This window comes from Erythrolamprus reginae, unplaced genomic scaffold, assembly GCF_031021105.1.
Source record: "Erythrolamprus reginae isolate rEryReg1 unplaced genomic scaffold, rEryReg1.hap1 H_17, whole genome shotgun sequence".
NCBI lineage: Eukaryota > Metazoa > Chordata > Lepidosauria > Squamata > Dipsadidae > Erythrolamprus > Erythrolamprus reginae.
Genome location: NW_027248470.1, coordinates 4367 through 148545, shown reverse-complemented (window position 1 = coordinate 148545; position 144179 = coordinate 4367). Strand labels below are relative to the sequence as shown.

Sequence of the window (144179 nt, the reverse complement as noted above, 5' to 3'; positions counted from 1 at the left end):
TAAACTAGACATACCCAATTCCTGCAACTGTTTTTCATATCTTTTACTTTCCAGTCTTCTAATCATCTTTGTTGTTCTTCTCTACACTGCCTTCTCTTTCTGCTCAAGATCCCCATGGACAATTGGTGGGCCATTGTGTGACACAGAATGCTGGACTCAATAGGTTTTGGCCTGATTGAGCATGGCTCTTCTTATGTTCTTATTGGTAGACCAAAGGATGATATGACATCCCGTTTAGAAACATAGAAAACATAGAAGATTGACGGCAGAAAAAGACCTCATGGTCCATCTAGTCTGCCCTTATACTATTTCCTGTATTTTATCTTAGGGTGGATATATGCTTATCCCAGGCATGTTTAAATTCAGTTCCTGTGGATTTACCAACCACGTCTGCTGGAAGTTTGTTCCAAGCATCTATCACTCTTTCAGTAAAATAATATTTTCCCACGTTGCTTCTGATCTTTCCCCCAACTAACCTCAGACTGTGCCCCCTTGTTCTTGTGTTCACTTTCCTATTAAAAACACTTCCCTCCTCTATCCTCTCATTATGTGAATGGAAAATACCATTTTAAATTGCACAACTGCACAACCACACAAATCTAGCCCAGAAAACAATCGTACCCATCACTGATGAATTCACTCTTTTGATCGACCACTTCTGGAAAAAAAGAGGCTATAAGGGTTCTGACAAATGCCCTAATTAAACCATGAGCCTCGAGCCAAGTTTTAAAAGAAATCTAAAGAAAAGAGAGCAGGCCAGGGATGCTTTGCAGGATGACACAAGCAGTGGCCGGCTAAGAGTCCTCTAATATTTAGAATTTAAATTGTGTTGTCCTCCTAAATTAATTCTAAATTAATACCTTTAGATCAGTGTTTCCCAACCTTGTCAACTTGAAGATATTTGGACTTCAACTCCCAGAATTCCCCAACCAGCAAATGCTGGCTGGGGAATTCTGGGAGTTGAAGTCCAAATATCTTCAAGTTGACAAGGTTGGGAAACAATGCTTTAGATAACTCAAGGCAGGCAGAAAATTGGATGCCCTTTTGCAGAACAGATACTCTACTAGTACCTTGTATATAAATATTGTTATATCTTTGTACAGTATACCACCAACACGTGCTTGACAAAACAAATAAATAAATAAAAATTGAGAAACTATTTTCTTTGCCTTTCCTGTATTCTTTTTTTTAGTTTATTTATTGGTTTTTCAAAAAAAAGAGATAAAAATAAATATTTCTCATATTTTTTTTACAAATCATAATCCGTGTCTATTACATTTCAGGTTTACGCTGTATGTTCTATTAAATTGTATATATTCAGATACATTTATAATAAGTGAAACAGAAAAGAAAAAGAAATAGCAATAGGCATAAATATCTTTAATTCTATCTAATAAAAAGGAAAGGAAAAAGTGATTGTTATTCATAGATATTTGTTTCGTCTATCACTATTGCTATATATTTATTTTATTTCTATGTACATTATGCCTTTCTTGTATTCTTATTGTTAATTTTGAGGACATTTGAAAAGTTTTGGGAAAAGACTAAATGTTGGATACGGCAAATGAAAAATTGGCTTCCATTGCCCTGCTCAATAAGGTATCATCCCAGTCTTAATCTAAACCAGGGATGTTGAACTCAAGGCCCAAGGCCGTGGTGGATTGCTGCATATTCGGACCAGTTCTGATGTACCAATGGCGGAATTTTCTACCCATTCACCAATCCGGCAGCAATGGAAGGTCATCCACACCCACGAACTAGTTCTCCGGTCACCACAGAGGCTTCTACGCATGCACAGAGGGTCATTTGTGGTATGTGATGGGGCACACACACTTCAGTCGTGATGCAAACTGTTAGGGAGGGTAAGTGGAACCCACCCCTGACCCGGGATCAGGATCCGGCTCACAGATTGGTTAGATCTGGCCTGCAGGGCCGCCCTGGGAAGAGAGAAGGATGGGCCTGCGGTGCCTCTGCCAGAGAAAACAGAGCTCGGGAGGGCCCCATACGAATCCTCCCAAGGTCCGTTTTCACTGGCAGAGAATTGCATGAGGCCATTGTAGCTGAAAACGGAGCTTGGGAGCCTGTTTTCGCTGGCAGAGTGCTCGGGCTGCCACAGATGCCCGCAACACGAGTGACACCGAGCTGGCCACGCCCACTCTGGTCCCCCAAGGTCAAATGCAGTCCTCAATGAAATCTAGTTGGACACCCCTGATCTAAAGAATTAAATAAGGTCCAGGAGGGAAGTGTTTTTAATAGGAAAGTGAACACAAGAACAAGGGGACACAATCTGAAGTTAGTTGGGGGAAAGATCAAAAGCAACGTGAGGAAATATTATTTTACTGAAAGAGTAGTAGATCCTTGGAACAAACTTCCAGCAGACGTGGTAGATAAATCCACAGTAACTGAATTTAAACATGTCTGGGATAAACACATATCCATCCTAAGATAAAATACAGAAAATAGTATAAGGGCAAACTAGATGGACCATGAGGTCTTTTTCTGCTGTCAATCTTCTATGTTTCTATGTTTCTAAACTGTTCCCAAATGTTTACTTTGCGTGGCCATCTTGATTTGCCTCTTAGCCTATTCAGACTGCATGTACAGTATATGATGCCAAGACTAAACGGATCTCAGCTAATGAACATTCAAAGTGTTACCTGATTATATGGTTAGCTTGCAAGTTCTTTAAATAAGTAACTTTATCTGTACAAGACAAACTTTTGTGAATCAGCTATTTGGTAAGGGAGATAATGCTGCAAATTATTTGGGGGAATTATCAATGACGAACCTACGGCATGGCTTCCACAGGTGGCATGTAGAGCCGTATCTGCTGGAACATGAGCCGTTGCCCTAGCACAGCTCAAACATGCATGTGTGTGCCGGCCAGCTGATTTTTGGCTCTCACAGAGGCTCTGGGAGGGCTTCCAGAGTAGGGAAGGATGAGGGTGCTTTTATCCTCCCCCAGCTCCAGGAAAGTCTTTGGAGCCTGGGGAGGGTGAAACACGAGCCTACTGGGCCCACTAGAAGTTGGGAAACAGGCCATTTCCAGCCTCCAGAGGACCTCCGGGGGGGGGGAAGCTGTTTTCGCCCTCCCCAGGCATTAAATTATGGGTGTGGATAGGATAGCACGTGCCCATGCTCCTTCGACACCCGAGGGAAAAAAGATTCACCATCACTGACCTTTGGAACGGGTCCAAAGACAGGCTACAAGAATGGTGGAAGGTCTTAAGCATAAAACGTATCAGGAAAGACTTAATGAATTCAATCTGTATAGTCTGGAGGACAGAAGGAAAAGGGGGGACATGATCGAAACATTTAAACATGTTAAAGGGTTAAATAAGGTCCAGGAGGGAAGTGTTTTTAATAGGAAAGTGAACACAAGAACAAGGGGACACAATCTGAAGTTAGTTGGGGGAAAGATCAAAAGCAACATGAGAAAATATTATTTTACTGAAAGAGTAGTAGATCCTTGGAACAAACTTCCAGCAGACGTGGTAGATAAATCCACAGTAACTGAATTTAAACATGCCTGGGATAAACATATATCCATCCTAAGATAAAATACAGAAAATAGTATAATGGCAGACTAGATGGATCATGAGGTCTTTTTCTGTCGTCAGTCTTCTATGTTTCTAGACTCATGGGTTCAATATGATATGTTTCTTCTTTAAAAAAAAAAAACACCAAATTATTATTTAGCCAAGAGAAAATTCTGCCTTCAATAAATATTTTGAAAATGTCATCTCTTTGGCAACTATTTTATTAACTCTCTTTAGTTCAATCATTATTCATTAACTATACAGTTGATAGGCTAAAAAGGCCTTTATACCTTTTGGTATACCATCACTATGCTTTTAATAGTGCCACGTTCTAATGTTTTGCTCTCTGGAAGCTAAAATCAATAGTTTTCATTGTGGTGATTTATTCTGGACTCCCAGTTACAGTGAGTGGACCGAATACTGCTGGATTCTGGGGAGAAAATGGAAAAAAATTGGCCAAAAGAAATCATAAAGACATCATATGCAATCAAACATGTTAGATGCAATTCTGAGTAGAATTCCTATTCTGGAAAGCTTCCATACTCAAATTCTAGCCACATTTCCTTCCAGTATAGTGTACTGGGATAATGAGAACAGCAGTACGATGTTAAAAAAAAATAAAGCACTAATACACACTACCCTTACAGGACTACAAAGTCCCAGCCCTTCATGGCATTGGACCAGAGTATCTCCGAGACCGCCTTCTGCCGCACGAGTCCCGGCAACTGATTAGGTCCCACAGAGTGGGCCTTCTCCGGGTCCCGTCAACTAAACAGTGTCGGTTGGTGGGACCCAGGGGAAGAGCCTTCTCTGTGGCGGCCCTGACTCTCTGGAACCAGCTCCCCCCAGAGATGAGGACTGCCCCTTCTCTCCTTGCCTTTCATAAGCTCCTTAAAACCCACCTTTGTCGTCAGGCATGGGGGAACTGAGACATCTCCCCCGGGCTTATACAATTTATACATGGTATGTTTGTAGGTATGTTTGTTTAGTAAAGGGTTTTAAAAAAATATTTTAAATTATAATTTAGATTTGTCATGAATTGTTTTGTTTTGCTGTGAACCACCCCGAGTCTGCGGAGAGGGGCGGCATACAAATCTAAATAATAAATAAATAAATAAATAATTTTTTTAAAAAAATTGAACAAAAATTTGCAGCATGAAATTTCTGCAACATGTAACTATTCAGTTGAAAATTCTATAGGGCCATTGTATTATTTTATGGCATTTCTGTAATCTGAAAGAGTCCTCCACCTATAAAAACTTCAGCTTTTGGGATTCTCAGCAAGAGCCGTGCTAGCTGTAGAATTCTGGAAAAGGAAGTTCTCACTTCTGGAAAGCATCAAGTTTAGGGAAGGCTGTGCTCCATTAAAACCCACCTCTGCCATCAGGCATGGAGAAATTGATTCCCCTGGGCCGTTTCCGTTTTATGTATGGTTTGTCTGAGATGTATGACTGTTTTTTATAGTAAGGGTTTTAAATTGTTTTTAATCATTGGATTTGTACTGTTTTGTTGTTGTGAGCCGCTCCGAGTCTTCAAAGAGGGGCAGCATACAAATCTAATAAATAATAATAATAATAATAATAATAATAATAATAATAATAATAATTCCTTCTTTTCTGTCTAAGCAATTCAATTATTTGAACTTCTACTAAATTATATTTGTCATGGAAGGAAAGCATTGTTTGTCCACATCTGCGAGTTCAGTCATAGCTATGCAAATTCCTCAAAAATTCAAGCACGAGCATCTAAATGGTTTTGCTAGGAGCGAGGAATCTGTTCCCTTCAAAGTTTTGCTGAATTATGACCAACCATGATAGCCAGTGGTTAAGAAATTCTGAAATTACAAGTCAGTAACATTTAGGAGGACTATAACTTCTATTTGTCAGGCCCTAAGAGCCCTCCAAGAGCCCGACAAATTGAGTTATTTCCATTTTCCTTTATTGTTCCTTACCTATAGACAAAAATATTGCCAAATTAAAGCAGTACTGTTATGTTGTTTTACCGTATTTGCATCAATGGAAAGATACTGAGAATTACTACGGAGGAATCATCTTAACTTTCTTTCTCCTAATTAAACTATCTTAACTTCATTGTCTCTTGGTCCTTTTGAGTGCAGCCTCTCCCTCCCAGGAATCCAGACTACATTCCACCACACTATCCCTGTAATGCACCTATGGCCCCATTTAATTCTCTGGCTTTACATCATATCTGCCATTAGGTTTTTTCCTAGCATACAGCAGTCTTTCTCAACTTGATGCTCTTCAAATGTGGTAGACTTCAACTCCTACAACAGAGGTCTTCAAACTTGGCAAATTTAAGATTTGTGGAGAATTCCAGAATTCTCCAGCCAGCATAGCTGAGGACACCTGTCCTGGAATCTTAGCTAGCATCTGGAAGACATCAAATCAGAGAAAATCAGCTTGGAAGAACTGCAAACTAGCATTGGTACCTGCATTTTTCGATCACTCACGAAATAGCCACTATGAAGAGAAGTCCTATCATCATGGTCCCAGACTTAATGAAGCTTAACTCAGACCCCAGAAAGCCTTTTTATTGATCCATTAGTTCTTTTTAGAGAGTCTGCTTTCTGCTGATCAGACATTAATTCACCACTTTATGCCTCTATGCTGAGCTTGGCAGCTTAGCTCATTTGGGATTCGTGTCTTTCTTCCTTAAGCAAATCTAGCAGTTGGATTTGAGCCCACTGCATAGACTTGAAAATGCCTTTATAATGTGGAGGTAAACTTTCCATCTTCATTTTATTGGAGATATATCTTGTTAGTCCTTTGTTTTCATCATATATCTGCTAAAATCTCCCATAGTTTCAGACAACAGTTTTATTCCAACACTATATGCACCTTTATACCATAACTTTTGTCTGCCTTACTTTTTTTTAAGTTGAAAAATTGAATCCTTGTCCTTTATTATTTTTCTACCTTTTATAGTTTTCCTAAACATTCATATTATTCAGTAGAGTTCACACAATATAGTTAATTTGGCAATGTAATTATTCCATTGCCTGGGTTCGCACAATAAGTTGAACTACTGTATAAAGAAATGTACTGGACTTGCATAACACCTATGGCATAGACAACTGTCCAAGATTAAAGTTAACCAAGTTTAGTATCATGTATAAATGAAGGTTGTGGGTCTTTTAAGTGTTCTGGTTAAGTATATGACAGTCTCTTTGGCTTTCAGTACCATGGACAGAAGCTTGGAAGCTTGACTAATATATCAGTTCCTGTACCTGACTCGCTGCAAAAAAGAGTTTGGCCCTTCTAACTTTTTTTAAAAACAGGTTTTTAATCTGGTTCAAACTAATGGTGATGGGGTTTTACTTTTTATTTATGCTGAACTTTTAATTGAACAAGTAAATACAATTTATTTACTATTCAAAGCTAAAAACTGTTTTGGGCAACCTATTTGCAAAAAGATTTGGATATATCAGTGTTTCATTTGCCACTAAACTAATCCCAGATGAAATTATACCAACATTAAAAAAACCAATTTGATGGAGTCACATACAAACCATTCACATGCTGCGTAAAACCCCACACACATACCCCTAAAACACACATCTCTGTAACTCCTAGAACTGTCACAAACATTGCACAAACTAAAGTAAACAAGTGTGTTCCAGTAGACCCAAAGACATCTGGAGATGTCACTCATTTGATTGAACGTGGGAAGAATTTTATAGGCTCAGAAGAGTTTGAATACCTTCTAGATGTTTTGCACCTCAGTCCCCCAAATCCCCTTGCCAATGATCACGTCGAATAGTTTGATGGTAAATAAAGTGCAACTTATCTAAGGCAGAATGGAATTGTTTACCAGCGGCCTACAGAATCTCATTCATAGTTTGTGCTTGTTTTAAGGGGCCTTTTCAAACCTTCCACATATGGTAAAGTTTATAATTTCTATACTATTACCAAGCTTCCTACTTTGAAAATACAATGTACAGGCCTTCCCTCCTGCCCCCAATACAGCCAAAGAGTTATTCATTGAAGGTCTACAGAATCTCATTCATATGTTTGTTTTAAGGGGCCTTTCCAAACCTTCCACATATGATGAAGAGACACTGATAAAGAGTTTATTGTATCTATCCTATTACCAAGCTTCCTACTTTGAAAATACTGTATAAAGTACAGGCCTTCCTTTCTGCCCCCAATAGGGAAGAGACACTGTACTACATGAGTTTATGGTATCTATGCTATTACCAAACTCCCTACTTTGAAAATACAATGTGCAGGCCTTCCCTTCCTGCCCCCAATATAGCCAAAGAGTTATTCATTGAAGGTCTACAGAATCTCATTAATCATTTATGTTTGCTTTAAGGGTCCTTCTCAAACCTTCCACATATGGTGAACAGACACTGTAGTACAAGAGTTTATTGTATGTATGGTATCACCAAGTTTCCTGCTTTGAAAATATAATGTACAGGCCTTCCCTTCTGCCCCCAGTTACACCCAAATAGTTATTCATTGAAGGTCTTCCACCTTAAAAAAAAAGTCATTTCATCCCCTTACGTTGGCTATTCAGATCACTTCTCTTGCTCCCCCCCTTTAGTTCTCCCTTCTAAGCAGGGAAGTCCTCCCACTCATTCTCTTTTAGCCTCCACTTTCTCCTTTCCTATTTCAGTTTCCTGTCGTTAATTGGGTGGAGAGGGGATGGAAAGGGGGAAGGGATACAAGGTTTGGTGGAGAGATTTTTTTTTGCCAAGGTGGGGGGAGGTGGGTGAGGGGAAGGAAATGATTCTCTACCCCCCACCCCTTTATTACCTTACCTGCCAGTAGCTGCATCCAAGCACAGATCTTGTAGACCGTGGCCGTGTTGCAGAAGAAGAAGAGGGCGAAGCAGGTGATGCAGCCCAAGATCAGCACCATGGAGAGCAGCACGAAGAAGGAGGCGGCCTTGAAGGCGCCCGAGGGGATGCTGCGGAAGTCGGCGAAGGAGCCCTGGCAGGTGAGTTCCCGGTTGTTGCCTTCGTTGCCCACGCAGTAGTGGAAGAGGCCGAAGTAGCCCGGCTTGGGCGTGCTGACGCTGTCGCCGATCCAGTAAGGCTGGATGAAGACCACCACGTTGATGATGGCGAAGCAGATGGTGAAGATGGCCCAGAGGACGCCGATGGCCCGCGAGTTCCGCATGTAGTTGTCATGGTACAGTTTGGAGGCCTCCTGCGACGGCAGCATCGTGGCCACCCCCGGGGGAGGCGGACGAGGGTTGCCCCCGGCCGGCGCCGACACGGAGAAGGCGGGCGCTTCTTCCCCACTTGGGGCCGCTCAAGAGAGAAGCCAAGGGGGCCCTGCGAGGGGCCAGGCCATGGGGCCCCGGCCTGTCAAGGCAGGCGGGCCGGGAAGCCCCCTTTTAGAGGCGCCGGCTCGCTCTCTGCGGGTTCAGCCGCGACTCCATCTTGCTGCCGCTGCCTTTTAAAGGCTCCTGCTTGGCTGGCCGGCCGGCGGTGGGTCGCTGGGTCTCCCGGTCCGCTCGCTCGCTCGCTTCTCTCTCTCTCTCTCTCTCTCTCTGGCTCTCACGGCGGCGGAGAGATGCGCGACGGCGCGCACGCGCGCCCAGGCCCAGGAGGCAGGGAGGGAGGGAGGGAGGGAGGGAAAGTTCCCCAAAAGGAAGGGGGGAGGAGGAGAGAGAGCAGCGCCACGCGCATGCGCCCCCCAGCGACGCAGGTCGAGGGAGCCTGAGACCCCCCGGGCGGCATCTTGTTTCTCTCTCTCTTCCCCCGCCTCACCCCCTTCACCTGAGGCGGCGGAGGGGGGAGCGCGCGAGGAGGTGAGGCAGCGCCACGCGCATGCGCCCCCCAGCGTCGCAGGTTGAGTGGAGCCTGAGACCCCCGGGCGGCATTTTGTTTCTCTCTCTTCCCCCTCAGGGAGACTGAGGAGGGGGAAAACGCGCAGGCTTCCCGCTTTTGCCGCCTTGCGAAAATACGGACCAGCAAACTTAGCCCTTTCTTTCTCTTGAGTCGTCTGTGAACGTTTTTCCGGCCGATTGAACGTTGAATCTTTGCAGTATAGAGAAGAGACTTTCTCACACCGCCCCCCGCAAGCCAAAAACAAAAAAAGGCGCGGTGGAGAGAGGCGCGGAAGACAAGGAGAGAGGGGCGGAGGGGAGATACTCCCCCCTCGCCCCTATTTCCTCAGCTGTTCCGAGCCAGCCTTTCATCCCAGTAATAGCCTCTGGGAGAGGAATTTCCTCAGGGCGGCTTCTAGGGGGTATCCTGCGGGTGGTTCCTTTCGTCTCCTCCCTCTTTTTCCACCTGTTGTTTTTTTAAATAGAGTTTTTATTGTTTTTCTCCACAATACGTCCATATGTATACATCTTAATTAACAAAATACACGTAGTTATATACAGTAGTTCTGTTGAATACCCTATGCCAGTGTTTCCCAACCTTGGCAACGTGAAGATATTTGGACTTCAACTCCCAGAATTCCCCAGCCAGCATTTGCTGGCTGGGGAATTCTGGGAGTTGAAGTCCAGATATCTTCAAGTTGCCAAGGTTGGGAAACATTGCCCTATGCAACAGAGTACCATGTGGACTTCAACTCCCAGAATTCCTGAGCTAAGCATGATTGGCTCAGGAATTCTGGGAGTTGAAGTGCACAAGTCACAGAAGAGCCAACTTTGCCTACCCCTACTCTACGCTACTAGACTTACAATCCTAGGTTTAGAAAGCTCAGAACTACGTTGCCTTAAACATGACCTGAGCATCTGCTACAGCATCCTTCCTATCAACAACTACTTCAGCTTCAACCACTGCAGGAAATACGACCTTAGTAACCAAGCAGTTAATGCATGGAACTCACTTCCTGACTGTAGTACTGTATCATCACCTAACCCCCAAAACGTTACCCTTAAATTATCCACTGTTGACCTCTCCCGATTCCTAAGAGGTCAGTAAGGGCCGTGCATAAGTGCACCGGCGTGCCTTCCGTCCCCTGTCCTTAAGTTTCTCTCTTACTAGTATCGTGTATATAAATATTGTTACATCTTTGTATACCACCAATATGTACTTGACAAAACAAACAAACAAATAAATAAATAGTACAGGGACCAATATCTTAATTTGCACCTTTTATACATTGATTGCCCTCCTGTTTCTCCCTTTAAATATACTGTCACTGCCCTCCCTTTGTTTCCCACTCTTCCCTCTACCTTCTTTCCCCTTCTCTCCCACTTATTTTATTTATTTAGTTAATCAAATTTGTGTATGCCACCCGACTCCCGAGGGACTCTGGGTGGCTCACAACCCAAAAAGAATTTTAAAAATAATAAAACACAACGTAACATTAAAACCCCTTAAAAACAATCTAAAACAATTTGAAACCAACAATTGACTCTATTGTTGTTTACAATGTTACATTGTCTTCATTGTTTTTATTGTTGTAAGCCGCCCTGAGTCCTTCGGGAATGGGCGGCATACAAATTGAATGAATGAATGAATGAATGATAAATAAAATAAATAAATAAGTACATACATACATACATACATACATTGTTGTGAACCGCCCCGAGTCTTTGGAGAGATACAAATCTAATAAACAATAATAACAATAATGATAATGATGATGATGATGATGATGATGATAATAATAATAATAATAATAATAATAATAATAATAATAATGTAAATAGTGTTGGCCTTCTCCGGGTCCCGTCGACCAAACAATGTCGTTTGGTGGGCCCCAGGGGAAGAGCCTTCTTTGTGGCAGCCCCGGCCTTCTGGAATCAACTCCCCCCGGAGATTAGAACTGCCCCCACACTCCTTGTCTTTCATAAATTTATTTATTTATTTGTTTTTGTTTGTTTGTTTGTTTATTCATTTATTTATTCATTTATTTATTCATTCATTCATTCAATTTTTATGCCACCCTTCTTCTTAGACTCAGGATGGCTTACAATATGTTAGCAATAGCACTTTTTTTAACAGAGCTAGGCTATTGCCCCCACAATCTGGGTCCTCATTTTACCCACCTTGGAAGGATGGAAGGCTGAGTCAACCTTGAGCCGGTGATGAGATTTGAACTGCTGACCTTCAGATCTACAGTCAGCGTCAGGAGCCTGCAGTACAGCACTCTACCTGCTGTGCCAGGCATGGGGGAGTTGAGACACCTTTCCCCCAGGCTTTTTTATATTTATGTTTGGGTATGTATATGTTTGCTTTTTTAAATATGATAGGGTTTTATGTGCTTTTTAATATTAGATTTGTTTTAGCTGGAATATTGTTTTCATTATTGTTGTGAGCCGCCGCGAGTCTTCGGAGAGGGGCGGCATACAAATATAATAAATTGAATTGAATAATAATAATAATAATAATAATAATAATAAGTAAATAAATAAATAAATAAATTTAAAACAGTTAAAACGATGCATATCATTACTGACTGGATCCCAATGCTATGCCATCAGATCAACAGCCCCAGGCCTACCAGAAAAGCCAGGTCTTTACAACTTTCCAGAAGGCCAGTAGAATGTGGGGGCAGTATGGATCTCAGGAGGCAGCTGGTTCCAAAAGGTCAGAGGAGCCTCAGAACATCAAACCAGCAACAAATCCACTAAACAGCAAACCAGCAATGAATCTACTGTTTAAAAGCAGTGTCAAGATATTGACTGTACAGTGTATACTGAATGTGGTTATCACTGACAGTGTGATTAACCGTTTATGAAAAATAGATCACTTCAAACATTCACCATATAAATGACCAGAAATGTAATTTGTGGATTTCTGAATGCCACCCCTCTCAAATATACATACATACTTTTTATATATGCTAAGGTTGAATTGGAAATACTGACCTTCTTCAAACCGAACACTGGTTAGAATTGTAGAGTCGAAAGAGACCAAAGAGGTCATGAAGCTCAACTCCCAGCTCACTGCAGGATTTTCTACATCTTCCTGAGTTCGAAAACCTCCAGTGAGTTATCTTCACATGATAACTACTCATTGATTGACAGCTGTTATTGTCAAGACATTCTTCCTGATCCAGTGTTTCTTCTGCCTCTCCTGCTGTGCAGGACAGGACAGAAAACACCACTGCTATTCCTTATTCACTTATATGTGAGAAGACACAAAAATACCGCTTCATAATGCCTTGGTACACTGCACTTGGAATACTGCATTCAATTTTGGTTGCCACAAAATAAAAAAGATGCTGAATCTTTAGAAAGAGTGCAGAGAAAAGCAACAAAGATGATTGAGGGTGTAGAGAATAAAACAGAATAGAATAGAATGGAACGGAACAGAAAATAGAATAGAAAATAGGATAGGGTAGGGCAGGGCAGGGCAGAATAGTATAGAATTAAAATAGTACAGAACAGAAAATAAAATAGAACAGAAAATTAGAATAGAATAGAAAATTAAAATAGAATAGAATTGAATCTCCGGGTCCCGTCGACTAAGCAATGTCATTTGGCAGGACCCAGGAGAAGAGCCTTCTCTGTGGTGGCCCCGGCCCTCTGGAACCAGCTCCCCCCAGATATCAGAGTTCCCCCCACCCTCCTTGCCTTTTGCATGCTCCTTAAAACCCACCTCTGTCGTCAGGCATGGGGGAATTGAAATTTCCCTTCCCCCTAGGCTTATGGAATTTATACATGGTATGCTTGTATGTATGAGTGGTTCTTTAAATTGGGGTTTTTTAGATTGTTTTAATATTAGATTTGTTTACATTGTCTTTTTATATTGTTGTTAGCCGCCCCGAGTCTTCGGAGACGGGTGGCATACAAATCTAATAAATACAAATACAAATATGATAGGACAGGACAGAACAGAACAGAACAGAATAGAATAACAGAGTTGGAAGGGAACTTGAAAGTCTTCTAGTCCAACCTTAGTAGTAGTATTGTAGCAAGGTCCCTGAACCTCTTTATTCTGCATTGAGCCAGACTACTTAGAAGCATTGCACCAGATTTGTGTATGGAGATTCTCATCCAGGTCCTGGTTGTCCTACAGGGGCTTTTTCAAGTGGCAACTGGACTTTCTGTTTTTTTTCTTCGAAGACGTTTTTGCTTCTAATGCAAGAAGTTCCTTCAGCTGCCTCTTGGAAATGCACCTTTGGGATTGTACTGAATTCTGCGTATTTTATTTTGGGAAAGAACAAACTGAAACATGTTCAAAAGAAGCCACTGAAGATGATAAAAGAGGCTGAAATGAAAACTGAAGGATGTTTGGAATCAGCGGGTACATATAGCGCAGGGAGGACTTCGTGGAGACCTAATAAGTATCTAAAGGACTACCTTGAAATCTTCAAAACTAACACAATTGTTTTCGTGCTCTACGGAGTGGAGAGTTGGTCTCTGACAGAAAGCCACTTGAAGAGGCTAGAAGCATTTGAAATGTGGATTTACAGCAGGAGTGAAATTCAATTTTTTTTCCCTACTGGTTCTATGGGTATGGCTTGGTGGGCATGGCAGGGGAAGGATACTGCAAAATCCCCATTCCCTCCCCACTCTGGGTCCAGCCAGAGGTGGTATTTGCTGCTTCTCCGAACTACTCAAAATTTCTGCTACCGATTCTGCAGAACCTGCTGGATTTCAGACTGCTACATATAGAAACATAGAAGTCTGACGGCAGAAAAAGACCTCATGGTCCATCTAGTCTGCCCTTATACAGTACTATTTTCTGTATTTCATCTTACAATGGATCTATGTTTATCCCAGGCATGTTTAAATTCAGTTACTGTGGATTTACCAACCACGTCCGCTGGACGTTTGTTCCAAGCATCTACTACTCTTTCAGTAAAATAATATTTTCTCATGTTGCTTTTGATCTTTCCCCCAACTAACTTCAGATTGTGCCCCCTTGTTCTTGTGTTCACTTTCCTTTTAAAAACACTTCCCTCCTGGACCTTATTTAACCCTTTAACATATTTAAATGTTTCGATCATGTCCCCCCTTTTCCTTCTGTCCTCCAGACTATACAGATTGAGTTCATGAATTCTTTCCTGATACGTTTTATGCTTAGGACCTTCCACCATTCTTGTAGCCCGTCTTTGGACCCATTCAATTTTGTCAATATCTTTTTGTAGGTGAGGTCTCCAGAACCGAACACAATATTCCAAATGTGGTCTCACCAGAACTCTATATATAGGTTATGTTGACAAAGTCAGAAATGAGGAGGTGATAAGCCGCCTGGGAAAGCTAAGGGAAGAAATGAGAACCAGGCAAGGGTTCCTTGTCACCACCTACTATTTCAGTAAAATAATATTTTCTCATGTTGCTTCTGATCTTTCCCCCAACCAGTGATGGGCCCCTAAGGGAACGGTCAGGAATGCAGTTCCGGTAGCAAAATTTGGAGCTCCACCCCAGAGTACCCAATTTGCACTGAAAGATGTTGAAACAAAATGCATAAGCCACGCCCACAGTGTGGTAGTAAAACTTTTGGTAGCCCATCACTGCCCCCAACTAACCTCAGATTGTGCCCCTTTGTTCTTGTGTTCACTTTCCTATTAAAAACACTTCCCTCCTGAGCCTTATTTAATCCTTTAACATATTTAAATGTTTCGATCATGTCCCCCCTTTCCCTTCTGTCCCACAGACTATACAGATTGAGTTCATGAAGTCTTTCCTGATACGTTTTATGCTTAAGACCTTCCACCATTTTTTCCCAAATGTGATCTCACTAGTGCTCTATACAGCGGGATCACAATTTATTTATTTATTTTGTCCAATACACAATGAGGGTTTTAGTGGGTATATATCTATATACACACATAGTAAAATACATGATGAAGTTTATAGAGGAGATACTCATAGTAAAATATATCTAAGAAATAATAAAAAAGAAGGTATAGTAATAGAATATATCAATGAAAGAATAGAAGAAGAGATATAGGAATAGAAGAAAGGTATAGGAGATATAGGAGAGCAATAGGACAGGAGACGGAAGGCACTCTAGTGCACTTGTACTCGCCCCTTACTGACCTCTTAGGAATCCCTCTTCCTGCTTGTTATATCTCTAGCTATGCAGCCAAGCATTCTACTTGCTTTCCCTACCGCCTGACCGCACTGTTCACCCATTTTGAGACTGTCAATGGGGAAGCTAGTTTCACTTAACAACCATGTCACTGATTTAACAACTGCAGTGATTCAGTTTACAAATGTGGCAAGAAAAAGTTTTCCAATGTGCGGGGGCGGGTAGAACTCACTTAACAAATTTCTCACCTTGCAACATAAATTTGGGGTAAAATTGTAGCCGTAAGTTGAGGACTACCTATTCTTTTATTGAGGCTGGTTATATTAGAATCTTGCAGGTCCAATTGGACTGTATGCCTCTTCCTCCATACATTTCAGTGAATTAAGCGGCTGCCCTGCGTGAACTGCTTCTGAATATTCTGGTCTTCTGTATTTATTAAAAAAAATATTTCAGGGTTTTTATCCCTAGGTAATAGCTCCTGCATACTCCCACCAAGGTGGAATCTACCCTATTCTATAACAGTGATGGCGAAGCTTTTTTTCCTCCGGTGCCTAAAGAGAGTGTGCACGAGTGCCCACACACATAATTCAATGCCTGGGGAGGGCAAAACTTGACTGTAAAAAATATGACTTCAGTAACCGAGTTGTCGAAGCGTGGAACTCATTACCAGACTCCATAGTGTCATCCCCAAACCCCCAACACTTTGCCCTTAGACTATCTACGGTTGACCTATCCAGATTCCTAAGAGGTCAGTAAGGGGCGAGTACAAGTGCACTAGAGTGCCTTCCGTCTCCTGTCCTATTGCTCTCCTATATCTCCTATACCTTTCTTCTATCCCTATATCTCTTCTTCTATTCTTTCATTGATATGTTCTATTCCTATACCTTCTTTTCTATTATTTCTTAGATATATTTTACAATGAGTATCTCCTCTATAACCTTCATCATGTATTTTACTATGTGTATATAGATATATACCCACTAAAACCCTCATTGTGTATTGGACAAATAAATAAATAAATAAAAATAAATAAATAAATAAATAAACATCTTCCCCCGCCTCCCTGGGGGCTCTCTGGAGACCGGAAATGGCCTGTTTCCCAATTTCTGGTGGGGCCATTAGGCTCGTGTTTTGCCCTCCCAAGGTTCCAAAGGCTTCCTTGGAGCCGAGGGAGGGTAAAAACGCACTCCCCATCCGCCCAGAGCCTCTCTGAAAGCCAAAAAAGCCCTCCCAGGGGCTCTGTGTGATCCAAAAATCAGCTGGCCGGCACACACATGGACATTGGAGCTGAGCTAGGGCAACGGCTCGCGTGCCAGCAGATATGGCTCCGTGTGCCACCTGTGGCACCCATGCCATAGGTTCGCCATCACTGCTCTCTAAGGAACTATAAGTAGTCCTTAACGTATCACCATAAATAGGCCTGAAATAATGATAATAATAATTTATTAGACTTGTATGACGCCCCTCTCTGAAGACTGATGGTCGTAAGTCATGGCAGTCATCAAGTGGGTCTTCACATGACCATATATATCATATATCTTTTCTTCCTCTCATATATCTTTTCCTCTACTTTTATATCTTTTCTTTATATATAATACCTCATGTCTATCTTCTTTAATATGTATTGTGTATTGGACAAAATAAACAAACAAACAAATAAATAAATAAATAAATAAATGTCAGATTTCATTACCTTCTTTGTGGCAGCTCTTAAGTTAACACTACAGTCATTAAACAAACATAGCCATCAGTAAGCCAACTCATTTTCTTCAATGGGTGGTGGTGGTTGTCCAAAATTGGCCACAAATGCCAACATTTGCCTCATGCACCCCAGTGACCAGTTAGGTCCCATAGAGTCGAGCTTCTCCAGGTCCCGTCGGCCAGACAATGTCATCTGGCAAAGCCTAGGGGAAGAGCCTTCTCTGTGGCAGCCCCAGCCCTCTGGAACGAGCTCCCTCTGGAGATATGTAACCCCCCCCTCCTGGTCTTTTGTAAAGTTCTGAAGACCTACCTCTGCCGGCAGGCATAGGGGCCGTGAGAGATGAGATTGTCTTCGGACGATGTTGTGAATGATTGAATTGAATGAATGGGAATGACTGCATTTGGGATTTTTTTACCATTTTAATAATTCTTTTTAAAACAATAATTAGATTTCTTCATATATATTGTTTTCATTATGTTGTATGCTGCTCTGTGTCACTTCGAGAAGATAGATAGACAGACAGATAGACAGATAGACAGACAGACAGACAGACAGACAGACAGATAGATAGATAGATAGATAGATAGATAGCATTCACATGACTGAGATGTTGCAAAAAATTGTTGGAAGAAAAATCCAGTCTAATTTCAATCTGGAGGTGGGTGGGGTGGGAAGGGTTTGAAATCCTGGAAATACAGGCTACAAGGAAAGAAGGTCTCTGTCTATTTGGCTTTCCAGAAACTTCAGTGGTAGCATCAAGTTTCTGGGATGGTTGACAAAACGGCTGAGTGAATGGATGGATTTTTATAGGGTTAGAACTTTGGCGATTGAGATGCTCCAGGGGGTTGTGCAATGTAGTGAGTCTTGCGTCTTTTACTATTCCAATGGTGGTGGGTTAATCCTATTGTGTTCTAAAGGTCATATCCTGTCCTTAGAATTTGGGTGGGTGGGTGGGGTGTAAATTCTTAATTCCATCAGTTCCAGCCTTCTGTTGGAGCTTGTGGCTGAAAGTGTTTTGTTTATGAATAGATTGGCCTAGTCTTACTGAATGGATACAAAACCTCCCTCTGCCCTTGAAAATCTCTGCTCCCAGAACATGAAGTTTCTAGAATGGAATGGAATGGAATGGAATAGAATAGAATAACAGTTGAAAAGGGACCTTGGAGGTCTTCTAGTCGAACCCCCCTGCTTAGGCAGGAAACCGGTTTTCAGACAAATAGTTATCCAACATCATCTTAAAAACTTCCAGTGTTGGAGCATTCACAACTTCTGGAGGCAAGTTGTTCCATTGATTAATTGTTGTAACTGTCAGGAAATTTCTCCTTAGTTCTAAGCTGCTTCTCTCCTTGTTTAGTTTCCTAAAGTCTTAAGCATAAAACACAGAACTCGCCATCTCCTGGTTTCTAGCCCAGGTACCTTAACCACCAGATCAAACTGGCTCTCAATATGATAGCAAATGAAAGATGATCCTCAGAATTGAAACAACAGAAGATGCTGTGCTAAGTGAAATTTAGCACCACATCTATATTTCTCCAGGGCCCACAAAAGTACTCAGAGGCTGTGCTTTCCTGACCTGAACCAATTCACTATGATTGCCATTAGGAATGATGGTACTTCTCTGGCTATTTGGAAATGGACCTTTAAAACACTGAGATCACAGGTTGCACTGAGCGAATAGGATTTGCAGGAGTCTTAAAAGCTGGATTCACTCCCTACTCCAAAAAAACCCCCCAAAGTATCTTTTTCATGGTGCAGATCCTGATTACCAAAACTCACAAGATTTTAGTGAGTGAAGTTTGGCCATTTAATTAGTATTATTCTTTTTAAAAATTGTTCCATTCATTTTATTTCATTTTAAGATCATGTAGACGCTATTGATAATGAGATCTTACATGCCATGTACCTGCAAGAACCACACCGATAGGTTATGGATAGGTTATGGAAATGTCGAGGTAGTGCTAAATTTCACTTAGCACAGCATCTTCTGTTGTTTCAATTCTGAGGATGATCTTTCATTTGCTATCATATTGAGAGCCAGTTTGATCTGGTGGTTAAGGTACCTGGGCTAGAAACCAGGAGATGGCGAGTTCTAGTCCATTTCATTTCATTTCATTTATATGTGGACTCAGGGCAGCATACAAGCATGATACAATCTACAAAACCCCATAAATTAAATATACTGTACATTCAAGCTAAGTAAAAAAGATATACTGTACTTACATATTTATATCCCCCTGTATTATATGTAGATATAACTGAAGGCAACAAACATACCTAATACAGATCCAATTTTGCTTTTTCCAGCCCAGCCCAGGCCAGCAGTCTCTCTTGACTCCGTGAAAGAGAACATAGAAACATAGAAGATGAACCGCAGAAAAATACTTCATGGTCCATCTAGTCTGCCCTTATACTATTTCCTGTACTTTATCTTAGGATGGATATATGTTTATCCCAGGCATGTTTAAATTCAGTGACTGTGGATTTACCAACACTGTTCCAGGCATCTGGGCGAGATCATCCAAGGACATGGGGTGAGGTATCATCAATATGCGGATGATACCCAGCTTTACATCTCCACCCCATGCCCAGTCAACGAAGCGGTGGAAGTGATGTGCCGGTGCCTGGACGCTGTTGGGGCCTGGATGGGTGTCAACAGACTCAAGCTCAACCCGGATAAGACGGAGTGGCTGTGGGTTTTGCCTCCCAAGGACAATCCCATCTGTCCGTCCATTACCCTGGGGGGGGAGTTATTGACCCCCTCAGAGAGGGTCCGCAACTTGGGCGTCCTCCTCGATCCACAGCTCACATTAGAACAACATCTCTCAGCTGTGGCGAGGGGGGCGTTTGCCCAGGTTCGCCTGGTGCACCAGTTGCGGCCCTATTTGGACCGGGACTCACTGCTCACAGTCACTCATGCCCTCATCACCTCGAGGTTCGACTACTGTAATGCTCTCTACATGGGGCTACCTTTGAAAAGTGTTCGGAAACTTCAGATCATGCAAAATGCAGCTGCGAGAGCAGTCATGGGCTTACCTAGGTATGCCCATGTTTCACCATCACTCCGCAGTCTGCATTGGCTGCCGATCAGTTTCCGGTCACAATTCAAAGTGTTGGTTATGACCTTTAAAGCCCTTCATGGCATTGGACCAGAATATCTCCGAGACCGCCTCCTGCCGCACGAATCCCAGCGACCGATTAGGTCCCACAGAGTGGGCCTTCTCCGGGTCCCGTCAACTAAACAATGTCGGTTGGCGGGCCCCAGGGGAAGAGCCTTCTCTGTGGCGGCACCGGCCCTCTGGAACCAACTCCCCCCGGAGATTAGAACTGCCCCTACTCTTCCTGCCTTCCGTAAACTCCTTAAAACCCACCTCTGCCGTCAGGCATGGGGGAACTGAAACATCTCCCCCTGGGCATGTTTAATTTATGCATGGTGTGTCTGTGTGTGTGTCTGTTAGTATCTGGGTTTTTTAAATATTTAAATATCTTAAATCTGTCTGATTACTATGATTTGTTTTACATGCTGTGAGCCGCCCCGAGTCTTCGGAGAGGGGCGGCATACAAATCCAAGTAATAAACAATAAATAATAAATAAAATAAATCTACTACTCTTTCAGAAAAATAATATTTTCTCATGGTGCTTCTGATCTTTCCCCCAACTAACTTCAGATTGTGCCCCCTTGTTCTCGTGTTCACTTTCCTATTAAAAACACTTAACTCCTGAACCTTATTTAACCCTTTAACATATTTAAATGTTTCGATCATGTCCCCCCTTTTCCTTCTATCCTCCAGACTGTACAGATTGAGTTCATGAAGTCTTTCCTGATACGTTTTATGCTTAAGACCTTCCACCATTCTTGTGGCCCATCTTTGGACCCCTTCAATTTTGTCAATATCTTTTTGTAGGTGAGGTCTCCAGAAATGTGCCCCTTGGTTCTTTAGCAACTGGGGATGCCTTTGTTATGAAGACACTGCAACAGAGACAGTGGAGGCTTTATTATTTTTATTTATTATTTTATTATTTTTACTACATGCAACTATTTATAAGTGGGAACCTCTCTGCAAAAAGATCTCGCTTTCTCCCAGCCTCTTTTTCAGGGCTGTTCACAAATAGCCGTCCCTTTGTTGCACACCTCTCCACACATTTCCTTTCAGTTTTTCACCGACAAAAGATAGAAAGGGAATTGGCTGCATTAGTGCAGAGTATTTGTGTGTGTGCTTAGAGCGTCTTGTCTTCCTGGATCTCGTCAGTCAACCCTCTGCATCGTGACTGCGTGACGCACCTCCCTCTGGGTTTTCTGCTCAGCCATCCCCGGTCTGGGGCTTCCCCAAAGACGACAAGCGTCAGCCTGCCACCAGCTGTCTCCCTCCTGCTTGAGGTGTAGTTCATCCTTCTGCCTGTGGTTTCGTTTCCTCTCCTGCCAAGGAGAAGCCTCCCGTCCATTTCTTCCTCCTCTTTACCATTCCAGGCAGGGGTGAGATTCAATATTTTCCCCTACTGGTTCTGTGCGCATGGCTTGGTAGACACGGCAGGGGTGGGCAAGAGGTGGAACAGCGTAGAACGCCGTTCCACCAGTAGAAATGGAGCTGCAGGTGCATCACCATCACTGCCGCCTGTGAATGCGCCATGCACGCACCGTGAACGTGAAATTCAGCTTCTGTGCATATATATATATATATATACACACATACATACATACATACATACATACACATACATACATACATACACACATACATATATTTTTTTTTTCTGTTGGAGTACCCTGGTTTATTGAAGGAACATCACAGCTCCTTATTTGCCTCTCAGCCCAACCCAGAGCCATTTCCAAGGCAGTTAATTTTATTGATAGCCGACAATTCTATCGGTATGTGTCACATTTTTTTTTTGCTGAATTTGAAAATTAAGGGAGACTAGGATAGATCTATTTCGGCCTTATTTTGGCCTCATCAGCTAGCCATACCCACTGGGACTTGAACCTACAACCTTTGCCTTGTAAGGGAGAGAATTATCCTCTAGGCTACAGTATCCAATCCCTTCAGCTCTGCACCAGGGAAGGGTTACATATTTTTGTGTCGAATCACCCTGGTGTATTGTATGTATATATATATATACATATATATATGTAGATTATTCTGAGTTCGGGTTTTGCCCCATGTAATATTTTGAGTGTCTGTGCGACGTTTCGGTGAAATCACATTCACCATCATCAGGCTGAAGTTGTAAGCTTCGTGCTGCTGTAGATATATATATAGATATATATAGATATATATATTCTGTTGAATCACCCTGGTATATTGAAAAATATGTGATATACAGTATATATATATATACTGTATATATATAAAAATTGTACAGAGATGATAATGATAATAATAATAATAATAATAATAATAATAATAATAAAGCACCTGCTGGATTTCACCCCTGCTTCCAGGCCAGGAAATTGCAAACACAGAGAGAGCGATGTTTCTCTGTAGCCAAAACATCTAATGAAGCCAGTCTCTCCAACAGTTATGTTTACAACATTGGCTAAATTGTGGCAACAGCTCTTTCTCTTATATGAGCATCACCCACAGCCTCCTCCCAACACCTCCAAGGCCTGACCAATAGAAATGCTGCCCACCTCTGCCCCACAATTGACCTGGTTAGCACTCCAAGGCTACAGCTGAGCCTTTTCTTCCCTTTTCTTTCCTATTGACTCATGTTGGCGCCGCAGCGGGCAAGGCAGGCCACTGAAAGTCATCCAACTCATGCTATCTTTTTCCCAGTAATTGTATTTTACACCACTCATTTTCAGCTGAAGAGCATCGCTGCATTATTCTGGTCGCTGAGTATGATCTATGATATGGGCATGCTGAGAGTGTTACTTTCATATCTCACAGCATGTAGATAACGAGGAGGACAGAGCATTTTTTTCAATGTGCAATGCAGTTTTATATCATTATTACTGTTGTGGTTGGCTCTGGCCCAGCTCCTGCCCCAAGGAATGTGAAGGTGGATGCAGGGGAAACATTAACATGTCATAGGCCTGTTTTATTGCCGACAGAATCAGGGAGTGAAGTTTCCTCGGACGAAGAAGAAGGCAGGAGTGACTTGGAAGAGGGGGGCTTGGCACAGAGCCCAGGAAGCCAATCTCCATTATCTTCGGTTGATTCGGATGCGGAAGTCTTGGACCCACGCAGGCGCAGAGTTATGCGTAGAAGAGACCAATTGAGGACATATTACAGGAGATAAGAGAGGCCACCTGTGTTTGGGTGGGGCTCTAGTAATTAGAGCTTCTGATACAAATAGCAGCGTGTTGGTTTGGCCGTTGTGGAAGATTATCTGATCGCAGTTCTTCGGGACCGTGCTTTGCTGTTTTCCGGACTTTGTTGATTTTTCACGCCTTTGAAACCAAAGCAGAGCAAATGTGTGTGTCTCACTTCGTTGGAAGAAGGAGGGCTGTGACGTTTCTTCACAGCTAAGTACTTAATGACTGCTTAAGGGAAATTGTACAGGCTACCTGGTTGTTTTGGGACGAGTGCTCTTTGCAATAAAAAAAGGGTGCTTTGTTTCTTTTGAATTTTGTGATAAAGAACATTGTTTTGAATTTTCAAACGTGTGTGTGTCTGAAATTTGTACCCTTGAATTTTCGGGAGGCTCATACCAGAGAGCCCGGCAGAACAATTACTTAGGGCTCAGGTCACTTGAAGTAGATCAGGAGTGTCAAACTTAAGGCCCAGTGGCGAGATCTGGCCCACCGGGTCCTTAGATCTGCCCTCCCAGGGCTTTCCCTAGAAACAGCAAAAGCGTGGCTCATGGTATCTCTGTCGGTGAAAATAGAGCTCTGTTTCCACTGGCAGAAAGTTGGAGGAAGCTGTTGCAGCCGAAAATGGAGCTCGGGAGCCCGTTTTCTCTGGTAGAGCACTTGGGCCACCATAGTTCCCCCCCCCCACATGAGTGACATCAAGCTGGCCATGCCCCTAGCCACGCCCCCCCCAGTCAAACACAACCCTGGTGTGGCCCTCAGTGATATCAACTTTGACATCCCTTAGGTTAGTAATGGCACACAGAGTTATTGATTGATTGATTGATTGATTTTGTCCAATACACAATGTGGATTTTCATATGTGTGTGTGTGTGTGTGTGTGTGTGTATATATGTCACATGTTTAAGCTGAATTTGAAAATTAAGGGAGACTAGGATAGATCTATTTCAGCCTTATTTTGGCCTCATCAGCTAGCCATACCCACTGGGACTTGAACCTGCAACCTTTGCCTTGTAAGGCAGAGAATTATCCTCTAGGCTACAGTATCCAATCCCTTCAGCTCTGTACCAGGGAAGGGTTACATTTTATATATATATATTTTTTCATGGGTGTATATATGTATGTATGTATATACTGTATATATGTCTGTGTGTGTGTGTGTGTGTGTGTGTCAAATGTTTTTTTAGCTGGAATTTTAAAATTAAGGGAGACTAGGATGGTCCCATTTCGGCCTTGTTCTGGCCTCATCAGCTAGCCACACCCTTCCTTACTGGGATTTGATCCGGTGGACTCTGCTTTGTAAGGCAGAGAATTAGCAGTTGAGCTATCAGATCAGATCCCTTCCAGCTGTGTACCAGGGAGGGGCTATATGTTTTTTTTTTAATGTCGGATCACCCTGGTATATTTGAAGGAACGTCACAGCTTCTTTTTTGCCTCTAGGCCCAACCCAGGGCCATTTCAAGGCAGTTAATTTATTTATAGCCGACAACTATATTATGATGTGTCAAATGTTTTTTTAGCTGGAATTTTAAAATTAAGGGAGACTAGGATGGTCCCATTTCAGCTTTGTTTTGGCCTCATCATATATACACACACACATAGTAAAATACATGATGAAGGTTATAGAGAAGATACTCATAGTAAAATATATTTAAGAAAGAATATAAGATAAGATATAGGAATAAAACATATCAATGAAAGAATAGAAGAAGAGATATAGGAATAGAAGAAAAGTATAGGAGATATAGGAGAGCAATAGGACAGGGGACGGAAAGCACTCTAGTGCACTTGGACTCACCCCTTATTGACCTCTTAGGAATCTGGATAGGTCAACCATGGATAACCTAAAGGTAAAGTGTTGGGGGTTTGGGGATGACACTATGGAGTCCGGTAATGAGTTCCACGCTTCGACAACCCGGTTACTGAAGTCATATTTTTAAAGTCAAGTTTGGAGCTGTTAATATTAAGTTTAAATCTGTTGTGTGCTCTTGTGTTGTTGTGGTTGAAGCTGAAGTAGTCGCCGACAAGCAGGACGTTGCAGCATATGGTCTTGAGGACAATATTTAGATCTTGTTTAAGGCGTCTTAGTTCTAGGCCGTTGCCCTAGCTCAGCTCAAACATGCATGTGTGTGCCAGCCGGCTGATTTTTGGCTAGCACAGAGGCTTTGGGAGGGCATTTTTGGCTTGTGGAGAGCATCTAGGGGGATGGGTAGAGCATTTTTACCCTCCCCTTGGTTCCTGGGAAGCCTTTGGAGCCTGGGGAGGTTGAAAAATGAGCCTACTGGGCCCACTAGATGTTGGGAAACAGGCCATTTCCGGCCTCCAGAAGGCCTCTGGTGTGGGGGGGCCCCCAGGAGAAGCTGTTTTTGCCCTCCCCAGGCATTGAATTATGGGTGTGGGCACTCATGCAGGCGCGATAGCTCTTTCGGCAGCCGAGGGGAAAAATGTTCGCCAACACTGCCTTAGATAAATCATTGCAACCATTTCTGGATGGTGCAGAGAATGACAAAGCAAGAAGCTACCCTGGCATTATAGGTGGTATATGATCCAGGGACTTTCCAGCTTCCAAGGTAAGCTGCATCAACTCTCCCATGGAAGGTAGCAGAGATTCTATATAGAAATCTATTAGTAGAGGGCTGTTCACCAAGATTCAAGGCATGGAAAGACAACCAAGTGGTGCTTGGGCGCCATCTAGTGGTTGCAAAGAAATCAGGCAAAATGAGATGTTCATCCAGGTTTTGTTTTCTACCGATGGTAGTACAGTAGTTGAAACACCATGCTAGAAACTGGGGAGATAGAGAGTTCTACTCCCACCATAAGCACAATGCCAGCCGGGCGACATGGGCCACTCCTTCTCTCTCAGCCCAAGGAAGGAGACAATGGCAACCCCTAACCTCCAACCTTTTCCCCTTAGACTATCCACGGTTGACCTCTCCAGGTTCCTAAGAGGTCAGTAAGGAGTGTGCATAAGTGCACTAGTGTGCCTTCTGTCCCCTGTACAATTGTCTCTCCTGTATCTCATATATCTTTTCTTCCATTCCTATATCTTTTCCGCTATTCTTCATTGACATATTTTATTCTTAGATCTTTTCTTCTATCCTTTCGCTGATATATATATTACTACAGTACACGTTTATTCTCTTCAGCCTTCATTGTGCATTGGACAAAATAAAATAAAATATAATATAATATAAAATAAAAAATAAATAAAATTTAAAAAAATAATAAAAAATAAAAATAAATAAAATGAAATGAAATGAAATGAAATAAATAAAATAAAATAAAATAAAATATAAAATGTTGCCAGAAAAACTGCAAGGAATGGGTCCGGTCAGTTGATAAAGTGACTTGAAAGCACACCCACCACGTTAGTGAATCTTCCAATAATTTATCTGTCCATTAATACAACCCCATTTTCTGCTATAATCTAATACATGCTCATTAAGTGTTTTTTACTTCATGATTCTTGACAAATGTATCTTTTCTTTTATGTACACTTGAACTGAACTGAACTGAACTGAATTCCATTCCATTCCATTATTAGAGGATAATCAGAACTGCAGGAAAAACAATTGCTGCCAACCTGCCTTCCATTGAGGACCTGTATACTACACGAGTCAAAAAGAGGGTCGCATCCTGGACACAAACTGCTTCAATTCCTACCCTCAAAATGCCGCTACGGAGCACTGCACACCAAGACAACTAGACACAAGAACAGTTTTTCCCCCGAACGCCATCACTCTACTAAACAAATACCCTCAACACTGTCAGACTTTTTACTAAATCTGCACTTCTATTTATACTAGTTTTTCTCATCAATCCTATCATCATTTTCCTCCCACATAGGACTGTATGACTGTAACTTGTTGCTTGTATCCTTAGATTTATATTAATATTGTTTCTTCATTGCTTATTTGACCCCTATGACAATCCTTAAGTGTTGTACTTCATGATTCTTGACAAATGTATCTTTTTCATTTATGTACACTGAGAGCATATGCACCAAAGACAAATTCCTTGTGTGTCCAATCACACTTGGCCAATAAAGAATTCTATTCTGTTCTGTTCTTTTCTATTCTATTCTCAAACAGCCTTGGAATTGGGTGCCTCTGCTATCGTAGTGAGCAACTCAAGTAACAGTAACCGATGAAGAAATGGTTACTGAAGGATGCAGAGCTATTTATGGCCTTCCACACATCGTTGAATTTCACCTCCCTGTATTTTGCACCATTGGTTACACTGACTGTGAGCCTATTAAGAGAGATGTTAGTACGGTGACATCTCAAGCGTGATAGCTTTCCCCTCCCTGCATTAAAGTAGCCTGCATCCGATTCCTTTGCCTCTCTCTTTTTAAAAAGTCCTCTATTGGATTTCTCTCTGGCTGCGGGCAGGATAAACCATGTTAGATTAAACTACAACGGGCAACCAAGATTAAGCATCAAATCATTATAGAAACTCTTCCAGAAATTTTTGATGGCAGCAAGACTATTGTGTGCACAAAAATGGAAGGACCCTTCGGTTCCCACTTTTGGACGAATGGCTACAGAAGCTGATGGAGTTGGCAGAGATGGCCAAATTGACTGTTTCTTTTGATCAAAGAATAAGAGAATAACAGAGTTGGTAGTTCATCTAGTCCAACCCACCCACCCCAAATGGGAGACCCTACACCAGTGATGGCGAAACTATGGCACGGGTGCCACAGGTGGCACACAGAGCTATATCTGCTGGCACATGAACCATTGCCCTAGCTCAGCTCCAACGTGCATCTGTGTGCCATCCACCTGATTTTTGGCTCGCAGAGAGGTTCTGGGAAGGTGTTTTTGGCTTCCAAAGAGCCTCCAGGGGGATGGGGCAGGTTGTTTTTGCTCTCCCCCAGCTCCAGGGAAGACTTTGGAGCCTGGGGAGGGCGAAACACGAGCCTACTGGGCCCATCAGAAGTTGGAAAACAATCCGTTTCCGGTCTCCAGATGGTGGGGGAAGCTGTTTTTGCCCTCCCCAGACGTTGAATTATGGATATGAGCACTCATGCATGTGCGATAGCACATGCACACACTTTCGGCACCCGAGAAAAAAAAAGGTTTGCCATCACTGCCCTACACCATTTCTGACAGCCTCTTCTTGAAAATTTCCAGGAATGATGAAGCTCCCAAAACCTCTGTTTTGTTGGTTATTAAGTTACATTTGTTTCTACCTGGAGATAGCTTCTGGACTATGTGCTTGAGGCGGGGAAAAGAAATGAAATTTTGATTTTGGGTTTTACTGATTAAATTGATTTGTTCTTATAGAAATGGCCAGTTTATACTACTGTGTTTTCCCCAAAATAAGACCCTGTCTTATACTTTTTTGAACCCTGAAATAAATGCTTGGCCTTATTGCCATGCACACAAAAGCCCGATTGGGCTTATTATCAAGGGATGTGTTATTTTGAGGGAAACAGGGTATTATGGCAAAGTAAAAAAATGAGGGTTAGTGTTAATGCATATTTCTACTGCAACAGAGCGTCAGAAGTCAACACTTTTTTCCTTCTTTTCTTCCTCCCCTACCCACTTTTCTTTCCTCTTCCCCTCCCCATGTTGATATTATATTTTTTACTTATTTATTTATTATTTTATTTCATTTTGTGAAAACATATACAAGATAGAAGCAATTAGAATAAACATAAACAAAGTAAATACAGATAAATGAGGACAATAATAATAATAATAATAATAATAATAATAATAATAATAATATTTTAGATTTGTATGCCACCCCTCTCTGAAAATTCGAGGTGGCATACAAATCTAATATATTATTATTATTATTATTATTATTATTATTATTATTATCCTCATTTATCTGTAGGACGGGGATGATAGGCATGCTGGTGCACTTATGCATGCCCCTTCCAGACCTCTTAGAAACGGGGTGAGGTTGACAGCAGACAGTTTGGGGAAGAAACCACATATTCTGGTAGTGCAATCCAGGCATTGATCACTCTGTTGCTGAAGTCGTATTTTCTTCAGCCGAGTTTGGAGCCGTTTACATTGAGTTTGAATCTATTGTGTGCTCATGTATTGTTGCGGTTGAAGCTAAAGTAGTCATTGACAGGTAGGAAGACATTCTGGTAGATGATTCTATGAACTACATTAGATCAGATTGAAGGCGACGGTAGCACTAAGCTATCTAAGCCCAAAATTTCGAGTCAGGTGAAATAAGGTTTTTTTGCTTTTGTATTTTATTCTGTAATCTAATAACATAATCCACGAGTCCACGGGGAGGAGTCCAATTAATAAATAAACGTTATAATTTTTTTTTTAAAAGCTCAGCTTTCAGGTTAATGTGGTGTATAAACTTAGCTAGACCAGGGGTCTCCAACCTTGGCAACTTTAAGACTTCAATTCCCATAATTCCTCAGCCAGCTTTGCTGAGGTGAGGAATTCCTCAGCTTTGCTGGCTGGGGAATTCTGGGAGTTGAAGTCCACAAGTCTTAAAGTTGCCAAGGCTGGAGAGCCCTGAGCTAGACTATGGCACCAATGTTTCACAACGTTGGCGGCTTTAAAATGGGTGGATATCCCACAATTCCACAGCCCGGCAAGAGGGTCTTAACGGCCTGCTATACACAGACCCAGTCTCTCTCTCACTCCCCCCCTACGCATTTCTGGAGGATTCAAAACTTCCAGCCACACCCACCAGAGACAAAGCCACGCCCTCCCCCTTCTAGAACAGGAGGGGCGGCGGCGGGGAGGCTCTTTCGAGTCCGCCCTCCAGGCGGGCTCGCGGGGAGGGGGGATTCCGTCGCCTTCCAATGGCGTCATCGTCGTCTTTCCGGAAGCGGAAGGAGATTTGGGATGGCGAAGGCGCTGGGCAAGCGACTCTGGGGCTTGTTGGGCCCGTGACTGCGGGGGTGCGGATGGCAAGTGCCCGGAGCGGCTCCGCCTGTTTGCAGGCCGCTGGCTCCGGAGAGCGCGCCTTGGGCGAGCTGCTGCTGGAGTTTTCGAGGGCGCAGTACCGGGCCCGGGAAAGCGGGGGAGCGGCTGGAGGCAGCGGTGGGAATAGCGGCAATAATAAGGTGAGCAGCCGGTGAGCCTTGCACGGGACTGGCTGCATGCATAGCACCAGCGTGGCTGTGCAAGTGGCCTCTTTTAAGATGGATGAGTGCATGCACTATGCCTGTATGCAGTACCCCTGCATGCAGTGCAGACCCATCTGGGAAGCCTCTTGCGCGGGACTTTCAACTGCCCTGCAGGAGAAGGGAAACCTGGAGCTGTGATACAGCCTTCAAGACAAAGAAATATATCCACCGTTTTTAAGTTTGTGCATCTAAGCATGGTTTGCACAGCGTAAAACCCACCCTGGGGGTCTGCATGTTGCATACCTATCTATTAAAGAAGTGGCGCCTTACTTAATGTTGCCTTTTAAAAAAAAAATCCGATACAGTATTCTCAATACAGATAGTCGTGGAGTTGCAACCACAGTGGAACCCAATATTTATAAAAACATAGAAACATAGAAGATTGATGGCAGAAAAAGACCTCATGGTCCATCTAGTCTGCCCTTATACTATTTCCTGTATTTTATCTTAGGATGGATAGATGTTTACCTCAGGCAGGTTTAAATTCAGTTACTGTGGATTTATCAACCACGTCTGCTGGAAGTTTGTTCTAAGCATCTACTACTCTTCAGAAGATCTATATCTGCACAATAGAATAGAATTCTTTATTGGCCAATCGTGATTGGACACACAAGGAATTAGTCTTTGGTGCATATGCTGCCAGTCTACATAAACGAAAATATACATTTGTCATGAATCATGAGGTACAAAATGATTGTCATAGGGTACAGATAAGCCATTGTAATTTTGAACAGTCACTTAATGAGCTGTGGTAAGTCAAGGGCTACTTGTATTTTAAAAATTACTTAAGTTATAACACCCAACATCTGTAGGATGCTGTCTGTTGTAGTGCTCAAAACACCCAGATGATGTAAGGTAGAGTAGGGTAGAATAGAGTAGAAATAGAATAGAATTCTTTATTGGCCAGGTGTGATTGGATTCAGGGGAATTTGCCTTTGGTGCATATGCTCTCAGTGTACTAAAAGAAAAGATACCTTTGTCAAGAATTCTGAGGTTCAACATTAAATGATAGTCATAGGGCACAAATAAGCAATCAGGAAACAATGTTAATATAAATTATAAAGATACAAGCAACAAGTTACAGTCATCAGTAGGAGGAGATGGGTGATAATGATGAGAAAGACTAGTAGAAATAGTAATGCAACCTTAGTGAATAGTTTATTGAGGGAATTATTTGTTTAGCAGAGTGATGGCGTCTGGGAAAAACCTGTTCTTGTGTCTATTTGTCTTGGTGTGCAGTGTTCTATAGTGATGCTTTGAGGGTAGGAGTTGAAACAATTTATGTCCAGGATGTGAATTACTTATGTTGCTAATTGAAACATTTATGAAGTGAAGTTGAAGACCTTTCTTGTAACAGTTGTTAAAGTGAATCCTTGCAGTTGTCAGGTTAGCAACACAGGTTGTTAATATGGCTTCCCCCTTGTCTTTGCTTGCAAAAGGTGATTACATGACCCTGGGACACTGCAACAGTGATAAATACATGCCAGTTGACAAGCATCTGAATTTTGATCACTGTGACTGTGGGGATGCTTATAGTGGTCTTAAATGTGAAGAATGGTCATAAGCCAACTTTTTCAGTGCCATCATAACTTTGAAAAGGCATTAAACACGCTGTTGTAAGTTCACAATTACCTGCAGAAAGCTGCTCTCCTGTTCTGCTGTTCTTTTTTTTAAATGTTTTTTTTGCATGAAATGTATGCTGCTTTTTTGATGCTTCTTGAAAAAAAATAGAGAACTGAAAAACAGTTGGAAAATTTTGTGTTCTACGAAGTAATGGGCATTGTTCCTTAATTTGTTAGAAATTGCTCAGTGCATACTTCCTAACTCTGTACAGATTCCAGTTTCAACTCATCATGAACCCTGATATTTCTAGGAAAATTATTCTAGTTTTTGCGTAATGACCATTTCTATTTTAAAAATTTCTTGCCAAACGTACCAGTAAAGTTAGCTTTTTTGAATGATAAGCATTTCAAATGAATATTACTCCAAATAGTGCTACTACCTTGCAAATTCATGGGATAAATGCTGCTTAGAATATCTCTTACTTGAATTTTTTGTACTGTATTTTAATTGATATTAAACATGTGTTACTTTCTGTTTTTGGGTGGCGGGGTTATTAAGCTTCTAAAATTAAGGCTATTGTCCTTGAATGTAAATACTTTTCTGAGGTGTGCATCATTACATTTGTAATACAGTAACTGTGTCTCACCCATACAGGTAGAGCACATTGAAAAATGCTGCCTTGAATTGTTCAGTAAGGATTATTGCTACAGCCTGATCCACAATGTGAATGGCGAAATCTGCAGTCATTACCCACGTCTGATGGTCATTTTGGAATATGAAAGCAGTGACCGAGAAAGACATACGTAAGTTGTGAATGTCCTGGGAAGGTTGTGTATTTAATATCTAGATTAAATATTTTTGTGGAAAATGTGCTTGCCAGTCACCAAGGAGAAATAAATATGTGGATATAAATCCGAACAGTGTTAAGAATTGTATTGATTGACTGCGGTCAAGATTATTTTGTGCTGTTAATAGGCTTATTAGGGGGGTGCTTCCCTTTATTCAACTTTTCAAGCTTTTGAAGAAACTTTCTGTACAGCAATTGTACTTCTTCCTGTGATTAGAATCCTTTTGATTTGCTGACTAAATTGTTATGTTGGATAGCAGAGTAAAAGGAGAAGGGTTCAGACAGCAGTGATGAAGAGGCTGGTGTACTAGAGCCAGTTCTGTTTTTAATAGGACTAATTTTTATTAATCAGCAATACAGAGTTAACATTGTGGTTCTTTTGAGTCACTTTGCAGATATCCAACATCCTACATAGTAATGCTGTTTTCCTGTTGGAAACTGCACATCTTGAATCATATGCAATAAAATGCTTTGCATTGTATCTTGTCGAAAATATCAATGAATGTGTGTAAATGCTGGACTATCTCAGAAAGAATTGGATAATCCCATACAATAAATATTACTAGCAAACTGTTTACATTGAATAATCCTGTACGATAAATCTTACTAGCAAACTGTTCATGCAAACTTCTACACACTAAAAAAATAATGTATTTTTAATTTAATCAATAGGTGTTTGTGTGGCTGATTACATTCATGTTATGTATGATGTTATTTTGAAAATCTCTTGAAACTCAGTAGCAGGCACGGAAGTGTCATAGTGAGTATGGGACTTCTGTTTTATTGCTATATGTCAGTGTTTCCCAACCTTGGCAACTTGAAGATATTTGAACTTCAACTCCCAGAATTCCCCAGCCAGTGAATGCTGGCTGGGGAATTCTGGGAGTTGAAGTCCAGATATCTTCAAGTTGCCAAGGTTGGGAAATACTGCTATACGTGACCAAGCAAGTTGTTGTTTACAACTCTAGTTCAGGCTGTTCCATGCATAGGTCACAAGTTATAAAGTGCATGGCGTTTCATATGATAGCGTCAGCTATGTAGAAAATCTGCTAGGTGATTTATGTCCAGAGTTGAGGGCTAGAAAGAGTAGGCCTGATTCTATTCCACCCAGCTGTTCTTTCTGATAACTTCACTCTACTTTGAAACTCATCAGCTTTATGCATACTTAATTTTCTTTGTGTGATGAATTTCTGTACAGAAATGCTCATATATGAGGTGACATGAGGATTATCTCTGGAAGCTTCATTTAAATGTATATACCCAGGAGTGGGCAGTAGGTAAGACGGGGTGGAATGCAGTTCCACTGGCAGAAATGAAGCTGTGTGCCCAGCTCAGCTGACTATCCCCCCCTCCCATCTTCCTCCTCTTCCTCGGAAAGCGGCAGGAAGACCAGCACCGGCAGGAGTTGCGGGGGGCCCATTTCCTCCCCCCTCTTTTCTCAACAGCTGATCGGCACCTGTTCGCCTAGCTACCCAGCCAGAGGTGGGGGGACAACCCAGGAAGGAGACTGCGGGAAACACAAAGCAAATTGTCACCCCAGAGGGCGACACTGGTGAGGTTGTAAGTTGAGGACTTAACACTTCACTTGAACAATGATGATCGTTCAAGCCACTCCCACCTGGCCACATGGCTGGCAAGCCACTCCTACCCAGTCACATGACCATTAAACCACACCCACAAAATACGCCACACCCACAGTGGCAGTAAAAATTTTGGCTGGCCATTACTGTATATACTTGAGTACTGTAATCCCACAAAATTCCATTTACATCTTGAACCTGTACACTGATGAAATATTAGTATAGAGCAGTGTTTCTCAAATAGCAGGATGGGACCCCTCGGGGGGGGGTACGGAGTGATGCTAGAGGGGGCGCGCAAGCCTGGGGAACAAGCTTTTTTTTTTTTGCCGCAGGCACTAGGGTTTTTTGCATTGAACAATAGCACACAACACAGAGCAGGAGATATGAAGTGCAGATAACAAACCCTTAAGAGACACCATGGACAAATATACTGCTCAAGCAAGGGAACACTCAAAGAACACATCCTAGATCTGAATGAATGCAATATTCTCATTGAATACTTTGTTCTGTACAAAGTTGAATGTGCACAACAGCAAGTGAAATTGATGGTCAATCAGTGTTGCTTCCTAAGTGGACAGTGTGATTTCACAGACGTTTGATTTACTTGGCGCTATATTGTGTTGTTTAACTGTTCTCTTTATTGTTTTGAGCAGTGTATTTAACAGGGATGAAAAGAAAGGAGGTGATAGACAGAGATAATGAGAGAAATATAAGTCCCCTGAAAGCTAAGACGAGAAAAAACAACGGAGCCTATGTAGCACTTGGCTTCACTGTGACTACGGTGGGAGACGAGGAAAGACCAGTATGTTTACTGCGTCTAAAAATGTTGGCAGTGGAAAGCATGAAGCCAAATAAATTAAGACGTCAGTTAAACACATTACACCCCAATCATGCTGATAAGCTGCTTGAAGTTTTTTAATGAAAATGTTTGCCGAATATTGCAAACAATTGTCTCGGTGGAGAGTTGGGAGGAGGCGCAAAATGTTTAATTCTTCCTGGGGAGGCGTAACAGAAAATAACTGAGAAGCACTGCTATAGAGTAAGCTGCTATAACAATGATAAATTGGGTTGGTCACATGACCCACCTGATTTTATGATGTTTTTTGTGGTAGTCATTAATGCAGCAGTTGTGAAGCAAAGGGTTGCTAAAAGTGAATCCACTCTTTTGCTAGGGCAGTTTTACCAAAAACGAAGTCACTTCCTGTTTTTGGCAAAAATGCTGTAAAATGCAGTCACATGACCACATAACACTGAAAATGGCTATAAACACCCAGCATCCAAAGGGCAGTCGTGTGACTGCAGGATTGGGGCCAACTGTCAGAGCTTTGGAACAGAATTGTAACTCCCTTTTTGCAGGTAAGTCACAACTTTGAACAATCACTAACCATCTGGTCATAAGTCGAGTATTATTATTATTATTATTAATATTAATAATAATAATAATAATAATAATTTATTAGATTTGTATGCCGCCCCTCTCCGAAGACTCGGGGTGGCTCACAACAATGATAAAAACAATATTATAGTGAAACAAATCTAATATTAAAAAGAAATATATAAAACCCTATCATATTAAAACCAGACAACACATACATACCAAACATAAAATATAAAGAGCCTGGGGGAAAGATGTCTCAAATCCCCCATGCCTGGCAGTATTGGTGGGTCTTGAGTAGTTTAGGAAAGACAAGGAGGGTGGGGACAGGTCTAATCTCTGGGGGGAGTTGATTCCAGAGGGCCGGGGCCACCACAGAGAAGGCTCTTCCCCTGGGGCCCGCCAGACGACATTGTTTTGTCGACGGGACCCGGAGAAGGCCAACTCTGTTGGACCTTATCAGTCGCTGGGATTCGTGCGGTAGCAGGCGGTTCCAGAGGTTTACCTGAGTTCTTCCTTTTATGGTTGAATATAAAGATGAGGGCAGAGTCACTGACAGAGGTTTTGTTTATAGCCTCATATGTAGCCTCATATGTAGTCTCTGTACTAAACATTCAGTAATACTCTTTGCAGTGACATTCTTTTCTATATTTCGTCATTCTTCTGTTTGGAACTGCAAATTTCTCTTTTTTAATCTTCTGGGAAAGTACACAAAGTACCTACAGATTTTTATCAAATGCAGCAGTGCTTTATTGTGGCTTTTTAAAAATATGTCCATCAGTGGCACGGCATTCTCGTGAATGCTTTCTGTGCCTGAGTGATTTTTGGTACTATTTTTGCTTGTCTTTAGTTTTTTAGAGCCAAGAGAAGTAGTGACTTAGATAAGATGCCCGATTAGATTTATTTGATAAAGCAAACGTTCAGCAGTTGGTAATCCTTTGGCTAAAGAATTGGCTTTTCCAGATATTGATCTTTTGTTCTGCTTTTTTTTTTTTGGAAGCAATAAGAGGAAATTGAAATTAGAATTAAGCAATACAGTAAAATCAATATTTTTATTTTATGCTTATAGAAAGAATGATGCATCCTTCAAAGACAAGTTTGCAACTCAAAAGAATACATTTCTCCTTCACTCCTCTTTCTTTTGGATTACATGTTTGCTGCCCTGCCTCAGTCCCAACTGCTAATCCTGAAGGAGGAGAATGTATTCACCTTCCTAGAACAAAACATAGGGAACATTTGCATAAATCTGCTTCAAAGCAATCTATGTGTTTTTACACATCAACCTATTGCCCCCAACAATCTGGGTCCTCATTTGACCCACCTCGGAAAGATGGAAGGCTGAGTCATCCTTGAGTTGGTGGTGAGATTTGAACTGCTGAACCACAGCTAGCAGTTAGCACTGCACCACCCCGGCTCTTAGTCTCAAGGCTTGTATTAAAGTACAGTGGTACCTCTACTTAAGAACTTAATTTGTTCCATGACCAGGTAGAAAAGTTTGTAAGTAGAAGCAATTTTCCCCATAGGAATCACTGTAAAAGCAAATAATGCGTTTAATTTATGCATGGTGTGTCTGTGTGTGTGTCTGTTAGTATCTGGGTTTTTTAAATATTTAAATATCTTAAATTTGTCTGATTACTATGATTTGTTTTACATGCTGTGAGCCGCCCCGAGTCTTCGGAGAGGGGCGGCATACAAATCCAAGTAATAAAATAAATAAATAAATAAATAAATAAATAAATAAATAAATTAGGAAAGAAATGAAAGCTTGGAATTTGGGTGGGAGGAGGAGGGGCAAGAAGAGGAGGACAGTCGCTGCCGGAGGAAGGGGAGGGGAGGGAAATAAAAAAAATGCAAAACTTCAAAGCTTAAAAAAAAAAGAGGGACTCTGAGGCGGGAGGAGGAGCACGTGCCTCCCATACACCTGGCACGAGGCTGCCTCCCATACACTGTGCCAGAGAGAAACCCAGGGGGAATGGCAGGAAAGTGGCCTGGCCCTTGTGCCGCTCTCAAATTTCCTGGGAAATTTTTCCAGGCTCAGATTCTTAAGTAGAAAACGGTTCTCAAGATGAAGCAAAAAAGTTTCAAGTTTTATTGGATTTATATGCCGCCCCTCTCCGAAAACACGGGGCGGCTAACAACAATCATAAACAATGTACAATAAAATCCAATACTAAAAGCAAATTTAAAACCCCTTAATATATAAAAACCAAACATACATACAAGCATACCGTATATACAGTTGTGATGGCCTAGGGGGAGAAAAAGTCTTAATTCCCCCATGCCTGGTGGCAGAGGTGGGTTTTAAGTAGCTTACGAAAGGCAAGGAGGGTGGGGGCAATTCTGATCTCTGGGGGGAGTTGGTTCCAGAGGGTCGGGGCCGCCACAGAGAAGGCTCTTCCCCTGGGTCCCGCCAAGTGGCATTGTTTAGTTGACAGGTCCCGGAGAAGACCCACTCTGTGGGACCTAACTAAAATCTTGAACACTCGGTCCTTATCTAGAAAAGTTCTTAAGTAGAGGCGTTCTTAGGTAGAGGTACCACTGTAACTTGCTTCAATCATGATTGGGTACTGCCCAAACCCAGTGAGTAAACACAGCAATTACTTCGTAACATCTGGACACTGAGCTGAGTGATAACACTAGCCACAAACCAGAACTGATTCTCCAGCAATTCTGTTGTTTCAGGTTTGATTGTATCTCCCCGACCTGCAGATAACTTAAGGTGCCTTTCCCCTATTGCCATCTACAGTGCCAGTATATATGTTTTTAAAGAGGCTCGCCAGCAAGCTGATCACTCAATAGTAGCCAAGATTTTAGTTGCAGTAGAAAGAAACGAGCAGATTGCTGTCAACAGTTATTTATATGCTTACCTCTTATACCCCTAATTAGCATAAGCCAAAACTGGGTTTGTTGTGAGTACTGACTCCTAGTGGCTTGGAACGATGCCCTTGAGTCAAGTTCCACTGATGGCTTCATCCAGTGACAGGCGGTTTGTCATTGCCTTCTTAAAAGTCCCAGTCTAGGATATCCAGTCTGTCTTTCATCCAAGTATCGAACAGGTTTGACGCTGTTTAGCTTTCCAGACCGACTTTTGGTGACTTTGATCGAAGTGTATAAAATCATGCATGGGGATAGGAAAGGTGGATAGAGAAAAATTATTATATTTTCTCTATCACACAATATTAGGATGAGGGGGCATAAAACGCTCATAAGTAAGAAAGCGAGGACAAATCAAGGGAAATATTTCTTCACCCAGAGGGTCATTGGTTTATGGAATTCACTTCCAGAAGAGGTTGTGACAGCTGTCAGCCTGGATAGCTTCGAGGCAGGATTAGACAGATTCACGGATAGAAACATAGAAACATGGAAGACTGACGGCAGAAAAAGACCTCATGGTCCATCTAGTCTGCCCTTATACTATTTTCTGTATTTTATCTTAGGATGGATATATGTTTATCCCAGGCATGTTTAAATTCAGTTACTGTGGATTTACCAACCATGTCTGCTGGAAGTTTGTTCCAAGGATCTACTACTCTTTCAGTAAAATAATATTTTCTCATGTTGCTTTTGATCTTTCCCCCAACTAACTTCAGATTGTGTCCCCTTGTTCTTGTGTTCACTTTCCTATTAAAAACACTTCCCTCCTGAACCTTATTTAACCCTTTAACATATTTAAATGTTTCGATCATGTCCCCCCTTTTCCTTCTGTCCTCCAGACTATACAGATTGAGTTCATGAAGTCTTTCCTGATACGTTTTATGCTTAAGACCTTCCACCATTTTTGTAGCCCATCTTTGGACCCATTCAATTTTGTCAATATCTTTTTGTAGGTGAGGTCTCCAGAACTGAACACAGTATTCCAAATGTGGTCTCACCAGTGCTCTATATCAGTGTTTTTCAACCAGTGTGCCGTGGCACACTAGTGTGCCGCGAGACATGGTCAGGTGTGCCGCGAAGCTCAGAGAGAGAAAGAAAACAAGAGAAAGAGTGAGAAAAAGAAAGAGAAAGAGAGAGAAAGAAAGCGAGAGAGAGAAAGAAAGAAAGCAAGGGAGAAAGAGAACAATAGAGAAAGCAAGCAAGAGAGAGAGCAAGAGAGAGAAAACAAGCAAGCAAGAGAGAGAGAGGGAGGGAAGGTGGGAGAGAGAAAGACATAGAGGAAAGTAGGGGGGGAGAGAGAAAGAGAGCAAAAAAGAGGAAAGAAGGAAGAGAGAAAGAGGGATGGAGAGAGAGAGGAGAAAGAGGGAGAGAAAGAGGGAGAGAGAAATACTGTAGAGTGAAAGGAAGGAAGAGAGAATTTCTTTGTCCAAACTTTTTTTAGCGCCCCCCCCCCCCTCAATGTGCCCCATGGTTTTGTAAATGTAAAAAATGTGCTGCGGCTCAAAAAAGGTTGAAAATCACTGCTCTATATAGCGGGATCACAATCTCCCTCTTCCTGCTTGTTATACCTCTAGCTAAGCAGCCAAGCATCCTACTTGCTTTCCCTACCGCCTGACTGCACTGTTCACCCATTTTGAGACTGTCAGAAATCATTACCCCTAAATCTTTCTCTTCTGAAGTTTGTGCTAACACAGAACTGCCAATGCAATACTCAGATTGAGGATGCCAAGTATATTGGTGGTTATTGAAACGGATGTCCATGTGCCATGTTGGTTGAGGCAGGCAAGATTCCCTTGGGTACCATTTGTTGAGGGTCAAGGGAAAGGGAGGCTTTCGCCTTCTCTTTCTGCTCAAAATCCCCCTGGACAATTGGTGGGCCACTGTGTGACACAGAATCCTGGATTCGATGGGCTTTGGACTGATTCAGCATGGCTCTTCTTATGTTCTTATGACCCCCTTTTTTTCCAAAGTAGAAAGTGATGAGTATGAAGTAGGTATGTTCCCACTGGCAACATCTCCAGGTGTTCTTTCTTACCCCATGGCCGTTTGATGTGAATCAGTTGAGATCGTGCATGCGATCGAAGAAAGTGCAGAGGTAGTCCTCTATCTATCCCATGCCACCCTAATGTCACTTGAGCCAGGAGTATCACTCACATCTTCACATCTTCGTCACGTGATGTATCGTGACTCCCACCCACCCCCCCTTTGCTAAACTGGGTGAATGGGCCAGGGGTGACTTGGCTGAAAAATGGGGGACTTCTTTGTGTCTTTATAAAATGCAAGTGCAAAATAATTGATATTTCTGCCTCTTTTACCGCAGCAGGGTGAAAAATTGTAGCTGTGCTGTGTGAAACGCTCCACAACTGATATTTTTTTTCAAATGTTTGTGTTAGTTTTTGCAGGAAAACACTAGCACTGTACACTTATTTCAGATTTGAAGGTTGAACGTCACCTAACAGGTGTTGATGCATACATCCATATACAGTATTGCCTTTCTTTGAAGGCATTTAAAAAGATATGAAATAAAAAAAAATAAAGAACCATGTTGCCCAATTAAGGGATGGGGGGAAAAAACATATGGTAGTAGTTAATCCTTTTTCTTAATAGTCTATCCAACATTTCACAAAAGAGGAGGCAAGTTTTTGAAATTTTAAAATCATGTGGAAATAGCTGCAACAGGATAGGGGGGGGAAAAAACCCACCAAATTTTCTCAGTTCCACAATTGCTGTTTGTTTCTTGCTTTAAAACCAAACTAGTATCTAGCTTCAAGGGAAGTGAAAGAGGAGCTGGCCAAATATTTCTCTGAAGCCACTTTAATGGCCTTCCAGGAAGGGCTGGTGCATTTCCAAGTGTAATTTAGAGTGCTAAGTTGCAAGATTTTGTAAAGCTAATGGCTTGGCACTAGAATGCATTGTGAACCTAGGGACTACAATAGGGGTCCCCCAAACTTGGCAACTTTAAGACTTGTGGACTTCAACTCCCAGAATTCTCCAGCCAGCTATGCTAGCAGTGCAGAGATTTAGTGGGGGTTTTTTATTGGAATTTTTCTTCCTCTGCCCTTATATTGGTTGCCGATCAGTTTCCGGTCATAATTCAAAGTGATGGTTATGACCTTTAAAGCCCTTCATGGCACCGGGACAGATTATCTCTGGGACCGCCTTCTGCCGCACGAATCCCAGCGACCAGTTAGGTCCCACAGAGTTGGCCTTCTCCGGGTCCCGTCAACTAAACAATGTCGGTTAGCAGGGCCCAGGGGAAGAGCCTTCTCTGTGGCGGCCCCGGCCCTCTGGAACCAACTCCCCCCAGAGATTAGAATAGCCCCCACCCTCCTTGCCTTTCGTAAGCTCTTCAAAACCCACCTCTGCCGTCAGACATGGGGGAATTAAGATAATCTTTCCCCCTAGCCTTCTACAATTTATGCATGGTATGTTTGTATGTATGATTGGTTTTATAACAAGGGTTTTTAGCTGTTGTAGTATTGGATTTTTACATTTTGTTTTTGTCACTGTTGTTAGCCGCCCCGAGTCCACGGAGAGGGGCGGCATACAAGTCCAATAGATAGATAGATAGATAGACAGACAGACAGACAGACAGACAGACAGACAGACAAACAGTATTCAACTGTTATACATGTATTTTATAGCAGCGGAAGAAGAATTGTGGCTAACCATTCCAATAAAACTAGCAACAAATTTGCATTGATGTAATCACTGGGAATCAAGCTAGACTCAAGGGCAGCTTGATTTTTACATTCTGGGGGGAAATATCTAACTATTTCAAATTTTAAGGATGTCAACTGCACTGAACAGAATCAGAATTTTTCCAGACAGTATCTCAAACGATTATTTGCACCCAGCAGTTTGGGTAGCAAACCATGGAGTGAGAAGACTGGAAAGAATGAAAGACAAGAGAGAACATGAGACATGGGTGCCCAGTTGACCATGACCTCATGTGCACCACCAGAGCTGTTGAGGACAGTGTATACCAGAGGTCTTCAAACTTGGCAACTTTAAGACTTGTGGACTTCAGCTCCCATATCTGGCTGGAGAATTCTGGGAGTTGAAGTCCACAAGTCTTAAAGTTGCCGAGTTTAAAGACCTCTACTGTACACGTTGAAGATTCTTTTCAAACTTTCTGGGAAGATAGTACAGGGCAGGACCTGGCTAGGACCTGGAATTTTTGTCGCCAGGCGTGGGGATAATTACCATCTTTTCCCTTTTTATTATATTTTTGGCCCTACTGCATGATAGATTAGGCTGAATGTGTATGACTGCATAACTAGGGGTTTTATTGTGTTATTAATGTCTTTTAAATGGATCTAATTTTTTCTTGTTATATTTGTATTGTATTGTATTATTGCTATGCTGTGAGTCACCTCGAGTCTTCGGAGAGGGGCGGCATACAAATCTTATACACTACAGTGATCCCTCGATCATCGCGAGGGTTCCGTTCCAGGACCCCTCGCGATGATCGATTTTTCGCGAAGTAGCGGTGCGGAAGTAAAAACACCATCTGCGCATGCGCAGATGGTGTTTTTACTTCCACCGCCGCCCGCCCTTCGCCCGCCATTGCCAGCTCCGCTTCCCAGCTGAGAAGCGGAGCCGGGGGTGTCCCGAAGCGCGCGCGCGCTTGGGGACACCCTAGCTCCGCTTCTCAGCTGGGAAGCAGAGCTGGGGTATCCCCGCGCTCGCGCGCGGCGTCCGCCATTGCCAGCTCTGCTTCCCAGCTGAGAAGCGGAGCCGGGGGTGTCCCGAAGCGCGCGCGCGCTTGGGGACACCCTAGCTCCGCTTCTCAGCTGGGAAGCGGAGCAGGGGTTTCCCGCGCGCGTGCCGCCCGCCCACCCCGTTGCTCGCACCGCCGCTGTCTTACCGGGGCAAGTGGGGGAAGACCCAGGGAAGCCTCTGCCCGGCGGGGAAACTCCACCATCTACGCATGCGTGGAAGGGCACGCATGCGCAGATGGTGGAGTTTACTTCCGGGTTGAAAACTCGCGATATAGCGTTTAGCGAACATCGAGATCGCGAAACTCGAGGGATCACTGTATAACTATAATTATAACTACTAAATGTGATGTGTGGTTGTGACTGACTGTTTTTATTATAGTGGCATTTTAGCTTGTAGTTTTAATTAATTAGATTTGTGTACATTGTTTTATATTGTATCTTGTGAGCCGCCATGAGTCTTTGGAGAAGGGCAACATACAAATCTAGTAAATAATAATAATAATAATAGTAATAATAATAATAATAATCAACATCGACATCGCAATCCCAGGAGACAGCAGAATTGAGGAGAAGCAGCTAGAGAAATTAGTGAAATACGAAGATCTAAAAATCGAGCTGCAACGACTCTGGCATAAGCCAGTGAAAGTGGTCCCAGTGATACTTGGCACTCTGGGCGCAGGGCCAAAGGATCTCAGCGGACATTTGAAAACCATTGGAATTGACAAAATCTCCATCTGTCAATTGCAAAAGGCCGCTTTACTGGGATCGGCAGACATAATTCGCCGCTACATCACACAGTCCTAGGTGCTTGGGAAGCGCCCGACTGGTGATGAAATACGAAATCCAGCATAGTGATCTCGTTTGCTGTGTTGTATTGACATAATAATAATAATAATAATAATAATAATAATAATAATAATAATAATAATAATAATAGGCCAATGCATTCGATACTACGCCGGTCACCCAGAAAGTAATGCACCACATTTTCTTTTCTCAGCCTACAGTAATGGTACGGATGTGAAACTTTACATATACATTATTTGAATTGTCAGGAGTGCCTGTGTAAATTTTGCATTTCTTCAGACAGATAGCGTAGCTGCAGCAGTGTTTCGAAATGGCGTCTGTAAGTGATGTACGTTACAAGCAGCGTGTCATTGAATTTCTCACTGTGGAGAAAAAAACCGTTAGGAACATTCACAAACATTTGTGTACGGTTTATGGAGAATCTGCAGTCGACAGAAGTACGGTTAGTCGCTGGGCACAGAGGGTGAGGCGAAGAGGTGATTCGCACAGTGCAGAAATGGCTTTGTGACCAGAATAAGGTGTGGTACCAATGGGGCATACACGCCTTTGTGTTTTGCTGGAGGAAGGCCTTAGAACGGGATGGAGATTACGTGAAAAAATAGGGAGTGTAGAAGAAACATTCTTTCTTGTGTGCAAGTTTCACAGTGTTCAATAAATAATTGTTGAAGAAAAAAAATGTAGTGCATTACTTTCTGGGCAACCCTCATACAAAGGGCACAGAAAAATCAAATAGTAACAACAATAGAATTTTAGACTTCTATACTGCCCCATAGTGCTTTATAGAACTCTCTGGGTGGTTTGCAATTTCAGTATTATTTGCATATTGCCCCCAACAATCTAGGTAGTAAAAAAATTGGATTTCATCACTGTGTAGAGCCCTTTTTGCTGGCACATGCGCTGTTGCCCCAGGTCAGATCTCTGTCGTGTTTCTTCCATGAGCTGCTGTTGCCCTGCAAATATTACAATCATGAAATGTCGTGATTCTTGACAAATGGGTTTTTCTTTGTCAAGTGGACCAGGTGAAATTGGAGCCTTATTTGAAAAGAAACCATCACAAAAACAACATATAAGATAGAAAAACATGTGCTCTTTCTAATGAAATAAAAATGAAGATGATTAAAGGTGAGAAAACAGAGAGCAATAGAAAACAACGTGCTCTTTCTAATGAAGATGATTGAAGGCGATGAAACAGAGCTTTCTGTTTTCTCACCTTCAATCATCTTCATTTATATTTCATTAGAAAGAGCACATTTTTTTTCTATTATACAGTGGTACCTCAAGATACGAACCCCTCGTCTTACAAACAACTCGAGATACGAACCCAGGGTTCAGAAAAAATTTGCCTCTTCTTACGAACTTTTTTCGTGTTACGAATGCCAAACCCGAACTTCCGGGTTCAGCGTTCGGGAGGCTGCTGGGAAGCCCCCGGCTGTTTTAAAAGGTGACAGCTGGGCGGTGGGGCTTCCCAGCAGCCTCCGAACGCCGAACCCGGAAGTTCGGGTTTGGCGTTCGTAACACGAAAAAAGTTCGTAAGAAGAGGCAAATTTTTTCTAAACCGTTCGGAGGCTGCTGGGAAGCCGCGCGGCTGTTTTAAAAGGTGACAGCCGGGCTGGGGGGCTTCCCAGCAGCCTCCAAACACTGAACCCGGAAGTTCGGGTTTGACGCTCGGCTTCAGGAGACGGCTGGGAAGCCGCCCGGCTGTTTTAAAAGGTCACAGCCGGGCTGGGGGGCTTCCCAGCAACCTCCCAAACCCCGAACTTTTGCCGAACTTCTGGGTTCAGGGTTCGAGAGGTTGCTGGGAAGCCTCCCAGCCCGGCTGTCACCTTTTAAAACAGCCACGCGGCTTTCCAGCAGCCTCCGAACGCGGAAGTTCGGGTTTGGCGTTTGGCTTCGGGAAGCTGCTGGGAAGCCGCCCGGCTGTTTTAAAAGGTCACAGCCAGGCTGGGAGACTTCCCAGCAACCTCCCGAACCCCGAACTTTTGCTGAACTTCCTGGTTCGGGGTTTGAGAGGTTGCTGGGAAGCCTCCCAGCCCAGCTGTCACCTTTTAAAATAGCTCCGCGGCTTTCCAGCAGCCTCCGAACACCGAACGCGGAAATTCGGGTTTGGTGTTTGGCTTCGGGAAGCTGCTGGGAAGCCGCCTGGCTGTTTTAAAAGGTCACAGCCGGGCTGGGGGGCTTCCCAGCAACCTCCCGAACCCCGAACTTTTGCCGAACGTCCGGGTTTGGGGTTCGGGAGGTTGCTGGGAAGCCTCCCAGCCCGGCTGTCACCTTTTAAAACAGCCGGGCGGCTTCCCAGCCGTCTCCCGAAGCCGAACGCCAAACCCAAACTTCCGCGTTCGGCTTTCGGAGGCTGCTGGGAAGCCCCGCCGCCCGGCTGTCACCTTTTAAAACAGTCTGGGGGCTTCTCGGCGGCCTCCCGAACGCCGAACCTGGAAGTTTAAGTTTGGCGTTTGGCGTTCGGAAGGTCGCTGAGAAACCCCCAGGCTGTTTTAAAAGGTGACAGCCGGGCGGCAGCGTTTTTTTTGCGGGGGGGTTTTTTTGGTTGCACGGATTAATTGACTTTACATTGTTTCCTATGGGAAACAATGTTTCGTCTTACGAACCTTTCGTCTTACGAACCTCCCCCTGGAACCAATTAGGTTCGTAAGACGAGGTATGACTATATATGTTTTTTTTTGTGATGGTTTCTTTTCAAATAAGGCTGCAAAAATCAGTCCACTTGACTAAGAAACCCAATTATATATTTTATTTTATGTACACTGAGAGTATATTATTATTATTATTATTATTATTATTATTATTATTATTATTATTATTAATTGGATTTGTATGCCGCACCTCTCTGTAGACTCGGGGCGGCTAACAACAATAATAAAAAACAGCATGTAAATCCAATATTAAACAACTAAAAAACCCTTATTGTAAAACCAAACATACATACAAACAAACATATCATGCATAAATTGTAAAGGCCTAGGGTGAAAGAATATCTCAGTTCCCCCATGCTTGACGGCAGAGGTGGGTTTTAAGGAGCTTACGAAAGGCAAGGAGGGTGGGGGCAATTCTAATCTCCAGGGGGAGTTGCACCAAAGACAAATTCCTTGTGTGTCCAATCATACTTGTCCAATAAAAAAATTATATTCTATTCTATTTGGGAGCCCTCGTGCCTTGACCTGCTCAGCCGTGAGCATTCACACCCCGGAATATTCGGCCTCTTCCGTTGAACCTGATGAGCAGAATTATTTATGCCATTTTCCATTTTTATCCTGCCCTCTGACAAGGCCCCGAGAAGTGTAAAAGCACCATCCGTGTATCGCCAAATCTACTTTTCTCTTATTTTTTTGTAATGTGATTTGCAGTTCCAAAAATAGGCAGGAGAAAGCCTCCATTCCTCTTTTCGGGGGAATGTATACACACATTTTAATTTTTTAAAAAGCTAATTCTGAATGGATTTTCGCTATGGTGGTGGGGAAATAAAACGATGTGAAGCCAAAGTTTAAAATGTCGTCTTTCCCTTTTGAGATGACAATGAGCTTCTACGTTTCTGTAATGCGACCTGCACTTCGCATGGGGTGCCTCTCTCATGGTCACAGTTTGTAAAAGCAGGAGGTTGTTTCGCAAAGCGAGTCCTCCTCTCCCTTCTCTCAAACTATGAGAAGGGACAAACCGAAGCAGCCAAGCTGTGGAAGGCTGATGCCAGATCTGTGGGTAGGAATTTGCATGCCTTTGCATGACTCTCCCTCCTCAATCAAAAGGGTGCCCGTCAGTGAAGGGCTGCCTACCACCGGTGCTGTGAGCCGCCCCAAGTCCACAGAGAGGGGTGGCATACAAATCCAATAAATGAATGAATGAATGAATGAATGAATGAATGAATGAATGAATGAATGAATGACCGACCCCCAGTTTGAGAACCACTGATCTAGCAAGAAGGCTTCAGAGCACTGGTGAGACCACATTTGGAGTACTGTACTGTGTTCAGTTCTGGAGACCTCACCGACAAAAAGATATTGACAAAATTGAACGGGTCCAAAGACGGGCTACAAGAATGGTGGAAGGTCTTAAGCATAAAATGTATCAGGAAAGACTTCATGAACTCAATCTGTATAGTCTGGAGGACAGAAGGAAAAGGGGGGACATGATCGAAACATTTAAATATGTCAAAGGGTTAAATAAGGTTCAGGAGGGAAGTGTTTTTAATAGGAAAGTGAACACAAGAACAAGGGGACACAATCTGAAGTTAGTTGGGGGAAAGATCAAAAGCAACGTGAGAAAATATTATTTCACTGAAAGTGTAGTAGATCCTTGGAACAAACTTCCAGCAGACGTGGTTGATAAATCCACAGAATTTAAACATGCCTGGGATAAACATATATCCATCCTAAGATAAAATACAGAAAATAGTATAAGGGCAGACTAGATGGATCATGAGGTCTTTTTCTGCCGTCAGACTTCTATGGTTTTGGAGGCTGGGGGAAGGCAAAAATGGGGGTGTTTTTCCCTTCCCCAGCCCCCAGTAGCACTATGCAGGCCTCCCAAACCCTCTACGCCCGTTTTATTTTTCAAAAACAGGTAAAAAACAGGCCTGTATTAGTGAAGAATGAGGCGCCCAGAGGGTTCGGGAGGCCCACAGAGTGCTTCTGGGAGCTGGGGAAGACAAAATCCACAGTCACTAAATTTAAACATGCCTGGGATAAACATATATCCATCCTAAGATAAAATACAGGAAATAGTATAAGGGCAGACTAGATGGACCATGAGGTCTTTTTCTGCCGTCAGTCTTCTATGTTTCTATGTTTCTAATGAATGAATGAATGAATAAATAAATAAATAAATAAATAAGATTCTGTGCATGTGTAGGAAGTGAAATCTCATGCAATTTGTTTAGATCCACGCATGCGTGGGAGCAAAAAAACACTGAAAATTGGGGAATTCTCTCATGCGCACGCATCCTCGTGTGAGAATTCGCTTGCAGTGCATGTGCAAAAGTCGAATATCACATGGGGGGGCATGTGCGCACGTCGGGGGTACACAGCTGCATGCACATTGTGATTTCCGCTACCACACTATAGTGTGGCCCGTACTGGGTATGGCCCACTACTGGTGCCGGTACAACTGAATGAAATGCTTTGCTCCCCACAGGTTTGAAAGCACCGTCCAGATTGGCAAGCTGCAAGACCTCATCCACCGCAGTAAAATGGCCCGATGCAGAGGCCGCTTTGTCTGCCCCGTTATCCTCTACAAGGGAAAGGTAAATCCATGCGTATCCTATACACATTTCATAGATTGCTTCCAGGGTGGGTAAGGGTAAGCTGCTTCTTACAAAATTAAGAACTTTAGTGCTACTTTTTCCTCCAACATTCCCGCTGTTTCTTAAATGAGATCATCTTCATTAAAAACAATGAGTTGATAAGCATTAAAAGAGCACTGTTCAGGCTGATTGCGTGGGAGAATGGGAAGGAAGTGCAGGAACTTGGCACTGGGATTAATGTGGTAAGGAATGAAATCTGTCTTGTACACTTTTCAATCATCTAGCACAGTGGTCCCCAACGTTTTTTCCACCAGGGACCAGTTTCAGCAAGACAATTTTTCTATGGCCCGGTGGGGGCGGAAAGGGGTGTGGTTGGGGGCGGGATTAAGCATGGGGGTGCTGGACCTCCCTGCCCCTCTTTCCCACCATCGCCCTGTTGCCGGCAGAACCTGCCTCCCAAGCCCTCTTGCCCAGCGGGAGCTAAGCGCTGGAGGGGGGGTCAGGCTGGCCCTCCTGCCTCCCCCCAGCCAAAAACGCAAAAGCGCCCCGCGGCAGAAGCCAAAAGAGGCTTGAGCCTCTCGGTCCTTCCCGCCCCTCTGTCCCGTCCATCGTCCTGTGGCCGGCAGAACCTGCCTCCCGAGGCCTCTTGCCTGGCGGGAGGCGAAGCGCTGGAGAGAGGGGGCGGCGGCAGGAGGGCCGGCAGCTGCTGACTCCACGGACCGGTGCAACATGCCCCGCGGCCCGGTACTGGTCCGCGGCCCGGTGGTTGGGGACCCCTGATCTAGCACATGCCATGACTTGACCCCTTAATGCCTTCATGGCATTGGACCAGAATATCTCCGGGACCGCCTTCTGCCGCGCAAATCCCAGCGACCGGTTAGGTCCCACAGAGTCGGTCTTCTCCGGGTCCCGTCAACTAAATAATGTCGTCTCGCGGGACCCAGGGGAAGAGCCTTCTCTGTGGCGGCCCCGACCCTCTGGAAACAGCTCCCCCCAGAGATCAGAATTGCCTCCACCCTCCTTGCCTTTCGTAAGCTCCTTAAAACCCACCTCTGCCGTCAGGCTTGGGGGAACTGAACTACCCTTTTCCCCCTAGGCCTATACCAGCGGTCCCCAAACTACGGCCCGCGGGCCGGATGCGGCCCAACGAGGTCTTTTAACCGGCCCGCGGCAGCTCACGAGATTTTACTGGTTGATAAAATAAGCTCCCGAATCTCCTGTCAACTCACCGCGGTCAGCTGCTCAGCGAGGAGAAGGTGGAGAGGCAAGGGGGTGGGGAGGAAAGCGGGCCTGCAATTGGCCCCTTCCTTTGTCGCCTTTAGGGAGAGAAACTGTTGCTGCCCTATGGAAGAGCAGCAACAGTTTCTCTCCCTAAAGACGAGAAAGAAATTGGCCAATTGCAGGCCCGCTTTCCTCCCCGCCCCCTTGCCTCTCCACCTCCTCCTCCCCTCCTCCTCCGTGGTGAGTGGACACGAAATTCATGAAAAGGCGATTGGCAATTGAAAAACTGTCCACTGAAAGTCACAGCTAAGTGCACCATGGCTAGGTTTGTGTGTGGGGGGGGAGGTGGCTGCTTGAAAACCCCTGACCTCCATCGCCTCCCCCCCATGGCAAAAGGCGAGCACACCTCGCCGCTGACACAGGCGGCGGGGACTGCCCTGTCCCCCTGTCCCCCCTGCGCAAAACTACGCAGCCCCAGATCGCTCGCTTCTCCAGCCAGCAAAGCCGACTGCCAGGCTTTGCTGGCTGATGCAGGAAAGGAAAGCGTCACATTTAAAAAGCACGCCACTTTCTGGGACTCCGGCGCCGTGGTGGCCTTCAAGCGCGGCCCTTCGTGGCGCCCCACCACCCATTCCTGCAGCAGGAAGAGATCGGGCACTTTACCGGGAGGTGGAGGCGGCGTGGGGCCGGACGCTGGGTGCCGGGGAGGGCGAAGAAGTGGACGCGCCTCTCAGCTGCAGAGCGGAACGGGGGTGGAGATCAGCAGCGGAGTCCGGCACTGGGGCCATGCGGGACCGCTCATCCAGGCGCGCGTGGACCGGCAGGCCTGGATGAGCGGTCCCGCATGGCCCCAGGCCCCCAGCGCCGGACTCCGCCGCTGATCTCTGCCCCCGTTCGGCTCTGCAGCTGAGAGGCGCGTCCACTCCTTCACCCTCCCCGGCACCCAGCGTCCGGCCCCACGCCGCCTCCACCTCCCGGTAAAGTGCCCGATCTCTTCCTGCAGGAACGGGTGGTGGGGCGCCGCGAAGGGCCGCGCTTGAAGGCCACCACGGCGCCGGAGTCCCAGAAAGTGACGTGCTTTTTAAATGTGACGCTTTCCTTTCCTGCATCAGCCAGCAAAGCCGGGCAGTCGGCTTTGCTGGCTGGAGAAGCGAGCGATCTGGGGCTGCGTAGTTTTGCGCAGGGGGGACAGGGGGACAGGGCAGTCCCCGCCGCCTGTGTCAGCGGCGAGGTGTGCTCGCCTTGTGCCGTGGGGGGGAGGCGATGGAGGTCAGGGGTTTTCAAGCAGCCGCCTCCCCCCCACACAGAGATAAGAGAGAGAAAGAAAGAGAGGGACAGAGAGAAAGAAAGAGGGACAGAGAGAAAGAAAGAGAGGGACAGAGAGAAAGAAAGAGAGGGACAGAGAGAAAGAAAGAGACAGAGAGAAAGAAAGAGGGACAGAGAGTAAGAAAGAGAGGGACAGAGAGAAAGAAAGAGGGACAGAGAGAAAGATAGAGAGGGACAGAGAGAAAGAAAGAGGGACAGAGAGAAAGAAAGAGAGGGACAGAGAAAAAGAAAGAGAGGGACAGAGAGAAAGAAAGAGAGGGACAGAGAGAAAGAAAGAGGGACAGAGAAAGGGAGAGAGAGAAAGAGAAAGAAAGGTAGAGAGAAAGAGGGAGAGAGAAAGAGAGTGAGTGAGAGAAAGAGAAGAGAGAGGAAGAAAGAGAGAGGGGGGAGAGAAAGAGGGAAAGATAGAGAGGGAGAGAGAAAGGAAGAGGAGAGATAGAAAGGGAGAGAGAGAGAAACGAGGAGACAGAGAGAGGGAGAGAGAAAGAGGGAGAGATACAAAGAGAGTGAGTGAGAGAAAGAGAGAAGAGAGAGAAAGAAAGTGAGAGGACAGAGAGAAAGAGAGAGAACTAGAAAGACAGAAGGACAGAGAGAAAGGGAGAGAGAGAGAGAGGAAGAATAAATATTAAATATTGTATTTGTTCCCATTTTGTTTTTTACTTTAAATAATGTATGTGCAGTGTGCATAGGGATTTGTTCACACGTTTTTTTAATAGTCCGGCCCTCCAACAGTCCAAGAGACAGTGAACTGGCCCCCTGTGTAAAAAGTTTGGGGACCCCTGGCCTATACAATTTATGCATGGTATGTTTGTGTGTATGTTTGGTTTTAAATAAGGGTTTTTAATTATTTTAAACATTAGATTTGTTACATGCTGTTTAGTACTGTTGTTAGCCGCCCCGAGTCTACGGAAAGGGGCGATATACAAATCTAATGAATAAATAAATAAATAAAATAATACAGTTCCTCATGTTGTGATGGCCCCCGACCATAGGTTTAGCACTAATTCTCCCAACAGAGCTTTACGCTGATTGGCAGGAAGGTCAGAGGGACACCCCCACTGTAAACGCCTGATTGGTAAGATTGTAAAAATACGTTCCAAGGCGCCAGAATAGAAGCTTTAGTTCCTAACACCATGGGAAATTTATCTTTTCCCGTGGACTTAGGCGACCCCTCTGAAACAGTCATTCGACCGACCCCCAGTTTGAGAACCACTGACCTAGCAAGAAGGCTCCAGAGCAAAACCATGTTGATTTAGTTTAGTTTGTCAAGCATGTATGAGAAAGCAAGTGTAAGTAGGAAGTTTTAGAGACTTGAGGATGTAACAACAGTGTCAGGTAATGCATTCCAGGCATTGACCATTCTGTTGCTGAGGTCACATTTTCTGCAATTGAGTTTGGAGCGGTTTACTTTAAGTTTGTATCTGTGGTTTGCTTGTGTATTATTGTGCTTGAAGCTGAAGTTGTCATCGACAGGTAGGACATTGTAGCAGATGATTTTGTGTACTAAAGTTAGGTCAGACTATAGGCGGCCTAGTTTTAGGTTGTCCAGGTCCAAAATTTTAAGTCTCATGGCATAAGGTATTTTATTGTGAGCTGAGGAATGGCATACCCTTCTACTGAAATACCTCTGGACTCGCTCAATTTTATTAACGTCCGTTATATGGTGTGAACTCCAACCAGATGAGTTATATTTTAGAATTGGTCTGGCAAAGGTTTTGTATGCCCTGGTTATTAGTACAATGTTATTAAAGAAGAAGCTTTGCAAAATTAGGTTAACAACTCTTAATGTCTTTTTGGCAATGCTGTTATAGTGGCCTCTGGGACTTAGATCTTTTGAGATGAGTACTCCTAGGTCCTTGACAGAGTGAGGATCATCTACGAGGTTGTATCTGCTCAGTTCGTATTTGGTGTTCTGATTTTTGTTGCCAGTTTGAGATAGTACATTAAGCCTGAAAGAGAATAGAATCCATTGCTGTATCTTTTTACTGTTATTGGTCTTTGTCTCCCCAGCATATATGCCGATCAGCCACACTGGCAGGATGGGGAGAACTTTATGGGCGAACAGGATACAACTACATTTTCTCAGGTAAGGGAAAGGAGGTTTGCGGGAGACGTAATTTTACAGGTGATAATGCTATTTCAAGAGAAATGGAGCATCTGTGGAAATTAGAGGTTGCTCTTTTAAGCTTGGAAGGAACAAGTAATAGTAATATGGGTTGATAGGTTTGAGTTAGCGTTATGTATAAATCCAGGTCCTGGGGTTTCTTAAATGTGGTTTAATGTTTACTGTTGTCCATGCATTAAGTTAAAACAAATCATAGGTTTGTTTATAGGCACTCAGTGCTTATATGTAAATATAAAGGAGAGGGTCGGCATACAAATCTAATTAATAATAATAATAATAATAATAATAATAATAATAATAATAATAATAAAAATGACTGCTGGTTAGTTCAAGATGAAAACCAAGTTCCTGTGAAGCAACTCCAAGATTTAGCCACCACAAGGGAAACTTTGTGATCTTTTGCATCCAAAACAAAACACATTTCATTGGCTTCGTGGGATGGCTCTATAAGAATCTTCTATGGCAGGGGGTCTCTAAACGTGGCATCTTTGTGGATGACTGGGGAATTCTGGGAGTTGAAGTCCACAAGCCTTAACATTGCCAGGTTTAGAGACCCCTGCTGTATGGCAGCGTTTTTCAGCCTTAACAACTTTAAGAGGTCTGGGCTTCCAACTCCTAGAATTTCCTTGCTGGTGATGTTGGCTGTGGGATTCTGGGAGTTGAAGTCCAGACTTTTTAAAGTCACTAAGGTTCAAAAACACTGCCCTTATGATCTCACTTGACTCATTCACAATAGCAAGTCCTGGTATTAGACTGTTTAACATGCTTAACTGATGGGAAGTCTGAAACTATCTAGGAAAAGGTACTAAATCATAAAAGTAACTTTCTCAGTCCCAAACCACGGTTGCTATAATTCAGCGCAAGCATTGATGCGACTGCTAACTTGCTTTTCTCTGCCTTTTTTATGACTATAGGTGGTTCAGATGATGCCTGGGCAGATACAGAAGACTTGTCAGAAGAGGACTCTGCTTTAAGGTCTGTTTGTGTTATGTATGTATCCATCCATCCATCCATCCATCCATCCATCCATCCATCCAATCTATCTATCCACCTTATCTATCTATCTATCTATCTATCTATCTACCTATCTCATCCATCCATCCATCTATCTATTGGACTTGTATACCAGCTCTCTGGAATCAGTTCCCCCCAGAGATTCGCATGTATATTGTATATCAGATTCTGACTTATTTCCTCATATCTCTCTCCCACTCTCTATCTCTGCCTCTCCCTGTCTCTCTCCCTCCTTCTCTCCCTCCCCCTTTCCCTCCGTCCCTTTCTCTCTTCAACTCACTCATCAAAAAGTTTGTTTCACTGGCCTGCAATTGCAGGGGCAGTAATTAATGGTTATATCTCCTCAATCTCAGCTGTGCCACTGCAAAACAATTAAAAAGATCCTTAGAACTTCAGAAGTTGGTAGTTGAAGCAATAGCCATTGTCCCATTATATAAGTTATATAATTAGTTACGTAAGTATTTTATTGGGCCTCCCTCTGTGAGGGCGATTTGCAGTTCAAAGAATGTGACAAATAAATAAGATTAGAGACTATCAGGAGAGATAAGTAGAGCCAAGACTCTGTAGACCATAGGATGAAAGCCTTACAGCATTGTTTTGAATTTTATTTAATGTCTATTTTATTTTTGACTTCAAAAATAAATTCTTGAACACACTCGAAGTAGTTTATCGCAGATACCTTTTTAAAAAAAATGATAAATTTGAAATTGCACTAAAGTCTCAAAAGAACTAATATTTCTGAGTCAAGAATAAACTGTTTTGCGCAATCCATAAAGTATTGTTATGTTAGATTATAAATGTAGATTAAGCACTTAAAATTCTTTTCTGTAGATCAGGGATGTCCAGCCTTGGCAACTTCAAGACTTGTAAACTTCAAATCCCAAAATTAACATCACTTAAATATACTGCTCAAACAAATAAAGGGAACACTTAAATTAACACATCCTAGATCTGAATGAATGAAATACAGTGGTCCCTCGATTTTCGCGGGTTCGAAATTCGCGAAACGGCTATACCACGGTTTTTCAAAAATATTAATTAAAAAATACTTTGCTGTTTTTTTCCCTATACCACGGTTTTTCCCGCCCAATGACGTCATCCGTCATCGCCAAACTTTCGTCCGCCTTTAATAATTTTTTTTTTTTAATAAACTTTAATAAATAAACATGGTGAGTAATAATCTAAATGGTTGCTAAGGGAATGAGAAATTGCAGTTTAGGGGTTTAAAGTGTTAAGGGAAGGCTTGTGATACTGTTCATAGCCAAAAATAGTGTATTTACTTCCGCATCTCTACTTCGCGGAAATTCGACTTTTGCGGGCGGTCTCGGAACACAACCCCCGCGAAAATCGAGGGAACACTGCAGTGTTCCCTCGATTTTTGCAGGTTCGAACTTTGCGAAAAGTCTATACCACGGTTTTTCAAAAATATTAATTAAAAAATACTTTGCGTTTTTCCCCCTATACCATGGTTTTTCCTGCCCGATGATGTCATATGTCATCACCAAACTTTCGTCCACCTCTAATAAATATATTTTTAATAAACTTTAATAAAGAAACATGGTGAGTAATAAACTAAATGGTTGCTAAGGGAATGGGAAATGGTAATTTAGGGGCTTAAAGTGTTAAGGGAAGGCTTGTGATACTGTTCATAGCCAAAAATAGTGTATTTACTTCCGCATCTCTACTTCGCGGAAATTCAACTTTTGCGGGTGGTCTCGGAACGCATCTCCCGTGGAAATCGAGGGAACACTGCACTGAAACTTCTGGCATTGTAAGGCTTCCTAGAATCTTTTGGATCTCTCATAACGGAATGCTAAGCTTAATTTTTGTCTTCATTTCAGAAATGCAGATTCACAACTCTTTGACAAAGTCCGAGGCCACGACATCAAGCTCTTGCGGTATCTGTCAGTTGCGTACATCTGTGACCTGATGGTGGAGAACAAAAAAGTGAAGTTTGGATTGAAGTAAGCACCTGTGCATGATGTACTCCAGGCGCATTGGGGAAATGTTGAGCCACCTTTTCCTCCAGCGGAAGAATACTAACAGAATAACAAAGTTCGAAGGGATTTTGGAGGTCTTCTAGTCCAAGGGATTGCAGGAACTGGGCATGGATAGCCTAGAGAAAAGGAGGGCCAGAGGGGACAGGATAGCAGTCTACAGGTACTTGAGGGGTTGCCACAGAGAGGAGGGGGTCACTCTATTCTCCAGGGCACCAGAGGGCCGGACGAGAAACAATGATTGGAAGCTGACCAAGGTGAGATTCAACCTGGAAATAAGGAAGAACTTCCTGACGGTCAGAGCGATCAACCAGTGGAACAGCCGGCCTGGAGAGGTTGTGAATTGCCCAACTCTGGACACTTTCAAGAGGAGATTGGACTGCCACTTGGCTGGGGTGCTATAGGATTTCCTGCTCAGGCAGGGGGTTGGACTTGATGACCTGCATGGTCCCTTTCAACTCTAACAATAAATAAATAAAAATAAATAAATAAACCCCCTCCTCAAGCAGGGAAACCCTGTACCCTTTCAGATAAATGTCCGATCTCTTGTCTGATCCCTTCACCCACAACTTAGAGCTAGGCTTCGGCCTCAGAGATAACTAGATTCAAAGAGGTGGGACAATCATTTGTCTGAAATGGTATCGGGCTTCCCTGCTTGAGCAAAAGGGTGGACCAGAAGACCTCGGCTAATGTATGAGCAGAGTAATCCTTGTTGTGCTCACACAGAAACATTTAGTATATCACAGATATACTTAACTTGAATTAAACTTTACTTTGAGAAATAGCAGTCTAAAGTCATAAACATAATAAGTCAGAATAACAATCCAAACATTACTAAGTACTGTACATAGTCCTTTTTACCAGTTGTCTTCACCATAAATAATAATAATAATAATAATAATAATAATAATAATAATAATAATAAATGTTTATTTATACAGTGTTCCCTCGATTTTCGCGGGTTCAAACTTCGCGGATAGCCTATACCACGTTTTTTCAAAAAATATTAATTAAAAAATACTTTGCTGTTTTTTCCCTATACCACGGTTTTTCCCACCCAATGACGTCATATGTCATCGCCAAACTAATAATTTTTGCAAATAAATAACAAAAATAATAATTATTGTTAGTAAATAATTATGTTTATAAATATCAGGATCACTAAGTGTCTTATTCAATGGTGAGTACCAGTAATAATGGTGAGTAAATGGTTGCTAAGGGAATGGGGAATTGCAATTTAGGGGTTTAAAGTGTTAAGGGAAGGCTTGTGATACTGTCCATAGCCCAAAATAGTGTATTTACTTCCGCATCTCTACTTCGCGGAAATTCGACTTTCGCGGGCGGTCTCGGAATGCATCCCCCGTGGAAATCGAGGGAAAACTGTAATGCCCTTTTAACAAAGACAGGCAGTAGGCAATGCACACACTTAACTAGAACACGTCTAATAAACTCACAAACCTTGTTAAAACCATTCCCAACCTCTCCAATGTCCTCCCCTCTTGCTGATCCCCAGAACAAGGACCCTCCATAAATCAACGACCCTCCGGGTAAAGAAATATTTCCCTTTATTTGTCCTCACTTTCCTACCTATGAGCTTTAGGGAGTGCCCTCTTGTCCTAGTATTGTGTGATAGAGAAAAGGATTTTTCCCTATCCACCTTTTCTATCCCATGCATGATTTTATACACTTCGATCAAGTCACCCCTTAAACGCCGTCTTTCAAGGCTGAAGAGACCAAGGCGATGAATACCTGGTAGGCAGTTCCCACCCCCACCACCCCATTTTCCTCTTGAAAAACTAAAGTGCGTCTTATACGCCAGTGCATCTTATACTCAGGAAAAATACAGTAGTTAAGCTTTACAAACGTCTAAAAGAAAATAGACCTAGAATTTGTAGATGTAGGGAAGTGGCTCCATAATATTAATGCTCTTTTGCTAAATATTGCCAAAGAGTTCCAACCCCACTTAGTGCATTTCCTTGACTCTTTCAGTGTGACATCTTCTGAGAAAGTGGATAAAGCACAGCGCTATGCCGACTTCACTCTCCTTTCCATCCCCTACCCAGGTAGGTTGGAGCAATATATTACAACTTGGGCAGCAGCCAAATAATTGACTCTGGTACTTGTTAGATAAATTGGGAATAGAGGATATTTCAGCGACTCAAGGCGGAAGACCAGGAGATGCCTAAGTACTGTACAGGTAGTCCTTGACTTACGACCATAATTGAGCCCCAAAATCTCTCTTGTTAAATGAGACATCTGTTAAGTGACAAGGCTGTTCAACAAACCTGAAAAACAGGGAAATCAGGGAATTATCAGGGAAATAGGCTGTTTGGGAAAATATCAGGGAATAATCAAGGAATTCGTGAAAAAAAACCCAGAATAAATCAGGGGGGAAATCCAAACTGTATTAAAATGTTTAAAAGTCAGGGTAAAAATCATGCCAAAAAAAAAAAAGAAACCCTGGATCACGCTGCCTGGCAGAGTCAAGCAAAAATGAGCATAACTGTGGCAACAACTTGCTTCCTCAGCTACCAATATTTCTCCACGGCATAGCCGTTTGGTATTTATTTTATTTGTTTATTTAATTGGATGTGTATGCCGCCCCTCTCCGGGGACTCGGGGCAGCTCACAGAACAAAAAACAGAACAATAATAGGCAATCCACTTAATAATACATTTAAAACAATTCTTAAAAAATTATAATTTAAAATACTACCATTACCATTCATTCGACAATCACACTTAAAAACATTCATTGGTCAGGGGGAAGGTCTAAAAACCCCAGGTTGGGCGGCAAAGATGAGTTTTTAAACTCTTTCAGAAGGCGAGGTGGGTGGGGGCAGTGTGACATTGTTTGGTCGAAGGAGACCAGCTCTGTGGGACCTTACCAGTCGCTGGGATTCGTGTGGCAGAAGGCGGTCTCGGAGGTAGTCTGGTCCTATGCCATGTAGGACTTTATAGGTCATAACCAACACTTTGAATTGTGTCCGGAAACAGCTCAGTAGCCAATGCAGTCCGCAGAATGATGACGAGATACGGGCATGTCTTGGCAGGCCCAAAACCACTTGCGCAGCTGCATTTTGGACAATCGGAAGTTTCCAAACACTCTTCAAAGTTAGCCTATTGTAGAGAGCATTGCAGTACAGTGATCCCTCGAGTTTCGCGATCTCACCTATTGCGAAACGCTATATCGCGAGTTTTCAACCCGGAAGTAAACTCCACCATCTGCGCATGCGTGCCCTTCCACGCATGCGTAGATGGTGAAGTTTCCCCGCCGGGCAGAGGCTTCCCTGGGTCTTCCCCCTCTTGCCCCGGTAAGGCGCGAGCAACGGCGTGGGCGGGCGGGCGGCACGCGCGCGGGAAACCCCAGGGCCGCTTCCCAGCTGGGAAGCGGCCCCAGCAACAGCGTGGGCGGGCGAAGGGCAGGCGGCGCTTGCGCGGACAAGCGGCAGCAGCGAGGCGGCGGGGAAACCCAATCTTCGGCTCCTCGCTGCTGCGGTGGAAGTAAAAACACCATCTGCGCATGCGCAGATGGTGTTTTTACTTCCGCACCGCTACTTCGCGAAAAATCGATCATCGCGAGGGGTCCTGGAACGGAACCCTCGCGATGATCGAGGGATCACTGTAGTCGAACCTCGAGGTGATAAGGGCATGAGTGACTGTGAGCAAAGATGGTCACTCATCTACGACCACGCCTTAACTAAATTGATCGCAAGTTACAGGGAAATGTCAGGGAAATATCATGGAATTTCAACTGCTTTCCCCCTGGACATCCTGAGTGAGTTTCGCTCTAATTTTACAACCGTTCTTGCCCCATCAAGAACGGTTGGTTGATGAGTTAGTAAGCCAGTGGTTAGGTGAATCTGGCATCTCCATTAGTTTTGCTTGTCAGAAGGCCCCAAAAGGGGATTGTGACTTTGGGGGTACGCAGCCACGTTCATAAGTATAAACCGGTAGCCAAGCATCTTAATTTTGATCACATGATCATGAGGATACTACAAAAATCATAACTCTGAAAAACGATCATAAGCTGCTGTAACTTTGAACAGTCACTAAGCAAACTGCTGTTAGTTGAGGACTACCTATATAGTTTTTAATGTTCAGGTTAAATTATATTTCAGGTTCCTTTTTTAAAATGTTCTTTTAGTCTCACCTTTATTGTTTAACCCCGCTGTTCAGTTATGGGTCTATTTGACCCATATTGAACTTTGAGACCCTGTAAAATAAATTTCTCTGCATATCTGAAACTTGAAATTGTATGACTTTGCCTCATTTGAGGGATTCTTTCTATGAGTGTTTTTGGGTTGTTGTTTAGTTTTTGCTTGGCTCAATGACTATACCCTTGCCCTGTTCCCGGGTCTATTTGACCCGGACTAAGAAAAAGGTTGAGTTTAGCTACTGTAAGAGGTTTTTTAAATATTTATTGCATTAGTAAACTATATGTGAACATGAGTGATCATAAGCAAATGAAAAATGAAATTAAAAACACATTTCCGGTTTGCCCATTGTGCTGTTTTTCACACTTGGGAGCCTTCAGGGAAGCTGCTCCCAGTCACTCATGCCCTCATCACCTCGAGGTTCGACTACTCATGGTCCATCTAGTTGCCCCGAGTCTTTGTAGAGGGGCGGCATACAAATCTAATAAATTATTATTATTATTATTATTATTATTATTATTATTATTATTATTAATAATTATTGCAATGTTCTCTACAGGGGGCTACCTTTGAAAAGTGTTCGGAAACTCCAGATCGTGCAGAATGCGGCTGCGAGAGCAATCATGGGCTTCCCTTGATCTGCCCATGTTTCGGCAACATTCCGCAGCCTGCACTGGCTGCCAATCAGTTTCTGGTCACAATTCAAAGTGTTGGTTATGACTTATAAAGCCCTACATGGCATCGGACCAGAATACCTCCGGGACACCTTCTGTTGCACGAATCCCAGCAACTGATTAGGTCCCACAGAGTTGGCCTTCTCTGGGTCCCATTGACTAAGCAATGCCGTCTGGTGGGACCCAGGGGAAGAGCCTTCTCTGTGGCAGCCCCGGCCTTTTGGAATCAACTCCCCCCAGAGATTAGGTCTGCCCCCACACTCCTTGCCTTTCGTAAACTCCTGAAAACCCACCTTTGTCACCAGGCATGGGGAAAATGATATACCCCTTGGGTGTTCTGCTTTATGTATGGTTTGTTTGGATTGCATGATTGTTCTTAATAAGGGTTTTAGATATTGTTTTTAATATTGGATTTGAATATTGTATTGTTTGTTGTGAGCCGCTCTGAGTCCTCGGAGAGGAGTGGCATACAAATCTAATAAATTATTATTATTACTACAGTGATCCCTCGATTTTTTCAGCAAATAATGCCATCTCGATCTTCGCGAAACGCTATATCGCGATTTTTAAAAAAATATTAATTAAAAAAAAACCACTTCCAAGTTTGGCTTCGGGAGTCAGCTGGGAAGCGGCGCGGCTGTTTTAAAAGGTCGCAGCTGGCCTGGGGGGCTTCCCAGCGCCCCCCCGAACCCCCAACCCAGGTTCGGGGGGGTGCTGGGAAGCCCCCCTGGCCGGCTGCGACCCTTTAAAACAGCCGCGCCGCTTCCCAGCTGAGTCCTGAAGCCAAACGCCAAAGGCGAACTTCCGTGTTTGGCTTTAGGACTCATCTGGGAAGCGGCGTGGCTGTTTTAAAAGGTCGCAGCCGGCCTGGGGGGCTTCCCAGCACCCCCCCGAACCCGGGTGGCCGGGCGAGCAGCGAGCGAACGGCGGGTGGCCGGGCGAACGGCGGGCGAGCGGGTGCTGGGGGGGCGGGGGCAGCCGACATTCAAAGCAATCTGTCGGACCAGAATACCTCCGGGACACCTTCTGTTGCACGAATCCCAGCAACTGATTAGGTCCCACAGAGTTGGCCTTCTCTGGGTCCCATTGACTAAGCAATGCCGTCTGGTGGGACCCAGGGGAAGAGCCTTCGCTGTGGCAGCCCCGGCCTTTTGGAATCAACTCCCCCCAGAGATTAGGTCTGCCCCCACACTCCTTGCCTTTCGTAAACTCCTGAAAACCCACCTTTGTCACCAGGCATGGGGAAAATGATATACCCCTTGGGTGTTCTGCTTTATGTATGGTTTGTTTGGATTGCATGATTGTTCTTAATAAGGGTTTTAGATATTGTTTTTAATATTGGATTTGAATATTGTATTGTTTGTTGTGAGCCGCTCTGAGTCCTCGGAGAGGAGTGGCATACAAATCTAATAAATTATTATTATTACTACAGTGATCCCTCGATTTTTTCAGCAAATAATGCCATCTCGATCTTCGCGAAACGCTATATCGCGATTTTTAAAAAAATATTAATTAAAAAAAAACCACTTCCGCGTTTGGCTTCGGGAGTCAGCTGGGAAGCGGCGCGGCTGTTTTAAAAGGTCGCAGCTGGCCTGGGGGGCTTCCCAGCGCCCCCCCGAACCCCCAACCCAGGTTCGGGGGGGTGCTGGGAAGCCCCCCTGGCCGGCTGCGACCCTTTAAAACAGCCGCGCCGCTTCCCAGCTGAGTCCTGAAGCCAAACGCCAAAGGCGAACTTCCGTGTTTGGCTTTAGGACTCATCTGGGAAGCGGCGTGGCTGTTTTAAAAGGTCGCAGCCGGCCTGGGGGGCTTCCCAGCACCCCCCCGAACCCGGGTGGCCGGGCGAGCAGCGAGCGAACGGCGGGTGGCCGGGCGAACGGCGGGCGAACGGGTGCTGGGGGGGCGGGGGCAGCCGACATTCAAAGCAATCTGTCGGCTTCCGCACTTTCGTCGCTCTCCACCTCCACCATCTGCGCATGCGCGGCCATGAAAAAAAAAATAAAGATCGCGCATGCGCAGATGGTGTTTTTACTTCCGGAACCCTACATCGCGAAAAATCGATTATCGCGAGGGGTCCTGGAACGGAACCCTCGCGATAATGGAGGGATCACTGTATTACTATTATTATTATTATTATTATTATTATTATTATTATTATTATTATTATTATTATTATTATTATTATTATTATTATTCCTGAAGCCTAAAAAAACCCAGCACAACGGGCAAACCGGAAATCTGTTTTCCGAAGTTCCGATTTGCCCATTTGGCCCTTTTTTGCACTTCAGGGCTTCCGGGAAGCTTATCTGAAGCCTCCGGAGGGCAAAAAGGCCTTTCCCAGTAGCAGATTATTTCTTCAAGTAAACACAAGCAGGAGAGTTAGTTTCATTTTAGAAGAGCAGACAAGCACAGAGTGGACAGAGAGCCGAGTAGACCTGGAGCCATGCCCAGCCTTAAGCTTAAGTTTTCAGTTTCGATTCTCTGCACAGACTCAGAAGTGGTTACCTCCCATCGGCTGACTCAGTTGCTGTGCCTATTCTTTGACTAACCTTGTTAACATGACTTTCTCAGTCATGAATATTCTAACAGGCTCTGCCCCCAAATGAAAGATTCTTCCTTCAAAAGATAAGATGTATCGCTGTGTCTGAACAATATTTATTTCCGACGTGGGGTGTAGTTTGCCCTTTCCGCCCCGTCGCATTTTGGAAGCCTGTTCAACATCTCATTAGAAATGAATGAGGTTGAAAATCGGTGTAGCGGGTAAGGATAACATGCAACCGGAGGATTTAGCTTAGCGTCTCAGCGCAGTGCTGAAAATGGGTTTCCCCCTTTCCTCTTGGCTCTTCCCGAAAGCTGATCTTGCTGCAGTGAATCCCAGTCCGAGGAGCTGAGCCCTGCCAGGAAATTCTGGCTAAGAAATACTGACCTGAAAAGTCCTTCTGCGTTATGAGATGTTCCTTGGGAGGCGTCACATGGGAGAAATGAGCACATAAACACGCGTTGTCTTTTAATGGATGAGAGCCCACAGAGGGAATATTCCAATTAAAGTTACATTAAGCCGTGGATAAAGTTTCCTTCCAAAGCATCGTTTTGAAATTACCAAGTAACTAGGTTGGAGGGTTGTGTTTTTTTTTAATGGCATTTTTTCTCTCTCTCTCTGAATCCATTTAGGCACTACCTGGGTCTTTGCATTGAGAATCAGAGTGGCACAATTCTATAAACTTTTGTGTTTTATGTAATAAGAACATAAGAAGAGCCATGCTGAATCAGGCCAAAGCCCATCGAGTCCAGCATTCTGTGTCCCACAGTGGCCCACCAATTGTACATGGGGATCTTGAGCAGAAAGAGAAGGCAAGACCCTCCCTTTCCCTTGACCCCCAACAAGTGGTCCCCAAGGGAACCCTGCCTGCCTCAACCAACATAGAGGTGGCACTTGGACATCCGTTTCAATAACCAATCCAAATCCGTTTCTTCCTAGGTCCACCTATTCCCGTGATGGGAATGGCACACAGAGCCATATTGGGGGACATGGGAGACGTTGCCCTATGTGAGCTTCAGCGCGCATGTGTGCCCTAGCCGTCTGATTTTCGGCCTTGGGGAAGGCCGTTTCTTCCTCTGGAGGCCTCAAGGAAGCTTCCCTGAAGCCTCGGAGTGTGAAAAACCACCCAACGGGCAAACCGGAAGTTCAGAAAAACAGATTTCTGGTTTGCCCAGAAGCTTCCTGAAGCCCCTGAGTGTGAAAAACAGCACAATGGGCAAACCAGAAGTCCGTTTTTCTGAACGATCTTTGATTCCTTAGGAGGAGCTTCTTTACCGCAGCATACATTCCTTCCTTATAATAATAATAGTAATAGTAATAGTAATAATAATAATTTATTTATTTATTTATTAGATTTGTATGCCGTCCCTCTCCGTAGACTCAGGGCAATAATAATAATAATAATAATAATAATAATAATAATAATAATACAGTGATCCCTCGATTTTCGTGGGTTCAAACTTCGCGAAACGCTATACCACGGTTTTTCAAAAAATATTAATTAAAAAATACTCCACGGTTTTTTTCTATACCACGGTTTTTCCCACCCGATGACGTCATACGTCATCACCAAGAGTCACTTCTCTCTCTCTTTCTACTTCAATCATTTTCTCATTTCTCTTTTTTCTCCCTTTTTCTATCATTTTTCTCTCTCTCTCTACCTTCCACTCTCCCCCCTCTTGCTCTCTCTCTCTTTCTCCCTCTCCCTCTCTGTGAGAACGCCTGCCCCCACCTCTCCTGCAGCCCCCTCGCTGATAGCTGGGACGAAAGTGCTCTCAGCTAAGGGACTGTGAGAGGGGCGAGGCAGGCATTCTCAAAGCGCTCAGAGCGGCTACCGGCCGAATGAGGAGGATGAGAAGCCGTAGCCGCCAGCGCTGCTGCAGGAGGACCCGTGTCCGAAGAAAGCCAGTGAGAGGGGTGGATCGGGCGGGCGGGTGGTAGCGGCGAGGGGGCCGGAGGCGCTGGGGGGGCGGGGGCAGCCGACATTCAAAGCAATCTTTGCCGGCCTCCGCACTTTCGTCGCTCCCTGTCCTAATTTCAAGCCCGGCTCCTTGCGCTGCCTTGAAAAAGGGTGCGTGGGGGTAGTTTTGGGCTGTCCATAGCCAAAAATGGTGTTTTTACTTCCACACCGCTACTTCGCGGAAAATCGACTTTCGCGGGAGGTCTTGGAACGTAACCCCCGCGAAAATCGAGGGAACACTGTAATATAAAAATAAATTAGATTTGTATGCCGCCCCTTTCCGGAGACTCAGAGCGGCTCACAACAATAATAAAGTGTACAAATCCAATACAGTGATCCCCCGCTCGTTGCGAGGGTTCCATTCCAGGACCCCCCGCAACGAGCGGGTTTTCGCGAAGTAGCGCTGCAGAAGTAAAAACACCATCTGCGCATGTGCAGATGGTGTTTTTAACTTCCGCAGCGCTAGCGAGGAGCCGAAGATTGGGGGGCAGCGCGGCCGCCAACATGGGGGGCTCGCTAGCACCCCCCGAACCCCCAACCCGGGTTTGGGGGGGTGCTAGCAAGCCCCCCATGTCGGCGGGGATGTTTTAAAACACCCGCGCGGCTTTCCAATGAGTCCCGAAGACAAACGCGGAAGTTTGCCGTTTGTCTTCGGGACTCATTGGAAAGCTCCGATCGTTTTAAAACAGTTGCGCCGTTCTCCGCTGACTCCTGGCGAACTTCCCCGCTTTAGGAGTCAGCGGAGAACAGCGCGCCTGCTTGGCTTCCCTCGCCAGCGCAGCCAACGTGCGCTACGATCTTCCGGGCGAGCCAGGCTCAGTGACGGAAGGCAGCCGCTTGGCCCGGGATGCTGGGCCGAGAGGAGCCGGGCTTGATCCGCTGAGCCTGGCTGGGCCGGAAGATCGTAGCGCGCGTTGGCTGCAGCGGCGAGGGAAGCCAAGCCGGCAGCAATGTCGCCGCCGCTGCAGCCAACGCGCGCTACGATCTTCCGGGCCAGCCAGGCTCAGCGGATCAAGCCCGGCTCCTCTCGGCCCAGCATCCCGGGCCAAGCGGCTGCCTTCCGTCACTGAGCCTGGCTCGCCCGGAAGATCGTAGCGCACGTTGGCTGCAGCGGCGGCGACATTGCTGCCGGCTTGGCTTCCCTCGCCGCTGCAGCCAACGCGCGCTATGATCTTCCGGGCGAGCCAGGCTCAGTCACGGAAGGCAGCTGCTTGGCCCGGGATGCTGGGCCGAAAGGAGCCGGGCTTGAAGATCGCAGCGCGCGTTGGCTGCGGTGGCGAGGGCTTGCGATGGAGGGTGGAGGAAGCGGCCATGGGAGGGCGAGCTGCCTCAGGGAGGAGGATCGGGCGGGACCAGGTGGGGGCTGGAATTTCTCCGCTGGGAAGAAGCGGCCAGGGCGAAGGGCGGGCGAGCGGGTGCTGGGGAGGGCTTCTCGTCCTCCCGCCAGCAAGAGGGGGAGCGAACGGCGTGGGCGGGCGAAGGGCGGGCGAGCGGCAGCGAGGAGTTTGCGTGGGCGGTGGGGAAACTCCTCGCTGATGCCAGCAAGAGGGGGAAGACCCAGGGAATCCGCCCAGCAGCTGATCTGCCGGGCACCATCTACGCATGCGTGCCCATAGAAAAAAGGGCACGCATGCGTAGATGGTATTTTGACTTCCGGGTTCAAAATTCGCAAATTACCCTGTTCGCAATGGTTGGGGACGCAATAACCGGGGGATCACTGTACTTAAAAAACAATTAGAAACCCTTGTCATTAAAATGCTCACACAACCCAATCAAACCGTACATAAATCGTAAAAGCTTTGTCTTTCTCCCCATCCCTCTCCTTTTTTTTTTGTCTTCTTGCACAGGCTGTGAATTTTTCAAGGAGTACAAGGAACGCGATTACGCAGCAGAGGGACTGGTTTTCAACTGGAAGCAGGTACGGACCAGGCAGCATAACAGACAGGCCCGAATGCTGTTTGAATGTATATTTCAGCTTTTCTCAGCTTATCATCAACATCCTTGCCTTGTTGGAAGCAAACAACCAGCCAAGAACTCTGACCGGGCCAGCGACATGTAGATATTAGCCAGGGGTGGTATTCACTTATTTTTTCTACTGGTTCGCAAATGTGAGTTTGCGCGAGATCACTCGCTTTGGTCGCACACATGCCTTCCGCATATGTTCACAGACCCTGCCTGTGCTTTGCTCTTGTGCACGGATTCAAATTGTGTCTAAACAGGATGGCATAGTGCCAGGGCAGGTTGCTACTACCAGTTCACCCGAACCCGTCCGAACCGGCTGAATACTACCTCTGATGTTAGCTTAGCTCCTTCTCCTCCACCATAATCAGGCCATTCCCAACGGCCGGTCAGGTCCCACAGAGTTGGCCTTCTCCAGGTCCCACTGACCAGACAGTGTCGTCTGGTGGGACCTAGGGGAAGAGCCTTCTCTGTGGCGACCCCGGCCCTCTGGAACCAGCTCCCTCTGGAGATTTGGACCGCCCCCACCCTCCCCGTCTTTTGCAAGAGCCTTAAGGCCTATCTATAGCATATGCCCCCCCCCCTTCTGACCATTAAAAGTTATGTTTGGGTATGATTGTAATATTGAGTGTTGATTGTGTATTACTGCTTGTTTTTTAAGATAATGGGTTTTCAGCCATAGTTTTAATTATTAGATTTGTATTTATATTGTGTGGTTGTTGTGAGCCGCCCCGAATCTCCGGAGAGGGGGTGGCATACAAGTCTAATAAATTATTATTATTATTATTATTACTATTATTATTATTATTATTATTATTATTATTATTATTATTATTATGTCAGTACAATACAGCAAACGAGATCACTATGCTGGATTGATCTCGTTTGCTGTGTTGTACTCGCTTGTATTATTATTATTATTATTATTATTATTATTATTATTATTATTATTATTATTTCCCATTGAGAAAGTCTTTTGAAACCACAAGTACCATTAGGATTTCTCCTTGCCTATGAAGGAGACAAGTGGGCACTCTCAATGTTGGCAAGTTAAGAACCATAGCACAGGTCAAAACCAGCAGGCATGCAAGATATTGTTGGATGACCAGAACAATCGGTGCCAAGAAGAACCCTTGGGGGGAATGGAAGATAACTTAGCCATTGAGGAACATGGGCATTGGCACACACCAAGCCCATCATCGTTCCGCTATGCTAAGGCAGAACTAAGATTCCAAGGACTTTGAAGGAAGTTTTGTTGCAGTATCTTTGCTGTAAAATGTGCATAGATCTTGACTGAAAGAGTTGGATTTCCCCGACTGGTATATATAATTTTTGTATTGCAAGGGTAATACAAATTATGTAAGCAAAGTATACTTCCCTGTTTCTGATGTTTTCCAAACCTAGCTTTTGTCACACCACTCGCTGGATGAATGAATGAATGAGTATTCTCATTTGTTTGCAGGATTATGTAGATGCTCCTTTAAGTATCCCAATCTCCCTTACCAAGCCTTTGAACATCGATTGGAGCGAATATCAGGTAAGAAAAAGGGGCGTGAAACCGGCTTCCTTTCAGGGACAAACTCCTAGGACTGTTTCTTGGGTTGGACTTTGCGGTGACTTCTACCTTGCAGTGAATTGATCCAGGATTCTTCGTACATGAAAGTATTGGAGGGACTGCCTGGATTAATGCTTGAGTCACAGGGGCCAAAATTTGAGTCACTCTAGATAGTAACACGAATGGCATGTAAGTTTAATAAACAAATAAAATGTATGAGTTCATCTTTTCTCCTCTGCTTCTAGTTTTTCCAGGCAGCTTTGTAAAGCCTTACCCATAGAAACATAGAAACATAGAAACATAGAAGTCTGACGGCAGAAAAAGACCTCATGGTCCATCTAGTCTGCCCTTATACTATTTTCTGTATATTATCTTACGATGGATATATGTTTATCCCAGACATGTTTAAATTCAGTTACTGTGGATTTATCTACCACGTCTGCTGGAAGTTTTTTTTCCAAGGATCTACTACTCTTTCAGTAAAATAATATTTTCTCACGTTGCTTTTGATCTTTCTCCCAACTAACTTCAGATTGTGTTCCCTTGTTCTTGTGTTCACTTTCCTATTAAAAACACTTCCCTCCTGGACCTTGTTTAACCCTTTAACATATTTAAATGTTTCGATCATGTCGCCCTCTTTCCCCTCTGTCCTCCAGACTATATAGATTGAGTTCATTAAGTCTTTCCTGATATGTTTTATGCTTAAGACCTTCCACCATTCGAGTAGCCCGTCTTTGGACCCATTAGTTTTGCTCTCTTTGAATCTGAGAACAATCTATTTTGGGGGTTCTTCAGGAGTTTCTTAGTCGAGAAGCTTAGTCTGAATACGTTTCTTTATAGAATTTCCACATTCTTTCCACTTACCGTATTTTTCACAGTATAAGACACACTTTTCCCCCTCCTAAAAGAGGCTGAAAATATGGGTGCGTCTTAAACTCTTAATGTAGCCCTGTCCACCTGCCGGCCCCTACCCTTTGGCCTCTGCACATCCTCTTCCTGGCTGCAGAGATTGCCACCGACAATGGCTTGTGTTTTTGGACTCCGCATATAGCATTTTCAGCCTCTAAATACTCCACACACAGTGCTTAAAATGTATAGCCCTGGAATAGCTGCGGCCTTCTCTTACCTTCTGCGTTTTGCCTGCTTTAGTCATTGGAGTTCCCTCCGAGGATCAGCTGTGCATTTAAAGCTGTTTTTTAGCCCCAACGTGAGCTAAGCGATCTTCCGTGCTTTGCCTGCTTTTCTAATTGCTGCTCCCTCCGACGATCAGCTGTGCTTTAGAATTGTGTAGATCAGGGGTAGGCAAAGTTGGCTCTTCTATGACTTGTGGACTTCAACTCCCAGAATTCCTGGGCTAGTCATGCTAGCTCAGGAATTCTGGGAGTTGGAGTCCACATGTCATAGAAGAGCCAACTTTGCCTACCCCTGAGCCAGATGATTACCTGATAGATAGAATCCCCCCCCCCCCCACTATTTTCCTCCCCAAAAACTAAGGTGCATCTCATTCTCTGAAAAATACAGTACAGTGATACCTTGTCTTACAAACTTAATTGGTTCCGGGACAAGGTTCTTAAGGTGAAAAGTTTGTAAGATGAAACAATGTTTCCCATAAGAATCAATGGAAAAGCGATTAATGCGTGCAAGCCCAAAATTCACCCCTTTTGCCAGCCAAAGCACCTGTTTTTGCACTGCTGGGATTCCCCTGAGGTTCCCCTCCATAGGAAACCCCACCTCTGGACTTCTGTGTTTTTGCAATGCTGCAGGGGAATCCCAGCATCGCAAAAACAAGTGCTTTGCTATCAACGGAAGTCCGGAGGTGGGGTTTCCCATGGAGAGGAGCCTCAAGGAAATCCCAGCAGCGCAAAAATGGGTGCTTCGCTGGCAACGGAAGTCCGGAGGCAGGTCATCCCAGCAGCAGCGGTGGGTTTGTAAGGTGAAAATAGTTTGTAAGAAGAGGCAAAAAAATCTTAAACCTCGGGTTTGTATCTCGAAAATTTTGTATGACGAGGCATTTGTAAGATGAGGTATCACTTTATTTGCTATGCCAAGCAGTATACTGGGCAAAAAGAGTGATTTTTTAAATTTCCAAGTGAATCCACAAAAGGTTCTTGGTGGATCTCAGCAACTGATTCAGCAGTGATCAGCTGAATGCTAATAAATAAATAAGTAAGTAAGTCTGTCTGTCTATCTATCTATTTTCCTTCTTTCACTGAACCAGGTAAGACTGGTCCATAATCTGGGAGTCCTCCTGATCTTGTAGAGTAGAACAGAGTAGAGTAGAACAGAATAGAACACAACAAAACAGTCTAAATGCTGTTGCTATTTTCCTCCCTGGAAATTGGACCCCAAACTTTGGACCAGGATCATACTTTTGAGTTTTCTGAACTATATCCAGAAAGCCTTGCTCAGTGTTGAAGGTATAATGGGTAAGACATAGCTTAAACAGAAGAATCCATACTTGCAAATTTGTGCATTTTATTTCCCCCAAAAAGCCATCTGTGAAATTAGAAACCCTTCTCGGAGTCCTACTAATCTCACTTCCTTTCCGTGCATTTCAACTAAAATAATGAGACATTTCGTTCCCTCTATAATTCCCTCTCACCTTTGGTGGAACTTCTCATTCTGCATTTTCTCTTACGATTTCCATGCCTTTGTCCAAAAATGAGATTAGTTTTTTTTTTTAAACCATCCTTCCCTGCCATCTCCCTAAACACATAAAGCTTTACGGTTAGAGCTCTCCAGGCAATGCCAGCTTTCTTTTTTATCCTAGTTCCTTCCTATTGTCACCGTGTCAAAAATGCTAACTTGGCTTGAAAAGTGAGCTAATTGTGCCTATAGATGCTTCCCAGACTTCATGGGAAGTGTGTAGTGATGAAAAGAAAAACCAATCTTAGAGGGAAAGCCTTTCCTTAAAACGTATCTAATTTGTCACATGAGTAAACGGTTCTCAGTGCCTGTTAGATCCAACTTTAGAGACAGTAGCAGTTGGGCTGCAGCAACAGATGTTGCATCATTCATTCATTCATTCATTCATTCATTCGATTTTTATGCCGCCCTTCTCCTTAGACTCAGGGCGGCTTACAACATGTTAGCAATAGCACTTCTTAACAGAGCCAGCATATTGCCCCCACAATCCGGGTCCTCATTTTACCCACCTCGGAAGGATGGAAGGCTGAGTCAACCTTGAGCCGGTGATGAGATTTGAACCGCTGACCTACTGGCCTGCAGTACAGCACTCTACCTGCTGCGCCACCCCGGCTCATCAAAGGATCCCGTATCAATGTACCTTTCTCATGTCCTGCAAATTACAATAGAAATCTACTACAGCAGTGATGGTGAAACTATGGCACAGGTGCCATAGGTGGCACGTGAGCTGTTGCCCTAGCTCAGCTCCAACGTGCATGTTTGTGCTGGCTAGCTGATTTTTGGCTCACACAGAGGCTCTGGGAGGGCATTTTTGGCTTCTAGAGACTCTAGATGGGGATGGGGAGGGCGTTTTTACCCTCGCGCAGCTCCAGGGAAGCCTTTGGAGCTTGGGGAGGGTGAAACATGAGCCTACTGGGCCCACTAGAAGTTGGGAAACAGGCTATTTCCAGCTTTCAGAGGGCCTCCAGAGGGTGGGGGAAGCTGTTTTCACCCTCCCCAGGCATTGAGTTATGGGTGTGGGCACTCAACCATGTGCAATAGCTTGTGCCCATGCTCTTTCGGCACCGGAGGAAAAAAAGGTTTGCTATCACTGTATTACAGTGTCAATGCAGGAAAGTCAGAGGGGGAAGTGGTTAGGGCTGGAAAAAATTTTTTTGGCGGGAGTAGCAATGAAAACTAGCCTGCAAAGACTTAGGGCTGGAAAAAACTTACTTGGAGTAGCAGTCAAAAAAGCCTGCAAGCTGGGGAGAAAAAAAAAGCTCAGAAAAAGCTACATTTGGAGTCTAAGACACACCCAAATTTTCAGCCTCTTCTAGGGGAGAGAAAAGTGCGTCTTATACTCTGGAAAATATGGTAATACTTTCTAAAGAGAGTAAGAGCTCTACATGGAGCTGCCCTGGATGAATATCCAGAAGCTTCAACTGCTACTGAATGCGTGCCCCTAGCACAGGACATCATATCTCTACCCCATGAGCTCCACTAGTTGCCAATCTGCTCCCAATTCAAGGTGCTGATTTTGACCTTGGAAGCCCCTCAAGGCATAGAGCCAAACTATTGGAGGGATCACCTTTCCCTCAGTATCTGCCTCCCCCATCAGATAAAAACATAGAAACATAGAAGATTCACGTATTTAAGCAAACTGTTCCTGAACAGATTTACGCTATTAGTGAATTCTTAATTTGTATAGACATAGTTTTTGTACATAAGGTACAATTATTTAGAGTAATAGAGGTGATGCATATTGTCATGTGATCAGCTGGTTATTAATATAGTATTCGTTAGTTTCTGTAGGTCATATTTGAAGTAAGGTTTATTTCTATCGGTTAGTGTTGTGGTTGGCTCTGGCCCAGCTCCTGCCCCAAGGAATGTGGAGGTGGATGCAGGGGAAACATCAACATGTCATAGGCCTGTTTTATTGCCGACAGAGTCAGGTAGTGCAGTTTCCTCGGACGAAGAAGAAGGTGGGGGTGACTTGGAAGAGGGGGGCTTGGCACACAGCCCAGGAAGCCAATCTCCATTATCTTCGGTTGATTCGGATGCGGAAGTCTTGGACCCACGCAGGCGCAGAGTTATGCGTAGAAGAAGCCAATTGAGGACATATTACAGGAGATAAGAGAGACCATCTGTGTTTGGGTGGGGCTCCAGTAATTAGAGCTGCTGATACAAATAGCAGCGTGTGGGTTTGGCCGTTGTGGAAGATTATCTGATCGCAGTTCTTCAGGACCGTGCTTGGCTGTTTTCCGGACTTTGTTGATTTTTCATGCCTTTGAAACCAAAGCAGAGCAAAGTGTGTGTGTCTCACTTCGTTGGAAGAAGGAGGGCTGTGACATTTCTTCACAGCTGCTAGCTAAGTACTTAAGGACTGATTAAGGGAATTGTACAGCCTACAAGGTTGTTTTGGGACGAGTGCTCTTTGCAATACAAAAAGGGTGCTTTGATTCTTTTGAATTTTGTGATAAAGAACATTGTTTTGAATTTTCAAATGTGTGTATGTCTGAAATTTGTACCCTTGAATTTTCAGGAGGCTCATACCGGAGAGCCCGGCAGAACAGTTAGTGGCAAGTGCCGTTGTAATTTTGAACAGTCACTTAATGACCTGTTGTAAGTCAAGGGCTACCTGTATTTTAAAAATTACTTAAGCTATAACGCCCAACATCTGTAGGATGCTCTCTGTTGTAGTGCTCAGAAAGCTCAGGTGACATAAAATAGAATAGAATTCTTTATTGCGCCAATTGTGATTGGACACACAAGGAATTTGTCTTTGGTGCATATACTGTCAGTGTACGTAAAAGAAAAGATACATTTGTCAAGAATCCTGAGGTATAACACTTAATGATTGTCATAGGGTACAAATAAGCAATCAAGAAACAATAAATATAAATTGTAAAGATACAAGCAACAAGTTACAGTCATACAGTCATAAGTGGGAGAGATGGGTGATAGGTACGATGAGAAGACTAATAGTAATAGTAATGCAACGTTAGTGAATAGTTTGATGGTATTGAGGGAATTATTTGTTTAGTAGAGTGATGGCGTTCAGGGCAAAGAAACTGTTCTTGTGTCTAGTTGTCTTGGTGTGCAGTGCTCTATAGCGTCCATTTTGAGGGTAGGAGTTGAAACAATTTATGTCCAGGATGCGAGGGGTCAGTAAATATTTTCACACCCCTCTTTTTGACTCATGCAAAGGACTCAGGTCCTCAATGAAAAGCAGGTTGACAGCAATTGTTTTTTCTCTCAGTTCAATAGCTTTTAACATGCTGATGCCCTGCAGTTCTACCTCCATTCTGCTAAGCATATAGCTTACTGGTGTGTATGTGTGTTTGTGTTTTAATTCATCCTTGTCAGTGAGAATGTTGTGGCAGCATGTCAGTCATTTTCTTTCAATTCCGCAGCAGCCAGGTGGTGCTAACACAGTTGTGTAGGAAGAGGAGTGATTTGGGGTGGGGGGTGGAGAGAGTTAATCTGCCTGCGATGTATTTGTTCTGAAAACCCAACAGATAGCTCCGGTTGGGGCCAAATTGGGATGAAATATGCTTTACTTTGAATGTATAGATATTTCACTTGAATTGTTAGAAGCAAAGACAGGTTAGAATTGATCGGAAATTAAAGGCCAGAAGCACCTGGCTCCAGCCAAAAAATAATTAATGATTGCTATTTTTTCTATGGGTTTTAAAATGTTTTTTACACTGTTTTTTTAGATGTTGTATGCCGCCCAGATTCTGGAAGGAATTGGGCGGCCTATAAATTGCATAAATAAAATTTAAAAAAATAAATAATACATGAAACAATGGGGTGAGGGTCCTGCATTAAATTAATGAAAGGAGAGAGAGAGAGAGAGAGAGATGTAGATATATAGATATATGAAATTAACAAAAGAAGATAAAAGATAGATAGATAGATAGATAGATAGATAGATAGATAGATAGATAGATAGATGGATACATACTTACGTACATACATACATAGAAAGACAGACAGACAGACAGAATAGATACCATAGATAGATAGATAGATAGATAGATAGATAGATAGATAGATAGATAGATGATAGATAGATAGATGCATGCATGCATGCATAGACAGACAGACAGACAGACAGACAGACAGACAGACAGACAGACAGAATAGATACCATTGATAGATAGATAGATAGATAGATAGATAGATAGATAGATAGATAGGATATAGATAAGAGATAGATAGATAGATAGATAGATAGATAGATAGATAGATAGATAGATAGATAGATAGATACATACATACATACATACATAGACAGACAGACAGAATAGATACCATAGATAGATAGATAGATAGATAGATAGATAGATAGATAGATACATACATACATACATACATACATACATAGAAAGACAGACAGAATAGATACCATAGATAGATAGATAGATAGATAGATACATACATACATACATACATAGAAAGACAGACAGAATAGATACCATAGATAGATAGATAGATAGATAGATAGATAGATAGATAGATGATAGATAGATAGATAGATAGATAGATAGATAGATAGATAGATAGATAGATAGATGCATGCATGCATGCATGCATAGACAGACAGACAGACAGAATAGATACCATAGATAGATAAATAGATAGATAGATGCATGCATGCATAGAAAGACAGAGAGACAGAATAGATACCATAGATAGATAAGAGATAGATAGATAGATAGATAGATAGATAGATAGATAGATAGATAGATAGATAGATAGATACATACATACATACATACATACATACATACATAGAAAGACAGACAGAATAGATACCATAGATAGATAGATAGATAGATAGATAGATAGATAGATAGATGATAGATAGATAGATAGATAGATAGATAGATAGATAGATAGATAGATAGATAGATAGATGCATGCATGCATGCATGCATAGAAAGACAGACAGACAGAATAGATACCATATATAGATAAATAGATAGATAGATGCATGCATGCATAGAAAGACAGAGAGACAGAATAGATACCATAGATAGATAAGAGATAGATAGACAGACAGACAGACAGACAGACAGACAGACAGACAGACAGACAGATACATACATACATACATACATACATACATACATACATACATACATACATACATACATAGAAAGACAGACAGACAGGCAGAATAGATACGATAGATAGATAGATAGATAGATAGATAGATAGATAGATAGATAGATAGGATATATATAAGAGATAGATAGATAGATAGATAGATAGATAGATAGATAGATAGATAGATAGGATATATATAAGAGATAGATAGATAGATAGATAGATAGATAGATAGATAGATAGATAGATAGATACATACATACATACATACATACAAATACATACATACATACATACATACATACATACATACATACATACATAGAAAGACAGACAGACAGACAGAATAGATACCATAGATAGATAGATAGATAGATAGATAGATACATACATACATACATACATACATACATACATACATACATACATACATACATAGAAAGACAGACAGACAGACAGAATAGATATCATAGATAGATAGATAGATGGATGGATGGATGGATGGATGGATGGATGGATGGATGGATGGATGGATAGATAGATAGATAGATAGATAGATAGATAGATAGATAGATGCATGCATGCATGCATAGAAAGACAGACAGACAGACAGAATAGATACCATATATAGATAAATAGATAGATAGATAGATGCATGCATGCATAGAAAGACAGAGAGACAGACAGAATAGATACCATAGATAGATAAGAGATAGATAGATAGATAGATAGATAGATAGATAGATAGATAGATAGATAGATAGATAGATAGATAGATACATACATACATACATAGAAAGACAGACAGACAGGCAGAATATATACCATAGATAGATAGATAGATAGATAGATAGATAGATAGATAGATAGATAGATAGATAGATAGATAGATAGAGATACATACGTACATACATACATGCATACATACATACAGATATAGGCTTTCGTAGATTTTCACGGGTACAGGTATGAGGGTCTTGGCATATGCCAGGACCGTCATATATATATGTGTGTGTGTATGTTTGTGTGTCACATGTTTTTTTGCTGAATTTGAAATTAAGGGAGACTAGGATAGATCTATTTCGGCCTTATTTTGGCCTCATCAGCTAGCCATACCCTCACTGAGACTTGAACCTACAACCTTTGCCTTGTAAGACAGAGAATTAGCCTCTAGGCTACAGTATCCAATCCCTTCAGCTGTGCACCAGGGAAGGGTTACATATTTTTGTGTCGAATCACGCTGGCGTATTGAAGGAACATCACAGCTCCTTTTATATACAGACAGACAGACAGACAGACAGATATCCTGCCTGCAGACCTGATGATCTTTTCTTGCTATCTCCAACTTTGTGGTGCTAGAATTGTGAGTGGGTAGTAGCAAGGAAAGGGCGAGGACTTGGGGTCATTCTAAAATAAAGCCATTGTGTAATAACCCTTCAGTTGCAAAACATGGGAAAGAAGCTATTCCTGGTGCAAAGAGGAAAAAACTCACCCTTTTGTCTTCTTTTACCGAGTCCCCCCCCCCCTTTTAACCAGCATACGTGTCCTATTTTTGCTGTGCAGCTTCCCCATTTTGGGGGTTTTGCTGAAGTGGGTCAGGACCCAGCAGGGATATTCGTAGACTCTAATCAATCTTTCAGAAAGTGCTTTGCTGTTGAGCCATGGAGTGATTTCTCTCAGCTTTAGGAGTCTTGCCATGCGCTCTATAATTCTCTGGGACCTAATTTTCCTGAACAGTTGAGTAATGACTGAGATACACAAACTCTTCTCCTTTCTCTTCTCCATTTTTTCCGCAGTTTTGGACTCTGGTGGTGGTGGGGGTTTCTTCATTTTTGGAAGATTCTGTGCTCCTACCAACATCACCCACCCACCTCCGCCCAAAATAACCCAGACCCGATAAATTTCAGATCAGATATTCTCTTTAGAATAAAGAGCCATAGCGCAGAATTAAATGGGAGTGAAGAGATTTGAATTTCGGTCCTGCTGAGATATTTCATTAGTATTTTGACAACGGTTAATATAGCAAGTGTCTCTGATATATTTCAACCTATCTTCCGTTGCCACAAAAGTAATTTTAGGAATTATATTTATTTGCCATATTTATGTAACTGTCCATCTCAAATACAGTAATACCTCGTCTTACGAACTTAATTGGTTCCGGAAGTAAGTTCGTAAGGCGAAAAGTTTGTAAGACGAAACATTGTTTCCCATAGGAAACAATGTAAAATTGATTACTGCATGCAAAGGGGAAAAGAAATCGCAAAATGGCGCTCTGCTGTGTGCCGCCGCCCGGCTGTCACCTTTTAAAACAGCCGGGGGGGCTTCTCGGCGTTCTCCCGAACCCGAACTTTTCGGGTTCGGTTCGGGAGGCTGCCGAGAAGCGCTGCCGCCCGGCTGTAACCTTCTGAAACAGCCGGGGGGCTTCTCGGCGTTCTCACGAACACTGAACCGGGAAGTTCAGGTTCGGGTTCCGGAAGCCGCCAAGAAGCGCTCGGCTGTTTCAGAAGATTACAGCCATGTGGCGCTGCCCGGCAGAGCGCCGTTTTTGCAATCGGCGGTGTCGTTTTTGGCCAATCTGGAGGCTGGAAAGGAGGTGGGGAATCCCAATAGGGAATTCTATGGGCGGAGCTTTGACGTCACGAAGACGTCCTTCCTGGAGGCTTTTGGGAGAACGCCGAGAAGCCCCTCGGCTGTTTTAAAAGTGACACCCAGGCGCCACCACCCAGCGGAGCGCTATTTTGCGATCTGCGGTGGGTTCGTAAGCCGAAAAAAGTTCGTAAGAAGAGGCAAAAAATTTCCGAACCCCGGGTTCGTATCACGAGGGGTTCGTATCACGAGGGGTTTGTATCACGAGGGGTTCGTATCACGAGGTACCACTGTAGTAGGTGACTCTTGGTGGTGTACAATAAAAAAAATAACCGGACACGAAAACATTCCATAACAAAAACACCCATATTGTTAAGCGCGACTAAAAGAGAGAGTAGCGTATCGCACTGCAATCATTTTCCACATCCTTGAAATCCTCAAAGTCTGTTGACATAGCCATGTTTTGAGGTACAGTGGCACTTCGGTACTCATCATCAATTGGTTTCGAGAGCGATGAGTATCTAAAAACAGTGAGCTTCCAAACACAGTTTCCCCATAAAGAATAATATAGTGAGTCACAAAACAGCTAATACCGACAAGTTCTAGCTTGTGCATTGAGTAGCAAACAAACAGTGAGAACTAGAACAATTTTTTTGTGTGAAAATGCATTGAGTACCACATTGGATGAGTTTCAAAGCAGCTGAGTACCAACGTACTGTACATCCGGAAGGATGCCAAGGATGGGGCTAGTCTTAGAAGGAATGATGGTCCCTCTAAAGCAGGGGTCCCCAAACCTTTTACACAGGGGGCCAGTTCACTGTCCCTCGGACTGTTGGAGGGCCGGACTATTAAAAAAAACTATGAGCAAATCCCTATGCACCCTGCACATACCTTGTTTTAAAGTAAAAAACAAAATGGGAACGTACTATTTAGAGGGGGGAGAAGATCTGAAATTCATATATGTTTATGTTTTGTTTTTAATTTTCTTTTGTTAACATCTGATTGGCTATACAAGGTTTTCTTGGCTTATGAAAAATGTATAAAGAAAGAAGGAAGCACTTTGGCATAATGGTTAATAAGTTAGAAATATAATTGGTGTTGCACTTTTTGAAGGAACATTAAGGAGGGAATTTAATTAAAAGGAAATGAATGTAACTGGATGACAAAATTAGAAAAAAAACCTTTTGCAACTTTTTTGATGATTGATATTAGTTACTAACAAAATACCACATTTTATTCATGGAAAATTAGATGGTACACTGTGTTGTTTGAATGTATGTTGAGAGAAATTTTTTTTAAAATTACCCCCCCCCCCAAAAAAAAAACAGTCCTTCCTTCCTCTGTCCCTCCATTTTATTCTTCCTTCCTTCCTTCCTTCCTTCCCTCCTTCATTCCTCTCCACTTCTCCTTCCCTCCCTCTCTTTCCCTTTTCTTTCTTTCTCTCTCTCTTTTCCCTGTGCTCTTGTCACTCACTGGCGGGCCGGATAAATGGTCTCAGTGGGCAGCATGTGGCCCGCGGGCCGTAGTTTGGGGACCGCTGCTCTAAAGTAAGGGTGTGCACCACAACAGAAAAAGCCCAAATCCTAGGTCCTGCTAGCTGTAGCTTCCTATCAGACAGGACATACAACACCGTCTTCTAGTGCAGTGTTTCCCAACCTTGGCAACTTGAAGATATTTGGACTTCAACTCCCAGAATTCCCCAGCCAGTTGAAGTCCAAATATCTTCAAGTTGCCAAGGTTGGGAAACATTGTTCTAGTGGACCTGCAATACATTCATATTTGCTTTAGTTTGGTTGTTTTATCATCCTACCTTCATTATTTTAACAAATGACTTGTGGCACCGAACTAATCTAACACACCTTCCTCCTCCTATTTTCCTCACAACAACAACCCTGTGAGGCTGCAAGAGGGGGACTGGCTCAAAATCACCCAGTTGGCTATATTGGGAAGTGAGTGATAGGAGAAGCACCATGCACAAGTCACACATATTTAACCTGAAAACATAGAAACATAAAAGATTGATGGCAGAAAAATACCTCATGATCCATCTAGTCTGCCCTTATACTATTTCCTGTATTTTATCTTAGGATGGATATATGTTTATCCCAGGCATGTTTAAATTCAGTTACTGTGGATTTACCAACCACATCTGCTGGAACTTTGTTCCAAGCATCTACTACTCTTTCGGTAAAATGACAGACATATTCAAGCTAGGAGCCTAGATAAAGGCTTTCAAACTTGCGGCTTGCGGGCCAGATGCGTCACATGATGGACACGCCCATGCCTGGTTTAATGACGTGGGGAGAAGTCTCGATATGTCATTTGACGACACTGTGACGATGTGAGTTTGACACCCCTGGTCTAGATTATCTTCAATAAGGGAAAGAATAAGCCACAATGTCCCATAGAGAATGCGATTAATGGAAAAAAGGGTATAGGAAAGACTAGGAAGACATGAAGGTCATTTATATATAATGCACTTGGGGAAAAGGAATCCTCAATTTGAATATTGTATCGGCAGTTCTGTGTTAGCAAATACTTCAGAAGAAAAGGATTTAGGGGTAGTGATTTCTGACAGTCTCAAAATGGGTGAACAGTGCAGTCAGGCGGTAGGGGAAGCAAGTAGGATGCTTGGCTGCATAGCTAGAGGTATAACAAGCAGGAAGAGGGAGATAGTGATCCCCTTATATAGAGCGCTGGTGAGACCACATTTGGAATACTGTGTTCAGTTCTGGAGAACTCACTTACAAAAAGATATTGACAAAATAGAACGGGTCCAAAGAGGGGCTACAGGAATGGTGGAAGGTCTTAAGCATAAAACGTATCAGGAAAGACTTAATGAACTCAATCTGTATAGTCTGGAGGACAGAAGGGAAAGGGGGGACATGATCGAAACATTTAAATATGTCAAAGGGTTAAATAAGGTCCAGGAGGGAAGTGTTTTTAATAGGAAAGTGAACACAAGGACAAGGGGACACAATCTGAAGTTAGTTGGGGGAAAGATCACAAGCAACATGAGAAAATATTATTTTACTGAAAGAGTAGTAGATGCTTGGAACAAACTTCCAGCAGACGTGGTAGATAAATCCACGGTAATTGAACTTAAACATGCCTGGGATAAACATATATCCATCCTAAGATAAAATACAGAAAATAGTATAAGGGCAGACTAGATGGACCATGAGGTCTTTTTCTGCCGTCAGACTTCTATGTTTCTATGTTATAGCCAGCAGATCCTCCCCAAATCTATTTCGGTTTCTAAGACTTCAGTAAAAGTGGGCTTTCTTTACACCAAGGAGTATTGTTTGAGATGTTTTCAAAAAGCAGAACCGATACTTTTTGAACGTTAACCCTTATGGATAATCAAACCCACACAGATCCTGCTATGTTTTATAACCCACACAGATCCTGCTATATGAGTCCTTGGAGAGGGACAGCATATGAATCCAATTAAATAAATAAATATATATATATTTCATCAGGAAGCAACTTTTCTCTCATAATTTGGATTAAACAGCAGTGGTTCTCAACCTGTGGGTCGGGACCCCTTTGGGTGTCGAACGACCGTTTCATAGGGATCGCCTAAAAACTTGGAAAAAGACAAATTTCACTTGGTGTTAGGAGCTAAAGCTTCTATTCTGGCACCTTGGAACATATTTTTACAATCCGACCAATTTACAGTGGGGATGTCCCTCTGACATTCCTGCCAATTCTCTGTTGGGAGAATTGACGCTAGACTTATGGTTGGCGGTCACCACAACATGAGGAATTGTATTGAGGGGTCGCAGCATTAGAAAGGTTGAGAACTACTGATTTAGAAGCACAGGAGCAAGGAAGCCAGCGTGGTTTTGTAATAAAGGTGTTGGACTCAAAGTCTTCCCTTGAAGACTTTGGATTAGTCTCTCTCTCTCTCTCTCTCTCTCTCTCTCTCTCTCTCTCTCTCTCTCTCTCTCTCTCTCTCTCTCTCTTCTCTCTCTCCCTCCCTCCTTCCCTCCCTCCCTCTCCCTCTCTCTCCCTCCCTCCTTCTCTCTCTCCCTCCCTCTCTCTCTCCCCCCCTCCCTCCCTCCCCCTCTCTCTCTTTCTCTCAGACCAATCTACCTCTCAGGGATGCTGTTGAGAAAAGTAGGTCTTGCACTTAGGAACGCATGCCAAGTGAAAAGATTAAATATCTCTAAACACTAGTGCCTCTGAAAAGGAAAAAATAGAATCGGTGAACGTTTGCTCTTGGGAATTTGGTTTTGTGGAAGCTGAGATGTTGCTGCCGAAGCCGAGGTGTACAAAGAAACAAATTAGGTTAGCTGGTGGACAGGTTTAGATGAAATGTTTTTGAAACCAAATCTTGAACAGGGTTGAACGTGTCTCCCAATGGACTTCATGTTTACTGCCTTCTTTCTCTCTTCCTCTCCCATTCTCCCCACCCAGAACTGGGACCTTGTACAGCAGACACAGAACTACCTGAAGCTTTTGATCTCCATCATCAATAATGACGGTGAGGACGTTTTATCTTCTTTTTTTCTTCTTCTGGTGAATTTTTAGTGATGGTTTAAGAAATAATAACCAAGGCAAAAATTGGGAAACCAACATGTTTATTTTTACGTGAAAGGACCGCCCTTTGCTTGCAGCGCCGCTGCAGCGTCATTTTTCGTAAAAATAACAATGTTTATTTTTACGTGAAGATCTCCCTTTGAAGGAGCTGGGGAATCCCTCCCACGGAGAGATTCCGAGGGCGGAGCTTTGACGTCACCGGCAGGTTGCTAAGGACGCCAAGGTGATAGAATGGCATAGAATAGAATAGAATATGTGAATAGAATAGAATAGAACAGGTGGCACGTGGAGCCATAACTGCTGGCACACGAGCTGTTGCCCTAGCTCAGCTCCAACATGCGTGTGTGTGCCGGCCAGCTGATTTTGGGCTTGCACAGAGGCTCTGGGAGGGTGTTTTTGGCTTCCAGAGAGCCTCTGGTGGGGTGCGGGAGGGTGTTTTTACCCTCACCTGGCTCCAGGGAAGCCTTTGGAGCCCAGAGGGGATGAAACACGAGCCTACTGGGTTGGGAAACAGGCCATTTCCAGTCCTCCAGACAGCCTCTGGGGAGTGGAGGAAGCTGTTTTCGCCCTTCCCAGGCATTGAATTATGGGTGTGGGCACTTGCGGATGTATGATAGCAAGCGCGCGCGCTCTTCCGGCACCCAAGGAAAAAAAGGTTTGCCATCACTGGTATAGGCTTTTCTGCCTGAGCAATGGGTTGATCTAGAACAGTGTTTCCCAACCGTGGCAACTTGAAGATATCTTTAACCTTTAAAGCCCTACATGGCATTGGAGCAGAGTATCTCCGGAACCGCCTGCTACCGCACGAATACCAGCGGCCGATAAGGTCCCACAGAGTTGGCCTTCTCCGGATCCCGTCGACTAAACAATGTCGTCTGGCGGGCCCCAGGGGAAGAGCCTTCTCTGTGGCGGCCCCGGCCCTCTGGAATCAACTCCCCCCGGAGATTAGAACTGCTCCCACCCTCCTTATCTTCCGTAAACTACTTAAGACCCACCTATACCGCCAGGCATGGGGGATTTGAGACACCTTTCCCCCAGGCTTATTATAATTTATGTTTGGTATGTATGTGTTGTTTGGTTTTTAATTATGATAGGGTTTTTAGGGTTTTTTTAAATATTAGATTTGTGCCAGTATAATATTGTTTTTATCATTGTTGTGAGCCGCCCCGAGTCTTCGGAGAGGGGCAGCATACAAATCTAATAAATTATTATTAATTATTTATTATTATCTGGACTTCAACTCCCAGAATTCCCCAGCCAGCATTTGCTGGCTGGGGAATTCTGGGAGTTGAAGTCCAAATATCCAAGGTTGGGAAACACTGATCTAGAAGACCCCTGAGATCCCTTCCCCCTCTGCTATTCTATTCTATACTATGCTACGCTACGCCACATTACGCTACACTAGGCTACACCATTCTATGCTATTCTGCTTAAATGAACCCCTATTCACACACTAATAGAGGCTGCAGCCAGCCTTCCTCCCGGCTGGTTTCTAATTACCCCCCCTTATCTGTTGTCCCTCCACCCTGCTGTAGCTCTTAACCTCCCCTGTCTGGCAGGGTGCGGAGAAGGCTCTGTCTTCTTTAGCTGGCCTAGCATATGCCACGTTATCCCCTGGAGACCCCTGTAGGCCCGGGGACAGTGGGAGGCTTTTCATCCAGAATGCCATTACAAGTAACTCAGCTTTTCCCCCTCCGCTCTTGCTCTCTCTTCCTGCCGGCTTTGCACAGATGATGGTGGGCTCCTGGTTCATTGTATATCCGGATGGGACAGGACACCGCTTTTCATCTCTCTCCTGCGTCTCTCCCTGTGGGCTGTGAGTACCAATACACACATTCTTGTATATCTGGAGCTGGCGCATAGGCGGCCTAGCCAAGATTTGGCAGGATGACTTCAGAAGAAAAGGACTTAGGGGTAGTGATTTCTGACAGTCTCAAAATGGGTGAACAGTGCAGCCAGGCGGTAGGGAAAGCAAGTAGGATGCTTGGCTGCATAGCTAGAGGTATAACAAGCAGGAAGAGGGAGATTGTGATCCCACTGTATAGAGCGCTGGTGAGACCACATTTGGAGTACTGTGTTCAGTTCTGGAGACCTCACCTACAAAAAGATATTGACAAAATTGAATGGGTCCAAAGACGGGCTACAAGAATGGTGGAAGGTCTTAAGCATAAAACGTATCAGGAAAGACTCAATGAACTCAATCTGTATAGTCTGGAGGACAGAAGGAAAAGGGGGGACATGATTGAAACATTTAAATATGTCAAAGGGTTAAATAAGGTCCAGGAGGGAAGTGTTTTTAATAGGAAAGTGAACACAAGAACAAGGGGACACAATCTGAAGTTAGTTGGGGGAAAGATCAAAAGCAACATGAATAAATATTATTTTACTGAAAGAGTAGTAGATCCTTGGAACAAACTTCCATCAGACGTGGTAGATAAATCCACAGTAACTGAATTTAAACATGCCTGGGATAAACATATATCCATCCTAAGATAAAATACAGGAAATAGTATAAGGGCAGACTAGATGGACCATGAGGTCTTTTTCTGCCATCAGACTTCTATGTTTCTTTGGTGGTGGTGGTGGTGGTGGTGGTGATGCAAATTCCATTTACGTGAGCCCGACTGGTTCACTCTGGTGTTGCACAGTGCAAATAAAATAGCAACTTCTCTTCAGGGAAATTGTGATGGGCAGTGTTGGCTTGTCTCGGTTAGCTAAGCTATGAAACCTTCAACAATACCGAGCAGAGAATTTTAACAGAGCGTGGATGTGTGATAAAGCCAGGACACAGACTTAGTTAAATAAGTATTATTTACATATAAACAAAATATAAACAATCCAGAATAAGCACGAAGCAAATACAGAATAATACACACTGAGCAATTACAAGATTAGCACAAAGCAAAACACAATATAGATAACAAGCACGAAGCTAAAATACAATATAGATAAAGCACAAAGCTTATACAAGCACAACTCCCCCATCTCAGGTTATAGCTTCAATGAGGAAGTGATGAAACAGCCTTGAATGTTAACTCTTCAAGTACAAGTTAACCCTTTCAGTGCACATTAACTCTTTAAGTACAAGTTTGATACAGTTTACAGTTTACCGCCTTCTGCTGCACGAATCCCAGCGACCGATTAGGTCCCACAGAATGGGCCTTCTCCGGGTCCCGTCAACTAAACAATGTCGGTTGGCGGGCCCCAGGGGAAGAGCCTTCTCTGTGGCGGCCCCGACTCTCTGGAACCAGCTCCCCCCAGAGATTAGAACTGCCCCTACCCTCCTTGCCTTTCATAAACTCCTCAAAACCCACCTTTGTCGTCAGGCATGGGGGAATTGAGATATCTCCCCCGGGCCTACATAATTTATGTATGGTATGTTTGTAGGTATGTCTGCTTAAAAATGGGTTTTTTTTTTAACTATTTTAAATTTTAAATTGTATATTATTAGATTTGTTATGAATTGTTTTATTGTGTTGTGAGCCACCCCGAGTCCACGGAAAGGGGCGGCATACAAATCTAATAAATAAATAAATTAAATAAATAAAACAAGCACGAAGCTAAAATACAACATAGATAGAGCACGAAGCTTATACAAGCACAACTCCCCCGTCTCAGGCAAAAATAAAGTAAAGGAAATGACCAAGCAAAATAATGAGCTTTTATAGCTTCAATGAGGAAGTGATGAATATTAACTCTTCAAGTACAAGTTAACCCTTTAAGTGCACATTAACTCTTTAAGTACAAGTTTGGTACAGTTTACAATATGCAGTTTACAATGGCAATCCCTAACAATCATGAACCCTGTACTAACAGGCAGGGATAGAATCGAGTCCCCAACCCCGAGGCACCATAAAGCCCCTATCTTTTATGCAAAAACCCCTACGGTTGGTGAGTTCAAAATCCCCTACGGTTTTGTGGGGTACCTTTTAAAAAGTGCCTGACTCTACTGGAAGAAAAAGCAGGGTTGTTACATAAAAGATTGGGGCTTTATGGTGCCTCGGGTGTAACTTGGGGGCTCGAGTGTTCAGATTCTATCCCTGCCCATCACAATTTCTCCGAAGAGAAGTTGCTATTTTATTTGTACTGTGCAATAGCAGAGTAAACCAGTCGGGCTCACCTAAATGAAATTTGCATGGATCTTTTTTTTTTTTTTCCATTTTGCATAATTTAAATTTTTGTATGGTGGAAAGAAACAAAAAAACCCAAAGAAGGCTGAAATGTTGCGTCAAGAGGCCATGGTGAGGAAAAGGATGTGGGGGGGAAAGCTTCTTAATGTTACCACTTTGTATCTGTAACAAAGCTTCTTTTTGAAATAAGGCATTAAGCTCAGCAAAATCCCAGGGCCGAGACTGTAGTTGCTGCTCTGCAGTTCTCTTGCAAAATGCACAGCACTAGAAAGAATATTGCAGAAGGGATGGCTTCTTAAATAGAGGGTGGTCTGTTTGTTTAAGAAGTCCACAAAGATCCCAAAGTCAATTTTGGTGTTTTGATGTACAGTGTTCCCTCGCTTTTCACAGGGGATGCGTTCCGAGACCGCCCGCGAAAGTTGAATTTCCGCGTAGTAGAAATGCGGAAGTAAATACACTATTTTTGGCTATGAACAGTAATCATAAGCCTTCCCTTAACACTTTAAACCCCTAAATTGCAATTTTCCATTCCCTTAGCAACCATTCAGATTATTACTCACCATGTTTATGTATTAAAGTTTATTAAAAAAATTTTTATTAAAGGCAGATGAAAGTTTGGCGATGACATATGACATCATCGGGTGGGAAAAACTGTGGTATAGGGAAAAAACCTGCAAAGTACAGTAGTCCCTCACCTATCGCTGGTGTTACGTTCCAGACCTGGCCGCAATAGGTGAAATCCGCGATGGGGAATTTATCGACTGATAGTACTTATTTAAGTATTTATATTGTAATTGTTTGATAAGTTTTCATTGTTTTAAGTGTTTATAAACCCTTCCCAAACAGTATTTATTTTAGATACAGTATTTAAATACAGTATTTACAATTTTAGATATATATATTTTTTTGAAACACCTGCCGATCGAGTTCGGCGGGCTGTTTAAATCTGCCGATCGACTTCCTCAGAAACCCGCGATGAAGTGAAGCCGCAGTAGGTGAAGCACGGTATAGCGAGGGACTACTGTATTTTTTAATTAATATTTTTGAAAAACCGTGGTATAGACTTTCCGCGAAGTTCGAACCCGCGAAAATCGCGGGAACACTGTATACACAAAGGAGGGAAGCGCAAAGCAGGGCATCGTTATAACATTTACTGTATTCTCAGTCTTTCTTTCCTTAGGATGGGCTGATCCACACATCGCTGGAACCTGCCGAGATTCTTTACCTGACAGTGGCTTACGATTGGTTCTTCTTTGGGTAGGCATGCTCGGCTTAGGTGGTCATGGTGGAGGGAAGAGCATAGGCATCGATAAGCCTGATTTATGTAGCAGGTTAACTTGCATGGGTTAATTTGCTTTCTCCATTCCTCTAGATTGATCCTTTCCAAACAAACCCTGACCCCGGGGGTGGGGGGATTTTACATCTTTCTTGCAGTCCTTTCGGGTGGGAGTTTGACTCACACTCCTTGGGGTTGATCTAGATCCCTACCTGAATTCTAGACTAAATCCTGGTTAGTCTAAGTCAGTGATTTTCAACCGTTTTTGAGCCACTGCACATTTTTTACATTTACGAAACCCTGGGGCACATTGAGCAGGGGGGCGGGGGGTAAAAAAAGTTTGGACAAAAAAATTCTCTCTCTTCCTCCCTTTTGCTCTATTTCTCTCTCCCTCTTTCTCTCCCTTCCTCTTTCTTTCTCTCCATCCCTCTTTATTTCTCTTCCTTCCTTCCTTCCTCTCTTTTTTGCTCTCTTTCTCTCTCCCTCCCTACCTCCCTCTATGTCTTTCTCTTTCTCTCCTTCCCTCCCTCTCTTTCTCTTGCTTTCTTTCTCTCTCTTTCTCTCTCTCTTGCTTTCTTTCTCTTGCTTTCTTTCTCTCTCTCTTGTTCTCTTTCTCTTTCTTTCTCTCTCTCTTGCTTTCTTTCTTTCTCTGAGCTTCGCGGCACACCTGACCATGTCTCACGGCACACTGGTTGAAAAACACTGGTCTAAGTAGATGTAGTGGACCTGTCTTCCCAGCCGCTTGGAACGTGCTTGGTCAACACCAAACTCTCTTCTTCCTCCTACAGGCACATGTTAGTGGATCGGCTCAGCAAAGGAGAGGAAGTAAGTGCAATCTGGAAGTCGTGCCATGTAACGGCAGTGTCCATGTCACACTAAAGATGCTTTTTTAGCCTTTCCCAATCTTTTGCTGATTGACTGATTAGAGAGAAGCTCAAATATATGCCAAAAAAAAAAGCCAACACAGCTGCCAAAAAAAGCCAACACAGTTCTAGGCTACATTAACAGTGGGATAGAATCAGATCACGTGAAGTGGTAAGGCCTTGGTGAGGCCACACTTGGAATGCTGCATTCGGTTTTGGTCACCACGATGTAAAAAGGATGTTGAGACTCTAGAAAGAGTGCAGAGAAGATGAAGTGTTCAGTTCTGGAGACCTCACCTACAAAAAGATATTGACAAAATTGAACGGGTCCAAAGACGGGCTACAAGAATGGTGGAAGGTCTTAAGCATAAAACGTATCAGGAAAGACTTAATGAACTCAATCTGTAGAGTCTGGAGGACAGAAGGAAAAGGGGGGACATGATCGAAACATTTAAATATGTCAAAGGGTTAAATAAGGTCCAGGAGGGAAGTGTTTTTAATAGGAAAGTGAACACAAGAACAAGGGGACATAATCTGAAGTTAGTTGGGGGAAAGATCAAAAGCAACATGAGAAAATATTATTTCACTGAAAGAGTAGTAGATCCTTGGAACAAACTTCCAGCAGACGTGGTTGGTAAATCCACAGTAACTGAATTTAAACATGCCTGGGATAAACATATATCCATTGTAAGATAAAATACAGGAAATAGTATAAGGGCAGACTAGATGGACCATGAGGTCCTTTTCTGCCGTCAGACTTCTATGTTTCTATGAGTCTTGAGACTCTTGTGGAAGGCGAGGAGGGTGGGTGCGAATCTCTGGGGGGGAGCTGATTCCAGAGGGCTGGGGCCCCCACAGAGAAGGCTCTTCCCCTAGGCCCCGCCAAGCGACATTGTCTAGTTGACGGAACCTGGAGAAGGCCGACTCTTTGGGACCTAACCGGTTGCTGGGACTCATACGGTAGAAGGCGATCCCGCAGGCAATCTGGCCCGATGCCATGTAGGGCTTATGAACATCCCAAACAGATATTATTATCCCCCACACACCCTGCGCCTTCCCTTTGAACATATCTCAGCTTACTAAACAGGGCACAGGCAGAACGTGATTGTCTGTGTGATTTCATGCCACAGTCCGGCTTGTGGTCCCTTCTGTTCCAGTCTTGCAAGTGGGATTAGGGGAGAGAGAGAAAAACCAACTGCCTCTGGCACAAGTGTCACAGTAGACTTGGCTTGCCCATCTGGGCCCTCTCTAATTTTGCCTTCTGCTACCGTCATGCTGGTTGTTGGGTGGTTGTTGTTTTTTATTTTGTATGAGACATCTAACACTTCCCTCCCCACCCCGCCTCCTTTGCTGTGATTAATACTGAGATACGCAAGATTGAGCAAGCGAATGTTCTAAAGCGACCACTGACCTTGTAACCTCCAGATTCATTTAGAACACGTAGTAATAGAATTTAAACTTCGATACCGCTTCATGCCGCCTTCTGATGCACGAATCCCAGCGACCAGTTAGGTCCCACAGAGTGGATCTTCTCCGGGTCCCGTCAACTAAACAATGTCGCTTGGCGGGACCCAGGGGGACGAGCCTTCTCTGTGGTGGCCCCGGCCCTCCGGAACCAACTCCCCCCAGAGATTAGAGTTGCCCCCACCCTCCTTGCCTTTCGTAAGCTACTTAAAACCCACCTCTGCCGTCAGGCATGGGGGAACTGAGATCCTCTTTCCCCCTAAGCCTTTACAATTCTATGCATGGTATGTCTGTATGTATGTTTGGTTTTTATATTAATGGGTTTTTAATCGTTTTTAGTGTTGAATTACTATTGTACACTGTTTTATTGTTGCTGTTAGCCGCCCCAAGTCTCCGGAGAGGGGCGGCATACAAATCAAATAAATAAATAAAAATAAATAGTGCTTTTATAGCCCTCTCTAAGCAGTTTACAGAGTCAGCCTATTGGCCCCAACAATCTGGGTCCTCATTTTACCCACCTGGGAAGGATGGAAGGCTGAGTCAAGCTTGAGCTTGAGTTTGAACTGCTGAACTACAGCTAGCAGTGTTGCACTCTAACCACTGTGCCACCCCGGCTGTTAGGGTGCCCCAAGGGATTCATAATTTAATTTAGAAGGGCACCTAGTTCCAATATTTAAGCGGTTGCCCCAAAGAAGGAGGAGTCAACCTATTCTCCAAAGCACCTGAAGGTAGGACAAGGAGGGTAGGGGCAGTCCTAATCTCTGGGGGGAGTTGGTTCTAGAGGGCCGGGGCCACCACAGATAAGGCTCTTCCCCTGGGTCCCGCCAGACAACATTGTTTAGTGATAGTGGCTGTTCAGAGTTAGAAAGGCACTGGAAAAAGGTGATCATTTTTCACATTGATGACGGTTGCATGATCAGAATCCATACGCTCGGCAACTGGCATACATTTGTGATGGTTGCAGGGTCTTGGAGGTCATGGGATCTCTTTTTATGCCTTTCTGACAAAGCAAAATCAATGGAGAAGCTAGATTCACTTAATGGTATTATTAACAACTGCAGTGATTCACTTATTAATTGGCAGGAAAGGTTGTAAAATGGGAGAAAACGTCTGTCTCGTTTAGCAGCATAAATTTTGGGCAGTCATTTGCAGCCATAAGGCTGGCAGGCAGTGATGGGCTCCTATGGGTATCGCCAGGTACGCAGAACCAGTAGAAAAATTTTGATTTTTTTCCCTTCTGGGCTCTGGGTATGTTTTTCCTATCGCAGTAAATGTTGAATGTGTCTAATTTTAGAAGAGCTGTGAGTGCCTGTGTGTGTGTACATACACATACAGTTTATATAGTAGATAATGTATATTTTTGTGTGCCTGTGGCATATATACATAGAATTAAATAGTATATTTTGGATGTTCAGTAATAGTAAATAGATAGTGTTCTGTCTGGGTCACTCCGGAAGCTATGACCAACCCAAAAAGATAAGCCAGACACACCGGTAAAATTCAAATACAGTTTTATAATGTTCAAAAGAAACGAAGCTAACAGAAAATGTCCTTACAAAGCAGGAAAAAACAGGAACTCCAAATACATACACGAAGGCAATTGTCCATGCATCAATATAGGATTCTTGCTGCCAAGACGAGGCTGTAGATACCAGACATACACCTCCCACGGGTCTTCAAGACTGCTGGGCCACAAGCCAGGAACAGAGATGCCGAGAAACAATGCAGGTTACAGCAACTCCAAACTGATAACACTCCACATGGCTTCAAGAGTTTGCCTGCCTTATATACCCTTCCCTGCTAATGAGGACCACACCCAAGCCCTGGTGTTCTTTATTCAATGCTGATAATATTTCTTCAATTGGTCCTTCCTTTGATCTAGACGTCTCTGTCGCATGTCAATGACAGCTTGTGCTTCGTCACCTAATGACTCCAAAGACTCCAAGCTACTGGCTGGGGAGAGCCCCTCCCCGGGGCTCCCATGCTGTTCTTCCTCATCACATTCCTGACTGTACTCTCCCCCGTCCGACTGCCCAGCCCCCTCCTCTTCGCTGTCAGCCTCCTCCGGGCATGGCGCCAGCAGAGACGCAGCTGGTCTTTGATCTGCCTCAGGCTGAACCACAACAGATAGGGACATTTTATCTCTTTGAGGCGAGGAGAGGCCAGGCACCCTAACTCTAACCCAAACCGTTGACGTGAGTGATGTCATGTTGGCCACCTTCAAGGCAGTCACAAGCCATCCCCATCACGTGATCATCAAGCCACTCCCACCTGGTCACATGGCCGGCAAGCCACACCCACAAAATAAGCCACGCCCTCAGTGGTAGTAAAAAAAATTGTAGCTCTTCACTGCTGGCGGGGCCACAGGGGAGAGCCTTCTCCGTCACGGCCCCGGTCCTCTGGAACCAACTCCCCCCACAGATTCGTAGTGCCCCCATTCTCCTAGACCTTTGAAAAGAGCTCCAAACACACCTATGTCTGCAGGCTTGGGGACAGCCATTACTATGTATCAGTGTTGGTTGTCTGTTGTTTTATTGGGATACATTTTTTTAGTGCTGTTACTATCTAGAAACATAGAAACATAGAAGACTGAGGGCAGAAAAAGACCTCATGATCCATCTAGTCTGCCCTTATACTATTTTCTGTATTTTACCTTAGGATGGATATATGTTTATCCCAGGCATGTTTAAATTCAGTTACTGTGGATTTACCAACCACGTCTGCTGGAAGTTTGTTCCAAGGATCTACTACTCTTTCAGTGAAATAATATTTTCTCACGTTGCTTTTGATCTTTCCCCCAACTAACTTCAGATTGTGTCCCCTTGTTCTTGTGTTCACTTTCCTATTAAAAACACTTCCCTCCTGGACCTTATTTATCCCTTTAACATATTTAAATGTTTCGATCATGTCCCCCCCCCCCTTTTCCTTCTGTCCTCCAGACTATGTATTGGGGAAATTTTAAATTTTGTATTATGCTTTTATTGCGAAATAAATAAATAATTAATAAATAAACCGAGGACTGCCTGCCTATTTCGATTGACCTCTCTTTTACTCCTCTTTATTTTGCCCCTAGATTTTCTTTTTCTGCTTCGATTTTCTGAAGCACATAACCTCTGAGGAGTTTTCCGCCGCTAAGCAGCTGAGGTAAGAGCTTGTGTCTGCAACCGCCACCCTCTGAGGTAGGCAGGAAGACCTGAGAAATATTATTTATTGCGCACGTTTTCTTTCTGCTAGAAAATAGAAACCCTGGTGTCCTGGCCCAGTTCATTTTAATTGATTTTTGCATTCAGAAACCCACACAAATGGGGCCATACCATTTGGTTTGGAGCTATTTCTAGAAGGCCTACTTTGGGGTCGGAGGGGGTGGGGAGCATGACTTGAGTTCGGTTAATCTATCGGCTGAGTTTAGTATAGCAATCCCATTTCAATGACACTTCCTGAACTTAGGCAATCTGATCTCGAACTTTAAGAATTACTCGGATGGATGGATGGACGGATAGATGGACGGACAGATGGACAGACTGATTAATTAATTGATTGATTGATATTAATTAGATTAATTAGATTTGTATGCCGCCCCTCTCTGGAGACTCGGAGCGGCTCACAACAATAAAACACAGTACAAATCCAATGTTCAACCCTGCTGTTTACATATCTTTTCTGCTGTAGGTTGTGGAGTTGCTTGATTGTGTCCTTCCCATTTCCTTACATTTTTTTTTCTTTCTGTCCCAGAAGGAAGAGTCTGCCGCCTGGATTCACTCTAGAAGAAATCTGTATGCTAAGTGAGTTTCTCTTTCTCCCTTTACATAAGGCCCTTAATCTGAGCTAGGACTCCCATTTTCTCAGCTTTTGAGACAATAACTATTTATTTATTTATTTATTTTAAAAACATTCATTGGTGGGAAGGCAGCAGCATAGACCAATCAGTCAGTGACACAACAGAATGCCGAGTGGAATTTAGTGGAAAGATGATTAGGAAGCTAGAGAACTACCGTATTTTGGGGGACTGTAAGATGCACCGGTGTATAAGACACACCAAGAGTTCAAAGACGTAAGTAAGAAAATAAGTTTTTGTCCTCCCCGGCCTCCCAAACCCTCCATGTGCCCCATTTCTTGCAAAAATGGGCCCGTTTTTCCACCCATACTTTGTAAAAAAATATGGGGTAGGCAGGGGTTTTTGCAGGCCTGCAGAGAGCTCCTGGGAGCTGGGGGAAGGCAAAAATTCAATTCAATTCAATTCAATTCATTATATTTGTATGCCGCCCCTCTCCGAAGACTCAGGGTGGCTCACAGCAATAATAAAAACAATATTCCAGCGAAAACAAATCTAATATTAAAAAGCACATAAAACACTATCATATTTTAAAAAGCAAACAACATATACATACCCAAACATAAATATAAAAAAGCCTGGGGGAAAGGTGTCTCAACTCCCCCATGCCTGGCGGTATAGTAATTTACGAAAGACAAGGAGTGTGGGGGCAGTTCTAATCTCCGGGGGAAGTTGATTCCAGAGGGCTGGGGCTGCCACAGAGAAGGCTCTTTCCCTGGGGCCCGCCAAACAACATTGTTTGGTCGATGGGACCCGGAGAAGGCCAACTCTGTGGGACCTTATCGGTCGCTGGGATTCATGCGGTTGCAGGCAGTTTCCGGAGGTACTCTGGTCAAATGCCATGCAGGGCTTTAAAGGTCATAACCAAAACTTTGAATTGTGACCGGAAACTGATTGGCAGCCAATGCAGGCCACGGAGTGTTGCAGAAATGTGAGCGAATCTAGGAAGCCCCACGATGGCTCTCGCTGCCACATTCTGCACGATCTGAAGTTTCCGAACACTTTTCAGAGGTAGCCCCATGTAGAGAGCGTTGCAGTAATTGAACCTCGAGGTGATGAGTGTATCAGCAACTGTGAGCAGTGACTCCCTCTCCAAATAGGGCCGCAACTGGTGCACCAGGCGGACCTGGGCAAACGCCCTCCTCGCCACAGACGAAAGATGATGTTCCAATGTCAGCTGTGGATCAAGGAGGACGCCCAAGTTGCAAACCCTCTCTGAGGGGGTCAATAGTTCCCCCCCCCCAGGGTAATGGATGGACAGATGGAATTGTCCTTGGGAGGCAAGACCCACAGCCACTCCATCTTGTCTGGGTTGAGTTTGAGTTTGTTGACACCCATCCAGGCCCCAAAAGCCTCCAGGCACCGGCACATCACTTCCACTGCTTCGTTTTTGAAAAAAAACACCAGGGGACGGTAAAAACGCCTTGCCCCATCCCCCTGGAGGTTCTCTGGAAGCCAAAAATGCCCTCCCAGAGGCTCTGTGCGAGCCAAAAACCAGCTGACCACCGCACACATATGCACCTTGGAGCTGAGCTAGGACAACGGCTCACGTGCCTGCAAATACATCTCCATGTGCCACCTGTGGCACCCACGCCATAGATTCGCCATCACTGGGCTAGATAATACTGATACATTTCTCTGAACATCAGAAAATACAAGAAGGATAACACAGTTGCATTTTCAATAGGGATTTCAGTGATAGTCTGTTTCAACGGAGGGTCAAATTTACACCTTGGAGGATTAATGGGGTTTGCTAGTGAGCTTTTAAAATCCCCAGTCTCTCATTACTTTGTCTATAAGGTGTTACCCTGCTATACAATGTGGCAAACATCCAGTTTGCCTTTCCAAAGACTACCATTGTTCAACACACACACACACCATTGTCCCTTATCCGTCCCTTTGGGGATATGTGAAGATAATCCCTGGGAAAACTGCAGGAGCCAGATAGGGACTTCCAATGAGAGTGGAATGGGATAATGAGTCAGTGTGCCTTCCAATATCTTAACTTAATAAAACTTAACTTCATAAAATTGCATACCAAAATGTCTTACCTGTTAGCGACTTCTTCACCTTCAACAGCAACAATACACGAGCACGCAATAGATTTAAATTCAATGTCTACCACTCCAAACTAGACTGCAAAAAATACGACTCCGGCAATAGTGTAATCAACGCCTGGAATGCACTACCTGACTCTGTGGTTTCTACTCCCAACCCCAAACCCTTTAACCATAGACTGTGCAGTCATCCTCACCCCCTTTCTAAGAGGTCTGTAAGGGGCGTGCATAAGCGCACCATTGTGCCTTCCGTCCCTGTCCTTCTATTGTCTTACTTTTTATCATTACCTGTCTAATGTTTATTTGTACAAATTACCATCGTATAATTGTCTGGGCAAAAGATATTGACAAAATTGAACGGGTCCAAAGACGGGCCACAAGAATGGTGGAAGGTCTTAAGCATAAAATGTATCAGGAAAGACTTAATGAACTCAATCTGTATAGTCTGGAGGACAGAAGGAAAAGGGGGGACATGATCGAAACATTTAAATATTTTAAAGGGTTAAATAAGATCCAGGAGGGAAGTGTTTTTAATAGGAAAGTGAACACAAGAACAAGGGGACACAATCTGATGTTAGTTGTGGGAAAGATCAAAAGTAACGTGAGAAAATATTATTTTACTGAAAGAGTAGTAGATGCTTGGAACAAACTACCAGCAGACGTGGTAGATAAATCCACAGTAACTGAATTTAAACATGCCTGGGATAAACATATATCCATCCTAAGATAAAATACAGAAAATAGTATAAGGGCAAACCAGATGGACCATCAGGTTTTTTCTGCCGTCAGACTTCTATGTTTCTATGTCTGACAAATAAATAAATAAATAAATAAATAAATAAATAAATAAATAAATAAATAAATAAATAAATAAATAAAATAAAATAAGAATGTCAGTGTGCCTCTCCTATCCAAAATGTGTTTCTTGAACAGTTTCGGTTGTGCAGGACAGGGTCATGGGCGCCTTCTGGCCACTGGCTTTTCCAACGCCTTTTTCTATTTCTAGCTGCCTCTGGAAAGGGGGAGAGGATCCATGCTGCTGGTCTTGGCAATAGACTCTCCCCAGCCAGCCACTTTGGTCTTGCCATCTCCAGCCAGCACCAGTTGGCAAATCGTGTCCGCTGACAATGACATGGTCTCTTTTCTGGAGAAGCCTTGTGCTCAGTTCCGCAGATGGCACGACTCGATTTTGAAACACATCACTTAGCTGTCATCTTGACTATCTCCCAACCAGCAATTAAAATAAATAGCGTAGGAGTCCTTTTAATTCTGCTTGCTTTCTTTTTTAACCACTTGTAAAAAAAAGAGTCTATTTCTGGACAATCCAAATTTAGGATATTGTATACTCTGGCAAAGAAAAGCCAATTTCTATACACACAAAATAGCCATAACTTGGTCATGAATATTCTAATTGATATACAGGGACACAAGTTATGCAAAACACATTTGTTTTCCATTTATGGTCTTGAAATCTCACATCTAACTTTCCTTCCCCCCCCCTTCCCCAAAGCCATACAACTCTGATTTTTTTTAAGGGCAATTGCCCACCTACCCTTCAAGCTTGCTTCTAAAGTTTGTTTGCTTGCTTGTTTTTAAAAATGTACAATGGAGGATTAAGGTTTGTTTTAAAAAAAACCTTAATCCTCCATTGTACATTTTTGTACAATGGTACCTCCACCTAAGAACACCTCTACTTACAAACTTTTCTAGATAAGAACTGGGTGTTCAAGATTTTTTTGCCTCTTCTCAAGAGACAAACCTGAGCCTCGGAAACTGTAACCGGGAAGCCAGGGAGAAGCCTCCGTGGGGCCTCTCTAGGCATCTCCTGGGAGGAAACAGGGCTGGAAAAGGCAGGGAGAAGACTCCGTGGGGCCTCTCTAGGAATCTCCTGGGAGGAAACAGGCTGGAAAAGGCAGGGAGAAGACTCCGTGGGGCCTCTCTAGGAATCTCCTGGGAGGAAACAGGCTGGAAAAGGCAGGGAGAAGACTCCGTGGGGCCTCTCTAGGAATCTCCTGGGAGGAAACAGGCTGGAAAAGGCAGGGAGAAGACTCCGTGGGGCCTCTCTAGGAATCTCCTGGGAGGAAACAGGCTGGAAAAGGCAGGGAGAAGACTCCGTGGGGCCTCTCTAGGAATCTCCTGGGAGGAAACAGGCTGGAAAAGGCAGGGAGAAGACTCTGTGGGGCCTCTCTAGGCATCTCCTGGGAGGAAACAGGGCTGGAAAAGGCAGGGAGAAGACTCCGTGGGGCCTCTCTAGGAATCTCCTGGGAGGAAACAGGCTGGAAAAGGCAGGGAGAAGACTCCGTGGGGCCTCTCTAGGAATCTCCTGGGAGGAAACAGGATTGGAAAAGGCAGGGAGAAGCCTCCGTGGGACCTCTCTAGGAAACAGGACCTCCACCCTCCCTGTGGTTTCCCCAATAGCACGCATTATTTGCTTTTACATTGATTCCTATGGGAAAAATTGTGTCTTACAAATGTATCTACTTAAGAACCTGGTCATGGAAAAAATTAAGTAGAGGTCGTAAGTAGAGGTACCACTGTATTTTGCTGCAGGTGCTATTGAGAAAAACTAGAGCCAGGATATCTTTGGCAACCTATTTCCAGATATCCACCTGCAGAAATTGAGCCGTTATAGTCGGCTGTATGAGAGCAGTTTCTGTCCGTGATCTATGAATTCATGCTTGGCTTTTTCTCTTTGGAAATGGGTTAATAAGGACCAGTGAGGGGCTGCTCGCCTTACCTTCTACCGGTGCACCCTCTGAGGTCCTTGCTGGCGGGCAGGTGCCTGGCGGGCATGCACCTGCCCAGCGGTGTGAGATGTGGTTTTTGTGCATGTGCAGCAAGCGAAATCTCGTGCAAGGACTTGCGTGGGAGCAAGGTTCTGGTGATATTTTTGCTTCTGCGCATGCACAGGAGCAAAGGCGAAAGTCGCCAAAATCTCGCTCTCATGCGTGTCCTGGCACGAGATTTCACTTGCTGCGCATGTGCAGAAGCCACACCTCATATGGGGACATGTCAGGGGCATGCAGCTGCGCACGCATCCCGGATTTTCCTACCGGGATGGAGCATCTGAGCTGCTGCTCTCCATCCACTGATGAGGAGAGTCCAACGTGGGTAATTCTCCAGTCTCATTGGAGGGACTGAGTTTTAATTTAAATATTATGCAGGGTATGGGCGTCATCATATCAGCTCACTGCTACTCTGGATGCTTTTGTGTGTTACAGAGCAGAGGGACCGGGGCAGCACCACCAGCCTGAGCAGTGACTTTTCCCTTATGATGGAGAACTCACCTGGAGCTGCAGGGAGCTTCACCTACGACGCTGTGGAGTTGATGCTAACAGGACCTCAAGCTTCTTGGTCAGCACCTACATGCAAACTTTCTACTGTGGGAAACCTGCATGCTACATTGTTTGGTCGACGGGACCCTAAGGAGACCAACTCTGTGGGACCTCACCGGTCGCTGGGATTCGTGTGTCAGAAGGCGGTCTTGGAGATAGTCAGGTCCTATGCCATGTAGGGCTTTATAGGTCATAACCAACACTTTGAATTGTGTCCGGAAACAGATTGGTAGCCAATGCAGTCCGCAGAGTGATGGTGAGATGTGGGCATTTTTTGGAAGGCCCAAGACTGCTCGCACAGCTGCATTTTGGACGAGCTGAAGTTTCCAGACACTCCTGATCCAGGGAATTTTGTGAGTTGAAGTTCACAAGTCTTAAAGTTTGCCAAGTTTGAAGGTCTCTGGTCTACCGTATTTTTCTAAGCATAAGAAACAACTTTTCTTCCCCGCTCCAAATGTAGCTTTTGGGGGACTTTCCCCCCCCCAGCCCTAATGAGGTTCTAATAGTCTTCTGGCTCTTACAGGCTTTTTCTTTGCTACTCTGTCAGAAGAAGGTTTTTTCCAGCCCTAAATCTTTGTGGGCTTTTTTTTTGATTGCTACTCGGTTCGAATAAGGTTTGTTAAAGCTCTAACCCGGGGATAAAATAAAGTGCTGAAGCTGACCAGACTAAGGACACTAGCCAGATGAATCCCTAGTAGGCAGATTTCTTTCACTTTTTTCCTCGCCAAAATCTAGGGTATGTCTTATACACCAGTGGGTCTTATACTCTGAAAAATACGGTAATCGATCATTCAGTGCTCCGGGGCACCCTTCGGTTTTCCCCAAGGAGGCTCCTGTTTCATTTGATCCCGAATCTTCCTTCAAGGCTTGGAGGACCTTTGGGGCTAAAAATGGTTCTCCTGACACACACGCACACACACAATTCCCTCCTTCCACGTTCATTTGATAGTCTTGCAATCAGGTCCGTTGCATGTCCAGATGTCCAGGCAGAGACTCCTCACTGTCCTTGGAGGATGGATGCCAGTGAAGGTAGTCACTGCTGAGCTTGAGGTTCTCACAGCCGTGGTGAAACAGCTTCCCAATAGTTCTGTGCAGAAATAACATAGAAACATAGAAGTCTGACGGCAGAAAAAGACCTCATGGTCCATCTAGTCTGCCCTTATACTATTTTCTGTATTTTATCTTAGGATGGATATATGTTTATCCCAGGTATGTTTAAATTCAGTTAGTGTGGACTTACCAACCACGTCTGCTGGAAGTTTGTTCCAAGGATCTACTACTCTTTCGGTAAAATAATATTTTCTCATGTTGCTTTTGATCTTTCCCCCAACTAACTTCAGATTGTGTCCCCTTGTTCTTGTGTTCACTTTCCTATTAAAAACATTTCCCTCCTGGACCTTATTTAACCCTTTGACATATTTAAATGTTTCGATCATGTCCCCCCTTTTCCTTCTGTCCTCCAGACTATACAGATTGAGTTCATTAAGTCTTTCCTGATACGTTTCATGCTTAAGACCTTCCACCATTCTTGTAGCCCGTCTTTGGACCCGTTCAATTTTGTCAATATCTTTTTGTAAGTGAGGTCTCCAGAACTGAACCCAGTATTCCAAATGTGGTCTCACCAGCGCTCTATATAAGGGATCACAATCTCCCTCTTCCTGCTTGTTATACCTCTAGCTATGCAGCCAAGCATCCTACTTGCTTTCCCTACCGCCTGACTGCACTGTTCACCCATTTTGAGACTGTCAGAAATCCCAACCCTAAATCCTTTTCTTCTGAAGTTTTTGCTAGCACAGAACTGCCAATACAATACTCAGACTTCTCATAACTTCTTCAATCTGCAAACATTTGCCCAGGCAAAATATATACAGCACAACTGTACAATGTTGTGTAGTATACCTAGCTGAAGTAGGTATTTTGCCACTTCCGTTTGGGGGGTTCTGTTCTTTGGCTTGAGTTTTGGAGACCTTTAAGAGAAGCCTGCTGGTCCTCTCCCATGTGATAGCAGGAGGCTGGGGATTCCAGAATTTTGCTGCAGGCTTTCCCTGTTCCGTTTAATTTTTCTTTCTTCTCCCCGAGCATGTGCGCTAATGATATTTTACCGTGCAATTATTCTGAGCTAAATCTGGGCCACGCTGAGGAGCCAGCGGAAGTCCTCAGGGTAACCGTAAATTCTCAGCTTGGTGTTGTCACACTTTGCCTCTTGAAGCGCATGAAGTATGTGTCTGTGGGGGAGAAATGTAAATCTGTTCCTGGCAGGGGCATTCTAGAAAGGGCTGCCCTTGTTATCAGTCTGTCCTGTGCCCTATAGCAGTGTTTCCCAACCTTGGCAACTTGAAGATATTTGGACTTCAACTCCCAGAATTCCACAGCCAGCGAATGCTGGCTGTGGAATTCTGGGAGTTGAAGTCCCAATATCTTCAAGTTGCCAAGGTTGGGAAACACTGTCCTATAGATCAGTGATGGCGAACCAATGGCATAGGTGTCACAGGTGGCACGTGGAGCCATATCTGCTGGCACACAAGCTGTTGCCCTAGCTCAGCTCCAATATAGAAACATAGAAGACTGACGACAGAAAAAAGACCTCATGATCCATCTAGTCTGCCCTTATACTATTTATTTATTTAATTTATTTATTTATTCATTTATTGGATTTGTATGCCGCCCCTCTCCACAGACTCAGGGCGGCTAACAACAATAACAATTAGTCAACCAATTCTATTGCATATAAAATTCTACATCACTTTCTAAACAAAAACAATCTAAGCTTTAAACTAAGAAAAAAACCCTTGTGGTTAACATTACCAAGATATATAAAGTATAACAAGTAAGGTCAACATGAGGAATCTCTGTAGGTAAATTGACTCATTTGAATACTCGCATGCACCAGAGGTGACTTTGATTGACATGCATCAAAGCCTGCTCACTGTCCAAATGGCAGAAGTCTTTGTATCACTTTGTGCCCAGGTAGAGCAGTCCTGGTGCTGCCTATGATCATACATACATTTTTTTCTCTTTCTTCTCTTTTTCTCTGGGTCATATAACATATGTAATTTATTTATTTACTTTGTCATGTTTGGATAGTGTATAGTGTATATTGGAAGTGGTGACCCTATGAGAGCTATAGATCCAACAAAATTGGATTTTATATTTTAATTTTTATATTTTTTTCATTTTAATATACATTCAAAGTGACAATGAAGTTATTCTATGTTTCCCCCACCCCAAATCCTCATGAGTATATCCAATCCAAGGGATGTGTATTTCCTGTATTTTTATCTTAGGATGGATATATGTTTATCCCAGGCATGTTTAAATTCAGTTACTGTGGATTTACCAACCACGTCTTCTGGAAGTTTGTTCCAAGGATCTACTACTCTTTCAGTAAAATAATATTTTCTCATGTTGCTTTTGATCTTTCCCCCAACTAACTGTGCATATCGGCCAGTTGATTTTCAGCTCACACGGATAATTAGGGAGGGCCTCCGGGGGAGTGGGGGAGGGCATTGTTGCCCGCTCCAGGGAAGCTTCTAGAGCCTGGGGAGGGCAAAAAACGGGCCTACCAGGCTCACCAAAAGTTGAGAAACGGGCCATTTGGCACCCCTGGGGAAAAAAGGTTCCCCATCACTGCTATAGATCCATGAGTGTGATCCATGGGGTAGCACGAAGAACGATATCAGAGGGCACGCGAGGCATTGCTCTATGTCAGCTCCAGCATGCAAGCGTGTGCTAGCCAGCTAGTTTTCGGCCTTGGGGAAGGCCCTTTCACCCTCTAGAGCAGGGGTGGGCAATTAATTTTGCCATGGGGCCGCATGAGAAATTGGGATGGTTTTTAGAGGGCCAAATTAATATAATTAACTCAGTTCTACTCAATACTGTAAAGACCCAGACCCTGGCCTGACCTAAACACCCAGACCCACTCTACAGACCCCTAATTAATAATAATAATAATTTAATAATAATTTATTAGATTTGTATGGTGCCCCTCTCCAAAGACTAATTGTTTGCTTTACGGCAACACGGTGAACCATAGTCACTGCACTGGAGTGTTTGCGTGGTTTCTGTGTTCGGCCGCTCTCAGTAGGAGGTCGGGGTCCGCTCCATGATTTATCAGGAAAGCAGGAACCGGAGGAGTCCCGGCAGATGTGATGAGCTTTTTCATCCTCACATTGGAGCGGACTCTGACCTTCATGGACCGGTCACAAATAGCGGGCGGTCCGGTCACAGACAGTGGGTGGGCCAGATGCGGCCAACGGGCCGCCCCTTGCCCAGGTTTGCTCCAGAGGCTTCCTGAAGCCCCGGACTGCAAAAAACGGCCAAAATGAAAGTTTGAAAAAAAAGGACTTCCGGTTTGTCTCGTTGTGCAGTTTTTCACACTCCAGGCCTTCAGGAAGCTTCCCTGAAGGCTCCAGATGGCAAATAACCAGTGCAACAGGCAAACCGGAAGTCCATTTTTCTGAACTTCCGGTTTGGCCGTTTTTTCACCGTAGCAGGCTTCATTGAGGCCTGTTCGCATGCCTGAGGATGGGGACAGATTGTGCACATGTGCAGGTGCAGCGTGGGGGGGTGCACAGACGCAGGGGGAGGAGAGAAGGGGTTTGGGCACACCCGCTCATGCTGGCACACAAACACACACACACATACACTCTTGGCACGTGAACCAAAAAAGCTATAGATGCTATATGCACATAGAAATAAGATTTGATGATGAAAACTGAACCAACAGGAACCAGCAAGCAAACCATTCTAAGCTGAACGTGGTGGTTCTGTGGTAGACTGAGCAAAAGAATGATCATTTTGTAACCAGAAGAGCAAATCATTTTACCAAAGTATATAGTGAGACCAGCTTGTTTAAAGTGGCTTGTCTAAAATTCAGCAGGCACTGACAGGTTTTGGAGAACCGATAACGGAAATTTTGAGTAGTTGGGAGAACCGGCAAATACCACCTCTGGCTGGCTCCAGAGTGGGGGAGAGAATGGGGATTTTGCAATATTTTTCCCTCAGGAGTGGGAAGGGAATGGCGATTTTGCAGTATCCTTCCCCTCATACGCCCACCAAGCCATGTCCACAGAACCGGTAGGGTAGGGAAGAATTTTGAATTTCACCCCATGGATTAGGGATTATCATGAGGTAAACCTAAGGTTTAAAATTGATAAAAATCATCATCATCATCATCATATTATTATTATTATTATTATTATTATTATTATTATTATTATTATTATTAATTGGATTTGTATGCCGCCCCTCTCCGCAGACTCGGGGCGGCTAACAACAATGATAAAAAACAATATGTAACCATCCAATTTAATAAAACAACTAAAAACCCTTATTATAATTTGTCAACCGAAAGGACATTTTTGAATAGAGCTATTTTTATTTTGTATGTTTCCCCCTTTAAAATAAAAGCGCTGGAATCAAATTCTTAAAACGAAAGTAGAACAAGGGTTGAGGTTTTTTGGGGTTTTTTTGAGGGTGGAAACTGAGGTAAAGGTCACAGGCCTCAGTTCAAAATGAAGGCGTCACTGAATATGAAAGCGGTCACAAAATGAAGTTGTCAATGAAGCTGTCCAAGCATCTTCTACTCTTTCAATAAAATAATATTTTCTCACATTAGAAGTAATGTGAGAAAATATTATTTTACTGAAAGAGTAGTAGATGCTTGGAACAAACGTCCAGCAGACCGAGGTTGGTAAACCCACAGTAACTGAATTTAAACGTGCCTGGAGTAAACATATATCCATCCTAAGATAAAATACAGGAAATAAGGGCAGACTAGATGGACCATGGGGTCTTTTTCTGCCGTCAATCTTCTATGCTTCTATGTCACTTCACAATGGTTTCAGTACTTGCGCTGCCCGTCTCACATTGCATGTGGTCATGAAATTAAGGAGGGGTGGGGAAAATGTCTTAAAGTTGGGCTGCGAAGAGGTGGGAAGAAAAGGAAATGGCCTGTATGCAAGTAGACCCATTTTTAAAAGGTCTTTCTCCCTCGGCCTCCCTTCTAACCAGAACTCGGATGGCTGCACAAATCGGAGATGGGCCCTGTTCAGTTTGGAACAGGCTTTTTCCTTTTAATTGCTTGTCATCTCTGGCGGCTTGCTTGAGTGCCGCTAGCTGAGCACTTCATTAAATCTCAGCCTGGTACCCGCCACACTCACAAGGAAGATGGGTGTGGGGAAGAGGGAAAGAGCTGGCGGTGGGTGCTGTTGTCATGTGTTAGAGAAAGAATGGCTGAGGGTTTTCCAAGGAAATCCCGGGGATTGAGGAGAGTCCTTATTCACATACACAGCCATGGGTAGTAAAGAAGCCAGACTTCTAATAATTGCTTAGCAAGCATCCGGGAATTGAGGGGTGGGTGGGTGGGGAGTGGAGGAAAAAGGAAGGCAAACCAATGTGGATCTTGGTAGGGAGGCTTTGGCAGGTTGAGAACCCTTGAGCACCCAAACCTGGTTAGGACAGTTCTTCCTTGATTGCAAGTCTAGTTGGATTGTTGATCCTGAAACGGAGAAGTTGTTTTAGTGATTAGAATCTCTGGAAGGAAGTTGACCCTGTGGAATGGATAGAGCCCGTTTCCAGGTTGGTCTAAGACAGGGCTGTCAAACTCCCGACTGGTGGACTTTTAAAACCCACCCTTTGCATTAAACAGTCATTCTATAATGTTTCTCAGCTGGAACTACATGTGATATCCTACCAGTTTCTTTAATAGAGTACAGTAGTACTGTAGAAGGATTTTATGAATTTTTAATGGATTTAAAATTTTCAGTGGATTTAAGCCCCCTTTGAAAACCCGTGAAGTAGCAAATCCGCAAAAGATGAACCGCAAAGTAGTGAGGGATTACTGTAATTCTAAACTCTGGAGGAATAACACCTTAACTTTATAAGTTAAACCTGCCTCATGCACCCCAGCGACTGGTTATGTCCCACAGAGTCGACCTTCTCCATGTCTCGTCGGCCTAGGGGAAGAGCCTTCTCTGTGGCGGCCCCAGCTCCCTGGAACGAACTTCCTCCGGAGATACATATCGCTCCCTCCCTCCTGTTCTTTCGTAAAGCCCTGAAGACCTACCTCTGCTGGGGGGCATGGGGACATGGCAGACCAGATTGTCTCTGGCCGATGTTGTGAATGTTGTCAATGATTAAATTGAATGAATGGGAATGACTGCATATGGGGTTTTTATAATTTTATAAATATAATTTTTTTAATAAACATTAGATTTCTTTGTATATATTGTTTTTCATTATGTTGTAATGAGTCGCTTTTATTATTATTATTATTATTATTATTATTATTATTATTATTATTATTTATTCGATTTGTATGCCGCCCCTCTCCGAAGACTCGGGGTGCTTTGAGAAGGGCAGCATAAAAAACAAACAAACAAGCAAATAAATAAATATTTATAAAATGTGTAAGGCTTGCCTAGGAACTCCACTGGTGTAAAGGAAGAGTCAGATCCACCTGAGTAAAATAAGACATCTGAGTAAAGATTAGACATCAAAGAGTAGAATGCTTGGCTGAATAGCTAGAGGTATAACAAGCAGAAAGAGGGAGATTGTGACCCCGCTGTATAGAGTGCTGGTGAGACCACATTTGGAATACTGTGTTCAGTTCTGGAGACCTCACCTACAAAAAGATAATAACAAAATTGAACGGGTCCAAAGACGGGCTACAAAAAAAAAGGTCTTAAGCATAAAATTTATCAGGAAAGACTTAATGAACTCAATCTGTATAGTCTGGAGGACAGAAGGGAAAGGGGGGACATGATCGAAACATTTAAATATGTTAAAAGGCTCAAGTAAGGTTCAGGAGGGAAGTGTTTTTAATAGGAAAGTGAACACAAGAACAAGGGGACACAATCTGAAGTTAGTTGTGGGAAAGATCAGAAGCAGCGTGAGAAAATATTATTTTACTGACAGAGTAATAGATGCTTGGAACAAACTTCCAGCAGACGAGATTGGTAAATCCACAGTAACTGAATTTAAACATGCCTGGGATAAACATATATCCATCCTAAGATAAAATACAGAAAATAGTATAAGGGCAGACTAGATGGACCATGGAAGTGATGTGCCGGTGCCTGGGGGCTGTTGGGGCTTGGATGGGTGTCAACAAACTCAACCTCAACCCAGACAAGACGGAGTGGCTGTGGGTCTTGCCTCCCAAGGACAATTCCATCTGTCCATCCATTACCCTGGGGGGAGAATCATTGACCCCCTCAGAGAGGGTCTGCAACTTGGGCGTCCTCCTTGATCCACAGCTCACATTAGAGAAACATCTTTCAGCTGTGGCGAGGGGGGCGTTCACCCAGGTTCGCCTGGTGCACCAGTTGCAACCCTATTTGGACCGGGAGTCACTGCTCACAGTCACTCATGCCCTCATCACCTCGAGGCTCGACTACTGTAACGCTCTCTACATGGGGCTACCTTTGAAAAGTGTTCGGAAACTTCAGATCGTGCAGAATGCAGCTGCGAGAGCAATCATGGGTTTTCCCAAATATGCCCATGTTACACCAACACTCCGCTGTCTGCATTGGTTGCCAATCAGTTTCCGGTCACAATTCAAAGTGTTGGTTATGACCTATAAAGTCCTTCATGGCACCGGACCAGATTATCTCCGGGACCGCCTTCTGCTGCACGAATCCCAGCGACCAGTTAGGTCCCACAGAGTTGGCCTTCTCCGGGTCCCGTCAACTAAACAATGCCGCTTGGCGGGACCCAGGGGAAGAGCCTGCTCTGTGGCGGCCCCGGCCCTCTGGAACCAACTCCCCCCAGAGATTAGAATTGCCCCCACCCTCCTTGCCTTTCGTAAGCTCCTTAAAACCCACCTCTGCCGCCAGGCATGGGGGAACTGAGATATTCTTTCCCCCTAGGCTTTTACAATTTTATGCATGGTATGTCTGTATGTATGTTTGGTTTTTTTATATTAATGGGTTTTTAATCATTTTTAGTATTGGATTATTTTGTATACTGTTTTATTATTGTTGTTAGCCGCCCCGAGTCTCCGGAGAGAGGCGGCATACAAATCCAATAAATCAAATCAAATCAAACCATGAGGTCTTTTTCTGATGTCAATCTTCTAACTTTCTATCCTGCTTCCCAATCACCCTCTTAGGTACTTAAATCTACAGACAATTTCAGGGAAACCAAGTCTAAATTTTTAATTGTTTTATATTTATGGCTTTTTAAAAAAAAAGATAAGACTCCCAGAGTCATTTAATGATTGGATGGGCAGCATACAAATACAATCATTAATATTTAAATATGTTAAAGCGTTAAATAAGGTTCAGGAGGGAAGTGTTTTTAATAGGAAAATGAACACAAGAACCTCACAATCTGAGGTTAGTTGGGGGAAAGATCAGAAGCAACGTGAGAAAATATTATTTTACTGAAAGAGTAGTAGATGCTTTGATCAAACTTCCAGCAGACGTGGTTGGTAAATCCACAGTCACTGAATTTAAACATGCCTGGGATAAACATAGATCCACCCTACGATAAAATACAGGAAATAGTATAAGGGCAGACTAGATGGACCATGAGGTCGTTTTCTGCTGTCAATCTATCTATGTTTCTAAATAAACAACGTTGTCCCTTCACAGGAGGAAAAACTGTGCCTCGTCCCCTCAGGCTGTCCTGTGGAATCGGACGCAGCAACCGGAAGACAGGCTTCCCATCCAGGGCACGCTTGACGCGAGATCCTCCAGCTCCTCTTCTTCCAATCATTCGGAGAACTTCACGAGACTGGGCAGCAGTCCGCTCGAAGTCCCTAAGGCCAGGTGAGAGGCCGTTCTTTGCTCTCAGTTGTCGGTTAAGGGAGAGGACGGAGCTCGGGCGTTGCTAGCAAGCACAGGTTCGCAGGGCTCCTCCTGGGAAATCCCTGATCCCTATTGGGGGAGAAATAAATCTCTGTGTTTGTGGAAGGGGTCTGGTCAAGTGGACGCATGCAAACCGTTTGCAGGGAGTCTTCTGGAAGCGTCTCGGATAACTTTCTAGAAAAAAGCACCATGAGCTGGGTTTTTTTTTTTCTTTTGCCTCCTGCAGTAGGAAAGTATAATTACAGTAGCAATTTAGTGCTTTTCAGCTACACCTGGCTTCTGCCACCTGAGAGGCTTGTTTTTGCTGCCATAAATAGGGACTTGGCTGACACAGGGAAAGTGGAGATAAGGCTCTAAATTTTACACGTTGGCAGCCGGAGTCTGGAGGTTTGGAGAGTGTCGCCATATCGGAGGAACAAAGAGTCGTAATGAACTGAATCTGGGACAGATAGAAGGTTCAGCTCGGCTCTTTTCCGGTTCTGATGATTTCATGTCTGCAATTTATAGGCTTGTGTCCACAGCTTTCTGGTTGATATATATATGTGTGTGTGTGTCTGTGTGTGTTTTCGTAGATTTTCACGGGTACAGGTATGACGGTCTTGGTATATTCGGGTTTCTTCCCATGTAGGATTTAGCAATTTCTGGCAACGTTTCGATGAGGTCCCACTCATCATCTTCAGGCTGGTGTTTCTGTCCTTGTTCTAGGGCGAACACAGCGAGACCTGAGCTGCCTTCCTTCTATAAATACTGGTGGCTGGGTGTGGTTTGATGGCTCACCACCCTGCACAGATCAATTCCGTAGCCAAGACCCTCATTTCCAGAACCAAATGCCTAGCCGACAAAGACCACCTGGAAACTGAATTACACAGTCTCACAAATGTATTAATTTCCAATGGATTCCAAAGAGAGGCAACCACCAACTTAATCCAAAAAGAGACACCCCCCAAGAACGAAGACACAGAACAGGACAATGGCATCGCCCTCCTCCCTTACATCAAAGGCACTACAGACAAAATCAGCAAAATTTTCCGCAAACACAACATCAAGACAGCCTTTGGTACAGATAAAAAAATAGCCAACATCCTAAGAAACGCCAAAGACAATATCCAGCTAGAAAACCAGGGAGTTTATCAAATACCATGTAAAATCTGCCCAGCCACATATATTGGACAAACTAACAGGAGAGTAAATGCACGTGTTGCAGAACATAAGAATGCATTAAGAAAAAAAGAAAAAACCTCCTCCCTTTTCCAACACTTCAAAACTACAGGACATGAAATTGATTTTGACAGTACTAAATTAATTTCCAAAACAGAACACTACAGCAAAAGAATAATCATGGAAGTCATTGAGATAGAAAAACATCCTCAAAATATGAACAAGCGGGATGATACCTCCCGCCTACCAGACATCTGGAAACCAGCCCTCATTAACAAATGTATCCCAGCCATAGAAACTGAAACCAGACTCAGAACACACATTGCAAACAACCAAGTAGCCTGCAAGCTCCAACTACTCAGGATATCACCCCTAATCCACAATCATTAACTAATCAGCATACCTCAGCTACATCAACGACCCCAGATGTTACCCCACTGACTCACCAGGAAGTTTCTACACAGCAGGCAATTGCTGAGCCATCAAACCACACCCAGCCACCAGTATTTATAGAGGGAAGGCAGCTCAGGTCTCGCTGTGTTCGCCCTAGAACAAGGACAGAAGCACCAGCCTGAAGATGAAGAGTGGGACCTCGTCGAAACGTCGCCAGAAATTTCTGAATCCTACACGGGAAGAAACCCGAATATACCAAGACCGTCATATATATATATATTTAGGATGCAAAGTTTCATATCCAGATTTCAAGGGACATGTTTATGGAGCACCAGTATTTATTTATTTATTTGTTGAATTTATATGCCGCCCCTCTCCGAGGACTCGGAGCAGCTTACAACATATAAAAAACAATATAGACATCCTAATCCAATTAATTTAAAAACGAATTAACCTAAAACCCCTGTCACATTAAAGATCAATCACCCCATTCATACAACAAACATACATTACATTCGTCGGCCAGGGGACTAGAGTTCAATGGCCCCATGCCTGGTGACATAGATGAGTCTTCAGGCTCTTACGGAAAGCAAAGACGGTGGGGGCAGTGCGAATCTCTGGGAGAAGCTGATTCCAGAGGACCGGGGCCCCCACAGAGAAGGCTGTCCCCCTAGGCCCTGCCAAATGACATTGTCTGGTTGATGGGACCTGGAGAAGGCCGACTCTGTGGGACCTGACCTGTCACTGGGACTCATGCAGCAGGAAGCGGTCCTGCAGGTAATCTGGCCCGACGCCATGTAGGGCTTTATAGGTCATAACCAACACTTTGAATTGCACCTGAAACCAATCGGCAACCAATGCAGTCCCCAGAGTGCTGGAGAAACTTGGGCATACTTGGGAAGATCCATGACTGTGTTTTGCAGGATTTGCAGTTTCCAAACACTTTTCAAAGGTGGCCTCACGTGGCTCCATGTAGTAGACAGATACTCGCCCTTCACTATGAAACTATGTGATCGGGCTTGATAAATTGACAGTTAAAGCTTGAAAATTAATGAGTAGTTACAATCAGGCTTTGTTAAGGAGTGTGCAGAACTCTTTGAGTTATCAAGGATGTGCACACAGGAAAAGGTGGGATTTCAGCAGATATCCAGGAGATATGAGTATTATTCAGTCATACAAGACAGATACATTAAAGTGTATAAAATAGTGTTTACTTTAGGAATAGCACAGTCAACACAATAATAATATTACAAGCTTGTCTTTGTCTTACATATCAGACATACATTTCAGCTTACAAATACATCAAACTACCACAGAGCTTACTACATCAGTCTCAATGAATCACCGGAGAAAGAGAATTATGCTTTCCGGCTCCCTCTTGTGGCAATTTGCAACACTACCTCTTAAAGCTATAGTACTTCAATACAAACAAATATTCATTGTTAGCTTGTTTATATATTGCAAACCCAACTGTTTTGTACATAGTACTAACAAGCTTGATACATTGACACTTAAAGCTTGAAAATGTGTATAGAATGTGTAACTCCTTAGCATCAGAGTGTGTTAATATAAGGCAACTGGCAGTTGGAGGAGAGTTCTATTCAGGTGAGGAGAGGGAGTAGAACATCTAACTCCCTAGCATCAGTGTGTGTTAATATAATACTGTATAAGAAATACTGATGATCTGATGGTCATTTTGAAAAATCATTTTTTAACAAGCACCTAGAAGCCAAGGGGAACATACGTGCCCAGTTTCAAATTTATAGGCTTTACAGTTCTGGAGATTTTGTGATGAGTGGTATTTGGCTTATATATAGATAAATTTGTTGTGGTTAGCTCTGGCCCAGCTCTTGCCCCAAAGACTGTGGATGTGGGGGAGACATCCACATGCTGCAGGCCTGTTTTGCCCCCGGTGGAATCTGCTGATGAAGGCTCCTCTGACCAAGAAGACATGAGTGACAGGGAGGAGAGTGGGGCAGACAGCTCAGAAGGAGATCAATTATCTAGCTCCTCCTTGGATTCGGAACAAGAGTTAATGATACAGCCACGCATGCGGAGAGCGATGCATAGGCAACAACAACTGAGAGATTATTATCAAAGAAAATGAGGCCACCTGTGGTTGGGTGGGGCTGTGGTAGTTAGTGAGGCTGCTATAAATAGCAGCCTGTGGGTTTGGCCATTGTGGAGGATTATCTGATCGTTGTGTTTCGTGACTGCTTCACTGACTTTGACCTTTTGTGTGCTGATTTTTCCCCGCTTTGAAACTAAACCAGAGCAAAGTGTGTTTCACTTTGTGAAAGAAGAAGGACTGTGAATTGCCTCACAGCTGCAAGCTAAGTATCACAGAACTGATAAGGGACTTGTACAAATTACCAGTTTGTTTGGAGATGAGTGCTCTTGGCTATACCAAAAGAGGGCTTGGTTTAAGTGAATTTTCCTTATTAAGAACATTGTTTTGAATTTTCAAATGTGTGTGTGTCTGAAATTTGTACCTGTGAATTTTTGGGAGGAGTCTACCAGAGAGCCCGACAGAACATAGATTAATGTAAACACAGGCGTCTTAAGGAGCCCATAGAAAGGTAGTGTGCATGTATATGAGGTCCTTCTTAGAACCCTAAGAAGGATGCACTTAGTAGATTTATGTAACTGGGAGAGGACACATACAAGTGGAAATGATTCACTAGAATTGCAATTTAAAAGCTGGTGGGAAGGGAAAGAACGCGCCAACCATCTAGAAGGATGCAGTTCAGCAGCACAAGCCTAGTTTGACTATAATACAGGTAAAATTGAAATTCAAATTTGATGAGGATTTTGCCTTTTTGGCCAGGTAAAGTCTTCTGCTGTAATTCTTGTTAGTACCAGGCTTCAACCTATCAAAGATGTATTTAAAATACTGGAGCGGAGTTCAGTTTTGTCAAGGGGGAAGCCAAAATTACACAGTATTTGTTGTACTTGTGATAGACCTTGATCACAGGCAAAAATGACAACGTTGCAAGCCAGAATGAAAACATGCTCGGGTTGTTTTCATCTGAAAAGAAAGATTTTTGGGGGAGATCCTAAGCAGGATTTTCTTCTTGAAACTAGTTCTCTGTCTAGGGGTCTATTGAACTACAGTAATGTATCCCAGACTCCCCTCTCCCTTAAATTTAGATATGCGTTTATCTGGTTTGGATTCAAATGTTATGTCCTGTTTTATGTGTCACAGTTTGGTACTTTTTTACTTGACTTGTTTATTACCCAGAAACCTGGTGGTAATATTTGGTGTAATAAATAAACATTGAGTGCTCTCAGAACCTTTATATATATATATATATAAAATTCTTGTGCTGTCCAAAAGGAAAAACTAAGCCTGGATGCTTGTATTCTGTTTAATGGATGGAGTGATGGGGGAGTCCACTTGAGAAAAAAAGTATGTTTCTAAAGTATAAATAAAATGTTTCTCCACCTTGGCCATTTGAAGATGTGCGGACTTCCAACTCTCAGAATTCTGAGAGATTGGGGAATTTTGGGAGTTGAAGTCAGTTGTGATTCTAGACTCACAAAGAGAGTATGGCTGAATAAGAAGCTGACAGAACATACAAAGATCCTGGTTTATAGAGCCTGTGTCCTGGGCATTTCACCAACACTCCGCGGCCTGCACTGGCTGCTGATCAGTTTCCGGTCACAATTCAAAGTGTTGGTTATGACCTATAAAGCCCTACATGGCATCGGACCAGAATATCTCCGAGACCGCCTCCTGCCGCACGAATCTCAGCGGCCGATTAGGTCCCACAGAGTGGGCCTTCTCTGGGTCCCGTCGACCAAACAATATCGGCTGGCAGGACCCAGGGGAACCTTCTCTGTGGCGGCCCCGGCCCTCTGGAATCAACTCCCTCCAGAGACTCGAATAGCCCCCACCCTCCTCGCCCTCCGTAAAATGCTCAAGACCCACTTTTGTTGCCAGGCGTGGGGATAATTATCATTTTTCCCCTTTTTATTATATTTTTGGCCTTATTGCATGATAGATTAGGTTGAATGTGTGTGACTGCATAGCTAGGGGTTTTATTATGTTATTAATGTCTTTTAAATGGATCTAAGTTTATTATTGTTAGATTTGTAATGTATTGTATTATTGCTATGCTGTGAGCCGCCCCGAGTCTTCGGAGAGGGGCGGCATACAAATCTAATAAACTATAACTAGACTATAACTATATATTGCAACGAATCTTTATGCATGGCAGGAAAGTTGAATATCTTCCATATGTGTTATCTCCAAAATATCCCTGGCATCACCTGGCATGACAAAGTTGCAAATAGCACAGTCTTGGAATGTACTGGAATTTCTAGCATGTACACACTATTGAAACAGCGACGTGTTCGCTGGCTTGGGCATGTTGTGAGAATGGATGATGGGCGGATTCAGGAATGGACATTAACATCTGGGAAACCTTGATCTCTGATTGTTCAGCTTGGAGGCTAAAGATGTATGTATATATGTATTGGATTTCTATGCCACCCTTCTCGAGGCGACTCAGGGTGGCATACAACATTGAATATAACAATATATACAAAATCTAATGACTATAAAATATGAACATTTACTAAAACATTTAAAAAGACGCTATGTACACTCACACACATTCATCCAATGCAATCATATCTCGTTTCGGCCGGAGACAGTCTCATCACTCATGGCCCCCATGCCCCATGTAGCATAGCCTTCTCCATTTCGAGGAGCAGGCCGGCCGAGGCAAAGAGGCAGTCCTGGAACCAATGAAATCCAGGGGGCTGGGCAATGGACAGAGCCTCAGTGGCACAATGTTTAGAGTGCAGTACTGCAGGCTACTTCTGCTGATTACCAGCAGTTTGGCAGATCAAATCTCACCACCGGCTCAAGGTTGACTCAGCCTTCCATCCTTCCGAGGTGGGTAAAATGAGGACCCAAATTTTGGGGGGAATAGGCTGATTCTGTAAACTTCTTAAAGCACTGTGAAGCGATATATGGCATCGGACCAGAATATCTCCGGTCCACCTTCTGCCACACAAATCCCAGCGACCGATTAGGTCCCACAGAGTTGGCCTTCTCCGGGTCCCGTCGACTAAACAATGTCGTTTGGTGGCCTTCTCTGTGGCGGCCCCGACTCTCTGGAACCAGCTCCCCCCGGAGATTAGAACTGCCCTCACCCTCCTTGCCTTTCGTAAACTCCTTAAAACCCACCTTTGCCGCCAGGCATGTGGGAATTGAGATATCTCCCCTGGGCCTATACAATTTATGTATGGTTTGTTTGTATGTATGTCTGCTTAATAATGGGTTTTTTTAAATGTTTTTGAATTATTGGATTTGTCATGAATTGTTTTATTGTGTTGTGAGCCGCCCCGAGTCTACGCAGAGGGGCGGCATACAAATCTAATAAATAAATACATAAAATATAAGTCTAAATGCTATTTCTATTGCTATCTGCCCGCCGTGTGGAAGGGATTGCCACTCTTGGAATGGCCTTTTCAGCCACACTAAACACTGTTCTAGGAACTTTTTCCAGAGCACGATACCATAGTCTTTCAAGATATCTCCGGGACTGCCTTCTGCCGCATGAATCCCAGCGACCAGTTAGGTCCCACAGAGTTGGCCTTTTCCGGGTCCCGTCAACTAAACAATGCCATTTGGCGGCCCCCAGGGGAAGAGCCTTCTCTGTGGCGGCCCCGACCCTTTGGAACCAACTCCCCCCGGTTATCAGAGTTGCCCCCACCCTCCTAGCCTTTCTTAAGCTCCTTAAAACCCACCTGTGTCGTCAGGCATGGGGGAATTGATACTTTCCCTCCCCCTAGGCTTATAAAATTTATGCGTGGTATGCTAGTATGTATGATCGGTTTTTAAATTGGGGTTTTAAATTACCTTAAACTTAAATATTAGATTTGTTTAGAGTCTGCGGAGAGGGGCGGCATACAAATCTGATTAATAAATAAATAAATAATAAAGACGGAAGGTTGCCAATGATGACGCCAATAGTGATGAAATCAGTTGTGAAAAAGGAGGGAGGAAAAAAAAACCCTGGCTGGATTTGATCCCATCTCCCACCAGAAGAAGTCTCCTCTGTTCCATGGGCAGAGTGGCAGACTAGGCATGGCTGTCTGCTTCTGAAGGCTGGAGTGATGTTTAATTGAAGCCAAAGAAACATATTGGCAATTAAGCTGGCAGGCATATGCATTCCAGCACTCCAATTGCCCGAAGCCGTGAATGAGTGAAATTAAAAGTACTGCCCTGTTGGGAGTTGTCTGGTTTCCTACAGTAATTGCAGAAAGACTGCTGGGCCGTTCCTGTTCAACTGCGGTGAAAAGAAATACTGTAAAAAAAATAAAACATGCCATAATATTTACAGACCAGAATTGTTTGTTAGTTCTGCTTTCTTTTGATATCACTGTTTTTATACCTTTAAAGCTGGTTTTTTTTCCTTGTTATGATATGCTTTTCCGATAACTTTAAAATGAATAATGATAGGAAAAACGTTTTGTTTTATATTAAGAAATACAGTGGTACCTCGAGATACGAGTTTAATTCGTTCCTGACCTGGGCTCTTAAGTCGAGCAGCTCTTATCTCGAACGACTTTTCCCCATAGGAATTAATGTAAATAATTTTAATTGGTTCCAGCCCTCAAAAAACTCACAAAGTTAGTCTAAATTATGCAGAAAGACAAGTTTTTAATGAAGAAATGTACATGTACATATAAATGAATAATGAAGTTTCTTTCACTTAACTTGTAAACTTTCTTAAACTTTTAAATTTACATATGTTCAACTTCTCTGCCACCCAATCCTGTAGGACAGAGGTCCCCAACCCTTTTTGCACCAGGGACCGGCTTTAAGCGATCAAGAGAGGAATGGGATAAATGAATGGACGGAGGGTGGGAAGGAAGGAAGGAAAGAGGGAAGGGACAGGAACAGAGGAAGGAAGCAAGGAAACTTATGAAAGGGGAGAGTAAGAGAGGAATGAGTGAAGGGAGGGAGGGAGGGAAGAAGGTGGGAAGGAGAAAGAAAAGAAGAAATAGAGGAAGGGAAGGTAAAAGAGAGAAAGAAAAAGAGCTAACTTCCGCGTTCAGCTTCAGGAGACAGCTGCGAAGCCGCGCGCGTGTTTTAAAAGGTTGCAGCCGGCCTGGGGGGCTCGGGGGGGGTGCTGGCAAGCCCCCCAGGCTGGCTGCAAGCACCCCCCGAGCCCCCCAGGCCGGCTGCAACCTTTTAAAACACGCGCGCCGCTTCGCAGCTGTCTCCTGAAGCCGAACGCGGAAGTTAGCGTTCGGCTTCAGGAGACAGCTCCTTGGCGCTTGTATCTCGAATTTGGGCTTGTAAGTAGAACAAAAATATCTCTCCCCTCCCAGCTCTTATCTCGAGTTGCTCTTAAGTAGAGCAGCTCTTATGTCGGGGTTCCACTGTATTAGGTAAGCGTGAAAATATAAATATGGTAATCCCCAAGTTTGAATAGCTTATTGTAAATTTATAAAACAAAATAAAGAAGGAAAGAGCAAATATCTCGCCAATTGTTATTTTATTTTATTTTTGTAATTCTAAAATTCCTTTTATTTTTCTTCTGTTATGTATTTTCTTTTCCTTTTTTCCCTCTTTCTTTGAACTTGTTTATATCTGGTTTTGATTTTAGGTTTTTGTATTGTGCATTTAAAAATGAAATATTTAAAAAATTTAATTTTTTTTTAAAAAATACAGTTAGTCCTCAACTTATCACTGTAATCGAGCCTGCCACTTACAGTTGTGTTTTGACAGTCATAAAGCAGGTTGCTCATGTGACTCGTCCGATTTTATGATCTTTTGGTGGCGTTTGTTTTAAACAAACCCATTGTAAATGCTGGTTTTGGGCAAAAATGTAATAATTCATGGTCATTTGACTACAACCATAAATGTGGACTGGTTGCCAAGAATTTGACATGCAATCATGTGATACAATCAGGTTGTCATAACTTCAGAAATAATTCATAAGTATCTTTTAGGGGGTGTTAGAATGTCATATCTTCAAATGGTCATTAATGACCAGTCGTAATTCTACCACCTGTAACAATTTGTCTGCTATCCTACCTTATCAATGTGGCCTATGGTATAAAAATAAAATGAGGCATACGTATCCACAAATACACAGGTACAGTGATCCCCCGATCATTGCGAGGGTTCCGTTCCAGGACCCCTCACAATGATCGGTTTTTCGCGAAGTAGCGCTGCGGAAGTAAAAACACCATCTGCGCATGCGCAGATGGTGTTTTTACTTCCGCAGCGCTAGCGAGGAGCCGAAGATTGGGGTTCCTGGGAAGGGGACTCAGCTGGGAAGCGGCGCTGGGGTTTCCCCACCGCCCACGCAAACTCCTCGCTGCCGCTCGCCCGCCCTTCGCCCGCCCACGCCGCTCGCTCGCACCGCTCGCTCGCGCCGCTTTCCAGCTGAGTCCTGAAGCCAATTCGCTTCAGGACTCAGCTGGGAAGCGGCGCGAGTGAACGGCGTGGGCGGGCGAAGGGCGGGCAAGCCGCGGGCGCGCGGGCAGGCGGCGGACAAGCTGTTTGCTCGCGCCGCTCGCTCGTTTCCCAGCTGAGTCCTGAAGCGAAGGGCGGGCGCGGCAGCAGCGAGGAGTTTGCGTGGGCGGTGGGGAAACTCCTCGCTGATGCCCGCCAGGAAGACCCAGGGAAGCCGCCCAGCAGCTGATCTGCCCGGCGCCATCTACGCATGCGTGGCCATAAAAAAAAAAGGGCGCGCATGCGTAGATGGTGTTTTGACTTCCGGGTTGAAAAATCGCGATTTAGCCCGTTCGCAATGATTGGGAGCGCAATACCCGGGGGATCACTGTAATTAATTTGGGTCTTGGTGGCATGTATAATTTTTGTACCGTAAGGAGCTGTCCATGGTATTTTCTCACCTACTGCATTGAGATGCTCTTGGTGGACTCATTTTGTTTTAAGTAAGCTCTAAAGTGATCTTGCACCTCGTGGCCAATATGGATTTGTGTGTGTGTGTTTTAAGTTTTATGTGTTGTTCGCAATGCTCTACAAATCAATTGACTCTAAAGCCAGCTTAAATTTTATACTAGTAATATTCTTCCACGAGCAAAGATGATGCTCAGGAGGGGGATTTGCAATCAGCAGAATTAATGCTGCTTAAGACTCACAAAAGTGGTTAGCAAATTGTTCATGCTGCATCTGGAAGCATTTTTTTCCCCAAAAATAAAGAAGAAGGGGGAAAAAATGAGCAAATCGCTGGCAGCTTTGTGGCAATTTTGAGAATACAGGTAGTATGATTAGTATGATTGTGGTGTGAGTGAATAGGGCTGTATGATTTTAAATTTGGGGTTTATAGATTGTTTTAAATATTGGACTTCTGAACTGGTTTTTGTATCTTTTTATATGTTGTGAGCTGCCCTGAGTCCTCGGAGAAGGGCAGCATATAAATAAATAATAATAAAAAGTCCTTGACCTACGACAGACAGTTTAATGAGTTTTGCCTTAGCTCCATTTTACAATCTTTTTTTGCCGCAGTTGTGGTTCAGTGACTCACTGCTATTGTTAAGTTAATAAAGCAGTCGTAAAGGGGATCTGGCTTCCCCACTGACTTTGCTTGCCAGACGATCACAAAAGGATGCCACAACTGGTCATAAATGTGAAGCGGTTGAATTTTGATCATGGGACCATTGGGGATGTTGCCACAGTCATAACTGTGAAAAATGGTCGTAAAGTCATTTTTTCCAGCACCGTTGTAACTTCAAGCAGGCCACTAAATGAACTGTTGTAAAACGAGGACTGTCTTGTACTGTTCCAGAAGTGTGGAATGGACTGTTGGGTGGAGTGCTGCTGTCTTCTGTAGAACTTCACAGTGTTGTACTTTATGCTTTTCTATATCCGTCTGTTCTTTAAATGAATTCATTCCAATCTGAAAGAAACCGCAACTGTAGCTGGAAAAAATTACAACTCTTGTCATTTCATAAGTCACTTTTTCCAGCACCGTTGTAACTTCAAACAGTCACTAAATGAACTGTTGTAAGACGAGGACTGTCTTGTACTGTTCCAGAAGTTTGGAATGGACTGTTGGGTGGAGTGCTGCTGTCTTCTGTAGAACTTCACAGTGTTGTACTTTATGCTTTTCTATATCTGTCTGTTCTTTAAATGAATTCATTCCAATCTGAAAGAAACCGCAACTTTAGCTGGAAAAAATTACAACTCTTGTCATTTCATAAGTCACTTTTTCCAGCACCGTTGTAACTTCAAACAGGCCACTAAATGAACTGTTGTAAGACGAGGACTGTCTTGTACTGTTCCAGAAGTTTGGAATGGACTGTTGGGTGGAGTGCTGCTGTCTTCTGTAGAACTTCACAGTGTTGTACTTTATGCTTTTCTATATCCGTCTGTTCTTTAAATGAATTCATTCCAATCTGAAAGAAACCGCAACTGTAGCTGGAAAAAATTACAACTCTTGTCATTTCATAAGTCACTTTTTCCAGCACCGTTGTAACTTCAAGCAGTCACTAAATGAATTGTAAACCGAGGACTATGTTAGTTCATTTTCGGGTTTTCCATTCTGGCTTTAAAATTATTTTCATCACCATTGTAACTGTGAATGGTGGCTAAGTGAAAACTTACCAGGAAAGACTTAATGAACTCAATCTGTATAGTCTGGAGGACAGAGGGGAAAGGGGGGACATGATCAAAACATTTAAATATGTTAAAGGGTTAAATAAGGTTCAGGAGGGAAGTGTTTTTCATAGGAAAGTGAACACAAGAACAAGGGGACACAATCTGAGGTTAGTTGGGGGAAAGATCAGAAGCAACATGAGAAAATATTATTTCACTGAAAGAGTAGTAGATGCTTGGAACAAACTTCCAGCAGACGTGGTTGGTAAATCCACAGTCACTGAATTTAAACATGCCTGGGATAAACATATGTCCACCCTAAGATAAAATGCAGGAAATAGTATAAGGGCAGACTAGATGGACCATGAGGTCTTTTTCTGCCATCAATCTTCTATGTTTCTTCCTGCCCATCTCAATCCCTGCTGTACCTGGAATTTTTAAGTTTCTGGCCACTGGTTGCAAATTCTTCTTCCTGTGTTTACCTGCAGCCATTCCGAAGATGCCCACTGTTTTGATATACAGTATCGCATTTCTACCTTGCTCAAGGATTCCCTCTGATTTTGTCTCTAGTTCAGCCTTATGAGTTAGGCTGGGCTGAGGGAGCGTGAGTGACTTATTATGGCACCCAGTTAAGATCTGCAAATCAATGTGCATTTGAATCTGGGTCTCTCTGAAGACAGCATTTTAAATCAAGCTACCTGTCAAGTTGGGTTCATCAGTTGGAACGTTGGCTCTGCCGCTAGACTGGCTAAAAGTTTAGAGCATCTCACAACTGCCATAACCTGGGGGCACGTCTGTTATATCTCTGAGATAAGTCAATGGTCACAGTTCAAAGTGTTGGTTATGACCTATAAAGCCCTTCATGGCATCGGACCAGAATATCTCCGGGACCGCCTTCTGCCGCACGAATCCCAGCGACCGGTTAGGTCCCACAGAGTCGGCCTTCTCCGGGTCCCATCGACTAAGCAATGTCGTTTGGCGGGACCCAGGGGAAGAGCCTTCTCTGTGGCGGGCCCCGACCCTCTGGAACCAGCTCCCCCCAGATATCAGAGTTTCCCCCACCCTCCTTGCCTTTCGCAAGCTCCTTAAAACCCACCTCTGTCGTCAGGCATGGGGAAATTGAAATTTTCCCTTCCCCCTAGGCTTATAGAATTTATATATGATATGCTTGTATGCATGAGTGGTTCTTTAAATTGGGGTTTTTTAGATTATTTTTAATATTAGATTTGTTTTACATTGTCTTTTCATTGTTGTTAGCCGCCCCGAGTCTTCGGAAAGGGGCGGCATACAAATCTAATAAATAAATAAATAAATAAATAAAAATCTTCTTTTGGGGGGTGCAAGACTCTTGCATCTGAGCCCATTGCAAGCTATTGCAACTATGCTCTAATTCAGGTAATACATGCTGTAACATGTCAGGGGTTTGCTTGAAAATTTCTACTGACTGCCCCAAGTGGTGTTTGATTGCAGGTTGTATTTTTAGGGTCTGTGCAAAGATCCGTCTGCCATAACAGTCCCTGTTAATAGAGTAATTATTAGCTCTCTGCTGTTTCTAGTTAAATATTTGCACATAGGGAGCCCTTAGCATGTCTGCTGATTGCCATACTGCTGCTTACATGGGCAGGCAGATACTGACAACTATTGGTTTTAGGCACCAGGCACTGATGTAGAATTTAACCATTAATAATACACTAAAATCCAAATTGTGACAGGCACTCAAAGCTCCCAAGACAGGCTGAATCCTGCTGCATGTATAAAACTAATGGAGATGAACGGAGGCACCGAGCGGGAGGAAAGGAAACATTCTCCTTCAAATATGTTCACACCATTTATTTCAGCTTTTCTGGTTTGACAGAAAAGGTAGCAAGCACCCGTAGCCCCAATGCTGAAATTCTGGTGTTATTTCTCTCCACAATGTCAGAAATGTAATTGTGGAAGGGAAGGTTTGCCTATTTGCCAATGACTCTAAAGTGTGCAATAGGGTTGATATCCCTGGAGGCATCTATAATATGGCAAATGATTTAGCTTTACTAGATAAATGGTCAAAGCAATGGAAACTGCAGTTTAATGTTTCCAAATGTAAAATAATGCACTTGGGGAAAAGGAATCCTCAATCTGAGTATTGCATTGGCAGTTCTGTGTTAGCAAAAACTTCAGAAGAGAAGGATTTAGGGGTAATGATTTCTGACAGTCTCAAAATGGGTGAGCAGTGTGGTCGGGCAGTAGGAAAAGCAAGTAAGATGCTTGGCTGCATAGCTAGAGGTGTAACAAGCAGGAAGAGGGAGATTGTGATCCCACTATATAGAGCGCTGGTGAGACCACATTTGGAATACTGTGTTCAGTTCTGGAGACCTCACCTACAAAAAGATATTGATAAAATTGAATGGGTCCAAAGACGGGCTACAAGAATGGTGGAAGGTCTTAAGCGTAAAACGTATCAGCAAAGACTTAATGAACTTAATCTGTATAGTCTGGAGGACAGAAGGAAAAGGGGGGACATGATCGAAACATTTAAATATGTCAAAGGGTTATATAAGGTACAGGAGGGAAGTATTTTTAATAGGAAAGTGAACACAAGAACAAGGGGATACAATCTGAAGTTAGTTGGGGGAAAGATCAAAAGCAACATGAGAAAATATTATTTTACTGAAAGGGTAGTAGATCCTTGGAACAAACTTCCAGCAGACGTGGTTGGTAAATCCACAGTAACTGAATTTAAACATGCCTGGGATAAACATAGATCCATCCTAAGATAAAATACAAAAAATAGTATAAGGGCAGACTAGATGGATCATGAGGTCTTTTTCTGCCGTCAGTCTTCTATGTTTCTATGTTTCTCTCTAGGAATCTCCTGGGAGGAAGCAGGGCCAGAAAAAGGTGGGGAGAAGCCTCCGTGGGGCCTCTCTAGGAATCTCCTGGGATTCATTAAGTCTTTCCTGATACGTTTTATGCTTAAGACCTTCCACCATTCTTGTAGCCTGTCTTTGGACCCGTTCAATTTTGTCAATATCTTTTTGTAGGTGAGGCCTCATGGAGGCTTCTCTCTGCCTTTTCCGGTTATAGTTTCAGAGGCTCGGGTTTGTAAGTGGAAAATGGTTCTTGAAAAGAGGCAAACAAATCTTGAACACCCAGTTCTTATCTAGAAATTTCTTAAGTAGAGGCATTTGTAGGTAGAGGTACCACTGTATTTATATTTCAAACTTGGACTTCCTGAGGTCTGCCACATTGATGTCCGGCTTTTATGTCAAGGAACTCGTGCAGTTACAATCCCTTTTTCTAATGATACTGTATCCTTACACCTGTCCAAAAAAAAATTACACAGTAATCAACCAAGCTCAGGCAGCGCCAAGGACTCGCTGATGGATTTTCTTTGTGTGTTCAGAAGGAAAGATTTGTCTGGCCGCCTCCACAACTGCCACGGTCTCTGATACTTTTAAAACCTTCGGTTTTAAGATTTAATATCTGAAATGGGATATTAAATGAAAAGAGCTTACAATAGAATTCTCTCTGTCCTCTGATGATGATGATGTTATCCATTCATCACCAGTGGGGTTCACCTCTCGGCGATTCTATGGGCCAGGTCTCTCCACATCTTCTAATTTTGCACTGCTTGTGTCTTCTTAACAAAACCCCCAAATTGACACCCTTTTGTACTCTGGTGGGTTCCTACCGGTTTGGTTCAGTGCGCCACTCCGGTAGCGGCCCACCAATTGCGCAATTCCGGCGTGACGACTCCGGTCTTTCTTTCTTTCTTTCTTTCTTTCTTTCTTTCTTTCTTTCTTTCTTTCTTTCTTTCTTTCTTTCTTTCTTTCTTTCTTTCTTCCTTCCTTCCATTCATTCACTTACTTACTTACTTACTTACTTACTTACTTACTTACTTACTTACTTACTTATTGGATTTGTATGCCGCCCCTCTCCGTAGACTCTTTGCCGTTCCGTGCATGCCACCATCTTTTTAATATATTTTTTCACAATTTTCAGCTCTCTGAGCAGGCACAGAAGTAAAAATGTCCCTCTGCACAGGCATAATCACACCTTGTGCGTGCATGAAATGTCACAATGCGCATGCAGCACACCGGTAGGAAAAGGTAAGGAACCCGCCCCCGTTTTTGTAACTAAAGCCTTTGCCAATAGGTTCAATTCCAGAACAAGCATGTGGAAGACTACAATTCATACCCAGTATCTGCAGTTGGATGGAGCCGATAACAAGTAATTAAAAAAAGAGGGACCTGGATTTTACTGCAAAGTTTTCAATAAAATAAAACTATGGGGGGTTTCTTGGTGCTCTTCCCTCCTGGCACTGATGGTATTACCCACTTGGGTAATGAAACGCCTGCAAGAAAACAAGCCAAACTCAGCAGCAAGACTCCCACAGTTCCCTGGGCTTTTAAAGAGACGTAAATTTGGATATTTTCTATTGTTAAGGGCAGTTACGATAAAATGAGGGTTTCTTTTTAAATGAAAGTAGGAAAGTGTTTTCTGAGAACGCTAGAAAGGGACTGAAACACGACGGCATAGTTAGGAAAAACAGCAAACAGCCAAGAGAAATTTAGCTATAGCACTTTAAATATAAATGAAAGCGAAGAAGATTATCTAAAATCCGGATGATAGCACTTGGAAAGGAGGTAGCACAGGATGAATGATATATACCAGAAATAATTGGATAAATAATTAGAAAAATTTGATTAATTTGACTAAGAATTGTATTGTATTATATTTTAATTTGAGGTATATAAATTGGAATCTCTGTAAGGTGTGAAAAACAATAAACAATTTATACCCTCCCCCCCAAAAAAAGAATCCCACAGTTCAATCCTGAGCTGCAAATATACTACTCAAAAATTTGAAAGGATCACTCAAAGAACCCATCCTAGATCTGAATGAATGAAATAGTCTCACTGAATACTTCATTCTGTACAAAGTTGAATGTGCTGACAACAGCAGGTGAAATTGACCGTCAGTCAGTGTTGCTTCCTAAGTGGACAGTTTGATTTCACAGAAGTTTGATTTACTTGGAGTTATATTCTGTTGTTTAAGTGTCCCCTTTATTTTTTTTGAGCAGTGTACTTTATTGAGAGCAGGCCACACTAAGGCCCTATATAACAGTGATGGTGAACCTTTTTTCCCTCTGTCGGCAAAAGGGTGCGCATGTGCACGCGCCCACACCCATAATTAAATTCCCATCTCCCATGCTTGCGCACACAACTCCCCTCCTCCCCCTGCACTGCCCTGGTTCGGAAGTGGCGCAGTGGTTAGAGTGCGGCACTGCAGGCTACTTCAGCTAACTGCTAGCTCTAGTTCAGCAGTTCAAATCTCACCACCGGCTCAAGGTTGACTCAGCCTCCCATCCTTCCCAGGTGGGTAAAATGAGGACCCAGATTGTTGGGGGCGATAGGCTGATTCTGTAAACCGCTTAGAGAGGGCTGTAAAAGCTCTATGGAGCGGTATGTAAGTCTACGTGTTATTGCTATTGAACTTCCGAGAGGCCCGTTGGACCATTTTTCACCTTTCCCAGGTTTCAGGAGGCTATCCTGAAGCATGGGGAGAGCAAGATCAGCCTTCCCCCACACCGTTCAGGTCGAAAATCAGCATGTGCCAGTGTGTACCTGCCTGCTGGAGCTGACATAGCACAAAGTCTCCTGTGCCCTCAGATATGGCTCCATGTGCCACCTGTGGCAGCGCATTCCATAGGTTCGCCATCATGACCGTATCAGGCTCCCTAAGGCAGTTGTTGTATCTTCACCTGCAGAGACGGCTCCCAAAGCTGCAGCTCCTATCCGACTAAATCCTTGGCCAAGTCTTGAACTCTCCTTCCTGCATCACTCCCAAGAGCCGGGGTGGTGCAGTGGTTAGAGTGCAGCCCTGCAGGCTACTTCAGCTAACTGCTAGCTGTAGTTCAGCAGTTCAGATCTCACCACCGGCTCCAGGTGGACTCAGCCTCCCATCCTTCCAAGGTGGGTAAAATTGATTGATTGATTGATTTGATTTGATTTGATTTGTATGCTGCCTCTCTCCGCAGACTCGGGGCAGCTAACAACAATAGTAAAACAGCATATAACAAATCTAATGTTTAATAATTAAAAAACCCTTATTAAAACCAAACATACATACATACACACAAACATACCATGTATAAATTGTATAGGCCTAGGGGGAAGGGATATCTCAATTCCCCCATGCCTGACGGCAGAGGTGGGTTTTAAGGAGCTTACAAAAGGCAAGGAGGGTGGGGGCAATCCTAATCTCCTGGTGGAGTTGATTCCAGAGGGTTGGGGCCGCCACAGAGAAGGCTCTTCCCCAGGGTCCCGCCAAACGACATTGTTTAGTCGACGGGACCCGGAGCAGGCCAACTCTGTGGGACCTAACTGGTCACTGGGATTCATGCGGCAGAAGGCGGTCCCGGAGATAAATGAGGACCCAGATTGTTGGGGGCAATAGGCTGATTCTGTAAAGCGCTTAGAGAAGGCTGTAAAAGCACTATGGAGCGTTATATAAGTCTCAGCGCTATTGCTATTTGGCCCTTTCTTCAAGTTTCTCTCTCTTTTCCTTACTTAGCTAACTTGGCTTGTCTAATCAGGCAGTGGGAAGAATGCAAAAGCAGTACAAAGAACCCCCGGCAGAGAGAAGTTGGTGCAGTGGAAAGAGATGACCTAATTAAACAAAGCCCTTTCTCTGGGACGACAGCTTAAACCTGATCTGATTGAAAAACGCATAGGATCTTAATGGTTTACCTGCGAGAGTGAAGGACAGCTCTATCGCAGCTTGTCTTGCCCTCATTAGCCAGTTTTCCTTTCAGAGGGGCTGGCTGCTTTATAGGTTGCACAGCCTTTCTGTTTTCCTCATCATTTTGAGTAAGCTTCATGATCAGAAGAGAAGGCTGTCCTGCTATGAACCGCTAGCTTAGTTCAGAAGGAGAAAACTAAGAATAAAGGATATGTTTTTTCTCAATGGAAGGAAATAAGAAAAGTCCCCCGAGGGTTCCGGGTTGAGACCAGCATCTGCAAATTGTCGCAACGGATGGGGAAGCTGTGACCCGGCCAGATTTGTGAATCATACCAAAATATTAAGGCTGCTGAATTGAAAAAAAGTGTGGTTTTTTTCCCTTTCGAAAGAACTTTCTTTTAACTGTCAAACTATTCGCTAATGCTACATTATTATTGTTCTGATTTCAGGCTCATACAGATACTACTTGGAATAAATGATTTCTCAATGCGTCTCATTGTAAAACACATCCTCTTTATTTCTCCTTTTAACACATCAACTTTGCACGCAGTTTTCTTTTCTCCTCATCTCTATCTCAGCAATTAAGTAGATAAGCTTGGCAGTAACATAAAAAACATTCCACAAGTCATTCTAAAATTATTGGGCTAATCAGGGCTAGCCAGGAGTCATAAAAAAGCAAGTAATAAATCACACATGATAGCTTACGCTCTGGAGCAAGTCCTGGACTCGACCATCTTTAGATTGCAAGATTGAAGGAATTCAGCTTCTCTTCCGTTTTACACCCGGATGTGAGATAATTGATTAATTAATTACTCTCTAATATCTCGTCCCTCTTTCTTCCAAGCGTCTCCGAAAGCGTCTGAAACAAGCATCCCTCCATCTATTATCTCCCCCATTTGAGTCACCCGAACTCATATCTATGTCATTAGCTCTGTGATCTAACTGTTGGTGGAGCAGGGAGATTTATGATCTCTAAATCCCACTCATCCTTCGAATCTGAACATTCCTCAAGCTGCAAGGGAATATATACAACAACTATTACTATTAGTCTTCTCTTTTTTTAAAAAAAAATAGTTTTTATTGAAATATATACTTTAAAAACAAAACATATAAACAGTTAAGACAAACAATTATATATACACACATAAAAAAATAAAAAATACAATATAATTATTCACATCCATTAAACACAACGTCTACTTGGTCATTTTTGCATCTATTACGGACGGTAATATTAAAAAAAGAATTAATTCCGGTTAATTAATTTATATGCATGTTTGTTTTGCTTTCAATCACCTTAAATCAATCAATATTACAATATCTCTTTTGATCATAATTTTTTTTATTTTTTCTCCAACAACAAAAAAAATACATAGTTTCCAACACAAAGTCCAGCTTATTCTCAATCATATACAAATTTTTCCTTTTTACCTTGTAATCATTCAGTGGAGGCTCTTATATCTCTTTCTTTCACAAAGTAATTGTAAAAACATATCATATCTTATATATTCAAAAAAACTTTTAAAGTATAGCTTTTCCTTCTCTAATATTAAAACATTACAATAACCTTTACATTAATTGCTGGTCAACAAATTCATTTCTTATTTAAATCTTACAAATCTGTTAGGCTCATTATTCAAAATATATTTTTTTCCCCTTATAATCTTTTAAGTCAAGTAAATTATATATGAAATAATTCTTCATCTTACAACAAAAAGAGCTATAAACCATCATTCTATATATCTAATAAAATAGTTATTTTAGTCTTCTCATTGTTCCTATCACCCATGTCCTCCCACTTATGACTGTAACCTTGTTGCTCACATCGTTAAGATTTATATTACTATTGATTTTTTTCCTGATTGCTTATTTGCACCCATGACAATCATTAAGTGTTGTACCTCATGATTCGTGACAAATGTATGCTAATCAACATGGGAGACTCAGTTGTAAAAATGGAGATAGCAGGGACATCAGGGAATGTGAACGTGTGGTGCTGGAGGTCCTGATTTTAAAGAAAATTAAAATTGACTGTGACCCTGTATATTAGACTTAAAGAAAGCAGCATTTAATTAACTTGGGGACAATTCTAAATAGGATACCAAGATAGAAGAAGCTAATGAGAAAAGTTGCTCAAGTTGGGTGGGAATTCAAAGAGCAAAAGTATTAAAAATAGAATTGCGAACAATTTCACTAAGGGAAGGCAGTTAGGTCCCACAGAGTTGGCCTTCTCCAGGTCCCGTCGACTAAACAATGGCGTTTGGTGGGACCCAGAGGGAGCGCCTTCTCTGTGGTGGCCCCGACCCTCTGGAACCAACTCCTCCCAGAGATCAGAATTGCCCCCACCCTCCTCGCCTTTCGTAAGCTCCTTAAAACCCACCTCTGCCGTCAGGCATGGGGGAATTGAGATATTCCCTTCCCCCTAGGCCTATACAATTTATGCATGGTATGTTTGTGTGTATGTTTGTTTTTTTAAATAAGGGTCTTTTAATTATTTTAAATATTAGATTTGCTATATGTTGTTCATTATTGTTGTTAGCCGCCCCGAGTCTACGGAGAGGGACAGCATACAAATCTAATAGATAGATAGATAGATAGATAGATAGATAGATAGATAGATAGATAGATAGATAGATAGATAGATAGATAGATAATTAGATTAATAGATAGATAGATAATTAGATTAATAGATAGATAGATAATTAGATTAATAGATAGATAGATAGATAGATAATTAGATAATTAGATTAATAGATAGATAATTAGATTAATAGATAGATAAATAATTAGATTAATAGATAGATAGATAGATAGATAGATAGATAGATAGATAGATAGATAGATAGATAATTAGATTAATAGATAGATAGATAATTAGATTAATAGATAGATAGATAATTAGATAGATAGATAGATAATTAGATAGATAGATAGATAGATAGATAGATAGATAGATAGATAGATAGATAGATAGATAATTAGATAGATAGATAGATAGATAATTAGATTAATAGATAGATAGATAATTAGATTAATAGATAGATAGATAATTAGATTAATAGATAGATAGATAGATAATTAGATAATTAGATTAATAGATAGATAATTAGATTAATAGATAGATAAATAATTAGATTAATAGATAGATAGATAGATAGATAGATAGATAGATAGATAATTAGATTAATAGATAGATAAATAATTAGATTAATAGATAGATAGATAGATAGATAGATAATTAGATTAATAGATAGATAGATAGATAGATAGATAGATAGATAGATAGATAGATAGATAGATAGATAGATAATTAGATAGATAATTAGATAGATAGATAGATAGATAGATAGATAGATAGATAGATAGATAGATAGATAGATAGATAGATAGATAGATAATTAGATAGATAGATAGATAGATAGATAGATAGATAGATAGATAGATAGATAGATAGATAGATAATTAGATAGATAGATAGATAGATAGATAGATAGATAGATAGATAGATAGATAGATAGATAGATAGATAGATAGATAGATAGATTAGACAGACAGACACACACACACACACACACACACAAAAAAACCTTAGTGAAAAAGACACGACAGAGAATAGAAAAGGGGGCTAGGTCAGAGTACATACCAGTAGTCTATAACTTTAGATTTGGGGGTCAGAAAAGTGAAACCTCAGAAAGAGGTGTGTGCAGGAGACTAAAAATAAAGAATCTGCATTATCTGCTGCTGGTTGAAAAAGGCAAACACTAACAAAGAGAAAGCAGAGTCATCACTGATAGATTTAGTCTTCTCTAAGAGAAGATCATTTCTCCCCCAAACCAGGCAGTTGTGAAGAACAAGATTAAGGAACAAGATTGAAGCTTGAAATGAAAAGAAGCATGTCACAGAATTCTCTTGACTGGGTTAACTGGATTCTAGTTACAGAAGGAACTATCTGATAATCTGGCCAAACCTTATTTATTTATTTCTTTTGGGAAACCGCGGAGAAATGTTGAAGCACCAGAACAACTAACTGGAAGAGAACAAACATTGTCCCTGTTTTCAAAAAAGGGGTAAAAGGAAGATCCAACAAATGACAGATCTGTCTGTTTGACATTAACAGCTAGGAAAATTCTAAAGAAGATTAGAATAGAATGGAATAGCACAGAATAGAATAGAATAAGATTAGCATAGTATGAATAGAATAGAACAGAACAGAACAATTCAGGCAATAATGTTATAGTGATGAGTAGGAGATGATAGGTACTAGGAAGGATGAGAAGAATAATGGTAGTACAGTCTTAGTAAATAGTTTGGCCATGTTGAGGGAATTGGATCAGATTACCTCCGGAACCGCCTGCTACCGCACGAATCCCAGCGACCGATCAGGTCCCACAGAGTTGGCCTTCTCTGGGTCCCGTCGACTAAACAATGTCGTTTGGCAGGCCCCAGGGGAAAAGCCTTTTCTGTGGCGGCCCTGGCCCTCTGGAACCAACTCCCCCGGAGATTAGAACTGCCCCCACCCTCCCTGTCTTTCGTAAACTACTCAAGACTCATTTATATCGCCAGGCATGGGGGAGTTAAGATATTCCTTCCCCCTAGGCCATTACAAGTTATGCATGGTATGTTTGTGTGTATGTTTGGTTTTATAATAGGGGTTTTTAGTTGTTTTTTATTATTGGATTGTATATGTTGTGTTTATTATTGTTGTTAGCTGCCCCGAGTCTGCAGAGAGGGGCGCATACAAATCCAATAAATTATTATTATTATTTGTTTAGCAGAGTGATGGCGTTCAGGAAAAAACTGTCCTTGTGTCTAGTTGTTCTGATGTACTGTGCTCTATAGTGACATTTTGGGAGTAGAAGTTGAAAGAGTTTATGTCCTGGATGCGAGGGGTCAGTAAATACTTTCATAGCTCTCTTTTTGACTTGGGCAGCGTAGAGGTTGTCAGTATTTTATTTTATTTTATTTGCAATTCTAATTATCTTCTGAAGTTCTTTGTCTGTCTTGTTTGGTTACAGAGCTAAACCAAACAGTTATAGAGAATAAAGTTATACAGATATAATAAAGATATTATAGAGATAAGACAAGTTGTAGATATTATCATAAAGAGATCAGTAAACCACTTGAAATTTGGTTTGGTGATTATCAGAAATCAGCATTTGTCAAGAGCAAATCTTGCCAGATTTATTTTACTTCATTTTTGATCAAGCAGCTTCCTTAATAGGATGTGGGAATACTGTAATAGCTCTTAACTTTTCGAAAACATTTAATTAAGTACCCCATTTCATGCAAATTAGCAAGTTAACTAGGTGGTGGGCTAAATGGCATAACAATTAAATAGAAATATATCTGGCTCCAAAATTATGCTGAGGAAGTGCTAATTAGTGATTCCTCATCAAATTGGAGAAAATTATCAAGTGGGGTGCTACAGGGATCAAGGCTGGATCCCCGCCTTTTAATAGTTTTGTTAATGATTTGGGTGAAGAGATGGAAGGAATACTTTTTTAAAAATAAATTGTATTGCATTTAAAATATGGAAAACACACACACACAAATCAAAAATAGGTGCTTAAATAAGTGAAAAATAAGTAACAAAGTATATGTTGTTAAAACAATACTTACAATTCTATATAGAGTTATGTAATAATATTATTCAAATTTATTTATTTTCCATTACGCCTATATGATTATCATTCTTTTTAAACCTACTATACTTTTATAAACAAGTTCCATATTTTCTTATATTTATCCTAGGAAATCTATGTCTTTAGACCATCCACTCATAGGTAGCAAGTGGAATTTAGTCTTTAATCCATGGAGTGTTACAGATTACAGATTATTATCAAAGTTGGAAGGGACCTTACAGGTCATCTGGTCCAGCGTTTCCCAACCGGTGTGCCGCGACACACCGTCAGGTGTGCCGCGGCGAGAGGCGGCGGAGGAGAGTGGGCGGATCGGGCGGGCAATGGGGCAGGGCGGAGAAGCCAGGGGCGCGTTTGGCCGGAGGCACCGTGGGGAGGCAGGGGCAGCCGCGGCTCCCTTTACTCCTACTGCCGCACCTCCCTGCCCCTGCCTCCCCACGGTGCCTCCGGCCAAACGCGCCCCTGGCTTCTCCGCCCTGCCCCATTGCCCGCCCACTCTCCTCCGCCGCCGCCTCCTGCCTTGGGGCGAGCAATCCGGGAGTCCAGGACTGTGTGGCTTTGCGCCATGAAGAGAAAACGGCCGACTTTTCCCTGCTGCCGTTTTCTCTTCATGGCGCAAAGCCACACAGTCCCGGACTCCCGGATCGCTCGTTTCTCCGGTCAGCAAAGCCATCTGCCCAGGAAAGCGCCGCGCTGGCCGGAGAAGCAAGCGATCCGGTAGTCCGGGACTGTGTGGCTTTCGGCCGGGCTAACGGGAGGCGGCGCGAGGCCGGGCGCTGGGGATGTCTGGGAGGGCGAGGAGGCTGATGGCTGCTGCGCACTCCACTCTCTCTCCGGCTCTCTCTCTGGGAAACACTGATCTAGTCCAACCCCCTGCCAAAGCAGGGGACCCTACATCTGCCTTTACCTAGGATTGAACTCACAACCTCCTGATTGTGAGGCAAGAGCTCTACCTCTAGGCCACAGCAGCTGTAAAAATGAGTAAATGGGACCATATATTTATATTTCCAGAGTATCCGTACAGGTAGTCCTCAATATAGGAACACAATTGAGCCTGAAATTTATGTTGCTAAGTGAACAATTTGTTAAGTGAGTTTTGTCCCGTTTTATGATTTTCCTTGCCTCGTTTGTTATGTGAATTGCTGCAGTAGTTAAGTTGGTAACCCGGTTTATTAAACGAATTGACTTTGCTTGTCAGAAGGTTGAAAAAGGTGATCATGTGACCCATGGACACTGCAACCATCATAAATATGAATTAGTTGTCAAGCATCCAGATAAAAACCATATGATTAGGTGAATGCTGCAAGTGTGAAAAGCAGTCACAAGTCACCATTTTCATCACCGTTGTAACTTTGAACAGTCACTAAATAAACTGCTGTTAAGTCAGTAGGTAAAGCAAGTAGGATGCTTGGCTGCATAGCTAGAGGTATAACAAGCAGGAAGAGGGAGATTGTGATCCCCTTATATAGAGCGCTGGTGAGACCACATTTGGAATACTGTGTTCAGTTCTGTAGACCTCACCTACAAAAAGATATTGACAAAATTGAACGGGTCCAAAGACGGGCTACAAGAATGGTGGAAGGTCTTCAGCATAAAACGTATCAGGAAAGACTTCATGAACTCAATCTGTATAGTCTGGAAGACAGAAGGGAAAGGGGGGACATGATCGAAACATTTAAATATGTTAAAGGGTTAAATCAGGTTCAGGAGGGAAGTGTTTTTAATAGGAAAGTGAACACAAGAACAAGGGGACACAATCTGAAGTTAGTTGGGGGAAAGATCAAAAGCAACGTGAGAAAATATTATTTCACTGAAAGAGTAGTAGATCCTTGGAACAAACTTCCAGCAGACGTGGTTGGTAAATCCACAGTAACTGAATTTAAACATGCCTGGGATAAACATATATCCATTGTAAGATAAAATACAGGAAATAGTGTAAGGGCAGACTAGATGAACCATGAGGTCCTTTTCTGCCATCACTCTTCTATGTTTCTAAGTCAAGGACTACCAGAAATTCTGCTATAGCAAGTGCACAATGAATCTATTTACGTTATTCCAGTTGTCAGTTTCCATGTATTAGAATAGAATAACAGAGTTGGAAGGGACCTTGGAGGTCTTCTAGTCTAACCCCCTGCTTAGACAAGAAACCCTGCACTGTTTCAGACAAATGGTTATTCAACATCTTCTTAAAAACTTCCAGTGTTGGAGCATCCACAACCTCTTGAGGCAAGTTGTTCCACGGATTGTTCTAACTGTCGTTAGGTATGAAATTCAAGAGAATATTAGAGATGGATGGAGTATTATGTAATCAGATTTGCAGATGACCACTGAGTTGGATGGGAGTAACTAAGATCTTAAAAGACAAGACTGAAATCCCAAATAATGTTACATACTAGATTATTGGCCCTTCCAAATCTATGATTCTGTTATATTTGGGATTAAAATAATTAGATCAAATCAGAGGTGATGGACAAGGTCAACATAGCACACCTTGTGGAAATCCGTCTTTTCATTAGTGGCTAATTATTACAAACACTCCTTTTCTCCTACAGCAATCTATCACTGATGATTGATTGGCAGCAACTCTGAGTGCCCATGGTATAAGCTGCTTATGTGTTAATTATCAAGATCGATTTTGAGCATTCAAGTTAGCAAATTTTAGTACAGTACCTTGTTTTTGTTGCAGGGTATTGCACTGTTTGGGCTAACCTGAGGGTATGAACAGATAAGCACAACGAGAATCTTAGTAATGTATAGATGGTAAGACTACTAAAATGTTTCTGCTTAAACTGCTACAGTATTTAGCCACATAAGAATAAATAAATATTATATTTAGATTAGATTATTACTAGAGTTGGAAAGTTTAGTTTAGTTTAGTTTATTTAGATTTGTATGCCACCCCTCTCCGAAGACTCGGGGCGGCTAACAACAATAAAAAACAATGTAACAAATCTAATATTAAAAAGTAATCTAAAAAAACCCCAATTTAAAAGACCAATCATACCAACAAATATACCATGTATAAATTCTATAAGCCTAGGGGGAAGGGAGAAAAAAAATTAAATTCTCCCATGCCTGACAACAGAAGTGGTTTTTAAGGAGCTTGCGAAAGGCAAGGAGGGTGGGGGCAACTCTGATATCTGGGGGGAGCTGGTTCCAGAGGGTCGGGGCCGCCACAGAGAAGGCTCTTCTCCTGGGTCCCGCCAAATGACATTGTTTAGTTGATGGGACCCGGAGAAGGCCAACTCTGTGGGACCTAACTGGTCGCTGGGATTCGTGCAGCAGGAGGCGGTCCCGGAGATATTCTTGTAGGTCATCTAGTCCACCAACAACCCCACTCAAGCAGGAAGCCCTACACCATTTTGGACAAATGGCAGTTCGGTCTCCCTTTGAAAGTCCCAAGTGTTGGAGCTCTCACAACCTCCACAGGCAAGCTGTTCCATTGGTTGATCACTCTCACTTTATTTCCAAGTTGAATCTCTCCTTGGTCAGTTTTCACCCATTTCATCCATTGCTGAGATATTGTAATACTGCTATCATGTCTACCCTACTCCTTCTTTTCATTAAGCTAGACATACCCAGTTCCTGCAACCGTTCTTCATATGTTTTAACCTCCAGTACCCTATATCTAATTTTCTAAATCTAGATCAGTCAGAATACATTGATAAAAATTGGTCTACAGAACATTGGAGTGCCCCACTGCTTGCTCCCCCCACCCTATGTAGCTATAGTTCCTTTGAGGACTACATGTTGAGTGTGATTGGTCAGCTAACTGCAAATCCATTTGGTGGTGTTACTATCTATCTGTCTTATCAAGAAGTAGTCTGTGGTCTACTTTGTCAATTGCCTTACTGAAGTCCAAGTGTACTTGGTCCACTGCATTTTCCTGATGCACTAATTTAGTCACTTCTCTTTTTTTTTACAATACAGTGTTCCCTCAATTTTCACAGGGGATGCGTTCCAAGACCGGCCGCGAAACTCGAATTTCCGCGAAGTAGAGATGCAGAAGTAAATACACTATTTTTGGCTATGAACAGTATCATAAGCCTTCCCTTAACACTTTAAACCCCTAAAGTGCAATTTCCCATTCTCTTAGCAACCATTTAGATCATTACTCACCATGTTTATTTATTAAAGTTTATTTAAAAATTTTTTATTAAAGGCAGATGAAAGTTTGGCGATGACATATGACGTCATCGGGCAGGAAAAACCGTGGTATAGGGAAAAAACCCGCAAAGTATTTTTTAATTAGTATTTTTGAAAAACCGTGGTATAGACTTTTCGCGAAGTTCGAACCCACGAAAATCGAGGGAACGCTGTAATGGTACAAATACAATTAATTTTTTCACCAATCTCAGTTTTGAGATACAGCACCAGCAATATGTGCAGCTAGATTTACCATCAATAGAAATGTAGCATGGAGCCAAGCTGTTTAATTTTTTATCTGAAAGTAGACACTTTTTTTTTTTTGATGCTCGCTCAACTGTTAATGGCAAATCACTGCAGCAGAATCTTACCTATCGCTTGTTCTGAAATTCCTTTTCATCCGAGCTGGATATCTGCTTTAAGTATCTGTAGTGAGATTAGGTCATGTGAGTTCGGTATAAAGTATGAAAGGAATGTGAATATCTCTTCTGAGATGCTGACTATTACATGTTTTATCTACCTTTTTTTGTGTGTTTGACTTTCACAGTCTCAAGTTTTTTCCCTCCAGTCTGGATTTTTCTTTAGTCTGAAGATTCAAACTCCCAAGACGTTTGGGTGCAAAGAATCGGGAACTTAAGGGGATGTAACTGACTGGCACAGTTAAATTCTAAAACCTTAACATACACACACCAGAAAAGAAATGGATTTCTTTTTTGGGGGGGGGGAATGTAATACTTGGTGTCTCGCTGTTATAAGGAGTCGAAATAAAGCTGAGCAGATACATCAAATCAAGAAATGTGAGTGTGGCTGAAGAAGATATTTTTTAGCAGCTGCCAAAAAGCCAACACAGTTCAAGGCTGCATTAACAGAGGGTTAGAATCAAGATCACGTGAAGCGTTAATACCACTTTATAAGGCCTTAGTAAGGCCACACATGAATACTGCATTCAGTTTTGATTGCCACGATACAAAAAGGATATTGAGACTCTAGAAAAAGTGCAGAGAAGAGCAACAAAGATGATTAGGGGACTGGAGGATAATACATATGAAGTCCAGTTTAATGAAAAGGACCAGAGCAGACATGACAGCAGTGTTCCAATATCTCAGGGGTTCCCACAAAGAAGAGGGAGTCAAACTATTCTCCAAACCACCTGAGAGTAGAGCAAGAAGCAATTGGTGGAAACTAAACAAGGAGAGAAGCAGCATAGAACTAAGGAGAAATTTCCTGACAGTGGGAACAATTAATCAGTGGAAGAGCTTGCCTCCAAAAGTTGTGAATGCCCCAACACTGGAAGTTTTTAAGAAGATGTTGGATAACCATCTGTCTGAAGTAGTGTAGGGTTTCCTGCCTAGGCAGGGGGTTAGACTAGAAGACCTCCAAGGTCCCTTCCAACTCTATTGTTATTGTTATATATCGTCAAATGTGTCTTGAAAATGAACAAGTGTCAAACTTCCCCAAAACCCTAGGCTGTAGCAATCCTTATATCAGGGAAACAAGCCCTGCCTTGCCAGAGATTTTGGATTCTTCAGTCGGGTCTAGTAACTCTGATCTGAAAATCCAACTATCCAGCTAACAGCACAGTCCAAAACTGTCACGCCAACTCAGAGGACCATAAATTTTGGCAGGGAAGCAGTTGAGCTGTTGCAGGAAAACCGATGATTCACAGTTATATGCTGGTAGCAGATTTATGGAGAAAGTATTTTAGTCTTTCTCTACAAGGGGCCTGTGTTGGAAATGTCTCTTTCACAGTATCTGCTGCTAGCTACTATGTTCTGGTTAGACCTTCCTTTGGTCTGTTGTTTCTCTGTGCTCCTTAACACCTCTCTAGTTTTTGTTCAGCTCACTGAGCGTTCTGGGGCTGCATAGGATTGCCTTAACACAAGCTTGATTACTGTCGGATTGAAAGGTATTTACAGCTCTGTAATTAACTTCAATGGACAGGCTTCAGGAGACGTGGAAAACACAGAGCAAGGCTCAGCAGTTGTTCCAAAACTTACTGCCCAATAAATGCTCCGGCTGTGTGTACCCAGCTCATTAATCCACCTTTGGGGGGGCGTTTGCCCAGGTTCGCCTGGTGCATCAGTTGCGGCCCTATTTGGACTGGGAGTCACTGCTCACAGTCGCTCATGCCCTCATCACCTCGAAGCTCGACTACTGTAATGCTCTCTATATGGGGCTACCTTTGAAAAGTGTTCGGAAACTTCAGATCGTGCAGAATGCAGCTGCGAGAGCAGTCATGGGCTTTCCCAAAAATGCCCATGTTACACCAACACTTCGCTGTCTGCATTGGTTGCCGATCAGTTTCCGGTCACAATTCAAAGTGTTGGTTATGACCTATAAAGCCCTTCATGGCACCGGACCAGATTACCTCAACGACCGCCTTCTGCCGCACGAATCCCAGCGGCCAGTTAGGTCCCACAGAGTGGGTCTTCTCCGGGTCCCGTCAACTAAACAATGCCACTTGGCGGGACCCAGGAGAAGAGCCTTCTCTGTGGCGGCCCCGGCCCTCTGGAACCAACTCCCCCCGGAGATTAGAACTGCCCCCACCCTCCTTGCCTTTCGTAAGCTACTTAAAACCCACCTCTGCCGCCAGGCATGGGGGAATTAAGACTTTTTTCTCCCCCTAGGCCGTTACAACTGTATACATGGTATGTTTGTATGTATGTTTGGTTTTTATATATTAAGGGGTTTTAATTTGCTTTTAGTATTGGATTTTATTGTATATTGTTCATGATTGTTGTTAGCCGCCCCGAGTTTTCGGAGAGGGGCGGCATATAAATCCAATAAAACTTGAAACCTGGGGACAAATGACACAGCAAAGACGAGCAACACCTTATTGTTACCGACTTTGAAAATTGGGAAAAATCAGAGGCTTATAAAGATCATGGTCTCCATCGTCCAGGTCAGTCTTTCTCAACTTTGATCACTTATAAGATGTACAGACTTCAACTTCCATGCACAGCAGAGGTCTTCAAACTTGGCAACTTTAAGACTTGTGGACTTCCACTCCCAGAATTCCCCAGCCAGCAGGCTGCCTGGAGAATATCTGAGAGTTGAGGTTCACACCACTTAAAAGTGAACAAGGTTGAGAAATACTGGTCTATGACTTAAGCACTCAGAGTTTGGGGCACAAAATGAGCATAAAGCAAAGGTAGAATTTGGTTTGAAATTAAATTTGACTTGTTGTGCCTTCTTGGACTTCCTCCATGTACACCAGAGGTCTTCAAACTTGGCAACTTTAAGACTTGCGGACTTCAACTCCCAGAATTCTCCAGCCAGTTAGCCAGCAATCAACAATGCTTGGAAGACAAACAGCTAAGTTTCTTTGGGCCTGCTGAATATTTTGGTGAGATGCCATGAGAGATAATAGGGGGATGTACTTTAGTGTGTGTGTGTGTGTGTGTGTGTGTGTGTGTGTTTGGCTGCTAGCAACTGCCTGGACTAATCCCTGCATTTTACTTTGCAAGCTTGTTTTGGAAGTCGTTTGCCATTAACCTTCTTTCCAAGGCAATTTATTTTATTTATTTATTTATTAGATTTGTATGCCGCCCCTCTTCGTAGATTCGGGGCGGCTAACAACAATAATAAAAACAGCATATAACAAATCTAATATTTAAAATAACTTTTAAAAACCTTATTAAAAACCAAACAAGCACACACACAAACATACCATGTATAAATTGTATAGGCCTAGGGGGAAAGGATATCTCAGTTCCCCCTATGCCTGATGACAGAGGTGGGTTTTAAGGAGCTTACGAAAGGCGAGGAGGGTGGGGGCAATTCTGATCTCTGGGGGGAGCTGGTTCCAGAGGGCCGGGGCCGCCACAGAGA

The 144179-nt window shown here is 43.2% G+C and overlaps 2 protein-coding genes across 3 annotated transcripts in view; one reads left to right on the top strand and one right to left on the bottom strand.

The window, feature by feature from the left end:
- Nucleotides 1-9052, bottom strand: part of LOC139155367 (LHFPL tetraspan subfamily member 4 protein) — an 82835-nt gene extending 73783 nt beyond the window's left edge. For both annotated transcript variants that reach the window (XM_070730500.1, XM_070730501.1), the window contains exon 1: nt 8323-9052. In XM_070730500.1, coding sequence (XP_070586601.1) covers nt 8323-8728 — 406 coding nt within the window. In that variant the 5' untranslated portion in view covers nt 8729-9052. The remainder of the gene's footprint in view (nt 1-8322) is intronic.
- A 21134-nt stretch (nt 9053-30186) lies between these two features.
- On the top strand, nt 30187-111666 carry LOC139155361 (phosphatidylinositol-3,5-bisphosphate 3-phosphatase MTMR14-like). Its single transcript, XM_070730494.1, has 17 exons — nt 30187-30457; nt 32738-32886; nt 49430-49538; nt 54096-54171; nt 55125-55185; nt 57066-57188; nt 59211-59284; nt 68395-68465; nt 69969-70043; nt 84810-84876; nt 86663-86748; nt 90243-90319; nt 91127-91163; nt 95739-95809; nt 96398-96447; nt 101776-101908; nt 111486-111666. The coding sequence occupies exons 1-17, from the start codon at nt 30194-30196 to the stop codon at nt 111664-111666; spliced, it is 1704 nt and encodes a 567-aa protein (XP_070586595.1). The 5' UTR covers nt 30187-30193.
- The last annotated feature ends 32513 nt before the right edge of the window (nt 111667-144179 follow it).

Bases quoted from the DNA above. Each gene is read 5' to 3' on its own strand.
- LOC139155361 (XM_070730494.1), top strand. From the start codon at position 30,194: ATGGCGTCATCGTCGTCTTTCCGGAAGCGGAAGGAGATTTGGGATGGC. The intron at 84,877-86,662 runs GTGAGGACGTTT...GGCTTTGCACAG, and splicing joins CTCCATCATCAATAATGACG to ATGATGGTGGGCTCCTGGTT. The intron at 96,448-101,775 runs GTGAGTTTCTCT...TGTGTGTTACAG, and splicing joins AGAAGAAATCTGTATGCTAA to AGCAGAGGGACCGGGGCAGC.